The sequence below is a fragment of the Pristiophorus japonicus genome, chromosome 15 (assembly GCF_044704955.1).
Source record: "Pristiophorus japonicus isolate sPriJap1 chromosome 15, sPriJap1.hap1, whole genome shotgun sequence".
In the NCBI taxonomy this organism is placed as follows: domain Eukaryota; kingdom Metazoa; phylum Chordata; class Chondrichthyes; family Pristiophoridae; genus Pristiophorus; species Pristiophorus japonicus.
The window spans coordinates 146106422-146222032 of NC_091991.1; the positions used below are offsets into that span (position 1 = coordinate 146106422).

The following is a 115611-nucleotide window of genomic DNA, read 5'->3' on the forward strand; positions in this document are numbered from 1 at the left end:
ATTCCTGCGACACCCCACTAGTTACTGATTGCCAACCTGAGAATGAACCATTTATCCCGATTCTCTGTTTTTTTTTAGTTAGCCAATCCTCTGTCCATGCTAATATATTACCCCCAACCTCGTGAACTTTTATCTTGTGCAGTAACCTTTTATATGGCACCTTGTCAAATGCCTTCTGGAAGTCCAAATACACCACATCCACTGGTTCTCCTTTATCCACCCTGTTCGTTACATCCTCAAAGAACTCCAGCAAATTTGTCAAACATGACATCTGTTGTATATGGAGAAAGAGTCAGACTGAACACTGTGAGCTCAAAGTAAAGTGTGACCTTAATCTTTTATTGCAGGTCTCCAGAGTGCCTCTCCAACCTGTGATACCTTCTTAAATACCTGTGCTCCCAAGGGATTATGGGATCCCTTGGGACTCCGAGGAATGAGCCCTCTGGTGGCTGTACAGAGTCAATACAAGTCCACATATATAACAACATTCCCCCCCCCCCCAAAGTCAATAGTGTAACTATTTACAATGTGAGTCGATTTGGGGCCCTTCTTGGCCTGGTTGATCGTCTTGGTGTGAAAGCTGGTGTTGTTGAATCATTTGTTGGGCCCTCGCTGGGCTGCTATGCAGCTGGCCTTGCTGGGCTGCCTGGTGTGTTGGGCCCTGCAGGGCTGCTGTGGATGATGGGTTCTGCTTCGTGGTCAACCGTGGTGTCAGTTGCCACTGGTGTGTGAGTGTTGGGGGAATCAAAAAAGGTAGGGTCCAAGGTGGGTTGCTCAGGGTAGTCTGTGAATCTGAGTTTGATTTGGTCCAAGTGTTTCCGGTGAATGAGTCCATTTGAAAGTTTGACCCGAAACACCCTGCTCCCCTCTTTGGCCACGACAGTGCCGGGAAGCCTCTTGCGACCATGTCCATAATTTAATACAAATACAGGATCATTGACTTCAATCTCGTGTGACACATTTGCGTTATCATGGTATGCACTTTTGTTGAAGCCGCCTGCTCTCTACCTGTTCATGTAGATCAGGGTGAACTAACGAGAGCCTTGTCTTAAGTGCTCTTTTCATGAGCAGTTCAACAGGTGGGATCCCAGTGAGTGAGTGTGGTCTTGTGCGGTAGCTAAGCAGGACTCGGGATAGGCGAGTCTGCAGTGAGCCTTCAGTTACCCTCTTCAATCCTTGCTTGATGGTTTGCACTGCTCTCTCTGTCTGACCATTGGATGCTGGTTTAAATGGGGCAGATGTGACAGGTTTGATCCCGTTTCGGGTCATGAATTCTTTGAACTCAGCACTGGTAAAACATGGCCCGTTGTCGCTCACCAGGACATCGGGTAAGCTGTGTGTGGCAAACATGGCCCGCAGGCTTTCAGTGGTGGCAGCGGACGTGCTATCTGACATTATCTCACATTCAATCCACTTGGAGTATGCGTCTACAAGCACAAGGAACATTTTACCCAAGAACGGGCCTGCATAGTCAACGTGTACCCTAGACCACGGTTTGGAGGGCTAAGACCACAAACTTAGCGGCGCCTCCCTGGGTATATTGCTTAACTGCGAGCATGTATTACATCTATGAACGCAGGACTCTAAGTCCGCATCGATACCGGGCCACCACACATAGGATCTGGCTATCGCTTTCATCGTTATGATGCCTGGGTGGGTACGGTGGAGGTCATTTATGAAGGTGTCTCTGCCCTTCTTGGGGACCAGTACTCGATTGCCCCACAGAAGGCAGTCTGCCTGTATAGACATTTCTCCTTTGCGCCGCTGGAACGGCTTTATCTCTTCCTGCATTTCCACTGGGACATTGGACCAGCTCCCGTGAAGCACACAGCTTTTGACTTGTCCAGGTTTTGAGCTGCCGGGCAGTGACGGGTGATTGCTCACTCTCAAATGCGTCAATAACCATGGCTAGATCTGCGGGCTGTGGCATTTCCACCCCCGTGGTGGGCAATGGCAGCCTACTGAGAGTATCGGCACAGTTTTCTGTGCCTGGCCTGTGGCGGATGGCGTAGTTGTATGCGGACAACGCGAGTGCCCAACTCTGGATGCGTTGGTATTTATCCCCTTACTCTCGGAAAACAGGGATATAAGTGGCTTATGGTCAGTTTTCAATTCGAATTTTAGCCCAAACAGGTATTAATGCATTTTCTTTACCCCATAGAAACACGTTAACGCTTCTTTTCCTGAAATCATTAGCTTGTTGCAATACACACCCGACGCCATATGATGACGCATCACATGCTAGTACCAAACGCTTACATGGATCATACAACACAAGCAATTTGTTTGAGCTTAACAATTTTCTCGCTTTTACAAAGACATTTTCTTGGCTTTTGTCCCAAACTCATTCGCCCCCTTTTCGTAGTGAGACATGTCGTGATTCTAGCAGGGTGCTGAGACCCGGGAAGAAGTTACCAAAGTAGTTCAAGAGTCCCAGAAATGACCGCAGCTCCGTCACGTTCTGTGGTGCGTTCTCGATTGCCTCCGTCTTCGCGTTGGTGGGCCTGATGCCGTCCGCCGCAATCCTCCTTCCCAGGAACTTCACTTCAGGCGCCATGAAAACGTACATCGAGCGTTTTAACCTGAGCCCCACGCGGTTGTGTCGACTAAGAACCTCCTCCAGGTTCTGAAGGTGCTCGACTGTGTTCCGACCTGTGACCAAGATGTCATCCTGGAAGACCACGGGTGTGCGGGATCGACTTCAGTAAACTTTCCATGTTTCTCTGGAATATCACCGTCGCTGATCGGATTCCAGACGGGCATCTGCTATAAACAAAAAGACTTTTGTGCGTGTTGATGCAGGTGAAGGCCTTCGATGATTCCTCCAGTTCCTGTGTCATGTAGGCTGAAGTCAGATCCAGCTTCATGAACGTCTTTCCTCCCGCCAGCGTTGCAAACAGGTCATCGGCTTTTGGTAGTGGGTATTGGTCCTGCAGGGAGAAACGATTGATAGTTACTTTGTAATCGCCACAGATTCTGACGGTGCTGTTTCCCTTGAGGACTGGGACAATAGGACTGGCCCACTCACTGAACTCGATCGGTGAAATGATGCCCTCTCGTTGCAGACGGTCGAGCTTGATCTCTACCCTTTCTCTCATCATGTACGGTACTGTTCTCGCCTTGTGATGGATGGGTTACACCCCTGGAATTAGGTGGATCTGCACTTTTGCTCCTTGGAATTTCCCGATGCCTGGTTCGAACAGCGAAGGAAATTTGTTTATGACCTGGGCACACGAAGTGTCGTCAGTGGGCGATAGCGCTCGGACATCGTCCCAGTTCCAGCTTATCTTTGCCAGCCAGCTCCTGCCGAGCAGCATGGGACCATCGCCCGGTACCACCCAAAGTGGTAGCTTGTGCACCGCTCCATCGTAGGAGACCTTTACGTTAGCACTGCTGATTACAGGAATCAGTTCTTTAGTGTAAGTTCTTAGTCTCGTGCGAACTGGAGTTAAGACTGGCCTTGAGGCTTTGTTGCACCACAACCTTTCGAAAGTCTTTTTGCCCATGATGGACTGGCTCGCTCCAGCTGTGTCCAGCTCCATTGACACTGGGAGTCCATTTAGTTCAACATTCAGCATTATCGGGGGACAATTCGTGGTGAATGTGTGCACCCCATGTACCTCTGCCTCCTCTATCTGAGGCTCTGGTTCGTAGTGATTCTCTGTGGATCTGTCCTCCTCTGCAACGTGGTGGTTTGCAGGTTTAACAGGCTTAGCAGCTCACCTGCACACTCGTTGGAGGTGACCTATTGTTCCACAGCCCTTGCAAATGTATCCCTTGAATCGGCATGAATGGAAACGATGATCACTCCCGCAGCGCCAACAAGATCATCCTTGCATTCATCACCTTTGATGGTCGACTCTGAGACATCTGCGCACGTGTAGCTGCAGGTATGCGTGACCTGCCCTGTACGTTACGATTCGCAAATAACATCACTTTGTTCACAGTACTTGTAGCAGCACTTGTGTGCTGAGAGATTTGCTTAGTATTGTCACTGGTGGCAATGAATGCCTGGGATATCGTGATGGCCTTACTCAAGGTTGGGGTCTCTACAGTCAAAAGCTTGCGAAGTATGGTTTCATGGCCAATGCCAAATACGAAAAAGTCTCTGAGCATGTGCTCCAAATGTCCTTCAAATTCGCAATGTCCTGCAAGGGGTCTCAGCTCAGCAACATAACTCGCCACTTCCTGGCCTTCAGACCTTTTGTAGGCGTAGAACCGGTACCTCGCCATCAGATCGCTTTCCTTCAGGTTCAAATGCTCTCGGACCAGTGTGCACAAATCGTCATACGATTTCTCCGTGTGTTCTGCTGGAGTGAGCAGATTCTTCATGAGGCCATACGTTGGTGCCCTACAGACGGTGAGGAAGATCGCTCTACGTTTGGCAGCGTTCTCTTCCCCATCTATCTCGTTGGCCACGAAGTATTGGTCGAGTCACTCCACAAAAGTTTCCCAATCATCTCCCTCCGAAAATTTCTCCAGGATGCCCACTGTTCTCTGCATCTTTGGGTTCGCTATCTGTATCTCATCATCAGTTGTTGTGTATGGAGAAAGAGTCAGACTAAACGCTGTGAGCTCAAAGTAAAGTGTGACCTGAGTCTTTTATTGCAGATCTCCAGAGTGCCTCTCCAACCTGTGAAGCCTTCTTAAATACCTGTGCTCCCAAGGGATTATGGGATCCCTTGGGACTTCGGGGAATGAGCCCTCTGGTGGCTGTACAGAGTAATTACAAGTTCACAAATATAACAACATCCCCTTCATAAATCCATGCTGATTCTGCCTGACCGAATTTTGCTTTTCCAAATGTCCTGCTACTGCTTCTTTAATAACGGACTCCAACATTTTCTCAACCACAGATGTTAGGCTAACCGGTCTATAATTTCCTGCTTTTTGTCTGCCTCCTTTTTTAAATAGGGACTTTACATTTGCAGTTTTCCAATCTGCAATCCAGGGAATTTTGGTAAATTACAACCAAAGCATCCACTATCCCTTCCGCTATTTCTCTTAAGACCCTAGGATGCAAGCCATCAGGTCCAGGGGATTTATCTGCCTTTAGTCCCATTATCTTACTGAGTACCGCTCCTTCGTGATTGTGATTGTGATTGTGTTAAGTTCCTCCCCCCTATAGCCCCTTAACTATCCACTGTTGGGATATTTTTAGTGTCCTCTACCGTAAGGACTGATACAAAATATTTGTTCAGAGTTTCTGCCATCTCCATGTTCCCTATCACTAATTCCCCAGTCTCGACCTCTAAGAGACCAACATTTACTTTAGCCACTCTTTTCCTTTTTATATACCTGTAAAAACTCTTGTTATCTGTTTTTATATTTCGTCCTAGTTTACTTTCATAGTCTATCTTCCCTTTCTTAATCATTTTTTTAGTCATTCTTTGCTGGCTTTTAAAAGCTTCCCAATCTTCTGTCCTCCCATTAGTAAATATGGACATTTGGCCACTTTGGATGCTCTTGTTTTTAATTGAATACCATCCTTCATTTATTCAGTTAGCCACAGATGGCTATCTTTTCTTTTACACCCTTTCCTCCTCACTGGAATATATTTTTCTTGAGAGTTATGAAATATCTCCTTAAATGTACGCCACTGTTCATCAACCATCCTACACTTTTATCTATTTTCCCAGTCCACTTTAGCCAACTCTGCTCTCATACCTTTGTAGTCTCCTTTATTTAAGCTTGGTACACTGACTATTTTAGATCTAGTCATTATTTCATTGATAGAGTATTTTGTTGAAAGAGCTTTCTGAAAACTCCACTACCATTTCTGACCTAAATATTGTACAGACAAAAAGAAATGCTTCATAAAGATAGATTTATAAACTGTCCTACTTGTTTTCATCTTTGCAACAGCTGCCGATTGTCCCACTGAAATATATGAAAACATGAAATTGGCAGCAAAAAATGACAAATTTTCTAACACAGCACCAAATTTTTTATTATATTTGAATTGATTATCTGAAGGAAAGATCAATGATTATTCATTCCAAAATATTGTTAGAGCAGAATGATGCCAATATTTTAACTTGAATTGTAATGCTTCCATCAGATTGATTGAACTTGCTGACATCATTTCATGTCGCTTTTTGCATTATTCTATTAAGTCCTACATATCATATGCAACATTATTGATCTATAAAAGAACATGCCAAGCCCATTTTATTTACCAGATGGTGAAAGTAGATAACTTTGCTTGTCACATGTAAAATATATTATACTGAATAGACTGATGTATATATTTCTAAATCTCTTGTAAGTGAAGTTTTGAAAGATAAATATTTTCAAGTTGACGCAAATTATTTGAATGTCACATGATGTTATCACTTTAAAATCATGTGTTCAGTTCCAGATGCCACATCTAAACATATGTAATCTTGCAACAAAATGGTTTTGACATCTGCCTTTCTACAACCCTTGCTCCTCAGAATCGAATGCCCAAACCACAGAGTAACAATTGTTCTGAATTAACATATCCTCATCACTTTTGTCTACTTCTTAAATTGTTTACTGTTAGTAAACATGCAACAATTGCTATTGGGTATTAGATATATTTTATAAATGAAGATGCAGATTCCTCAGCTCCCATTGTGAGCTGTGCAGAAGCGTGGTAAGGATTTTGGGCTCAATTTTCCGCAGTGATTTGCGCGTTTTTTTGGCACACGCCGCTTTTTTTGGTGTAAGTTTAAAAAATGTAAGTTTCTCCAAGGAATGTGCGCCAGCGTAACTCAGTTAGTTACGATTTTTTTAGCTTAGTGTTTTTTTTGCATCATAACTTTCTGATGTCTGCGCCAGTTTTTCTCAATTATGGAAGTTTGCCCCAAAACAATTTCTCCTTGGTCAGCATGCGTGACCACTCCCGAAAAACCTTCCGGTGAGATAAGAAAAACCAGCGCGCATTGAAAAATCGGCGCAGAAAGACGCCATTGTTTATCAGCGAAGTTTTGGAGGGAGTTAAGAAGACTTAAATATGCATAATAAAGGTTAAATTATTTTACCTTATAATGTAGTAAATGGAAGTTTGATGGAATTCTGTAAGTTTTCATTTTTTTTCAACTGACACACCACCATCGAATGTCTGCAAACAGGGCTGGAGGGTCGGAGCATCGGCTGGCAGAGTCGATCCCACGCCCGGATACTGGTGCTCGGGGCTCGGCTGCAAAAGAAGCCCGAGGGGTGGTGGGGGGCTGTGGAAGGCGATTGGAAGGCATCAGAAGCTTGCTCTACCCATCAAATGTAGCCTGGGTGGGTGGGGGGCTGTGGAAGACATCAGAAGAATGCACTACCCATCAAATGTAGCACGGGTGGGTGAGGGGCTGTAGAAGGCGAAAGGAAGGCATCACAAGACTGCACTATGCATCAAATATAGCTTGTGGGGTGGGGGGAGGGGGGTGGTGGTTGGGGGGGTTTCCAATCATTGCGCCTGCTCAGACCTAGGTGTGGTCCATACAAACCTAGGGAGAGAGAACAAAGAACCTTGTCCTGCCTGCCTGCCATTTTGAGCTTCTTGTAAAGGTAACATTTAAGCGTAGGGGCAATACTGACAATGCCATACCTTGTGCAAGCCTTTTGCATGCTGCTGTTGCGGTTGAGACAATTGATTCGACGTCATCGCATGATGGACCTCAGAGCCCATAGGGTGATGGGCAGGAGGCCTTACCCACGTCTGGTATATCGAGACAGGTGTTCGTACCTGCACCTGAGTGATGCAGACTGTTTTGTCTCAAATAAAGCAATGTGACTGAGTACTGTAGACTTGAGTAAGTGTGACCTTAGTCTCTTTATTCTGACTCCAGAGTGCTGGCACAGCTGGGATCCCTTGGGACTCCAACAGATGCACCCTCTTGTGGAGGTAGAATGCTGGTTACAAGGTGTTGCATACATAACATCACTCACCTCCCCCTCCCCCCGCTCCCCAAAGTCAACAATACACTTATTTACAGGGTGAGATCTGGCACTTTCCGCTCCCTAGTCGATCGTCTTGGTACAAACACCAGTGCAGGTGAGTTGATTGGGCCTTCGCTGGGCTGCTGCACAGCTGGCCTTGCTGGGCTGCTGGGGATGATGAGTTCAGCTTCGTGGTCAACCGTGATGTCGGTTGCCAGTTGTATGTGTATCGGAAGGTTGAAGTTGGTGGTGTCCTCTTCAGGTTGCTTGTGAATCGCAGTTTGGTTTGGTCCAAATGCTTTCTGCAAGTTAGTCCATTTGCAAGTTTGACCTCAAACACCCTACTTTGGCTACGACAGTGTCAGCAAACTATTTGTGACCATATCCATAGTTGAGTAAAATACAGGGTCATTGACTTCAATATCGTGTGACAAATTTGTGTGATCATGGTACATGCTTTGTTGATGCCGCCTGCCCTCGACATGATCATGAAGATCAAGGTGGACTAGAGAGAGCCTTGCTTTGAGTGCCCTTTTCATGAGCAGTTCGGTAGGGGGAACCCCGGTGAGCGAGTGGGGTCTTGTGTAGTAGCTGAGCAGGACTCGGGACAGACGTGTCTGCATGGAGCCTTCCGACATGCATTTCAAGCTTTGCTTGATGGTTTGGACTGCCCGTTCTGCCTGGTCGTTAGATGCGGGCTTGAACGGGGCAGATGTGACATGCTTGATCCCATTACGGGTCATGAATTTCTTGAATTCAGTGCTGGTGAAGCACTGCCCATTGTCGCTGACAAGGACATCAGGCAGGCCGTGCATGGCAAACATGGCTCGTAGGCTTTTGGTGGTGGCAGTGGATGTGCTTACAGACATTATTACACACTCAATCCACTTTGAATAAGCAGCCACAACTACCAAAAAAATTTTGCCTAGAAACGGACCAGCGAAGTCAACGTGGATCCTAGGCCAAGGTTTGGAGGGCCATGACCACAAACTTGGAGGTGCCTCCCTGGGTGCATTGCTCAGTTGAGAGCAAGTGTTGCATTGGCGCACGCAAGACTCCAAATCTGAGTCGATGCCAGGCCACCATACATGGGATCTGGCTTGAGCTTTCATCATTACTATGCCTGGGTGAGTACTGTGTAGGTCGCTTATGAACGTTTCCCTGCCTTTCTTAGGCAAAACCATGCGATTACCCCACAAAAGACAATCCGCCTGTATGGACATTTCATCTTTGCGCCGCTGGAACGGCTTGATCGCTTCATGCATCTCCGCTGGGATGCTGGATCAGCTCCCATGGAGGACATAGTTTTTTACAAGAGACAGTAAAGGATCCTGGCTGGTCCAGGTCCTGATCTGGTGGTCCGTAACGGGTGACATTTCATTTTCAAATGCATCCATCATCAAGAGCAAGTCTGCAGGCTGTGCCATTTCCACCCCGATGACGGGCAATGGTAGCCGACTGAGAGCATCTGTGCAGTTCTCTGTGCCTGGCTTGTGGCGAATTACATAGTTATATGCAGACAGCGTGAGCACCCATCTTTGGATGCGAGCAGAGGCATTGGTATTAATACCTTTGCTCTCTGAGAACAACTCAGAGTCAGTTTCTAACTCGAACTTAAGCCCAAACAGATACTGGTGCATTTTTATCACCCCGTAAATGCATGCCAGAGCTTCATTTTCAATCATGCTGTAGGCCCTTTCGGCCTTGGACAAACTCCTGGACACATAAGCGACCAGTTGCAATGTTCCCGATTCATTTGCTTGTTGTAACACACACCCGACCCCATACGAAGACGCATCACAAGCTAGCACTAAACATTTACATGGGTCAAAAGAACAAGCAGTTTGTTGGAACATAACAGATTTCTGGCTTTCTCAAAAGCAGTCTCTGGTGATTACCCCATACTCAGTCATCTCCCTTGCGTAGCAACACATGTAGAGTTTCTAGCAAGGTGCTTAACCTGGGTAGGAAATTACCAAAATAATTGAGGAGTCCCAGGAATGACCGCAACTCCATCACGTTCTGTGGTCTCGGCGCGTTCTTGATGACCTCCGTCTTGGCGTCGGTGGGTGTAATGCCGTCTGCCGCGATTCTTCTCCCCAAGAACACGACCTCTGGCGTCAGGAAAACACACTTCGAGCATTTCAACCTGAGTCCCACACAATCTAGCCGACTTAGAACCTCTTCCAGGTTCTGCAGCTGTTCGATGGTGACCGACCCGTGATCAATATGACGTCCTGGAAAACCATGGTGCGTGGAACCGATTTTAGCAGACTCTCCATGTTACTTTGAAAAATAGCCACGGCCGTGGGCATCTATTACAGACCTTTGTGCGTGTTGATGCAGGTGAGGCCTTTTGAAGATTCCGTGCTCCTGCGTCATGTAGGCTGAGGTCAGGTCCAACTTGGTGAACATCTTCCCTCCTGGCAGCGTCGCAAATAGGTTGTCTGTCTTGGGTAGCGGGTACTGGTCCTGCAGCAAAAAACAGTTAATCGTTACTTTATAGTCCTTACAAATTCTGACCATGCCATCGCCCTTGAGAACCGGAACAATTGGACTGGCCCACTCGTTGAACTCAACCGGCACGATGATGCCCTCTCGTTGCAGCTCGATCTCCACTTTTTCTCACACCATGTATGGCATTGCATATGCCTTGTGGTGAATGGGTCGTGTACTGGGAGCCAAGTGGATCTGCATCTTCGCCCCAGAGAAATTTCCGATGCCTGGCTCAAACAACGATGGGAACTTGCTCAAAACCTGGGCGCATGAGGCGTCGTCACGGACGAAAGCACTTGGATGTCGTCCCAGTTCCAGCGGATTTTTCCCAGCCAGCTTCTGCCAAACAGTGTGGGGCCATCTCCTGGTACAATCCATAGTGGTAGTTCATGCACCGCTCCATCATAGGAGACTTTTACTGCTGCACTGCCAATTACAGGGATCAGCTCTTTAGTGTAAGTTCTCAGCTTGGGCGTTTGTGCCTTGTTGCACCACAGCCTCTCGAAGGCCTTTTTGCTCACGATAGACTGACTCACACCCGTGTCCAATTCCATGGATACTGGAATTCCGTTCTGTTCAACTTTTAACATGATCGGTGGACATTTCGTGGTGAAGGTGTATACCCCGTACACTTCTGCCTCCTCGAGTCTTTAGTTCAGTTTGATCCGCCATGGATCGGTCTTCCTCTGCAACGTGGTGGTTTGCAGGGTTTGCAGCTCGTCTGCACATTCGCTGGAGGTGTCCCATTTTTCCACAGCCTTTGCATGCATAGTTTTTGAAGCGGCATTGATGGGCTCGATGATCACCTCCGCAGCGCCAACAAGGTGTTAACATAGAAAATAGGTGCAGGAGTAGGCCATTCGGCCCGTCGAGCCTGCACCATTCACTGCCTCGCATTCACACGATGGTGGACTCTGAGTCATCTGAGGTCTTGCAGCTGCAGGCGTGTACACTCTGCCATGTACATTCCTGCCTGAAAATGATATTACTTTGTGTACAGTACTTGCCGATGCATCTTTATGCTGCAAAATTTGTTTGGTGTTGTCGCTGGTGGACATAAATGCCTGGGTTATCGTTATGGCTTTGCTAAGGTTCGGTGTTTCAACAGTCAATAGTTTGCGAAGGATAACCTCATTGGCAATGCCAAGCACAAAAAGTCTCTTAGCATTTACTCCAGGAATCCACCGAATTCGCAATGTCCTGCAAGGCGCCTTAGTTCAGCGACGTAGCTCGCCACTTCCTGGCTTTGACATGTATAAAATCGATACCTTGCCATCAGAATGCTCTCCTTCGGATTTAGGTGCTCCCGGACCAGCGTACACAGTTCTTCATATGATTTGGTTGTTGGTTTCACCGGAGCAAGAAGATTCTTCATGAGGCCATAAGTTGTTGCCCCGCAGACGGTGAGGAGGATCGCCCTTCGTTTGGCAACGTTCTCATTCCTTTCCAGCTCATTGGCCACGAAGTATTGGTCGAGTCCACGAAGGCTTCCCAATCATCACCTTTTGAGAATTTCTTCAGGATACCAACAGTTCTCTGCATTTTCGCATGATGGTTCGTTATCTATTTCTCGTCGCCAGTTGTTATGTCTCAAATCGTTGGAGTTCAGAAAGATGAGGGGTGATCTTATAGAAACATTTAAAATAATGAAAGGGATAGACAAGATAGAGGCAGAGAGGGTGTTTCCACTGGTCGGAGAGACTAGAACTAGGGGGCACAGCCTCAAAATACAGGGGAGCCAATTTAAAACCGAGTTGAGAAGGAATTTCTTCTCCCAGAGGGTTGTAAATCTGTGGAATTTTCTGCCCAGGGAAGCAGTTGAGGCTAGCTCATTGAATGTATTCAAGTCACAGATAGATAGATTTTTAACCAATAAGGGAATTAAGGGTTATGGGGAGCGGGCGGGTAAGTGGAGCCGAGTCCACGACCAGATCAGCCATGATCTTGTTGAATGGCGGAGCAGGCTCGAGGGGCTAGATGGCCTACTCCTGTTCCTAATTCTTACGTTCTTATGTTCTTAAATAAAGCAATGTGACAATATAACTTTAGTCTCTTTATTCTGACTCCAGAGTGCTGGCACAGCATGGGAGACCTGCTTATATGCAGTGCTCCCAAGAGATGCTGGGATCCCTTGGGACTCCAACAGATGCACCCTCTGGTGGTAGAATGCTGGTTACAAGGTGTTGCATACATAACACAGACTGTGTCAGTAGGCTGCGTTTCTACAAAGAAGTTGTAACTGAGATCTGTGAGTTGGTAAAAGCAGACCTGCAACCTTGTAGCATTAGGAGGACTGCTTTGTCAGTTGAAGTGAAGGTTACAGCTGCACTTTCATTCTATGCATCTGGATCGTTCCTAGCTACAACTGGAGATGTGTGCGCCATTTCTCAACATGCAACACGTGTCTGCATTTGGCAGGTGACTGCTGCACTATATGCCTAGAGGAATGACTACATAAAGTTCCCCATGACTGCCCAGGCAATGCGTGACAGGGCTGTGGGCTTCTCCAGGATTGCTGGCTTCCCAAAAGTACAGGGCTGCATTGATTGTACCCACATCACCTTGCGAGCATCTTTGGAGGATTCCGAGATGTACAGGAACAGAAAAGGTTTCCACTCCATTACTGTGCAGCTCATGTGTAATGTTCCTTTTTTTTCCCTTGCATGCGCAGAAGGGGCGGTATTGTTTTTTCAGCGCAGACAGTAGGCTCTACCCCTCGAGGTTACATGACAGAGTGCGCGGCGCCAATTTTGAAAAATAGAGTGGGGAAACTTGCCGCATTTATTTTTGGAGTAGTTCTGGCCTAGAAAAACAGGCGTAGTTCTGACAATATGCCAAAAAATGGCTTTGGGCAAAATTGAGCCCATAGTGTTGATACCATGTCAGAGCAGTCATGACAAGTTATTGTGATGTACCTGGATTTTTTTTATTGTGGATGATACATTTTGTATCAAATTGTGAATCCTTTAACAAATTGAAATGGTGTTTAACAATACTACAGAGTTCAAGATGTGATGGCAGGTCAGCAATCTAAAACAATGAGCAGTGCATGCTCCCTATATTGGAACACTAAGATACTTCACTCCAGTGGAAGGTGTGATGTATGAAGACTATTTTCACTAGTAGACTTAACTGGGCTGGTAACAAATGAACTTTACAGTCATTTAGAAACATAGAAACATAGAAAATAGGTGCAGGAGCAGGCCATTCAGCCCTTCTAGCCTGCACCGCCATTCAATGAGTTCATGGCTGAACATGAAACTTCAGTACCCCCTTCCTGCTTTCTCGCCATAACCCTTGATCCCCCGAGTAGTAAGGACTTCATCTAACTCCCTTTTGAATATATTTAGTGAATTGGCCTCAACTACTTTCTGTGGTAGAGAATTCCACAGGTTCACCACTCTCTGGGTGAAGAAGTTTCTCCTCATCTCGGTCCTAAATGGCTTACCCCTTATCCTCAGACTGTGACCCCTGGTTCTGGACTTCCCCAACATTGGGAACATTCTTTCTGCATCTAACCTGTCTAAACCCGTCAGAATTTTAAACGTTTCTATGAGGTCCCCTCTCATTCTTCTGAACTCCAGTGAATACAAGCCCAATTGATCCAATCTTTCTTGATAGGTCAGTCCCGCCATCCCGGGAATCAGTCTGGTGAACCTTCGCTGCACTCCCTCAACAGCAAGAATGTCCTTCCTCAAGTTAGGAGACCAAAACTGTACACAATACTCCAGGTGTGGCCTCACCAAGGCCCTGTACAACTGTAGCAACACCTCCCTGCCCCTGTATTCAAATCCCCTCGCTATGAAGGCCAACATGCCATTTGCTTTCTTAACCGCCTGCTGTACCTGCATGCCAACCTTCAATGACTGATGTACCATGACACCCAGGTCTCGTTGCACCTTCCCTTTTCCTAATCTGTCACCATTCAGATAATAGTCTGTCTCTCTGTTTTTACCACCAAAGTGGATAACCTCACATTTATCCACATTATACTTCATCTGCCATGCATTTGCCCACTCACCTAACCTATCCAAGTCACTCTGCAGCCTAATAGCATCCTCCTCGCAGCTCACACTGCCACCCAACTTAGTATCATCCGCAAATTTGGAGATACTGCATTTAATCCCCTCGTCTAAATCATTAATGTACAATGTAAACAGCTGGGGCCCCAGCACAGAACCTTGCGGCACTCCACTAGTCACTGCCTGCCATTCTGAAAAGTACCCGTTTACTCCTACTCTTTGCTTCCTGTCTGACAACCAGTTCTCAATCCACGTCAGCACACTACCCCCAATCCCATGTGCTTTAACTTTGCACATTAATCTCTTGTGTGGGACCTTGTCGAAAGCCTTCTGAAAGTCCAAATATACCACATCAACTGGTTCTCCTTTGTCCACTTTACTGGAAACATCCTCAAAAAATTCCAGAAGATTTGTCAAGCATGATTTCCCTTTCACAAATCCATGCTGACTTGGACCTATCATGTCACCATTTTCCAGATGCACTGCTATGACATCCTTAATAATTGATTCCATCATTTTACCCACTTCTGAGGTCAGGCTGACCGGTCTATAATTCCCTGTTTTCTCTCTCCCTCCTTTTTTAAAAAGTGGGGTTACATTGGCTACCCTCCACTCCATAGGAACTGATCCAGAGTCAATGGAATGTTGGAAAATGACTGTCAATGCATCCGCTATTTCCAAGGCCACCTCCTTAAGTACTCTAGGATGCAGGCCATCAGGCCCTGGGGATTTATCTGCCTTCAATCCCATCAATTTCCCCAACACAATTTCCCGACTAATAAAGATTTCCCTCAGTTCCTCTTCCTTACTAGACCCTCTGACCCCTTTTATATCCGGAAGGTTGTTTGTATCCTCCTTAGTGAATACCGAACCAAAGTACTTGTTCAATTGATCCGCCATTTCTTTGTTCCCCGTTATGACTTCCCCTGATTCTGACTGCAGGGGACCTACGTTTGTCTTCACCAACCTTTTTCTCTTTACATACCTATAGAAACTTTTGCAATCCGCCTTAATGTTCCCTGCAAGCTTCTTCTCGTACTCCATTTTCCCTGTCCTAATCAAACCCTTTGTCCTCCTCTGCTGAGTTCTAAATTTCTCCCAGTCCCCAGGTTCGCTGCTATTTCTGGCCAATTTGTATGCCACTTCCTTGGCTTTAATACTATCCCTGATTTCCCTAGATAGCCACGGTTGAGCCACCTTCCCCTTTTTATTTTTACGCCAGACAGGAATGTACAATTGTTGTACTTCATCCATGCGGTCTCTAAATGTCTGCCATTGCCCATCCACAGTCAACCCCCTAAGGATCATTCGCCAATCTATCCTAGCCAATTCTCGCCTCATACCTTCAAAGTTACCCTTCTTTAAGTTCTGGACCATGGTCTCTGAATTTACTGTTTCATTCTCCATCCTAATGCAGAATTCCACCATATTATGGTCACTCTTCCCCAAGGGGCCTCGCACAATGAGATTGCTAATTAATCCTCTCTCATTACACAACACCCAGTCTAAGATGGCCTCCCCCCTAGTTGGTTCCTCAACATATTGGTCTAGAAAACCATCCCTTATGCACTCCAGGAAATCCTCCTCCACCGTATTGCTTCCAGTTTGGCTAGATTTATTTCACTGGTTGAAATATTTTTCACGTTCTATACCCTCCTGTATACAATATTCTGTGTACCACAATATAATAAGCTTTCTGTTTCAAAATGATCTGAGTCAATTCCCCCCCAACTCCACCCACTCACTCCCTCCTCAAGCCTCTGTTCTATTGCAGTGATATTATACCTGTTTGATTATTACATTACAAACTTGCTAATTAACTCATTTTCTCCTTTACTCTTTGCAAGCGTGGTGATGTCCTGCATGATGTCCATACACTTTGATTTTTCAATTTAAAAAAAACATGAAAATATGGAAAGTATTTTTAGTGATCCCATGAATCATAGTCTAAATTATCCTCTATATGTATATATTCAAGAATTGATAAATAATATTAAACAATTGAATCTTGATAATAATGCAGTGGAAAGATGATGCACTATAATCTGTATTTTTTCTGTTTTATGAAACTAAAGAATTATCTTGCAATGTATTGTAACCTTACCTGTAATATTTGTCTTAATTATTGATTTACAGAATTATTCCATCCTTTCAATAAAATGTTTATGTATATGGTCATTTGATTCTATCTTAATCCACTGCTAAATGTATAACCACTGAAACAATGTCAGTGCTGTTACTATCACAACACTGCAACATTTCTAATATACTCACTCATTATTCCTGTGCCTCCTACTTTCACGAACAATTTACATTTTTAGCTTTAAAACTTTTTTTTCCAAAATGTTTTCCCCCTCCTCCTCCTGACTTTTGCTGGGAAACAAGTTCCACTGATGTCAGCAGCTGTCACAATACCTTGCCAGGAGTGGATGGAATCCCTGCTGAGGCACTGAAGTATGGCAGAGAGGCACTGTTGGCGCGAATACATGACCTCATCTCTCTCATCTGGAGGGAAGAGAGAATGCCAGGAGATCGCAGAGATACAGTGATCGTGACCATTTTTTAAAAAGGGGACAAGTCCGACTGCAGCAACTACAGAGGAATATCCCTCTTATCGGCCACTGGGGAAGTCGTCGCTAGAGTCCTGCTCAACCATCTTCTCCCCATAGCCGAGGAGCTCCTCCCAGAGTCACAGTGGGGATTTCGCCCCCACGGGGCACAACATGATTTTTGCAGCACGACGGCTGCAGGAAAAATGCAGGGAACAGCACCAGCCCTTATACATGGCTTTCTTCGACCTTTGATACTGTCAACCACGAGTGTCTATGGAGCATCGTCCTCCATTTCGGATGCCCTCAAAAGTTCGTCACCATCCTCTGCCTGCTCCACGACGAAATGCAGGCCGTGATCTTTGCCAACGGATCCACTACAGACCCAATCCATGTCCGGACCGGGGTCAAACAGGGCTGCGTCATTGCCCCAACCCTCTTCTCAATCTTCCTCACTGCCATGCTCCACCTCGCAGTCAACAAACTCTCCACTGGAGTGGAACTAAACTACAGAACAAGTGGGAACCTGTTCAATCTTCGCCGTCTCCAGGCCAGGTCCCAACCTCTGTCATCGAGCTACAGTACGCGGATGACGCCTGCTTCTGTGCACATACAGAGGCTGAACTTCAGGACATAGTCGACGAATTTACTGAGGCGTACAAAAGCATGGGCCTTATGTTAAACATCTGTAAGACAAAGGTCCTCCACCAGCCTGTCCTCGCTGCACAGCACTGCCCCCCCCATCATCAAGATCCACGGTGCGGCCCTGGACAACGTGGACAATTTCCCATACCTCGGGAGCCTCTTATCAACAAGAGAAGACATTGACGACGAGATTCAACACCACCGCCTCCAGTGCGCCAGTGCAGCCTTCGGCCGCCTGAGGAAAAGAGTGTTTGAAGATCAGGCCCTCAAAACTGCCACCAAGCTCATGGTCTACAGGGCCGTAGTAATACCCGCCCTCCTGTATGGCTCAGAGACATGGACCACGTAGACACCTCAAGTTGCTGGAGAAATACCACCAATGATGCCTCCGCAAGATCCTACAAATCCCCTGGGAGGACAGACGCACCAACATTAGTGTCCTCGACCAGGCCAACATCCGCAGCATTGAAGCACTGACCACACTTGATCAGCTCCGCTGGGCAGGCCACATCATTCGCATGCCAGACACAGGACTCCCAAAGCAAGCGCTCTACTCGGAACTCCTTCATTGCAAATGAGCCAAAGGTGGGCAGAGGAAACTTTGCAGGGACACCCTCAAAGCTTCCTTGAAAAAATGCAACATCCCCATTGACATCTGGGAGTCCCTGGCCAAAGATCGCCCTAAGTGGAGGAAGTGCATCCGGGAGGGCGCTGAGCACTTCGAGTCTCATCGCCAAGAGCATGCAGAAATCAAGCGCAGGCAGCGGAGAGTGCGGCAAACCTGTCCCACCCATCCTTTCCCTCAATGACTATCTGTCCCACCTGTGACAGGGACTGTGGCTCTCGTTTTGGACTGTTCAGCCACCTAAGGACTCATTGGAAGCAAGTCTTTCTCGATTCCGAGGGACTGCCTATGATGATGATGATGATGATGACCTTGCCTGACATCATTTGTCATGTGTGAGTCTAGACAGTGCTGGCAGACTATTTGGATCATTAAGGGGATCACCATTTGGTTCAATCTTCTCACCTGACATTGACATACATGCATTTTCCAACAGGGATCACTAGGTAGTGATTAGAGAGGGAACTTTGGTTGTTTATTTATTTTCCCACTTACTTGCCCAGGGTCAATTGTAGTTGCCATCCTGGCCAAGTTCAACTAATTAAGCAGAAACCAAAATCTGAACATTGAATATTCTGGCTTAGTACCCCACTGAGGATGGCGTTATTTACTGGGCCATCAGCGTGAAAACTGGTATTTTTAATGTTATTTTCTTCTTATTTTGAATCAACTAACATAAGGAGAATCATGACTCTAGGGTTTTCCTACACTTAGTCTCTGTCGTGGTAAAATAAAGCTAGCAGTTGTAAAGTATTTGCAGCACAGAAACGGGCCATTCAGCCCAACAAGTGCATTTATGTTCCACATGAGCATCTTCCCACTCCTCTTAATCTAACCCCATCAACATAACCTTCTATTCCTTTCTCCCTCATGTACCTATCTAGCTTTCCTTGAAATGCATCTATGCTATTAGCCTCAATTACTCCATGTGGCAGCAAGTTCCACATACTAACCATTCTCGGGTAAAGAAGTACCCAAAATGTTCACGTCTGAATGGGTGTGACCATTTTTGACGGGAAATATCATAGTTATTGAGCTATCATTCGTAGTAGTACGGTTATGTGGGTAATGGACATACTTTACCAGACAATTCATGTTACATTCTTAATACTCAATTTAAATAATATCTGCACAAGGTAATAGAATTAAACACACACTGAAATTCTTTAAGTGAGAAGATACCTTTATCGTATTATATATAATTGAAATCGGCATAAAACTTTCGTTTCCATGCATTGAGCGTCATTTTATGACCGTGTTTACTTGGTACAATTTAACACAGATTCTGGGGGGAATTACAATGTGAGACAGTCGCACCCTATTTTTCCCAGTGAAGGGGGATTGTTCGGCGTGAGCTCGGTTACCTGGTCGGATTGCAGACGGCGCGGGACCCTTTTGTGGGTTCAGGGCATTTTGGAAATGTCTTGAATTTTTATTGTTTTGTGTGTGTCTGTCTTGGTTGAGTTCACACCACCCCAAAAAACTCGACGATAAAACGGAACGCGCCATGAAAAGCAATGGGGCAGGTTGCGAGCGAAGCTGTTATGTTTGAAGAGCTTTGGCGTTTTGACAATGAGAGGTTTGCTTTGCTATCACAGGATGTTTATTGGTCTGAAACACTGGGCTCCGCATCTTGAAGCGTTTTGTTCCCGTCGCTGCTAAATTGCGGTGGGATTGAGGTGCGGGGTTGAATTCTCCGCTAAACGGACCCAGAGTTGTGGATCGCTGGCTAAAAATGTATCCGGCGGTCGGATCTTTTTACTGGGGGCCTATTGCTGTGAAGAGGCCCCTGACAGAGTGGGAGCTTTACTACTCCGAGGCCGGCATAAGGCCAATTCCAACCCTGCAGCCGCTAGTGCCCAGCAGTCAGGAGGGGTGCGCAGGGGAGGGGACATCAGCTGTTGGAAGCTGCTTTGGCAGCGGAGCCCTGCAGCGGGCATATTCAGCAGTCCCCAGCCCCAGGAGGAGGAAAGGCTGCAGCCCGGAGGAGATCCAAGCGGCCAAATGGGGATCAGAGATACTCCAGCGGGAAAGAAAGGCAGCGAAAGAGAGTGAGATGTTGGAGAGAGATGATCGGAAAGCAGTCGCTGTTGCCCTAAAATATATTCGTCCGGATCAGTGCTTGAAGTACATGAGGGTGTGTGTGGATCCAGGTGAGGGAGGCGCAGCAACCTTTAAATCCTGTGCGTTGCATTGGTATTAACCTTTATAGACCCATCACTATCTTTGCATTAGATTACAGCTTTGTAACTCGCCCCGACGGATTTGTATTTTGTATAAGGCGTGTGAAATTGTACAGTATCCCTCACTCTCAGGCTCAGTAAGCGCTCTGATAAGGCTCAGGGGATATTATCGCTGGTAATCGTTTACATTTGAAAGAAATCAATTAAAATAGAAAGCAAAATAAGTTGCAGTTCATTCTTATAACTGATTGTAATAGGGGAAACTCCTTTGATAAAGTACAAGTAGTATACCTCAAATCTGAACTGGTGAATTCTGTTCGCATCTAAATGTTAGCTGTTCTTGTATTGCTCTCTACCCAGCTATTCTGGAAGATACAGGTGGATACGTGCTACTTGATGTTTTGAACTCGCTAGAATCAGAATATAGTATTGAATCTCAGTCAGTCCCTTCCACTATTACATGGAGAAGAGAATTCCCCCAAGTCATTTTGGGTGATCTGTCTGAGGAGGTGAGTTGATAATGTGCATGACAGGACACCTATCTTTCAAACAGTGCCTTAGCTTTCAAATGCCCAAAGCTGTATTTTTGCCACATTGCACGTTGGTGACAGTATAACTCTGGTCAGGTCCAGATCTGACGTAACATTGCAGGACCCCTTGGGGAGGTTATCTCACACTGCTTGTGCTGAACTCTGTATAAAGAAAGAAAGATTTGCATTTATATAGCGCCTTTCATGACCTTGGGACGTCCCAAAACGATTTACAGTCAATGAAGTAGTTTTTGAAGTGTAGTCACTGTTGTAAAAAAAAGACTTACATTTATATAGCACCTTTCACAACCACCAGACGTCTCAAAGCACTTTACAGCCAATGAAGTACTTTTGGAATGTAGTCACTGTTGTAATGTGGGAATCGCAGCAACCAATTTGCGCACAGCAACTCCCCCGCAAACAGCAATGTGATAATGGCCGATAAACTGTTTTTGTTATGTTGATTGAGGGATAAATATTGGCCAGGACACCGGGGATAACTCCCTTGCTCTTCTTCAAAATAGTGCAATGGGATCTTTAACATCCACCTAAGAGCAGACGGGTCCTCAGTTTAACGTCTCATCCAAAAGACGGCACCTCCGACAGTGCAGCACTCCCTCAGCATTGCACAAGAGTAGCAGCCTAGATTTATGTGCTCAAGGCCCTGGAATGGGATTATGAACCCACAACCTTCTGACTCAGAGGAGAGTGTGCTACCCACTGAACCACAGCTGATACACAGCAACCAATTTGTGCACAGCAAGTTCCCACAAACAGCAATGTGAGAATGACCATACCATTTTTTTTTTTTTAAAGTGATGTTGGTTGAGGAGTATGTGGTGTCAACTAATTTTTTTTAAATGCCCTGGGAGTTGTTGTCCTGGACACTTTCTAAATTGAAGCAGAGTTAAAAAAAATTTTTTGAGAAAGTGAATTACTCCCACCTGTGCGCTCAAAATATTTAATGTTTACCAGCCAATAGCAGAGCTCTGTGTAAGTGTGCAGGCAGGTATCTGCAGAGTGCACTCATAACAGTGGCAGTCTGGATTCGCATTCCATAGTATAAATGGGTGCTGTCACGCACTGCAGCTGTTGGTCATAGATCGGTAGTGCAGTATAACCACAGCCTCAAATAATGCTGTCGTTATGAAGAGTATTCAGTAAATAATTTTCTGTGTTTGCAAAACATGTGCGGAACTCCTGCGTTGCAAAATAAAAATCATGTTGAAAATGACTTGAATGTCTTGGCTACTACGCCTCCCCAGTCTCATCTTCTGGAACTGATTTACACATCTTACATCATTAAATGGAGCATTCTGTATGCAAAGTATACAGGAAATAATGGAATATATTAAAATAGGAGACACCATTGCTACAAAAAAGTAACATTTTTTAAAGTTGTAACTAAAGTATATTTAGACATCAGGATAACAAAGGCACTTGTAGTGTTTATATGCAATATACATTGGGAGTAGCTAGTTCACTATTACATGCAATATACAGTGCTCTGCAGTAGAGACAAAAACATTCCTAAAATTGCACTAATTTAGAAAGAATCACTTGGATTTATAGTGCCTTTCACAACCATCGAGCGTCTCAAAGTGCTTTACAGCCAATGAAGTACTTTTGGAGTGTAGTCACTGTCGTAATGCAGCCAATTTGCACACAAGCCTGGCCAAAATTTAACCCTCAATCAACATAACAAAACAGTTTATCGGCCATTATCACATTGCTGTTTGCGGGAGTTGGTGTGTGCAAATTGGTTGCTGCGATTCCCACATTACAAGAGCAATGTGATAATGACCAGATGAGCTGTTTTTGTTATGTTGATTGAGGGATAAATATTGGCCAGGACACCAGGGAGAACTCCCCTTCTCTTCTTCAAAATAGTGCTATGGGATTTTTTACATCCACCTGAGAGCAGATGAGGGTTTTGGTTTAACATCTCATCCGAAAGATGCCACTTCTGACAGTGCAGCACTTCCTCAGGAGTGTCAGCCTAGATTTGAAAAAAATAATAATTTAAAAGAAAAATAGTTTCTGATAAATTGGCAGTACATGCAAAGACTATTGGATAACATATCTAACTAAATAATCTGCCTTTACTAAATAAAAACATCAGGAGATTTAGTTCCTTTTTTTAGAATCTCTATTCTGATGTCCAATATGTCTGAATGTGTCATTCTTTAAATTGAATCCCCATAATAACAGCATAAGTTTTTTGTTTGGTTTAAAAAAGTAAGTGAAGTTATTCCTTCCATTTGCATTTTTTTACTTTTTTAATTTTACTGTCATTAGGCTGCCTTGACTCAGTAGTAACACTCTCCCCTCTGAATTAGATGGTTATGGGTTCAAGTCCCATTCCAGAGACTTCAGCACATAATCTAGACTGACACTTCATTGCAATACTAAGGGACTGCTTTTGGATAAGATGTTAAACTAAGGTGCTGTTTGGCCTCTTAGGTGGACGTAAAAGATCCCATATGGCATTATTCAAAGACGAGCTACGGAGCTGCCCTGGCCAACATTTATCCCTCAACCAACACCACTAATATAGAGTGGGGCAACAATTGCTGTCTGTACGGGTGCATACGATGTAAGCACGCACCTGTAGAGGCCCCGCAAGTTCCGGTTCTTGCCGTGCGATGTGCATGCGCCGAAATCCGGCACTTGTGAACAGTCTAGATTTCCTTTGACAGTTCCAATGCATCCCCAGGAGAAGGGCCTGCGCGGGCGGAGATTTTGGCTATTTTCTCGACTCCTGCCCAGTGAATGTCCTTCAAACTCTTACGGCTGGTAAAAGCAGCCTAAGATTTTAAAAGATACAAAAATAAAATTTTACCAATAATTTTTATATTAAAAACCCTGTCCATTAAGGCAAGTTTATTTTTTACCCCTATTAAAACATATTTAAAAAATCTCAAAAAAATAAAATTTTTGTCTTAAACATTTCACTAAATTCAATTTCAATTCATTTTAAATATGTGTAGTGTTTTTCTTATTTACTTAAAATGTGTGTGTTTTTGGGTGTTTCCCCATTCACAGAAATGGTGATCTCCGTACAAGTGGAACTCACCATGACTGTGAATGGGGATACACCATTTTCCTTGATTGGTCCGGCCCATGTGATCCCAGGATGTACCTGGAATACCGTGGGCATCTGCGCTGGGCTGCGCATAGAGGCTTCGTAGCGCAAGTGTTCGTTCCCCCCGGACCACCAGGTACATTCGTAAATATTTTTGTGGTCGGATGCACTGCTGTGTGAAAATTGGCTTCCACATTTGGTTACCTTACAATAGTAACTGCACTTCAAAAAATACCGACTTGAATTATTCACTCTTGTAAAAGCAGTTTCATAATTGTTTCCAGTACTTTTCTGTTGGTGCTCATCTTCTCTTGTACCTGGAATTGGATTTAAAGGCATTTGTGCTGTAATAGTCAGAGTCTCTTTTGGCCTTCAAAGATGCGCTTTGGTAAGAAAGGCACAATATAAATTTCTTCCTTTCTTATTGTTTATCATGCTCCTTCAGATAAGACATTCTTCTACTCACCTGTATGAGTGATTTGGGGTGATCATTAGGCTAAGGATGATGGGAACACCCACCATTTTATTGATAAGTCACATTCTTTTTCTCCCTAACATGCAACAGTTTCATTTCACTCTAAAATGCGAACTTCACTGCAAGGCTCCACAGGAGCTGCTGATCTGGACTAAACAAAAGGTTAATTTACAATCTCTGTTTCTTGCTTACACAGCAAAGGGAATATTTACTGCACTGGTGCTATTCCAGTTTTATTTTCTAGTTTTTTTGAGGAAATCTATCACAGCCCCCTGGTAAAAAGAGCTTCAAAAATTATTTTGAAAGCCAAATTATTACAACAGCCATTGTTTTTCCATAACATGAGATAAAGTTATTTTTTCCCCCCATCAAGTGCTCCCACCTCCCTCCTAGCTCTTGCTAGTGTTCTGTTCCATGGGCTCTGCCAGCTCTCTGGGCTATTTAACCAACCATAGAGGCTATCATGGCCAAATGTAAGGCTACCATGGCCAAACGCAAGGCTACCATGGCCAAACGCATCTTCACTACCATCCACACTGAAGCACTCTTCAGCAGCAGTCATTGGACAGCTACACGTTTCTGAAGCAGTTAGCAGATAGCTCCTAAATATACAACGCAATTTGGAATATTCCTCGATTTAATTATTGAGCGATCTTGGAAGATTTCCCTGCATACTATGTTTAAATAATAATGGATGTCTGGCTGTACTGTACCAGGAGCATGACAATAGGCAGGTTGATTGAAGAATGGATGCCTTTTGAAGTCCTTCATTTGGGCTGTCGTCAGTTCACTAAGTGCAGTTCCAGTACATTATTACTATTTAACCACAGATTGAACTTTCAGAAGTTGCTGCCCTGGTTTGTGCAGTTCGGAGTTTGAAGAATACTCCACTGCAGCTGATGATACACTGAGGAAGGAAGGCTTTAGGATATTTCATGAGGGTCTGAAGTAATCAGCCAATCATCAAGGCATATTTTCAAACACTGATTGAATTTGAATTGCTGCTTATTTGGTAACAGTGATTTGTGCTTTCAGACTAAAAATATGTTCAAATCTAAGGAAGAAAATCAAGTTTTGGTGCTGCTTTCACCAGATTACTTTCTTAACATGGTGTGGTCACATAAACAGGTAATGAGCAAAGTTCAATTATTTAAGCTAATGTAGTTAACTGCATGGAGTTTTGCTTTGTGTATAAAACATACGTTGTAACATGAAAATACAGTTTGCTTTATACTGTGATTGTTGACTACAACATTTTCAACTTTTTCAAAGTGCAAAAACAACCTCTACTAATGTGTGCAAGCTAAGTACTAAAATCTATATAAAAATCTTTATATGAAGCAATCAGCTTTAGTGTGCTATTGTTCAGATAGAAAAATGGCTACTGGAAAAAATCAGGAACTGCAGATATAAGATTTTTAATAAATTACTAGTTGATCTCCTGTGGCATGCACTCAATGTCAGAATATGATCTCTGTTTCTGCTGCCGTTTCTGTCTCTTGTCTTACCCTTTTCTACTCAACTCTTCTTTCTGCTTTTCACTCTCCTTTTCTGTTTCCCTCTGTATTTTCTCAGGTGGGAAGTGGTGCGTGATATGGCAAGATGTGCTGGTGAAAGGAGCCACTAATGGCTGTGGGGCAGGGGTGGATTCCTTCCTATCCCCTCCCCAATCACATGCTTCCTCCTGCTCCCCTCATGTCCCCTACTCCTTCACCTTCCCATTAGCCATTCCCTTTCCTACCACCTCCTTTCTATCTCCTCTCCTTTGAACTACTTGCTCAACCGATTTATTCCCTCTTGCTCTGATATCATTCACCTCATCGTTAAATCTCCATCCGCTCCCCCTTTACCACTTGTTCCCACTGAGGACAGGTGATAAAAGACTTGAAGCCCTTTTGTCCTCAACCAGTTTCTCTCCTACCACTTTACCATTCTATCAAATTGCCTCAAAAAAGGCTTCAAAATTCAACATGTTTTTATTTGAAAATCGAATTAGAAGGGGGAAAAGGAATCGGCTGTCTGTTTTCCTCTCTATTTGTGTATTTTTCGCTATAACTTTCTCTCCCTCTGCCTCATGGATGCTAGAAATTAGAATCTCTGTTGCAAGCCATTAGCATTGGCCTTTTCTAACTGTCAGCAAAACACAGTAAAGGTAACTAGCTGGCTTCAAACTTCAGCAATTCTTCTAAAACCTCATATTGGACATTATAAATTTCACTCGCTGAGGAAAAAAGTTGTATGAAAGAAATTTTCAGAAATCATTGAGAGAATTATAGGAACCCAGTGGCCAGATTGCACAGAGTGACAAGTTGAGAGAGCTGTTTTCCATTATCAATGTGATAAAGGAATTTATCATGGTAAAAGTAGACCCAAAAATCTGACAACAAAATCTGCGCTATGTATTGTGGAGGGACTTAAAGATTCAAAAATGACAGTAAAAAAAAAAAAATCACTTGCAAAAATTTAAACACTACTTTCTAGTATTCTATTCATTTGGTAACGTAAGGGTTAAAATAAAATACTTATCATGGCACTAATATTTTGAGATATTACTATTTTACAGCATCAGTTTAAAACAATTTATTTTTCCTTTGGCAGAAAATGAAAGGCATTTTCACAGAAAACATTTGTGAAACATTTGATAGCTTTATAATGAGAGTTCTCGATAAGCGGCTTCATAGAGCAGCCACATTAGCTGTCATTGGACTGGATACTTACACAAGGTAAACATAAACTAAACTGGTGGCTTTATTAGTGGATTGTTACCCAATTATAGCCCACTTACAACTGCAACAGTATAAACATGTATTTCACAAATTTTGGTAACTGCTTTGATGTAACTGGTACGTCTTCCATTTTTATAATTTTTGAGCTGAAATTTGACGTACTCCATTTTACCCTCACAAGTGGCTGAGGGCATTTTCCGTAACCTTTGCATGTACCTGTGTTGGGCTCTATGTACACTCCAGTTTCCATTATATAATGACAGGATAAGGAATTATATCCTTTTTAATCCCCCGTTTTCTCCCTACGTTTTGTTGATCCACAGCTACTGGCAGCCCTTGGTTACCTTACCCAAATGGCTATTCTTCATATGAAAGATTAATGGGGATTAGCAGACTATTCAGTCGTGGAACAAGATACTGTTCTTGCCAAATATTCATGCACATAATACTTTCCAACAGTTTACTCAATGTTGATGAGGTATCGTGGCTGATAGGCTTGAACGAGAAACAAAGGACACTAAGGCTCAGTATACTCCCGCCATCCCATCAGAAATGTGGTATTCACCACATCCCTGGGATTAACTAATTTTTAAATTGAGAAAATAGCGTGAAGGAAAAAAGCCCAAAATGCAGGACATCATCAAGAGTGTAAAATGTAAAAGAGAAAATAAGGCAAATCAGAATACAGCAAATAGTTGACATCAGTCTTGGATTTTAAAAGCCTGAAAATTGTAGCAGGAAAGAAAGACTGGGGGAGTTAAGGATTTCCACAATGTTTGAGATCTTAGGAATGTTAAACTAAAAGACTGTGGGATGAGTCTTGTTTTCAAGATTGGGGATGTAGGGAGGCAGGACATATAGGGAAGTGTATTTAGAGCTTAGAAGGAACAGACAAAAGTCCAGAGGGACATTAACTAGTATTGATAAAGTAAAGACAAGAAAGGTAGTTCTAGTGGTTTGGAGAAGGGAGAAGAAGGAAAAGGGAAAGAGACAGACAGTTTAAAGGTTAGGAATGAGCGAGGCATCACCTCCCAGCCAAGTAGCTTTTACCTGTACCCTGCCCAGGAGTGCAAAAGTAGTAGAAGAGCTGTGGGACCAATATTCAAGTCTTGGATAGATTGGAGGTTTTAACCGAATTAGGAATTGCTGTGAAAGATGAAACCAAGCTTCTTGGAGGCAGATTTGGCAATAGAAGAGAAATTGGATTCCAGTTGAGGTCAGAGGATTTAAGAGTGCTGATTGAAGGACAATGGGGAGAACTATCAGACAAGAGACGACAGCTGCTGCTTAGACTTGCTAAAAACAAAAAGAAAGTTGGAATAATTGAAATAAATAAGATTTTGCTGTAGTATTGAAGCTTTTGGAAGACATCAAGATGTAGTAATTGTGATTAGTCGAGGGACTGCCTATGATGATGACGACGGCACATGGTGCAGTTACCCTCTGAACTATAAGGGAGGGAAGTGCCTGCTGTCCCTTATTTTTGTTGAATTAGGTAGCTTCTTCTGTAAAAGTTGATGTAGAGACAAAATATAAAGAACTAAAATAAAAAGGTATAAAAATGACCAAATAAATATACACCACAACAAATTCATTAATAACAGCTCCGACAAGCTTTTTGATGGAGGTTAGGAGCTAGCATATCTAAAGCAGCTGCCCGGAGAAGCATGGTGATTTCTCTCTCAACTAGAACTAAACAATAAAACTGATGATCAGGAACACAGCATCAGAAAGATACAGACGATGAAAGAAAACAAAGAAAAAATAGTAACAGAGTTCCTAATAATGTCAGTGTTAGCTGTGGCTCAATGGATAGCACACTCACCTCTAGAGTCAGAAGATTGTGTGTTCAAGTCCCATTCCAGGAACTTGAGCACATAAATCTCCTGTACAGTGGAGGGAGTGCTGCACTGTCGGAGGTGCCGTCTTTCAAATGAGATGTTAAACCGAGGCCCCATCTGCTCTCTCATGTGGACGTAAAAGATCCCATGGCACTATTTCAAAGAAGAGCAGGGGAGTTATCCCTGGTGTCCTGGTCAATATTTATCCCTTAATCAACATAATAAAAACAGATTATCTGGTCATTATCACATTGCTGTTTGTGGGAGTTTGCTGTGTACAAGTTAGCTGTCGCATTTCCCACATTACAACAGAGACTGCACGCTAAAAGTACTTCATTGGTCGTAAAGTGTTTTGAGTTGTCGGGTGGCCGTGAAAGGCACTATATAAATGCAAGCCTTTCTATCGGTAAGCTGACAAACATAACATGTTCTACAGTTTTTAAACACTGAACATGCCACTGTTATTAAATAACTTCAGTGGTTCCAACATGTCTCCCCCCACCCCACAGAATGATAAATTCAATAGAATCAAATCAGTGTAGGGATCAGAGCTCCATTAGCTTAATGTTAGCTTTCTTCATATATTAGAGTTGTCCTGGTTACGAGAATGGCCTGTCGCGCTTCCAACATTTTGTACACGTAACAAGCAAATTTTAAGTAGATATTATGTAATGATGTGTGCAAATTTTACATTCCATTGATAAATAGGCACCTTATAATTATAAAAGGTGCTGGGTGACGAAGACCATTTTTAAACCTGCACAACACTTGCATGAAACTGCTATGAAAATGTACCTAGACCACAGAAAGGTGAAAAGATGAGTTTTGTATATTTTAGTGATCATGCAGTAGAGCCCCACTTCTCTCCCCCACCCACAAATATCTTGTGGGGGCGGGGGGTAAATGCACAGTAAACAAGCGATACAGACCAGGAAGATTCAAGATTTGTTTCATATTTTGTGCTGAGGGCAACATATTTGGGGTCAATATCTTCAGAGTGTGGAAGGAGGGGGGGGGGGGGGGGGGTCAATTAGGATTCCAGCCCTTGATTGCTATTCAGTAATCTAGGTTGAAAATGTGAAGATAGGCTCAGGCGCAGCTGTGACACCCTCCATGATTAAAAATAGTCAATGAAGAATAGTCATTTTGATGAAAAAATTGGTGAAATAGGGCGAGTTGATTTTTAGCACAAGTACAAGTTTGAAAGTGTAAGTTTGTACAGATAACATCAACAACTTTTATTTATATAGCACCTATAATGTAATAAAACATCTCAAGGCACTTCACCAGGAGTGTTATCAAAAAAAAATTGACACCTAGCCATACAAGGACAGATGACTAAAAGCTTGGTCGAAGAGGTAGGTTTTAAGGAACATCTTAAGAGGAAAAGAGAAGTGGGGAGATTTAGGGAGGGAATTCAAGCACTTAAAATCTAGGTAGCTGAAGGCACTGTCAATGGTGGAACATTTACTATCCCTGCTGGAGCGACAGGGATAGTGGATGCATTGGTTGTAAATTAACCAAAATTCCCTGGATTCTGGGGAGCTCCCAGCAGATTGGAAAACTGCAAATGTAACACCCCTATTTAAAAAAAGGAGGCAGACAAAAAGCAGGAAACTATAGACCAGTTAGCCTAACATCTGTGGTTGGGAAAATATTAGAGTCCATTATTAAAGAAGCAGTCGCAGGACATTTGAAAAAGCATAATTCGGTCAGGCAGAGTCAGCATGGATTTATGAAGGGGAAGTCATGTTTGCTGGAATTTGCTGGAATTCTTCGAGGATGTAACGAACAGGGTGGATAAAGGGGAACCAGTGGATGTGGTGTATTTGGACTTCCAGAAGGCATTTGACAAGGTGCCACATAAAAGGTTATTGCACAAGATAAAAGTTCACGGGGTTGGGGGTAATATATCAGCATGGATAGAGGACTGGCTAACTAAACGGTTCATTCTCTGGTTGGCAATCAATAACGAGTGGGGTGCTGCAGGGATCAGTGCTGGGACACCAACTATTTACAATCTATATTAACGATTTGGAAGAAAGGACCGAGTGTAACGTAGACAAGTTTGCTGACGATACAAAGATGGGAGGAAAAACAGTGTATGAGGAGAAAACAAAAAATCTGCAAAAGGACATAGACAGGCTAAGTGAGTGGGCAAAAATTTGGCAGATGGAGTAAAATGTTGGAAAGTGTGAGGTCATGCACTTTGGCAGAAAAAAAAATCAAAGAGCAAGTTATTATTTAAATGGAGAAAAATTGCAAAGTTCTGCAGTACAGCGGGATCTGGGGGTACTTGTGCATGAAACACAAAAGGTTATTATGCAGATACAGCAAGTGATCAGGAAGGCCTTTATTGCAAAGGGGATGGAATATAAAAATCAGGGAAGTCTTGCTATAATAAGGGTATTAGTGAGGCCACACCTGGAATACTGCATACAGTTTTGGTTTCCATATTTACGAAAGGATATACTTGCTTTGGAGGCAGTTCAGAAAAGGTTCACTAGGTTGATTCCAGAGATGAGGGGATTAACTTATGAGGAAAGGTTGAGGAGGTTGGGCCTCTACTCATTGGAATTCAGAAGAATGAGAGGTGATCTTATCGAAACGTATAAGATTATGAGGGGGCTTGACAAGGTGGATGCAGAGAGGATGTTTCCACATAGGGAAGACTAGAACTAGGGGGCATAATCTTAGAATAAGGGGCCGCCCATTTAAAACTGAGATGAGGAGGAATTTCTTCTCTGAGGGTTGTAAATCTGTGCAATTCGCTGCTTCAGAGAGCTGTGGAAGCTGGGACATTGAATAAATTTAACAGAGATCGACAGTTTCTTAACCGATAAAGAATTAAGGGGTTATGGGGAGCGGGCAGGGAAGTGGAACTGAGTCCATGATTGGATCAGCCATGATCGTATTAAATGGCGGAGCAGGCTCAAGGAGCCATATGGCCTACTCCTGCTCCTATTTCTTATGTTATGTTCTAAACATTTAAAATTGGGGACTTTCCAAAGGCCAGAATAGACGGATCGCAGAGGTCTAGGGTGATTATAGTGCTGGAGGAGATTACAGAGGTGAGGCCTAGAAGGATTTGAAAACAAGAATGAGAATTTTTAAATTGAGGCGTTGCTTAACTGGGAGCCAATGTAGGTCAGCAAGCACAGGGGTGATGGGCAAGCGAGACTTGCTACGAGTTAGCACACGGGTGGCAGAGATTTGGATCACCTCAAGTTTATGGAGGGTTAGAACTAGGGAGGCCAGCTGGAATGCATTGGAATAGTCAAGTCTAGAGGTGATAAAGGCATGGATGAGGGTTTCAGCAGCTGCTAAGTTGAGGTAAGTGCAGAGACACGAGATAATACGAAGGTGGACTGGGCAGTCTTAGTGGTAGAACGGATATGAGTTAGGAAGCTCAATTTGTGAGCAAATATTATACCAAGGTTGCGAACAGACTTGGTCAAGAAGAGATTGAATCAGTGGAAAAGGAATGGAGTTTGTGGCATGAACTGAAAACAGTGGCATTGGTCTTTGATATTTAATTGTAGGAAATTTCTACTCATCCAGTGCTGGATGTCAGACAAGCAGTCTTGACAGTATAGAGACGGTGGCGGATTAGAGATGGAGGAGAGATAGAGCAGTATATCAACAGCATACATGTGAAAACTCATGTTGTGTTGTCGGATGAAGTCACAGAGGGCAGCATGTAGTTGAGAAATAGGAGGGACCAAAGATAGTTCCTTGGGGAACACCAGAAGTGTCAGTGCGCGATCGGGAAGAACTTCTATGATTCTATGGTTAAGGGTGGAAAGATAGGAATGAAACCAGGCGAATGCAGTCCCATTCAGCCAGACGACGTGTCAAAAGCTGCAGACAAGTCCAGAAGGATGAGAAGGGATAGATTACCTTTAGTAACTACCCATTGCTTACTCAGAACCAAGGCAGTCACCTCTGAGGAAATCCCTTTTTGTGCAGAATCCCCTTTCTGCCATATTTTAAAGATTGATTTTATTTTGAAAACGTTTAGACACTTTGAAGTGATGTATTGCTGGAACTACAATTGGTGCCTATTCATTTAGGTTTATATATAAGCACCATTTTGGAATCTTCCATAGAACAGTAACTGTTTTCTTAAATTATTTAGGGAAAAAGGGCTTTACAGTCCCGTGAAACGACAGCAGAATTCAGAAAGCAACAGGGATGAAGACTCAGAGTCTTGGGTCAGCAGGGAGCTCGGGTTGACCTGTGCAGATTTGGATGAGGTCTGTATTTGCATTTCTACATGAGATGGCTTCTCAGAGTTGTGATTTTAATCCATGTTGTTGGTGTGATGAGGTGTGTACACAAAATGTTCAAGAAGACAATCATATTTGAGGAAGTGTCACCAAGTCTTTACTTGACTAAAACCAGATTCCATCATTTCTCATTCTTTTAAACAAAAGGTGATAACTTGCACAATGGATCTTAGTCTTTTGTACATATTTCTCAATTTAGGAACAAAGTTCCATTGCAACTCAATATACTTCCTGTCTGTGCATATTATAATCTGCTGACCTGTAATGATCACAATAGATTGAAGATGGTAAATGTAAATCACTGATTTTAACAAATAAAAGATTGTAATTAGGCATTACAAAATGTGCAAGTGAAAGAAGATAAAAAGTATCTCCTGTGTAGGTTAAAATTATAATGTAAATTTACAAGCCCAGCAACCATTTTACAACCCCAAAAAAGCAATGTGGTTGACTTTTAACAGCCCTCTCAAAGGACCTAGCAAGCCACTCAGTTTGTATCAAACTGCTCCCAGCAATTCAAGAACATCTATCACTTTCTCAGGGCAACTAGAGATGGCCAATAATTGCTGGTGACGCTCACATCCAGATAATGAAAAAAAAATCCCCATTCCCAGCAGAGCCCATGGTTGAAGGGGACTTGGGCTGGAGAATTGTTGCTACAGTGTTATAGTCCATCTCTGACCCACACTCCCTTTAACCATGGCTCCTCACTTGGAGCATGGAATCGGTGGCTTTACCCAATGTTCTTTCGACTACCATATTTTGTTGTACAGATAGTGTTCATCTATTATTTTTGAAGCTGGTAATCACTATCTAATCTAACAAAAAGTTCTACTGATGATGCACGAGTTAAATGAGAATTCACTACAACTAATTGCCTTACTTTTGTATAACCATTGTCCAGTTTAGAATCAGCTCAGATTACTGACTGCTTGTTGTGCTCATCTCTGGCTGCCAATAAATCATAAGTATTCATGGTGATGACAACTGTCTTCAATCAGTCCATTTGTAATAAATAAAACTAAATTGCAAATCAGATGTAATTTTCATATGTAGATTGTTCCGGTAGATGGAAATGAAAAAGGGCAGCAGCCTCCCACCTATCTTACTTTGGTCTGGCCCTTGTCCAGCTTGTCTTTTTCTGCTTTGTGTTCAGGTGCAGGTGGCCCTACAGCTACAAACGCACACAACAGTTTGGTTCTTAGAGAACTGGCAACAGTTTGCTGATCATGTCGCAACACTTACAAAGGCAATAGCTCGATCCCCTTTCAAGTAAGTTAAATTTCACTTTAAATAAAGCTATCAGTGAATATCCATGCATCAGAGAAACCAAGGTGCTATCTTCCTTAAAACATCAATTTGGAAAAGTGTATTTCTTTCTGTTGGGTACAAATTAAAGCCTAATTTTTTCATTTTTCAGACAATGACTGGTACTGCTCATTTTGGGCCATGAGGTCCACTGTGTTGATACTGCTGCAGAATTTTGGTCCAATGCCATAAGTATGCAGGAGAGATGTCAATATAGTAAGATCAAATCACTGCTCAAGGGTTGACGCCAATGTTTTTTCTGCTGTGTTTATACTACATCAACACCACTGGTGTTCTAACAGGAAACCCTTATCGATAGCATTACTTTGAGGCAGGAAAGGTACACATTATTCTCACAGACAACCCAAAACCCTGGCTTTGTTAATTTCGATAAATAAACCCTAGCTTATTTCCATAAGTCTTCAGTTGATTGGCTAAATATTCCTCTCTAAAGAGTTGATCAAGCAACACAACCAATTCAATGTTTCCACTCGACACGACATCACATCTAGTCAGAATCACTGGCCTTTTATGTTGTATGTGGTCAGTAGGTTGGAGTGTTATCTTCACCAGTGATCACAATACTATGTTTATTTACAGTCCTATTAATCCTACGGCTCTGAGCTAGTTTATAGAATTATGGTTTTTCAGATTCATTCCATTTGGAATTGAGCTTTTAATTTTGAAGACAGTAATTAAAGGAATGTGTTTTCAAAAAAAAAAACAACTTTTGAAAAAACAAAAACTTTTTTTGACAAGACACTGTTGTGACAATAATTTTGTTTAGAAAGCAGACAGAGAAAATGACCTTCTCCTTCTGCCCTGATGGGACGTGGTCCACTGGTGTGAAAGTGGATAAGGATGGAAAGGGCCTCCTGAAATTGTGGAAAAAACAGCTTCAGCAGCTCAACAGGATCACCCAACCAGTGGCAATGGCTATAGCACAAGCCTATCCTACACCACAGCTGCTCTTGCGGGTAATGGCAGCTATATAGAATATCTGCCATTTCTTCTCATATCTACGCTAATATTTTCCACTCTCTTCCCATCTGTGTTAATATTTTGCATTCTTCATCCTGCCGGTTTATTAATTTACAGTGAAACCTTGATTATCCATAGTCTTTATTATCTGCAACAGTTTCCATGAAATTGGGTTACCACCAGGATTTGAAGCTAAAATTAAGTTATTTTTTTTTTTTATTGATTTCTCAGGATCTAGGTCCTTGATTCAGCCAGGTAAGTAGCTGTTATTATGGATATCCAACATACGATAACTATCCATGCTGCTCTGATATATAGCTTTAGGCCAGGGAACCATCAGGAGATCGGCTGCAAGCAATTTCCCCCAAGAATATATCATTAAAAAAAATATGGGAAAATGTTGGTCTTATCTGCACATGCTAGAAACTGGATTAGATAAATAAATAGTCCAGTCAGAAACTAGAAACTAAGTATAGGGGTTGAAGGGACTCAATTATCTTCAATTTTAATTATTCATCAATTATTCTAATTGATAGCAATTGACTGCTATGATTAGCTAACAACTCTATTATTGTTCTAACATGTGATGACCAGAACGTTAGAAGGCGAACGAGATAGACCCCTGTCTTTTTCCAGCTGGAAATTCCCATGTTTCTATGACCTTTTCCATTTTGAGGGATAATTGAGGTTCTACTGTATTTTCATTGCAAACAACTATATACTAATAAAAATGCTTCTAAAAATGTAGTTTAATTTTAAAAATAGCAAATTAATACATCTCCACTTTGTCAAGCTATCAGATGTAATTACAGGAACTGAGTCATTAGCAAAAGAGCGTCATTTTACTGAAAGGCCATCTGGGAAGGAGGGAACAGAAAATTCTTACAGCACAGGGGGTAGCCATTCGACCCACTAAGCCTGTGTGAGCTCTCTGAAAAAGATGCTTACTTAGTCCCATTCCCCACATCCTTTAAAATTTTATCTATTTCAAATATTTATCTATTTCTCTTTTAAAATGCTATTATTGGATTTCGCTTCCCTAACCATTTCTGATAGGGTATGTGGCGTCTCAACAACTTACTGTGTTAAAAACAAAATCTCCTAATCTCGTCCTTTGTTCTTCTAGTGATCGTAAATTTTTGCTCTGCAGAAATAGTTTCTCCCTCTTTACATGATCGAAACTCTCCATAACTTCAACAACTTTATCAGTTCTCTTAACCTTTGTTCCAAAAAAAATACCTAGGTACTGTAGTCTCTCCTCAAACTAAAGCCACTCATTCCTGGTTTTGTCTTAAGTAAATGTCATCTGCATTCTCTCTATGGCAGTGGAATCCTTCCTAAAGTATGACACCTAAAACTGACAATATTCTAACTGCAGGCTAATCAATGATTTGCATAGGTTTAGCATTGCCTCTGCTTTTCTGCTTCCATTTATAAAACATGGGATCAGATATTTTTATTTTCCCAGCTTTCCCACCTATCCACCCACACTAAATGTCTTATGTATCCAAACCCCTAAATCTCTCTGCTCCTGGACTCTGTTCTACCATTTGACATATATTTCATTTCTTTATTCTTTCTCTCACAATGTATCATTAATTTTTCGACATTAAAATTCATCTGACATACGTCAGTCTAATTTGCACTCTTGAAATTATTTACAGTTCTATATAACAGAATTTTACAAAAAAGACCATTAAGCTCATAGTCTGTGCCAGCTCTTTGCTAGAGCAATCAGAAACTAATCCCACTGCCCACTCTCACTCAATAGGCCTGTATCCTCTGCTTACTGTCCTATAGAATAGAAGTTTACAGAAAAGGAGACCATTAAGCTCATAGTCTGTGCCAGTTCTTTGCTAAAGCAATTAAAAATGAATCTCACTGCCCGGTTCTCCCTCAATAGTCCTGTATCCTCTGCTCCAAAATATTCAGTTTTCTCTTAAAAGATACAATGGATTCTGCCTCAACCATCCCATGTGACAAAAGCATTCGATGCAACAATTCTGCATAAAATACATTTCTTCCAGAGTTTCATCTTGATTTTTAGTGCGTATTTTAAATTGATGAACCCTTATCACTGACTGCAACTAGAGGAAATAGTATCCTCCTATTCATACAAGCATACAAAAAGACAAGATAGGAAAGGACCAGTTTAACCATCGAGCCTGTCCCATATATTTATGGTGCCACTGATCATCATGCTCCACACCCACCAACATAAGAACATAACATAAAAATAGGAGCAGGAATAGGAGCCTGCTTCGCCATTCTACATCAACTCCACTTTCCCACCCTAGCCCTATATCCCTCGATTCCCTTAGTGTCCAAAAATATATCGATCTCAGTCTTGAATGACTGAGCATCCACAGTCTCTGGGGTGGAGATTCCAGAAACCACCCAAGGCCAATTCAGGGAAAATAAATCTGGGAAATTCTTCTCCGATCTCTGAAGACAATCAAATGAGTTCCGGATCATCACATGATCATGAGACACATTACCCAATACTCCACCTACTTCATTGTGATAGCAGCCACATCTAGGAACTCCTCCAGCTCCATTTTGAATGCTTGCAAATCTGCACTCATTGCACAAACGGTCAACTTGTTCCAAAAGATCAGTGACTCTCTGCGAAGAGAGAAACCTCCTGACATCCAACCTAGTTCTATACACATGTAACTTTTATGCATCTCGTCAGGAAAATGCTAGAATCCATTATTAAGGAAATGGTAGCAGGGCACTTAGAAAATCATAATATGATTAGGCATAGTCAATTTGGTTTTAGGGAAATCATGTTTAACAAATTTATTAGAGTTTTTTTTGAGGATGTAACTAGCAAGGTAGATAAATAGGAATCAGTGGATGTAGTATATTTGGATTTCCAAAAGGCATTCGATATGGTGCCACATAAAAGGTTGCTACACAAAATAAGGGGTCATAGGGTTAGGGGTAATATATTAGCTTGGATAGAGGATTGGTTAACAGACAAAAAACAGAGAGTAGGGATAAACGGGTAATTTTTCGGTTGACAGGCTGTACCTAATGGGGTGCCGCAAGGATAAGTACTGGGGCCTCAGCTATTTACAATCTACATTAATGACTTAGTTGAAGGGACCGAGTGCAATGATACAAGTTTGCTGATGATACAAAGCTAGGTGGGAAAGTAAGCTGTGAGCAGGACACAAAGAACCTGCAAAGGGATATAGACAGGTTAGGTGAGTGGGCAGTAAGGTGGCAGATGGAGTATAATGTGAGGTTATTCTCTTTGGTAGGAAGAATACAAAAACAATATTCTTTAAATGATGAGAAATTATTAAATGTTGATGTTCAGAGAGATTCAGATGATTTTTTTATATTTGTTCCATGCTGCGAGTGTCGCTGGCAAGGCCAGCATTTATTGCCCATCCCTAATTGCCCCTGAGAAGGTGATAGTGAGCCACCTTTTTGAATCGCAGCAGTCCTTGTGGTGAAGGTTCTCCCACGGTGCTGTTAGGGAGGGAGTTCCAAGACTGTGACCCAGTGACAATGAAGGAACAGGGATATATTTCCAAGTCAGGATGGTGTGCAACTTGGAGAGGAACTTGCAGGTGACAGTGTTCCCATGCACCTGCTGCCCTTGTTCTTCTAGGTGGTAGAGGTCGCGGGTTTGGGAGGTGCTGACGAAGAAACCTTGGTGAGTTGCTGCAGTGCATCTTGTAGATGGTACACATTGCAGCCATAGTGCGCCGGTGGTGGAGGGAGTGAATGTTGAAGGTGGTGAATGGGGTGCCAGTCAAGCGGGCTGCTTTGACCTGGGTGGTGTCGTGCTTCTTGAGTGTTGTTGGAGCTGCACACATCCAGGAGAATATTCCATCACACTTCTGACTTATGCCTTGTAGATAGTGGAAAGACTTTGGGAAGTCAAGAAGTGAGACACTTGTCCCAGAATATCCAGCTTCTGACCTGCTCTTGTTGCCATGGTATTTATGTGGTTGGTTCAGTTAAGTTTCTGATCAAAGTTGACCACCAGGATATTGATGGTGGGGATTCAGCGATGGTAATGCGTTTGAACATCAAGATGAGATGGTTAAACTCTCGCTTGTTGGAGGTGGTCATTGCCTGGCACTTGTGTGGCGTGAATGTTACTTGCCACTTATCAATCCAAGCCTGACCAGGTCTTGCTGCATGCTGACATGAACTGCTTCATTTTCTGAGGAGTTGGGAATGGAACTGAACACTGTGCAATCATCAGCAAACATCCCCACTTCTGACCTTATGATAGAGGGCAGGTCATTGATGAAGCTGCTGAAGATGGTTGGGCCTAAGACACTGCCCTGAGAAACTCCTGCAGCGATGTTCTGGGGCTGGGATGATTGACATCCAACAACCACAACCATCTTCCTTTGTGCTAAGTATGACTCCAGTCAGTGGAGAGTTTTCCCCCTGATTACCATTGACTTCAATTTTATTAGGGCACCTTGGTGCCATACTCAGTCAAATGCTGCCCTGATGTCAAGGGCAGTCACTCTCACCTCACCACTGGAATTCAGCTCTTTTGTCCATGTTTGGACCAAGGCTGTAATGAGGTCTGCAGCTGAGTGGTTCTGGTGAAACCCAAACTGAGCATTGGTAAGTAGGTTATTGATGAGTATGTACTGCTTGATAGCACTGTCGATGACTCCTTCCATCACTTTGCTGATGATTGAGAGTAGACGGATGGGGCGGTAATTGGCCGGATTGGACTTGTCCTGCTTTTCCATTACAGGACATAGATGAGCAGTTTTCCACATTGTTGGGTGGATGCCAGTGTTGTTGTACCTGTACTGGAACAGCTTGGCTAGAGGCATGGCTAATTCTGGAGCGCAAGTCTTCAGCACGACAGCCGGAATGCTGTCAGGGCCCATGGCCTTTGCAGTATCCAGTGTACTCAGCAGTTTCTTGATATCATGTGGAGTGAATCGAATTGCTGAAGACTGGCTTCTGTGATGGTGGGGATCTCAGAAGGAGGCTGATATGGATGATCCACTCGGCTCTTCTGGCTGAAGATGGTTGCAAACGCTTCAGCCTTGTCTTTTGCACTTGTGTACTGGGCTTCGCCATTATTGAGGATGGGGATATTCATGAAGTTTCCTCCTCCCGTTGTTTAATTGTCTACCACCATTCATGACTGGATATGGCAGGACTGCTTTGATGTGATCTGTTGATTGTGGAATCGCTTATCTTGGTTTATAGCATGCTGATTCCGCTGCTTAGCATGCATGTAGTGCTGTGTTGCAAAAGGCACCAGGCCCCAAGATCAAGAAATTTTTGGACTCTAGGGGAATCAGGGGATATGGGGATCGGGCGGGAAAGTGGAGTTGAGGTCGAAGATCAGCAATAATCTTATTGAATGGTGGAGCAAGCGCGAAGGGCCGTATGGCCTACTCCTGCTCCTCATTCTGATGTCCTTGTACAGGAAACACAAAGTTAGCATGCAGGTACAGCAAGCAATTAGGAAGACAAATGGCATGTTGGCCTTTATTGCAAAGGGGTTGGAGTACAAGAGTAAGAAAGTCTTACAACAATTGTACTGGGCTTTGGCGAGACTACACCTGGAGTACTATGCAGTTTTGGTATCCTTATCGGAGAAAGGACATACATGCCTCAGTGGTGGTGCAACAAAGGTTCACTAGATTGATCTCTGGGATGAGAGGGTTGTCCTATGAGGAGAGATAAGAGTAGATTGGGCCTATACTGTCTGGAGTTTAGATGAATGAGAGGTGACCTCATTGAAACTGATGGGGATTGACAGGGTAGATGCGGAGAGGTTGTTTCCCCTGGCTGGAGAGTCTAGAACTAGGGTTCATAGGCTCAGGATAAGGGGTTGGCCATTTAAGACTGAGATGAGGAGGAATTTCTTCACTCAGAGGGTTGTGAATCTTTGGAATTCTCTATTCTAAAAGGGCTGTGGATGCTGAGTCATTGAGTATATTCAAGGTTGAGATAGAGATATAGAGATAGAGAGAAATAGATTTAGATAGATAAGACTTTTGGACTCTAGGGTAATCAAGGGATATGGGGATAGTGCGGAAAAGGAGTTGAGGTTGAAGATCAGTTTATGATAGTGATTGGCGGAGCATGCTCGAAGGGCCATATAGCCTACTCCTGCTCCCAATTCTTATGTAAAAACTAGTTATTTACTCTTGCCCTTGTAACAGTTAGCCACACTCCCTATTTTGACACTGTACCCTCTACAGCAGAGTCCAGATCTTTAACATATCTAAATAGAGAAAAAAGAAAAAAAGTGAACAGCCCCTCCTCCCCCCAGGGACATGTGTTTACAGTGTTGCAATCTGGGAAACATCGGTTAATCACTGCTCTTTTTTTCTGTCCGTTAACCAACTTCCTATCCATTTTGCCACATTCCCTTTAACATCCTGTGCATTGATTTAAAAAAAGATATAGGTCAAGTAGTTTCCTCTGCAGCATCTTAAACACAGTTTGAAAACACACAAATGTCCACCGCATCTCCTCTATCAAAACACTTATTTCTTCCAAGAGCCATTAAATGTCTCACCCATGGATGGATTATCTTTACAAATCTGTGCTGGCTGACTTTAATTAGCCCATATCTTTCTGTGTTAGCTACTAATTGTATCCCATATTTATGGCCTCAAGAAGGTTACCATTACCTATGCTAAGCTGACCCTAGTCAAGTTACTGGATGTATCCTTTTATTACTTTCTGAACTGATGTTACACTGGCATCCCTCCAATTTTCCAGCACTACAGGTTTGAAAGATTGATGTCATACAGCTTCCCTCAGCATTCGAGAATGTATGCAATCAGGGCCACTTTTGAGTTCCACAATTTTTCAGTGCTTATCTCGAGTTATCCTGTACAATTGCTTCATCATATCCTCTTGCACCCTTTTATTCACATTGCCACACTTTTCTGTGAAGATTGGAGGCGAGTACTCATTCAATATCTTTGCTTTTATTTCATCTTCCGTAAGGTTCCAAATCATTTGCTATTATTTCATCTTCCATAAGGATCCAAATCAGCTCTACCTTTCCTTTAACTGTTTTTACTTTGTGTTTATAGAATCCTTTTACCCTTTTGTTATTGCCAGTTTTTATTCATGCTTTCTTAGAAAATATAGAGCAGAAGCAAAAAAAAAGCCGATCATTTTTTGTTATTGGTCCTAAATTTGTCATTTGTCTCTTTTTAATCCTTATTCTCAAACTGAAGAGTGCCAAAAAGCTGGAGTTATTTGATGACTAGAGAATGTTTAGTTTGTACCCGGAACAAGAAGGGAGGGAGAACAGCCAGTTGTCGTGGTGCACATTGGTACCAACGACATAGGTAAAAAAAGGGATGAGGTCCTACGAGACGAATTTAAGGAGCTAGGAGCTAAATTTAAAAAGTAGGACCTCAAAAGTAGTAATCTCGGGATTGCTACCAGTGCCACGTGCTAGTCAGAGTAGAAATCGCAGGATAGCACAGATGAATACGTGGCTTGAGCAGTGGTGCAGCAGGGAGGGATTCAAATTCCTGGGGCATTGGAACAGGTTCTGGGGGAGGTGGGACCAGTACAAACTGGACGGTCTGCACTTGGGCAGGACCGGAACCAATGTCCTAGGGGGAGTGTTTGCTAGTGCTCTTGGTGAGGAGTTAAACTAATATGGCAGGGGGATGGGAACCAATACAGGGAGACAGAGGGAAACAAAAAGGAGACAAAAACAAAAGACAGAAAAGAGATGAGTAAAAGTGGAGGGCAGAGAAACCAAAGGCAAGAAACAAAAAGGGCCACTGAATATAAAAGGGCTGGGCTGCAGGAGGGGTCAAAACTAAAAATCATGGTTTAAAAACTATGATGAAAACACTCTACCTAAATGCACGCAGCATTCGAAATAAAGTAAATGAGTTGACGGCACAAATCATTACAAATGGGTATGATTTGGTGGCCATTACAGAAACATGGTTGCAAGGTGGCCAAGACTGGGAATTAAACATACAGGGGTATCTGACGATTCAGAAAGATAGGCAAGAAGGGAAAGGAGGTGGGGTAGCTCTGTTAATAAAATATGATATCAGGGCAGTTGTGAGGGATGATATTGGCTCCAATGAACAAAATGTTGAATCATTGTGGGTGGAGATTAGAGATAGTAAAGGGAAAAAGTCACTGGTCGGCGTAGTTTATAGGCCCCCAAATAATAACTTCACGGTGGGGCGGTCAATAATCAAGGGAATAATGGAGGCATGTGAAAAAGGAACGGCAGTAGTCATGGGGGATTTTAACCTACATATCGCTTCGTCAAATCAAATCGCACGGGGTAGCCTGGAGGAGGAATTCATAGAATGCATACGGGATTGTTTCTTAGAACAGTATGTAACAGAATCTACAAGGGAGCAAGCCATCTTAGATCTGGTCTTGTGTAATGAGACAGGAAAAATAAACGATCTCCTCGTAAAAGATCCTCTCGGAATGAGTGATCACAATATGGTTGAATTTGTAATACAGATTGAGGATGAGGAAGTTGTGTCAGAAACGAGCGTACTATGCTTAAACAAAGGGGACTACAGTGGGATGAGGGCAGAGTTGGTTAAAGTAGACTGGAAACAAGGACTAAACGGTGGCACAATTGAGGAACAGTGGAGGACTTTTAAGGAGCTCTTTCATAGTGTGCAACAAAAATATATTCCAGTGAAAAAGAAGGGCGGCAAGAGAAGGGATAACCAGCCGTGGATAACCAAGGAAATAAAGGAAAGTATCAAATCAAAGACCAATGGTGGCCAAGGTTAGTGGGAAACTCGAGGATTGGGAAAATTTTAAGCAACAGCAAAGAATGACTAAAAAAGCAATAAAAGAAAGGGAAGATAGATTACGAAGGTAAACTTGCGCAAATCATAAAAACAGATAGTAAAAGCTTTTACAGATATATAAAACGGAAAAGAGTGACTAAAGTAAATGTTGGTCCCTTAAAAGATGAAAAGGGGATTTAATAATGGGAAATGTGGAAATGGCTGAGACCTTAAACAATTATTTTGCTTCCGTATTCACAGTGGAAGACACAAAAAACCATGCCAAAATTTGCAGGCCACAGGAATGTGGGAAGGGAGGACCTGGAGACAATCACTATCACTAGGGGGGGTAGTGCTGGACAGGCTAATGGGACTCAAGGTAGACAAGTCCCCTGGTCCTGATGAAATGCATCCCAGGGTATTAAAAGAGATGGCGGAAGTTATAGCAGATGCATTCGTTATAATCTACCAAAATTCTCTGGACTCTGGGGAGGTACCAGCGGATTGGAAAGCAGCTAATGTAACACCTCTGTTTAAAAAAGGGGGCAGACAAAAGGCAGGTAACTATAGGCCGGTTAGTTTAACATCTGTAGTGGGGAAAATGCTTGAAACTATTAAGGAAGAAATAGCGGGACATCTAGATAGGAATAGTGCAATCAAGCAGACGCAGCATGGATTCATGTAAGGGAAATCATGTTTAACTAACTTACTGGAATTCTTTGAGGATATAACGAGCATGGTGGATAGAGGTGGACCGATGGATGTAGTGTATTTAGATTTCCAAAAGGCATTCGATAAGGTGCCACACAAAAGGTTACTGCAGAAGATAAAGGTACATGGAGTCAGAGGAAATATATTAGCATGGATAGAGAATTGGCTGGCGAACAGAAAGCAGAGAGTCGGGATAAATGGGTCCTTTTCCGGTTGGAAATCAGTGGTTAGTGGTGTGCCACAGGGATCAGTGCTGGGACCACAACTGTTTACAATATACATAGATGACCTAGAAGAGGGGACAGAGTGTAGTGCAACAAAATTTGCAGATGACACTAAAATTAGTGGGAAAGCAGGTTGTGTAGAGGACTCAGAGGCTGCAAGGAGATTTGGATAGGTTAAGCGAATGGGCTAAGGTTTGGCAGATGGAATACAATATCGGAAAGTGTGAGGTCATCCACCTTGGGGAAAAAAAAACAGTAAAAGGGAATATTATTTGAATGGGGAGAAATTACAACATGCTGTGGTGCAGAGGGACCTGGGGGTCCTTGTGCATGAATCCCAAAAAGGTTAGTTTGCAGGTGCAGCAGGTAATCAGGAAGGCAAATGGAATGTTGGCCTTCATTGCGAGAGGGATGGAGTACAAAAGCAGGGAGGTCTTGCTGCAACTGTATAAGGTATTGGTAAGGCCGCACCTGGAGTACTGCGTGCAGTTTTGGTCACCTTACTTAAGGAAGGATATACTAAGCTTTGGAAGGGGTACAGAGACAATTCACTAGGCTGATTCCAGAAATGAGGGGGTTACCTTATGATAGATTGAGTAGACTGGGTCTTTACTCCTTGGAGTTCAGAAGGATGAGAGGTGATCTTATAGAAACATTTAAAATCATGAAAGGGATAGACAAGATAGAGGCAGAGACGTTGTTTCCATTGGTAGGGGAGACTAGAACTAGGGGGCACAGCCTCAAAATACGGAGGAACCAATTTAAAACCAAGTTGAGAAAGAATTTCTTCTCCCAGAGGGTTGTGAATCTGTGGAATTCTCTGCCCAAGGAAGCAGTTGAGGCTAGCTCATTGAATGTTTTCAAGTCAAAGATAGATAGATTTTTAACCAATAAGGGAATTAAGGGTTACGGGGAGAGGGCGGGTAAGTGGAGCTGAGTCCACGACCAGATCAGCCATGATCTTGTTGAATGGCGGAGCAGGCTCGAGGGGCTAGATGGCCTACTCCTGTTCCTAATTCTTATGTTCTTATATCATTGAAGATTTCCCTTTATTTTATCTGCCAACTGATTCTATTTTCTGCAGTCATGTACTCTTACTTTTGACTGTTCCTGCTCCTTTCCAATTTTATCAAACCCAATTATCGATGGTCACTGTTTTAGATGATTCCGTACATACATGCCTCATTTCAATTCCTAGAACTGCCTTGTTAGACTAATAGCATACTGGTACAGAAAGCAGTCCTGGACACATTGTAGAAACCTAATCACTTCTTAGCCATTTAATTAATCTTACCCCAGTTTATCTTTAGATAGTTAGTCATCCATTATTTTAGTCCTGTTCCTGCATTTTTCTAAATTCACCTACATTAACTCTTGTATCCTTTTTCCACTGGTCCCAAAAGATTAACCATTCCCTTATTCCTTAACTCAAATCAAATAGATTCAGTTTTTGTACCATGCCTTTTTCATTTCTATGGTCCATCAACTCTGATCTGTAACTGTTAATAAAGATGTGGAGAATGTTTACAATCTGATATAGGCAAAATTATGCTTTGAAAAAAAAAGATTCATTCACAGTTGTGCCTTAACATTATGCATTTAAAGGCTTATAGACAGTGTACCACAGAGTGGGAGAAGCAGAATCTTCTATCAGAGGTTAAAGTGTATGCTGGAGGAAAACGCGTGGATCGACGGATTGGACCAGACATATCACGCAGGTTGTATATTTTCATGACGTCAGAAAATCCTGACATAGTTTTGGACAAAAGTGGCTAAATACATTAGATGAAAGAACTCGTTTCATTTTACCATCTGCCTTTATGAACAGCACACTTCTTTTTAAATAGAAACAGAAGAGTTTGCCATGTTGGAATATAAAATTTGTACGAGTTATGTGATACAGCTAACTATGCTACTCAGTTTAGAGTTAGAAATACTGTTAGTGGCACTTGAAATCTTTTATACGATATGTGTGAACTCTAAACTGGTTTATTTTATTAAATCAGTACTATTTTTTAACTACCATTTCTTGTAATGGATTAACAAATACTTTCACATGAGCAGGATGTCAACACAAGCAAGTTTTTAAAATCGCCTTTCTACACATTATATACAAAACACAGCATGACTGCACTAATCTGCTCATCACCATGGCTACACACAAATAATAGCATCACAACACTGAAACAGCAAACGTAGAATTTTCCAAGTAGATTTTGCTCAAAGCACAATATTTTTCTAAAATTATACTAAGACTCAGCATGAACAAGACATGGAAAAGAACAAACGTGCATTTATATTCGGATTGTCAATTAATTAGTTAACCTCTGTCCTAAAATATTAATTGCCAAAACAATTAACACAATAATTGCGCAAGTTTGATTTGTCTCCGGCAATATTCCAAGCAGAGAAGGGAAACAGTGGGGGTAATTTTAACCTAACTCTCTGGATTGGTAAGGTTAAAATTACCCCCGCCCCCCTTATGCATTGAGCACCTTCCTCACTGTTGGCTCAGAGTCCGCACCACAGGAGCCATCAGCTACAAAGTAGCCACCAGGTAACAAAAGCCTTGTTCTCGGATGCACCCGAGTTACGGTAAGGGGTCACTAGAATAGGACTGGGAACCGGGCCGAATACGAGGTAGCTGTGGGCAGCCTCATTCCCTTCCAGTTGCTCCTTCTTCCTTCTCCCTCCTCCCTCCCACCACCCCCCCCCCCCCCCCACTTTAATTAACCTGCTCTGTTAAAAGCCTTTTCTTTTTAAAATTCCTTGCAACAATATATACTGATAATTATCCCAACACAGTCTGAGGGGGAAAAAGTGTGAAGGGCAAGGATGGGGAGGAATTCTTGAAATGTGTACAGGTGACCTTTCTTGATCAGTGTGTTTCTAGCCCAACAAGGAAGGAAGCAGAACTGGATCTAGTTCTGGGGATTGAAGTGGGAGAGTATTTTGGAAAAAGTGATTACTATTAGGCTTAGAGTAGAGTAGTTATGGAAAAAGGACAAGGAACAATCAAAAGGTGAAGGTTCTCAACTGGAAGAGGACTAATTTTAGCGAGTTAGGGATGTGGCCCAGGTATGACTTTGATAAGGGCCATTTCAGCCCTGCGACAGGAACGGAAACCTGACTGGAGATGTTTAAACACGAGTTGCGGGAAAGATGGGCATGGATTTGGGAAGTTACAACATGTTCAAGGACTTGAGGAAAAGGAGATTGGCGATGGGGGTAGTACTTTCCTAGGACAGAGGGCTCAAACATGGATTTTATTTGATGGGGTGGGGGGGGGGGGGGGGCGTGATAACAGCAGATTCAAAAAGGAAAGTGACAGTACCGGACATCAGCATCAGCTAGCATGGGGGCCAGGAAGGGAAGTTGGGTGGTCAGAGGTTTAGCGGAAATAGGGTCGAGAGAGCAGGAGATGGGTCTTGTGGACAAAAATGACCTTGGAGAGGGCTGGAGGGGAGATAGGAGAGAAATTAGTGATGCAAGTCCAGGGTTAGGTGGGCTCGGCAAAGGAAGGGCTGTGGCAGAGGATGGTTTCAATCTTAATCTTGTCTGCCTTCTCAGGTAAGGATGGCTCGGGGAGAGGAAATTATATCGATAATATTGAACAAGTAAATATTGATATGGACAGTTAAAATTACTTTTGTTCATTTCAAAAAATATATTCCTCCTCACCCCAACAGATCAATAGTAGCTACATACAGCATACAACAACAAAGATATTTTGGCATTTCATTTTAGTTACTCTGCTGCTTGATTTGTGCTCCCTTTATTTTTATATTCACCTAGGCAATATCATAACCAGCACTGATTGAACACTATACCCCCTCTTGCTAGAAACCTATCCAAAGTTTGTTGATTTAACAGTTTCTTTTTTATATTAGTCTGGTACCGTCTCAGATTTGGGAGTAATTTTATTCAGAAATCTCCAGCCATTCCATACATCTGTTTAATCACTTCCATCTCTCCCAGTAGCTGGAAGTATTTCGGTGCTCATTAAAGGCAAGCCAAATATAACCAAATTCTCCACTGCTACATAAGCAGGTCTAAATCTTCACCAAAACTTGAGTTTACACATGTTATCAGGATTCAATACAAATCTTCTATATTTCCCTCGACTGTTGTTTGGGCAAAACGCTCCCAATCTTTTGCCACTGGGGGTATAGATTAGTTAATCCTATCATTTGGAGCCTCTCCTGACCTGGTCAAGATTCTGTTCTGATGCAGGAAACTACAAGTATAAACCCACATCTTGCTATTCCATAATGGGTCAAAGCACTCTTCTATTAGTTTACTGTTACCAACAGATAAAAGCCCAAAGAATCATTTATAGCAAAATATGACATCTCAGCTTTACAAATAAGTGCTAAATGTGAAGGAAACTATTGGATGGCACTTTCTTCATTGAGTTTGTTACAATTCATAAAATACAATATGAATTTGCTATGTTGCTATCCTGCACATTGCCATAAGGGGGAGGGGAAAACTAAAACTTCTACGAATTTCATTCGGCACAGTGATATCCCTGCCAGGCTGCCAAAGATTTACTATGATGTAACGTCTTTATGCATTAGCACTGCAAAGCAAATTGGCACTGGAACTCTTGAGACAGTAGGCTGTGATGCAAATAGGAGTTCTCTTCTCACCCTCCATCAAAACAACTGAGCACTTAAATCCTTCATGCAAATTGTATGAAAACATGAAAATCGTTTTTAAATCAGCATATCTGTGGGAAATCTTGGAAGGTAACAAATTGGACAAACCCAATTTAAGAACACATTTGTGCAGTTTTAATTAGAATTCTAATCTTGAAGAAAGCCTATTTGGTCAGTGGTGAATGAAGAAGTACTTCAGTTGATGTGTGAAACATTTAAGTTTGCACATTAAGTTTTCAGAGTTAAGAGTATGAAAAGTAAGCAAGAGGCAAGTACAAGAGAGATATGGAAAGAGTTGGGAGTGGCTGGCCAATCACAATAAGTTACATCAAATTAACCCCAGTTTAAACATTAGTTGGGAACGATATTGAGGTTTTCACTCAAAATAATTTGGTCAAATGCTGGGCTTTGCCTTCAGTTCCCAACAAAATGTTTCCATGGCTTTTTTAAAAAACTGGTAAAATTATTAAAAGCAGATTACATGCATGAATACAAATATCATAACCCTATAATCCCTTTTGGTCTTTAATGACTCTAAACATGCAGCACTAACAGAAAAATAACTTGGAGAAATATAAACACTTTGATAAGGCCACGACCCAGCAATAAAATCACAATTAAACTGGTAAATGTAAGCTTGCCACAAAGACATCACTGCTCCAACTGGCGATTGATTTTCTCAAAGTTTTAAGCTAATGTGTGCCACTACAGGATTAGATACATCTGAAGGTAGGAGAGAAATAAGTTAAATACCAAATGGCAAAAATGACAAATATAACCTGTCAGGCTAAGAGTAAAGAGGAGGAGGGAAAAGTCTGAAAAGTAAATAAAAGGAGCTGTAAGCAATTATGTCAGTCAAGAAGAAACATTGGAGAAAACATTGCGATTAAGATAAATTTCAAAAATAGTGTACAAAAGAAACAGTGTAAAGCAATCCACAAATATAAGTGAAGGACAAAATATTTCAGTCAGACCTGTGAGAGAGAAAATTTGAAGCCAAATTGCCCAGTAACTGAAAAAGGAGTATAAATCGTATTGAGTGTCTAGCAGAGGAGAGTGGAACATGGAAGTGTCAAATTACTACCATAAACAGAGCTAGCGATGTTAAACCCCTTTCATTCCAAGCAGCTAGACTATCATTGCACCTTATCAAGAGTAGTTTAAACCAATAGGATTGTCCCAATTGAATGGGAGCTGTCTAGGGCTTGCCCAGAACACAGGTGAAGATGAACTAACAGTTGGTATAGACCCAATTACTCTGGAATACCAAAGGCTACAACTTTACCAAGATAAAGATTTCCACACAGAAGGATACAAATAAATGGTCACCAAGAAAAACAAATCATATGAAGATGCTAAACTAAAAATTGTGAATAATTATCTTAAGTTTTATTCGGGAAACTTATGATGAAATCAACCAGAAGAACTGCATTTGTTCCAGTTATAATTTACAAAACTTGGACTCCAAGGCAGGCATTATTAATGACAATAACTCAGTGAGAAAGCCTTTAATAAAATTCAAGTGAAGAGCCCAGTTCCATGTGACTTCATTTAAAACATGGAACGAGAAAAAAAAATGAGCCTGCAAAGGACGCAATCAGCAATTCAATGAAACACAGCAAATGCCTGGGACAGGAAAGCTGTTATAGTAGGTTGCTGTGTACACAACAGATTAGTGCTAGTGAAAAGCAAGTCAAAACACAGACTTGCTCCCTACATAAAGATACATTAATAGTAGAGATTCCACCTTTAAAAGGTTACTCCAAGAAAGCAGATAGAAGAGTCAACCATTTAATTCAGAGATCAGTAGCCATCTATTTATTAGGTTCTATAGAACACAGTGAAAGATTAAAAGAAAATTTGGTGTGAACAGCTGATTTTTTTTAAAAAAAAGGTCAATTTAACAGAGGGGATAGTGTTCATCTACAGATTTCCTGGCTTTCTCCAGCCTGACAGAAGTCCTTTGTAATTATTTTTTGTCTCTGATACAACAATTAACTCTGACCTAAACTGGAAATTAAAAACGTACGGAAATTATCTAAAGATAAAATCATAATTGTTTACCTTACCAATAGAGGAAATGGTACTTATAAAACACATACATAAAATTTGCTAAAATCATTGTTGTACGTCATATGACTAGTGTTATGAATACATCAATTCATTGACATACTGTGTTTGCAATGTTGTATGATTTACAAATTAATAGCCTTTAGCACTGTATTTGTATGTATAACAATTATGTAAATGTGTTATGACTAAATGCAATCTAATTTAGAATAGTTATGCTGTAATGTACCCTGCCTATGGCTGATTATTTTGCAACACAGAAACAATAGGTATCTGCTCACCGAAAAAGGGGATTTGTAGGAAAGTTATAGCAAATCTTATACTCAAAGTATTTTATGATACTGTATTAGTACCAGGAGAGGTTGGTAGTTGAAGTTTGAGATAGTGATAATGAAGTACATAATACAAATCAAAGGGGAAAATAATTTTCCTTCCAGTCTCATGGTCAAACTATTACAGCACTTAAATTGAGACAACAAACAATAACTTGCACTTTCTACCTTTCAGTTGAAGTTGGGAGAATGTTGTGGCAATAAGCTTGAATCAGACAGTTATAACTGAAGGACATGCTGTGCATTTTAATTGGTATTTTTTGATGAAGAAAGACTTCATATTGAGTGGAGATTCAGTTGTGATAAAGTATTTAAAGTTACATATTAGGCTGCAAGTTAGAGAGTGTAAGGGACTTACTGAACGGGGACAGGCAGAGAATGCGACTCATCTGCAATTGCTCCCGAGCTGGGAGCAGCAGAAATAGGTTTCCGCCACGCCCGGCGCTCCGACCACTTGTCAGCCACACGCCGATCCCTTACTGCCCAACGTCCACCCCTTTATTGCTCCGTGGGGGAAATTGCCCTGCGCGAATTCAGCCGATCTGTACCACTGGCAGCTTCGCGAGGTGGGAAGATATCAGTGGATGGGTGGTGCTGTCGCCATTAAAGGGGAGGATGCACTGCTGTGGCCGCCAACAGGCAGCCTGGCATCCCATCGGGCCGTTGGCCCGACCGAACACTTCCCGGGAGGCCCAGAGCATACTTCCCTTTTAACTGAAGGGGAGAGATGTTGCTACAAGTCAGCGCGGCGGTGATGGACACCGTTCCTCTCCCGACCCTGCCTCAAACTGCTGGGAGGCGGTGTCAGAGTTAAAGAACCAAATTTTCCGACTCTTCCCTCAGACTCCCGCCGGGCAGTAATAATTTGAATAATCTGCCCGAAACGGGGCGGAGGGCAATTTCCCCCCTCTAAAAGTTTAAGCGAAGCACAAGTAAAAGGAGGAATTGATCACACACACACACACGAGAAGGGATGGAAACTTACTACAAACATGCTTGAGGTGCCTGAATCACAAAATCTGCCAAGGTGTCAATCAAAATGTCTTTATATGGTTATCTACACCAATATAAAATCCTTCTGAAAGCAGATGATGGTTACCTTGCTGTATTGACAACAAAGTTTGTACAGTATCACTGTAATCCTGAAAAGTGAGACGCTGTTTGTGATGAATAAGTTGACAATTGTATTATCTTTGTATTAATGGATGTGGTCAAATAAAATAATCAGTAGTATGTAAAGTGTTGCATCAATTCTTCGGGCTGAATTTGCGCAGACTTTGCAACCGGGTTTTTGCTGCGATTTGACCCTCCGCGATGAAAAGCCGGTCGGCGGGATCTTTGGGCACCTTTTTGTGGCGGCGCTTCCACGTACCGCCAGGGAGAGGAGCACTGACGTGAAACGACATGCAATGCCGTGGATTGCGTTAGCGTTGTACTTTTGGCTCTCTCAGGACCCATACTCTGCGCCTAGAATACCGACAAGGTAAAATCTGTTGGTGCAGCCCTGCCAGCAGTGGCAAGTATGGAGACCTGGAAAAAAAGGTAAGTTAAAGTTCTTAAGTTTTAATTATTTTTCAGCGATTTAGTACGCAAGGGCTTTGTGAATGTTTTGTACAATTTTTTTTTTGTCCCCTCCCAAGACATCTCTCGCAGTGCTACTGGTCCCGGACTAAAGTTGCCGAAACTTGCAGTTTGTGCCGCGAATCCTCGTGCAACACCGACTTTACCGTGCAGACGTAAAGGCCGAAAGTTCAGCCGAAAAACGTTAGCGCAGCGAATACTACCGTTTTCACCGAAATCTGAAAATCTAGCGCAAAAAGGTCTTGCAAAGGAAGAAGGTCAAGTATTATAAGAACATTAGCAGCAGGAGCAGGCCACTTGGCCCCTCGCGCCTGCTCCGCCATTTAATATCATGGCTGATCTGATCATGGACGCAGCTCCACTTCCCTGCCTGTTCCCCATAACCCATTATTCCCTCATCGCTCAAAAATTTGTCTATCTATTTATCTATCATTGAAATATATTTATGACCCAGCCTCCACAGCTCTCTGAGGCAGAGAATTCCATAGATTTACAACCCTCAGAGAAGAAATTCCTCCTTTTTAAACTTCATCTCAGTTTTAAATGGGTGGCCCCTTATTCTAAGACTATGTCCCCTAGGAGTGGAGATATCCTCTCTGCATCCACCTTGTCTAGCCCCCTCATTATCTTATATGTTTCGATAAGATCACCTCTCATTCTTCTGAACTCCAATGAGTATAGGCCCAACCTATCTTCATAAGTCAACCCCCTCATCTCCAGAATCAACCTAGTGAACCTTCTCTGAACAGCCTCCAATGCAAGTATATCCTTCCTTAAATACGGAGACCAAAACTGTCTGCAGTTGTAGCAGGACTTCTCTGCTTTTATACTCTATCCCCCTTGCAATAAAGACCAACATTTAATTTGCCTTCCTGATTACTTGCTGTACCTGCATACTAACTTTGTGTGTTTCATGCACAAGGACCCCCCAGGTCCGTTTGTACTGCAGCACTTTGCAATTTTTCTCCATTTAAATTATAATTTGCTTTTCTATTTTTTCTGCCAAAGTGGATAACCTCACATTTTCCCACATTATACTCCATCTGCCAAATTTTTGCCCACTCACTTAGCCTGTCTATATCCCTTTGCAGATTGTTTGTGTCCTTTTCACAATTTGCTTTCCCACCCATCTTTGTATCATCAGCAAACTTGGCTACATTACACAGTCCCTTCATCCAAGTCATTAATATAGATTGTATATAGTTGAGGCCCCAGCACCGATCCCTGCGGCACCCCATTCGTTACTGTTTGCCAACTTGAAAATGACGCATTTATCCCAACTCTCTGTTTTCTGTTAGCCAATCCTCTATCCATGCTAATATATTACCCCCAATCCTGTGAACTTTTATCTTGTGCAGTAACCTTTTATGTGGCACCTTATCGAATGCCTTCTGGAAATCCAAATACACATCGACTGGTTTCCCCCTTAACCACCCGGCTCCTTACATCCTCAAAAAATTCCAGCAAATTTGTCAAACATGATTTCCCTTTCATAAAACCATGCTGACTCTGCTTGATTGAATCATGCTTTTCCAAATGTCCCGCTACTGTTTCCTTAATAATGGACTCCAGCATTTTCCCAACAACAGATGTTAGACTAACTGGTCTATAGTTTCCTGCTTTTTGTCTGCCTCCTTGTTTTTTTTTTTATAAATAGGGGCATTACATATGCGGTTTTCCAATCCACTGGGACAGACCCAGGATCCAGGGAATTTTGGTAGATCACAACCAATGCATCCACTATCTTCGCAGCCACTTCTTTTAAAGATCCTAGGATGTAAGCCATCAGGTCCAGGGGACTTGTCCACCTTTAGTCCCATTATTTTACCAAGTATTACTTCTTTAGTTATAGTGGTTTTATTAAGTTCCTCCCTCCCTATAGCCCCTTGATTATCCACTATTGGAATGTTTTCAGTGTCTTCTACCGTGAAGACCGATACAAAATATTTGTTCAACATCTCTGCATTTCCCTGTTCTCCATTATTAATTCCACAGTCTCATCCTCCTCTAGGGGACCAACATTTACTTTAGCCACTCTTTTCCTTTTTATGTACCTGTAGAAACTCTTACTATCTGGTTTTATATTTTGTGCTAGTTTACTTTCATAATCTATCTTCCCTCATCATTTTTTTAAAAAATCATTCTTTGCTGGTTTTTAAAAGTTTCCCAATAGTCTTGGCCACATTGTATGCCCTTGTTTTCAATTAGATATCATCCCTTATTTCCTTAAGTTAGCTACGGATGGTTATCCCTTCTCTTACAGTTTTTCTTTCTCATTGGGATACATTTTTGTTGCAAGTTATGAAAAATCTCCTTAAATGTCTGCTAGTGCACATCAACCGTCCCATATTTTAATCTATTTTCCGAGTCTACTTTAGCCAACTTTGCCTTCTTACCTTTGTAGTCTCCTTTATTTAAGCTTAGGACACTGGTTTGAGATCCAACTAAATTTGAAATTCAACCATGTTATGGTCACTCATTCCGAGAGGATCCTTTACTAGGAGATTTATTAATACTGTCTCATTACACAGTACTAGATCTAAGATAGCCTGCTCCCTGGTTGGTTCCGCAACGTACTGTTCAAGGAAACTATCCCAGATACACTATGAACTCTTCCTCAAGGCTACCCTAGCCAATTTGCTTTGTCTAATCAATATGAAGGTTACAATTGCCCATGATTATTGCCGTTTCTTTTTTACAAGCCTCCATTATTTCTTGATTTATACTCCATACAACAGTGTAGCTACTATTTCGGGGCCTATAGACTACACCCACCAGGGACTTTTCCCCCCATATTATTCCCGATCTCCACCCAAGCTGATTCAACGCCTGGATCTTCTGAGCCAATATTGTTTCTCACTAACGCACTGATCTCATCCTTTATAACAGTGCTACCCCACCTCCTTTTCCTTTCTGTCTGTCCTTCTGAATTGTCAAATACCCCAGAATATTTAGTTCCCAGTCCAAGTCACCTTGCAACCAGATCATACCCATTTGTATCTATTGATGCCGTCAACTCATCTGTTTTGTTACGAATGCTATGTGCATTCAGATAAAGCTTTTAAATTTGATTTTGTCACCATTTTTCCCTGCTTTGACCCCAATTTCTGATTCACCGTTATGTTTATACATTCTGTCCCTTCATGGCACGCTCTGGTTTTCATTTCCGAATCCATCCCATTTAGCACAGTGGTAGTGCCACACGACACAATGGAGGATGCCCTCAGTGTGAGTTGGTCTAACCTTTTAAATAGGGTTTTTAAACAGAGACATATGTTCAGAAAAAGAGGACGTTTTTATCAGATCAGTGATTTCACCGATTGTGGTGGTGGTGGGGCGAGGGGTCCATAGCACAGCCTGTGGAGGAGTATTGAATGACACACCGCAACTTCAGGATTTCCTGCCTCAGAAAGAAACCCTGATTACACTTATAAACAACAACAGGGAAGTGGAACACTTAAAAATTAGATACGTATAAATCGGATTGATTGATGTAGTCTATTGATTGATATCGGCAAGAAGGATTATATTGGTACTTTTTATTCGTTAAGGCTGAATTCATGGTCCCTACGAATCCTCTTGACAGATCGTACGTAACAGAAATGGACATTTGCAAGGAGAGAGTTGAGTTATTTGCCCAATTTCTGCCCAGCGAATGCCCATGAAATTCTTATGCCTGATAAAAGCAGGCGTACAGCTTTTTTTCAGGTCAGAGGCCTCCGCCCGAGGGAAGCTTCCGACCGCAATTTCTGCACCATTATATGGATGATTCAATTTCAATCTGTAAAATTCCCAAATTAAAAAAAGTGTAGAGTGTTGCTTAGCTGAAATTATAATGAAAATACATACAAGTGTAACAAAGTTTTCATTGTACACATTGCTTTACAGCTGTCTTCTGCCTCCAATTAAACTTCCGTTGGTATAAGTGACAACTCCCATATCTACAACGCAATACTTGTGGTTATTTTGGCATTTCACTGGATACAACCACTCTTGCTTAATTTCTTCCAGTAAACTTTTTTTCTTGGTTCTGACTATACTGAGTTAATTTGTTTCAAGATTAGCCAACTTCATTTTGGTTATCTTTCTCCTCCCTATAACATTGTACTGAACACATCTCTCTAAAGGAGCATTCAGTTGAGTACTTACCAGCTGTTTTGGGATTTTTTTTCCCTCCTGTATCTACTATCCTTGCAGTGTGCAACATTTACCAAAGATCGAATACCACATTTGTTACAGTATCTTGCTGTCCATTTTGAAAACCTTTAAATAAGAGTTGAAAAAATATGATTCCAAGGAACATAAGGTACAGCACCGGCTACATTACAACAGCATTCAAAAATTGGACCAAGTGACAAAGAAAATCCAAGATTCAGTTTAAATTTTACACCATAGAGTTGGAACCAGAATGGAAATAACCAGAATTCCACGGTTTAAAGTGTTGACGAATGTTGCACATCAATTATGGAAGTATACACATACATGCAAGAGCAACTGAAAGCTTTCAAAAATTATTAGCACGCTTACAGCTGCCATTCCATCTCCACACAACCCATCATCTGCCAGGAAGGCAGAATGGGCTGCCACCAATAGGAGGCAATTTTACTAGTTTGCACTCCTGGCATAGAACATTACACACCGGGAGTGCATACTGGAATATCAGGTAGGTATCCATTCTGCCCTATTTTTAAATTCTAATGGGTCGAAAATGAGGCAGTCAGCAAAACAGGTGTGCTAACTTCATGCTAGACAAAAAGGCAAAATTACCCCTATAGCAAACCATATTGACAAATATGTGCTGAAGCTTATACAATATTGCCTAATGTAAATTGTAGTTTGCCAAATATTTGCTGTGCAACTTACAACATACACAAAAGGAGTTATAAAACTAGTTTTGTTTTGGGGGAGGGGACGCAGAGAAGTTAGGGAAATATTAACCCAAAGATTTTGAATTATTCAATCTTAACAGAATGGTATACATATTGACTCAATATGCTAATAACTACATAAAATGGTCAAGCCTCACTATGGCAGTTATAACACTATTCCCAAATTGCTGACTCTGGTACCATAAATCTGTGAAATTGGGGAAATCCAAGGCTAGACTTTTATTGTTACTTCAGCTGGACAATCCAGAATCTCCCTGGTGTTTTCTAATGTAGGCTCAAGTTCTACTTAGTTGCAATTATTTGCAGTGTAATGGACAATGATTTAGTGGCCTGAGCAAAGACAAATACTGTACTCCAAACTGCCCAAGAGTAATAGATGACCATTTCAAAAATTTCACAAACAGCTGATGGACATGCCAGACATAAATAAAATACCTAGAACCACTGCAACTCTGTCCCATTTCCTATAATTGGAAAAGGTCTGAGTACTGTAAACATTAAACCTCAAATGAAACCCATCAATATATTTGTTCATTCAGAACTTGTTATTGACTACAGCTTAGACAGGAATATAGTTTTCCATTATAGCCATTAGCAGCCAGCTCTGGCTCACATCCTTAAGTACATCTGTACACCACATAACAATTAGGGTTAAATCCCAATTAGAGCTTTTTTAAAAATCATACAACATTGAAGTTGACATTGGTACTGATTAACTATTAATTGCACCTTTACCAAACAAAACATTTACCAAAGCTTCCCATCCCCCGAAGGAAATTACCTTCTTACTGGGATATTGATCCAGAGAGTATGTGCCTTCCTGTAGTTCATCCAAATTACCATGAGTGTAAGTGTAAGCCTTGACTGCCATTGCCAGCAAGCTATTTGACTCACCAGGCAGTCACATATACACTTCAATTAGTAATCACTAGATAGTTATTAGGAAGGGAATTCTTGGTTGATTTTTCCCAACTTTACCCCAGGGCAGAGTAGCCAACTCTAGCACCTTATTTTTGCCCCAGGTGAGAACTACCGTATATACTCGCGTATCCTACGATCTCACGTATCATGCGACCCCTAAATTTTCGTCCCCAAAACATGAATTTATCATATATCTTATGTATCATGCGAGTCACTTTTTTGAGACACTAGGCTAGGCTTTCAAACAAGTTTAACAAGTACCCAACACGTAACAAGTACCCTAACACATAACAACGATCGAATACAGACCTTAACAACCGAATCATGAAACGACTCTTCCGCCGTAAACAACTGAATGAGAAACAGCTGTTTTGCCGTTTCTCATTACGATAATAAACAGTTACCGTATTTCGTTCCAAATCTCATCTAAGGTAGTAAACTATGACAAATATATTTTTACATTCTATCCTTAGCCACTATGGAGAAAAGATCTGCGAAGAAATATACTGCCAAATTTAAGCTGCAAGTTGTTGCCGAAGCGGAACAAAGCAACAACGTTAAAGCTGCAAAGCTGTTTGGTGTCGGAGAAAGCTGTGTCCGAAACTGGAGAAAACAAAAAGAAAAATTGAAGGAAACTCCTTCCTATAAATGCGCAAATCACGGGTCGAAATGTCATTGGCCGTATTTAGAAGATAAAGTATCAAAGCGGGTGTCCGAAAATCGAGAAAATAGTTATATTATAACACGATCTAAAATAAGACTTTATGCTTTACGAGAAGCAAGAAAAATGGGCATTCGTGTGTTTACTGCCTAACAGCCTAATCTTGGCCAGCACTTCACACCCGCAAATTTTGTATCTCGCGTATCATGCGACCCCCCAAATTTAGGTTACAATTTAGGTCTTCAAAAGTCGCATGATACGCGAGTATATACGGTAATTCAGTGTAGACAAGGAATCAAACAAGGAACCTTTTTGTTCTACATGGCTCAGAGACTCAACCAGAGGAAGTAGAGTTTGCTGATGTTCTCTCGAAAAAAAGATAAACATGCTGTAAATATTTTAGACAAGCTGAATATTTAATATTTTTAGGCGAAAGCACTAAATGACCTACAAAAAGCCAAAATGTAGACTGAAAAAGAATTCTTGTAGTACACAGGTACTTTATTCAGAAGAGTGTCTTCGGCCGTCATCTAGCGCTTCTACCAATCGCAGTTCACAGGTAATACAATCCCCAATGGTTTGGTGCGAGGAGCTAGAAGCATTAAAAATGAAGTTGGGAGCTTTGATCATCTTGCATTTGGCTCATCATGTAGCAGCACTGGTCCGCGTCCATACCAAGTAGAATTTTAACTGCCGCAGTTGCAATAGTCATGATTTTAAAAAAAGAAATCAAACCAATATCAATGTTAAGTCCGCCGACATCTTTTCCGTTGGCAAGCTTCAACTGAGGAGGAACTATCAGAATCGCTGCCGGATGAGCTGCAGGCAGCCTCTTTGCCACTGCCTTCATGATTCATAGAGAGGACCCAACCCAACCGATTGCGTAGCATGCATTTCAGACCCGGGGGTAGGGGAAGAACCTCCAATTTGTCATTGTGATCAGGCAATAGTTGTCGGAGCCGTAGGCAGCAGAGATACTGGAGAGAGGTCGGGGAGAAACAAGATCGAATCACTTTCATACTGCTCCTCGCTGCAGTTGAACAAACCATTGGGAAGAACTTCTTGTTTTGCAGTTTAGTAGCTGCAACTCCTTTATAAGGAAAAACACTTGTTAATGCCAGCTGGGCACACATCATTACCACCATTCATCATTTCACAATACAGCAAATACTTTGGACTATTGAAAACCCTTGTCATTTTCAAACTGCCGCTCAGATATCATCTCAATATAACTTGGCTTTGCCAGATCAGCTAGTTGCCAGAAAAAATATCAAACCCATTGAAAAAAAAAATTCAGAGCAAATATGGCTGATGTTAGAATTTTCTCTTCAAGCATTAAATTATTGGCCACTAACCCATAATGTGGTGCTTTGAAAATATACAAAATGTCTTGTCCCATGATTTTCAATAAAATACCAAAAAATATAAAGCTAATGTTGGAAAGTTATTTTTCACTTTGTCAAACCTTTTAAATTATACAAGATAGCAGCAAGTAAGGTTAAACATTTACTGCTGAGACCTTAAAATTGTTATTGTTATTTGCATAATACATATCTGGAGAAAACAGAATTTTATGGAGAATAACTAATCAGCACCCCGTATACAAGTGGCTTATATTGGCAGTGACGTAGGCAATTTATTTTCTGTAAAGTACCAGTTTTCAACATGTATTGTATTTATGTAACATTTTAAAATGTATTTTAAAGCTGTCCTGTTGGTTGTTTTCAGGTCTGTGATGAGATAGCAGGATTATAGCTCCAAGAGCGTGTGTTTTTTTTTAAGTTTTTGCTGCTGGATGCCAATTCATCAGAAAAGTCCTGGTGATCATGTGGAATACACACAACCATTTAGACTTCCGACCAATTATTTAAAACCCAAGGGTACCGCAATACAAATTTAACGTTTGCGGAACCCTAACCCTTTAAATTCACAGAATACAATTGGAGTGAGCTTGCAGCTTTGAGCGTAATGTAAACCCCTCAAACATCTTAATGTCTTGTAACATAATCCAGATTGTTACACACTACATTTTAAATACATTACCTATTTTTAAAAAGATGTTCTTGTATAGGTCACAGTTTGCAATAACAGTAGGTCAGCATCCCACTGGAGCTCAACAGGCAATGGTGAAAATTAACTTCAACTGTATTAAACATTTACATTCAGGAATAGGCAATATAAAATTCCCAATACATAAAACTAGATCATACCTATGCATTTCCTATTTTTGAAGAATGTCAGGGTACCATTCCAGGTATCCAAATGAATACCCATGATGGATCCCTGTCCAAATCTTGTTGAGAAGTGAATCTTGGCACCTTTGTGATGTAGTACACCTACAACAAACAAATTGAAGATTACAAAAAAATCTCAGCTATAAACACAAGACTGCAACACTGTTCAAAATGATATTGCACATGTATAAAGATATTCAAATAAAATATATTTTTGAAAACATTTAAATGCAACAAACTCTGATGGAAATGAGAGAGGTTTAAAAACTTAGAATAGTCTCAAAATTCTTGGCCGAGTCCAAAGTGTATTGAGTTTCAAGATCTCCTTTAGTCAGAGGTTTGCATGTGAAAAATGAGGTTCCTTTCCTCAAAGCTACTGCAAAAATTGCACCAATTGCAGAAAGCAGGGTACATACAAAACATTTTGCACTGACAGTCAATTCCAACTTGTTCACAGAAATCTTATATATATATATATATATATATATATATACACTGTACAAAAACAATGTCACTTTTCTTCTACTCCCAATTTGTCCCTAGCTTTGTGGCCACATGTATTTCTCCATTCCCAGTCATTTTTAGCATTTTTAATGGTAACATCCAAGTCTTAAGGCTTATACATATTATCCAAAGCATTGGTGAAACAGTTCTTCAATCTTATTGAGCAGTTTCATCAGTGCTAAGCAGCAGGGAAAAGCAGTCCCCTTCCACAGCTGAACTCTTACCTTGGCTGCAAGTGGAATGAAAAAGACAGGCACAGGTTCAAGAGAATGTGCAATTGCACCCACAAGCACAGTTTATTCTCTGATACTCTAAACCAGCATACAAAATCAATTTAGATCGAGGGCTGATATTCTCCAAAATGACTAAAAACAAGGAAAAGTACCCTAAAAATTTCACAAGATTAGTACCTGTGTAGGAGAGACCCCAACTATTTTCATCCTTTCCCAGTAAGCTGCAAAAGGTATGACGAAATTTGTCCAGTTTAACATCAGTTGTTCCTATTCCTACCATCTAAAGTGTACAAAAATAAAATACAGGACAAGTCAAATACATCAAGTTAACAAAGGTAGATAAATACTCTAGTTGCTATGGTTAGAGATGCCATGAATATTTTCAAAAAGAATGTGCTTGTAAATATTACTGCTCAGAATGACCACAGCAATTCTTTCTCCTGCTCGGTTCCTTAAATGGAAATCATGAAGTAAGTACATTATAATTTGTCTTGTTTAGTGCAACAATGGATAGATTTAATACACTGTCCAGGGAGCTACTTGATCAAGAAAATGTCACATTATCAATCAATACAAGGTTAGATCATCGTTAATAGTCATGACCATTTTATTTAAACTCAAAGATCCAAGTCCAGCCGTTCAGTATCAAAAATAATTGAACCCAATGGGCACTTTTCTGCAATATTTCAATTCATAACTTGACTGACAGTCACTACTTAATTATTTTAAATATTAATTTAGATGGATCTTAATTAATGGTTAGATTGTTTTATGTGACTAAACCTGCATGGCCGGGTATCCAAAGACCTTTGAACTCAGTTCAAAGAATTCAGTCTTCACTTCATCTTTTCAGATGCTGTGCAATACAGTCCCCGTCACTTTTATTAAAAAAAAAAGGCCAAGTTTAAATCAGGTAATCTCAATCAGCCAAAAAGCACGAACCCATTTCCATTATATCAGTTACAAAGTTACCGCTTAGAATATTATGCGTTCTATGCATTTCGGGCAGAAACAGTTGTTCAGTGAATAGTTTGAACCTTGTTAAGATACAAGAGAAATTGGCTAACAAGGGAAATTAAGGATAGTGTTAAATCCAAGGAAGAGGCATATAAATTGGCCAGAAAAAGCAGCAAACCTGAGGAATTCTATAATTCAGCAGAGGAGGACAAAGGGTTTAATTAGGAGGGGGGAAATAGAGTATGAGAGGAAGCTTGCTGGGAACATAAAAACTGACTGCAAAAGCTTCTAGATATGTGAAGAGAAAAAGGTTAGTGAAAACAAACATAGGTCCCTTGCAGTCAGATTCAGGTGAATTTATAATGGGGAACAAAGAAATGGCGGACCAGTTAAACAAATACTTTGGTTCTGTCTTCACGAAGGAAGACACAAATAACCTTCCGGAAATACTAGGAGACTGAGGGTCTAGTGAGAAGGAGAAACTGAAGGAAATCCTTATTAGGCGGGAAATTATGTTAGGGAAATTGATGGGATTGAAGGCCGATAAATCCCCGGGGCATGATAGTCTGCATCTCAGAGTACTTAAGGAAGTGGCCCTAGAAATAGTGGATGCATTGGTGATAATTTTCCAACAGTCTATCGACTCTGGATCGGTTCCTACGGACTGGAGGGTAGCTAATGTAACACCACTTTTTAAGAAAGGAGGGAGAGAGAAAACAATAGTGGGGAAAATGTTGGAATCAATTATTAAAGATGAAATAGCAGCACATTTGGAAAGCAGTGACGGGATCGGTCCAAGTCAGCATGGATTTATGAAAGGGAAATCCTGCTTGACAAATCTTCTACAATTTTTTGAGGATGTAACTGGTAGAGTGGACAAGGGAGAACCAGTGGATGTGGTGTGTATGTGGACTTTCAAAAGGCTTTTGACAAGGTCCCACACAAGAGATTGGTGTGCAAAATTAAAGCACATGGGATTGGGGGTAATGTACGGATGTGGATAGAGAACTGGTTGGCAGACAGGAAGCAGAGAGTCGGGATAAACAAGTCCTTTTCAGAATGGCAGGCAGTGACTAGTGGGGTGCCGCAGGGCTCAGTGCTGGGACCCCAGCTATTTACAATATACATCAATGATTTGGATGAGGGAATTGAGTGTAATATCTCCAAGTTTGCAGATGACACTAAGCAGGGTGGCGGTGTGAGCTGTGAGGAGGACGCTAAAAAGTTGCATGGTGACTTGGACAGGTTAGGTGAGTTGGCAAACGAGTGGCAGATGCATATGTTGTGGATAAATGTGAGGTTATCCACTTTGGGGGCAAAAACACGAAGGCAGAATATTATCTGAATGGTGGCAGATTAGGAAAAGGGGAGGTGCAACGAAACCTGGGTGTCATGTACATCAGTCATTGAAAGTTGGCATGCAGGTACAGCAGGCGGTGAAGAAGGCAAATGGTATGTTGGCCTTCATAGCTAGGGGATTTGAGTATAGGAGCAGGGAGGTCTTACTGCAGTTGTACAGGGCCTTAGTGAGGCCTCACCTGGAATATTGTGTTCAGTTTTGGTCTCCTAATCTGAGGAAGGATGTTTTTGCTATTGAGCGAGTGCAGCGAAGGTTCACCAGACTGATTCCCGGGATGGCAGGACTGATATATGAGGAGAGACTGGATTGACTGGGCCTGTATTCACTGGAGTTTAGAAGGATGAGAGGGGATCTCATAGAAACATATAAAATTCTGACGGGACTGGACAGGTTAGATGCAGGAAGAATGTTCTCGATCTTGGGGAAGTCCAGAACCAGGGGTCACAGTCTAAGGATAAGGGGTAAGCCATTTAGGACTAAGATGAGGAGAAACTTCTTCACTCAGAGTTGTTAAGCTGTGGAATTCCCTATTGCAGAGAGTTGTTGATGCCAGTTCATTGGATATATTCAACAGGGAGTTAGATATGGCCCTTACGGATAAAGGGATCAAGGGGTATGGAGAGAAAGCAGGAAAGGGGTAGAGGTGGATGATCAGCCATGATCTTATTGAATGGTGGTGCAGGCTCGAAGGGCCGAATGGCCTACTGCTGCACCTATTTTCTATGTTTCTATGTTTCCCTTGCATACTTATCACCTCTAACTGGTGGTGGGTTACAGCTTGCACTACTCAGCAAGAAGTAAACGACATCTTATTCTGGTCTAATTACCCTTGTGTACTTAATCTCCTCCAAGTGGTGTGGGGTCACAGCTTCAATAGTGATTTGCAAGTTTTGTTCAATAGAAATAACACTACTTTAAACCATCTAATGCACCCGCTGCAAGTGATGGGGACTGTATACAGTATATGGGGAGTTGGAGCTCCCTTATCCGGCACCACCCCTCATCTGGCATGATTCTGGTGGCCGGGGGTGCATGCGCAGAACATGGCCGACCTCCATCCCGACTTTGCCGATGCTGGGGCCACAGTGACACACAGCCGGCTGGGGCCGCGCCGGCACCCAGCCCGCCGACACCTCCTTCATGGCCCACAGAGGGCCTTGTTGACACTTCAGGTCTGCAACCTCCTCTCCTTCCACACCTCACACCCCCCCCCCACCGACCTCGGGCTACTGACCTCCGCTCATCCGGCAAAATCCCTTATTCTGCAAATGCCAGGTCCAGAGGGTGCCGGATAACGGAGGTTCAACCTTCCATTTGTTTTTATTTCACTATTCATTCGATGCCTTTTTCATAAAAACAGAAAAAAACAGGCACATTCCCAAGGAAACAAGACATTTATAAAACCAACTAGTGAGTAAACCCAGATTATTTTTAAAAATCATCCCATTCTAGCCATTTACAGAAGAACATAAGAATTAGGAACAGGAGTAGGCCATACGGCCCCTCAAGCCTGCTCCGTCATTCAATAAGATCATGGCTGATCTGATCATGGACTCAGCTCCACTTCTCCACCCGCTCCCCATAACCCCTTATCGTTTAAGAAACTGTCTATTTCTGTCTTAAATTTATTCAATGTCCCAGCTTCCACAGCTCTCTGAAGCAGCGAATTCCACAGATTTACAACCCTCAGAGAAGAAATTTCTCCTCATCTCTGTTTTAAATGGGCGGCCTCTTATTGTAAGATCATGCCCTCTAGTTCTAGTCTCCCCCATCAGTGGAAACATCCTCTCTGCATCCACCTCGTCACCCCCCTCATAATCTTACACATTTCGATAAGATCACCTCTCATTCTTCTGAATTCCAGTGAGTAGAGGCCCAACCTACTCAACCTTTCCTCATAAGTCAACCCCCTCATCCCCGGAATCAACCTAGTGAACCTTCTCTGAACTACCTCCAAAGCACATATATCCTTTCGTAAATATGGAAAACAAAACTGCACGCTGTATTCCAGGTGTGGCCTCACCAAAACCTTATATAGCTGTAGTAAGACTTCTCTGCTTTTATACTCCATCCCCATTGCAATAAAGGCCAAGATACTATTGGCCTTCCTAATCACTTGCTGTACCTGTATACTATCCTTTTGTGTTTCATGCACAAGTACCCCCAGGTCCCATTGTACTGCGGCACTTTGCAATCTTTCTCCATTTAAATAATAACTTGCTGTTTGATTTTTTGTGCCAAAGTACATGACCTTACATTTTCCAACATTAAACTCCATCTGCCAAATTTTTGCCCACTCACTTAGCTTGTCTATGTCCTTTTGCAGATTTTTTGTGTCCTCCTCACACATTGCTTTTCCTCCCATCTTTGTATCGTCAGCAAACTTGGCTATGTTACACTCAGTCCCTTCTTCCAAGTTGTTAATATAAGATTGTTACGCAGGACATACACGACAAGGAAGACAGTAATCAATAACTTAACATGGGAAATAGCGTTCCAGTAGGAACTATGAGAATAAAGAATTGATAAACAGCAACAAGCAATGCTTTCGGTACTTATCATCATCATCATAGGCATTCCCTCGGAATCGAGGAAGACTTGCTTCCACTCCTGAAGTGAGTTCTTTGGTGGCTGAACAGTCCAATACGAGAGCCACAGACCCGGTCACAGGTGGGACAGACATGAGTCGAGGGAAGGGGTGGGCGGGACTGGTTTGCCACACGCTCCTTCCGCTGCCTGCGCTTGGCCTCTTCACGTTCTCGGCATTGAGATTCGAAGAGCTCAATGCCCTCCCAGATGCAATTTCTCCATCTAGGGCGGTCTTCGACCAGGGACTCCCAGGTGTCAGTGGTGATGTCGTACTTTATCAGGGAGGCTTTGAGGGTGTCCTTGTAACGTTTCCGCTGCCCGCCTTTGGTTCGTTTGCCGTGAAGGAGCTCCACATAGAGCAGTTGCTTAGGGAATCTCGTGTCTGGCATACGGCCTATGTGGCCTGCCCAGCGAAGCTATTCGAGTATGGTCAATGTTTCAATGATGGGGATGTTAGCCTGGACAAGGACACGTATGTTGGTGTGCCTGTCCTCCCAGGGGATTTGCAGGATCTTGCGGAGACATCGTTGGTGATATATCTCCAGTGACTTGAGGAGTCTTCTGTACATCGTCCATGCCCCTGATCCATAAAAGAGGGCGGGTATTACTACAGCCCTGTGGACCATGAGCTTGTGGTAGATTTGAGGGCCTGGTCTTCAAACATTCTTTTCCTCAGGTGGCTGAAGGCTGCACTGGCGCATTGGAGGCGATGTTGAATCTCTGAATCAATGTTGCTTTTGCTGATAAGAGGCTCCCGAGGTATGGGAAATGGTCCACATTGTCGAGGGCCGAGCCGTGAATCTTGATGACTGGGGCGGTAGTGCTGTGCGGCAAGGACAGGCTGATGGACGACCTTTGTCTTACGGATGTTAAGCCTAAGTCCCATGCTTTCATATGCCTCAGTGAATACATCGACTATATCCTGGAGTTCAGCCTCAGAACGTGCACAGATGCGGGCGTTGTCCACGTACTGTAGCTGAACAACAGAGGTTGGGGTGATCTTTGACCTGGCCTGGAGGCGGCGTAGGTTAAACAGCGTCCCACTCGTTCTGTAGTTTATTTAGTTCCACTCCAGCGGGGAGCGTGTTGACTGTGAAGTGGAGCATGGCAACGAGGAAGATTGAGAAGAGGGTTGGAGCGATGACGCAGCCTTGTTTGACCCCGGTCCGGACATGGATTGGGTCTGTAATGGATCCGTTGGTAAGGATCACGGCCTGCATGCCGTCGTGGAGCAGGCGAATGATGGTGACAAACTTTTGGGGACATCCGAAACGGAGGAGGATGCTCCAAAGACCCTCACTGTTAGCAGTGTCAAAGGCCTTTGTAAGATCGAAATAGACCATGTAGAAGGGCTGGCGCTGCTCCCTGCATTTTTCCTGCAGCTGTCGCGCTGTAAAGATCATGTCCATTGTGCCCCGTAGGGGACAAAATCCACACTGTGATTCCGGGAGGAGCTCCTCGGCCACAGGAAGAAGACAGTTGAGAAAAACTGTAGCGACAACTTTCCCAGTGGCTGATAGCAGTGAGATTCTCCTGTAACTGCCGCAGTCAGACTTCTCCCCTTTTTTAAAAAAGGTGGTCACGATCACTGCATCTCTGAGATCTCCCGGCATGCTCTCCTCCCTCCAGATGAGAGTGATGAGGTCATGTATCCGCGCCAACAGCGCCATACTTTAGCGCCTCAGCAGGGATTCCATCCGACCCATAGCCTTGTTATTCTGGAGCCGTTTTATGGCTTTGCCTGCCTCATGCAACGTTGGGGTTTCAGTGAGGTGGTGGCGGGTCGCATGCTGCGGGATGGACTCGAGTCAAAGGCAGAGTCTCGATTGAGGAGATCTTCAAAGTGCTCCTTCCAGCGGGCCCAGACAGCCTCAGTGTCCTTGATGAGTGTTTCCTCGTTCTTGGCTAGGAGTGGGGTGGGGCCTTGGGAGTTTGGACCGTAGGTGGCCTTGACTGCAATGAAGAATCCTCGCATATTGTGGTTGTTGGCCAGTTGTTGTATCTCCTGTGCTTTCTCCGTCCACCACCTGTTCTTGAGGTCCCGGGTTTTTTGTTGCACCTCAGCCTTGAGCCGTCTGTACGTTGCTTTGCAGCTCCTGAGTTGGGTTGTTGCTTGAGGCTCAGAAATGCTCTGCGCTTGCGATCTATTAATTCTTGGATCTCCTGATCATTTTCATGAAACCAGTCCTGGTGTTTTCTGGTTGAGTGACCAAGTGTCTCTTCACAGGCACTGGTTATAGAGGCCTGGAGGGCAGACCAAGTGCTATGGGCATTCAGCATCTTAGGGTCATCAAGGCACGCCAAATTAGCTGTGAGGCGCTGACTAAATAGGGCTCTCTTAGCTGGGTCTTTAAGTGTCCCGGCATTAACTTTTTTGCGGCACTGCTTCAGCTGTGGGGCTATGTTAATGTCGATGATGGATCGGATTAGGCGGTGGTCCGTCGAGCAGTCGTCAGCGGGGGTGATGCGCACATCCTTGCGATCCCTGGCTTGGACGATGACATAGTTGAGCAGGTGCCAGCGTTTGGAGCGAGGGTGTTGCCACAATGCCTTGTATTCGTCCCCCTGGCGAAACAGCGTGTTGGTGATGAGTTCATGTTCTATGCATTTTTTGTCAGGAGTAGGGTACCGCTGGAGTTGGCTTTCCCTACCCCCTCTCTGCCGATCACGCTTCCCCAGAAGGCTGTGTCTTTGCCGACCCTGGCATTAAAAAGTCACCTATGAGGATCAATTTGTTGATCGTGAGGGCGCAGGACAGGGATGTCTCGAGGTTGGAATAAAAACCCTCTTTAGCCTCATCCGTTGCATCGAGTGTTGGGGCGAACGCACGGATGACTGTGGCGCATTGGTTCCGGGATATGCTAAGTCGAAGAGTCATGAGGCGTTCGTTAACCTCACACGGGGAGTCTTTGAGGCAGTCGACCAGCTCATTTTTGACGGAGAAGCCGACTCCATGAAGGCGACGTTCTTCCTCTGATTTTCCTTTCCAGAAAAAGATGTAACCTCCACCATGTTCCTTGAGCTGATCTTCCCCTGCCCGCCAGGTCTCGCTTAGGGCAGTGAAGTCGATGTCAAAATGTCCAAGTTCCTGGGCAACTATGGCGGTGCGGCGTTCCGGCCTGGTGCTGTTGGAATTGTCCATGAGGGTCCTGACGTTCCAGGTCCCGAAATTCATATCAACGAAGTAGAAGATGCGTGAGTTCTTTTAATATTGGGTGGCCGCTGCACACCGGCAACCACACGGGCTTAGCTGAGCAAGGTCTTGGTCCAGTGGCAAGGGGGTCCAAGACGACTGGAGACCAGGCACTGCTGTATAAGCCTAATTGCCTACGGCGAGGTGTTGGCCACAAGCTCGGCGCCGAGTAGCACCCTTGATGGTAGGTGGCCCGAGGCTTAGTTGGGAGGCAGGCATTAGGAAGGTCAGCTGTCTGCTAGGGTTCCGAGGGATATTTTTAAAAGTTTTTTCCAAGATTTCCAAAGTTATTTAAAAGTTTCTCCAAAGGTTTCCAAGTTGTTTAAAAGTATTTCCAAATGTTTAAAAAGTTATTCAGGTTGATTAAAAGTTTAAAAGTTGATTAAGTCAAAAATGTAAATCAGTAGTAGATTATAAAAGTTTTCCCAAATTGTTTAAAAGTTTAAAAATTGATTAAAAGTTTAAGATGTAAATCAGTAGTAGGAATTCCGGTCCCTTGAAGAAATTACAGCAGCTTGGTCCTTTCGGCCGGTTCAACGCCGGTCCCGGAGTTCCTTCGGCAGGTTCAACGCCGGTCCCGGAGTCCCTTCGGCTGGTTCAACGCCGGCTCCGGAGTCCCTTCGGACCGGTTTTTAAAAGTCTTGGATGATGTCCCGGAGTAGGCTGCAAGCCCCGAACAGGAGTCGCAGGCTGGTGCAGCCAGATGTACTTAAAAGGGATGCCGATTCGTTTTTTTTAAATCTCAAGATATGGCACGACAGAAATGTCAACTTAGCATTAGTGAACAAAGTGAAGATAAGCACACACAGACATAAGCATAAACAGACTGTGTGAAAATTAATATGGATGTAAACTCGTTATCAAGTCCCAGATCCCAGCTTTCATCAAATCCCAAAAAATGGCTTTTAGTGCTGCGATTGTGGTATTTCTTTCATTCCTGTGCACAATTCCCTTCAGTAAAAGATCACTTTTCCTGAAATGACCCACGTGTAAATATGATAATGTAATACCTTGCCCATATTTTTCTACCAAGTTTTACTGTACTTACCATGTCTGTACCATACACAGGGGAGGTCATTTTTATTTCCCAGAAGTGTTGACCTTCACTCATTTCCTTGTCCCCACGAACAGCTGCCGTTCCACAACTGTAATCCATGTGGAAATTCACTTCTCTATTCTCACAGCTCAGCAGTGTAGCAGAGGACTTGGTCGAATCATCCCACATCCATTCAAAATCTGCAGGGAGGAATTTTTTTTTTTTTTTAAACTTAAATTTGCTACTAATAGTCATGTTTTACTCATTTTAACATTTCATGATTACAGGAACAAAGAAGTTGACATTATTTGTGATGAAAGTTCTTCCCATGCAAATCTAAAAGCACACAAACATTTATTGTACGAAGTTTAGGGAGGGGGGGAAGGAAAGAGTACATTTAATTCCTCTTAAATTACAACCCTATCAGAATATTTCCAGTAATTAACTATTGATCATAAATTTGGAAAAACTGCAATGGGTACAACACAACTATTAGTCCTTCAGCAAGTGAAAGTTCTTCAGTGTGAATGCCATCAAGCTAAATACAGAGAGCACACTGACCGTACCTGTACATTCCACGGCAACTGAAGTCAACAAAGCAAAAAAGGCAATACACCTAGCCTCACCTACTCTATAATATTGATCAAACAAATACATGTTTGTGATTTGATGGCTATAGATTTGTATGTTCAGATTTCTGCCATAATGGTCACGAGAGCTCTGGAATGAAATTCTACCTTGAAATCACTCGAATATCCATTATTCTCCATTTAGTCCACTTAAGGACAAATCCAGCAGGTATAGTTTAAACTGAAGTACTGGCAGCAATGACACCAGAGATTCCTTAAATGGAAATAATGTAAACCATACTGAAAAGCAGCTACATTACAAAGTACCACAACCTCATTTTAACTAAGTTGACTGATGCAGCTCAATTTCTGCCATTGGGGACCCCACCTTAATAAAATTAATATAACCTCCTCTTATCCTCTTATGTCAGAAATAGGTACAGGTACAACCTCCGAAATCTGGACACCAGTATTCTGATCAGTATTCTGTAAATAATTCCCGTCACACACACACACACACATACACACCAAAAAAAAATAAGGGCTGCAATGTAGGTTTTTCCCAGGAGTTTTTCTTCTTCCTAACTACGGGTGCGCTACGAGCTAAAGTATGGGACGTGGGATTTTGTCTCCGAAATCCAGAAAAACCCAAAACTCAGCCCAGGGATTTCCGGATTCGGGACATCGGATTTCCATTCCGAAATCCAGAAACTGGAATGGCCTCGGTCTCGAACTTTCCGGATTTCAGAGGTTGTACCTGTATTGCAAATTTACTAGTTTCCCACAGATCTGTTGTTAGATTTCTTAAAAGTCCTGATCTATAGAATGATGAATTCAGATGCTGGAACTCTGGAAGAACTCCAGTAATAAAGCACGAGAATTAAACATTCCACATGATCAGTTTATGTTCCCTACATACTTATCAACTGTTTTAACCTTACAGTGCTACCAAATCTCTCAAAAAAAAATGAAGACAATTTTTACTCATTCTTACATTCATCTTCCTCTCCACAGTGACAGTCCTTCATGCGATGGAAACTGCGCATACTACCGCAGTATCGGGTGTCACTTTGGCTGACACAGTCACAGTATGACTCTCCTGTGACAGGTAATGCTGTTGGGATTGATGGTGGCAAATGGAATTCTGGCTCAGAATCGGAGTCGCTGTGCTTTAAGAGATGAAATAAAATCCACATGAATAAACTTATATGTTATAGTATGGTTTCATCAACACTAATTCTTGCACAAATTAATTAGTACAGTACCATGAGCAGCTTTTCCAATAAGAAGAATTGCTTACTTTGCAACAGCAATCTTTAAACCAAAGAGAGCAGTAAAGGTTTTAAGATTTTCAAATCTCTAACAATTAGATACAAATTGAAAACGGATTTGATTGGGAGAAAAAAGTTCACTCATGAAAACAATGAATGCTGAGGTTTCCAAATAAAAAGCAGAACGGAGATCAGTGAAAATGAATTTTTGCCCAGGAATATACTTTTTGAAACCTGCCGGACAAGGCTTCTCAGCTTTGCTCTTCAATAATAAAACGAATTACATAATTGCAAGTACTACGTATTACAAAAGGAGCAACCATTGTCACCTTGTTGTAGGAATGTTTAGTCTGCTCTCATGCATCAGATGCAAATAAATCTATAGTCTAGACTTGCCCAATCTACAGACTAACAGATGGCTATATAGAAGAAAAAAGCAGCATGGATTGAATGAAACTATTATGCTAGCTTCATTGGTTATCATTGTCACAGTGCTAGTTACTGCATCTCTGAATTATGCCCAATATATTACAGAAAACCAGGAGAGACAATTTCTGAGACTCAAAAGGACAAAGAAATTACATTCTGCAAATTATTTAGCAATAAGTTGTTTTAGTGGTGGGTTTAGAGCACTTTAATTTAATTAAATATTCATATTATACGTAGTGCTGCAGAAAAAAAAAAACTAGAATCATCCAAAGATCAAAATGATAATATAAAACATTGTTTAATATCATTCCATTTCTGGCCGAAACAGAAAATTCACATATTTGCCATACTAGTTTTGACTGAATTATTCAAGAAACTAAAGCTACAGTTTACAGTACAAGTTCAAGCTATATAATTAGACAAATGTGCTTGAAATGATAATCATTTTATAATTTTAAATCAAATTTACATCTATAGGAAGCTTGTCACAGAAATTGTTTTCTAGATTTATCGGGAAAGAGTTAAAAAAAAAATCACAGAACAATTTCAAACTCTAATAAAGTTACTCAACAGTTGAAAGCAGCAATTTTTTTTCTACAAATGCAATGCTACCTTAAAACCCCCAACAATTTTGAATCTACAATTAAGCAGTCTAAATCCTAGCACCATGTTGCCCATTGGTGATTCTAATATGTCCTTCTATGTAATCAATGGCCCAGAATTTGTGGTAGATAATAACAGCGAACGACAAATGAACAGCATTCGCTCTTATTATCCCTTTGAAACTGAACGCAACGTCAGGATGTGGCGCATGCGTATCTAAACGCAGAAATCCTGAAATTGCGATCATTCATTCACTGCACCGACACTGGCTGTGCTGTGGTCCCCCCGCCCCTCATAGCTGGCAATCACTGAAACTGACAAAAACATGGACTTTTCCGCAATAATATCACTGTTATTTATTTATTTTTTTTTGAAATTCGTAGCCAATCGTTCCAATTCTTTGTCAAATCACAAACGCCAGAGGTCACCTTGGGCCCATTCAAGGATCACTCTGCGCCAATGCTCTTAGCCAAAAGGCCTAGAGCCACTGCACCGTTCCTGGAAGTACTGCAATACCAGGTTCGTGCCATGGAGGTGGATGGATCAGGTCCCCCACACACCTCCGTGGAGGTGGATGGGTCAAGCCACCCCACCCACCTCCTATTTCCAAAAAAGCAAGCATATACCTTCCTGATCCAGGGAGAACCACCTTGGGGTTATGGTGGTTACTCCCCTGTCAGGTCAGTTACGCATGATCTTAGCCAAAAGGCCGAGAAGCGATATCACTGTTAAATACCCCATTAAAAGTTAAGCCTTGTTAGATTAGGTGCAAATGGGGATTTAACAGTGTACTGACTGCTAAACAAACGTTATGGACCTGAAAAGCTCATTTTAATTTTGGACATGTCAAATGTCTCCATTAGGTTGAAAATTACAATTTAATAAACTTTAAAAAAAATTAAAAATTTTGTTCATATTTGTTTCAGGTTTACCTTGTTCCTATCGAAGTCCCCAATCTTTGTTTTGCTCGCTAACATTTTTTAGAAGTCTGAACAAAAGCAATTTCTGCATTTAATGGCTCTGTCTGTGAGAATCCTACATTGTGATTGGTTGCTTAGACAGAGTGTTGATGTCACAGCAACTCACGCCAGGAATTCTCCACTAATCTGACTTGCGCGTCGAGAAAGACAAATTTCGCCAGAGCCAGCTTTCTTCGGGGCCAGCAGCAAATGCCTTTGCTGCATCGCAAATTCCGGGCCTAAGTCTATATCTAAAAGAAGATTGTATAGGAGGCAACTCCACTGATCACTGACCAGTAGATCCAAGTTTGATTTCTGTCTGCACTGGGTTAGCATTACAAATGGCATCAGCTAAAAGATATCATAACCTCACGAAGGGGATTAGAATAGAAGATCTTATTCACTCATGGACAATTCAGTCTGTAAATAGGTTGGCTATAAAATATTCTCCTACCTGGCCATCCGAGTCATAACCAGGGCCAGGACCTACTGACCCATCAGGCAATACTACAGCCACAGTATCAGCATCTCGAATACCACTGTACACATACCGCCAGGCACGATTATTTCTGGTACGACGAGACATGGTGCTCCTAAAATCTGCAATGTAGTAACATTTGTACAATAAATTAAACAAAGTATTGGACAGCTCTTTATTTTTTAAGCATTACTTTAAAAAAAAGAATTACTGTTAAATAGGCCTCATTAAAAGCCGAAGTAAACAAACTCCCAAATAAGCCAGTGTGATGGGATGCGCTCAGCGGCTGCTGCTTGTACAGCAGGCAGTTTAAAAAAAAATTATAATTCAAGATACGCAGAAGAGATATTATTCAAATTAAGTATTTGCTTACATCGGATGCTACAAAATTAGTTGTCGTAAAAATAGCAACAGACAAGTCGGGATCACATTCAGTTTCCCCTCCCCCACCCCCCCGCCATTTTTAATACCGATCCTCTCCTGCCCATCATTTGGGGCCGGGGGGGGGGGGAGGGGGGGGCGGCAAATGGAGAAACACTGCAACACTGTATTCTCGTTTTGATATTGAAACTTAGTTTTCTGAAGAGCTTTTCCTATTGCCAAAAAACAAATAGCCATAAACAGTTGTGGTTATTGATATGACGATTGGATCTTTTTATAGCTGGTTTATATTTGAGAAGGGAGGACTGTTTTGTTTGCTGGTGATAATACTGAATATATTACTGACTATGTTTTTCATAGACTTAAAATGTTGATACACTGGTGATGATTTGTTTACTGTGTGCAATGACATTGGCCCGGATTTTGCGGTGGTCTGACTACTACTCTCAAAAGTATGGAAATTTTACGGCTGGTGGAAAAAGGACAGCGCAAGGGGATACCCGAGATGGCGAAAATGATTTAAAAAAAATGTAAATGACTTAGAAGCTTTAATGACAATCAATCCTAGTGTATGTTAAAGCTGCAGGTTTTAAAAATATTTTACATAACTTTCTGCACAGTATTTGCTTAGAAGTGGGAATTATGTAATAAATTGGATTCCCATGATAAAAACTAAATCTGTAATGTATTTTAAAGGCTGTATTAAGGAAGTATTGTAATAATTTAAATGAATGAAAGACATCTGTTTTCTGATTGGATGACCAGGCCCATATGATCCCAGGTACGCTTCCACACAAGCTGCGTTCCTGGGATCGGTGGGCCATTTCACTGCCCTCCATTACACAGCGTTGAACCGCAGGCTTTAACAGGAGGGCTGCCATCAGGTATGTGCGTGTTGTTTTCGCAGGTCGCCGGCGTACTCCAGAGGTACGCCGCCGACCGCAATTTTTGGCCCATTATGTATTGTGGAAGTGGAATGAAAGGATGAATGAATGACTGTTGTCACTCAAGAGTCACTAATCAGATGGGCAATGCACGTGAAGGCAAGCTACTGCACAGCTGACCTAAAGTGATGCTAATATCACTAGTGTTTTGTTCAAAAAAAAAATACCATGCATTTGGATCCATCTTAAAAGATGATTATTTAGTCTATAAGTTTCCTTCCTTAAAATTTTAGTGGGTCCCAGGTATAGTTCCACCAAATTATACCATCAGAAACAGCAATTCTACTGGTACAGCATGCAAGACTAAATGCCAAGGTCACATAAGAACATAAGAATTAGGAACAGGAGTAGGCCATCTAGCCCCTCGAGCCTGCTCCGCCATTCAACAAGATCATGGCTGATCTGGCTGTGGACTCAGCTCCACTTACACGCCCGCACCCCATAACCCTTAATTCCCTTACTGGTTACAAATCTATCTATGACTTGAATACATTCAATGAGCTAGCTTCAACTGCTTCCTTGGGCAGAGAATTCCACAGATTCACAACCCTCTGGGAGAAGAAATTCCTTCTCAACTCGGTTTTAAATTGGCTCCCCCGCATTTTGAGGCTGTGCCCCCTAGTTCTAGTCTCCCCGACCAGTGGAAACAACCTCTCTACCTCTATCTTGTCTATCCCTTTCATTATTTTAAATGTTTCTATAAGATCACCCCTCATCCTTCTGAACTCCAACGAGTAAAGACCCAGTCTACTCAATCTATCATCATAAGGTAACCCCCTCATCTCCGGAATCAGCCTAGTGAATCATCTCCATACCCCCTCCAAAGCTAGTATATCCTTCCTTAAGTAAGGTGACCAAAGCTGCATGCAGTACTCCAGGTGCGGCCTCACCAATACCCTATACAGTTGCAGAAGGACCTCCCTGCTTTTGTACTCCATCCCTCTTGCAATGAAGGCCAACATTCCATTCGCCTTCCTGATTACCTGTTGCACCTGCAAACTAACTTTTTGGGATTCATGCACAAGGACCCCCAGGTCCCTCTGCACCGCAGCATGTTGTAATTTCTCCCCATTCAAATAATATTCTATTTACAGTTTCCCCCCCCCCCCCCCCCCCCCCAAGGTGGATGACCTCACACTTTCCGACATTGTATTCCATCTGCCAAACTTTAGCCCATTCGCTTAACCTATCCAAATCTCTTTGCAGCCTCTGTGTGTCCTCTACACAACCCGCTTTCCCACTATTCTTTGTGTCATTTGCAAATTTTGTTCCACTACACTCTGTCCCCTCTACCAGGTCATCTATGTATATTGTAAACAGTTGTGGTCCCAGCACCGATCCCTGTGGCACACCACTAGCCACCGATTTCCAACCCGAAAAGGACCCATTTATCCCGACTCTCTGCTTTCTGTTAGCCAGCCAATTCTCTATTAATGCTAATACATTTCCACTGACTCCGCATATCTTTATCTTCTGCAGTAACCTTTTGTGTGGCACCTTATCGAATGCCTTTTGAAAATCTAAATACACCACATCCATCGGTACATCTCTATCTACCATGCTCGTATATCCTCAAAGAATTCCAGTAAATTAGTTAAACATGATTTCCCCTTCATGAATCCATGCTGCGTCTGCTTGATTGCACTATTCCTATCTAGATGTCCCGCTATTTCTTCCTTAATGATAGCTTCAAGCATTTTCCCCACTACAGATGTTAAACTAACCGGCCAATAGTTACCTGCCTTTTGTCTGCCCCCTTTTTTTTAAAAAAAAACAAACAGAGGCATTACATTAGCTGCTTTCCAATACGCTGGTACCTCCAGAGTCCAGAGAATTTTGGTAGATTATAACAAATGCACTGCTATAACTTCCGCCATCTCTTTTAATAGCCTGGGATGCATTTCATCAGGACCAGGGGACTTGTCTACCTTGAGTCCCATTAGCCTGTCCAGCACTACCCCCTAGTGATAGTGATTGTCTAAAGGTCCTCCCTTCCCACATTCCTGTGACCAGCAATTTCTGGCATGGTTTCTGTGTCTTCCACTGTGAAGACCGAAGCAAAATAATTGTTTAAGGTCTCAGCCATTTCCACATTTCCCATTATTAAATCCCCCTTCTCATCTTCTAAGGGACCAACATTTACTTTAGTCACTCTTTTCCATTTTATATATCTGTAAAAGCTTTTACTATCTGTTTTTATGTTTTGCGCAAGTTTACCTTCATAATCTATCTTTCCTTTCTATATTGCTTTCTTAGTCATTCTTTGCTGTCGTTTAAAATTTTCCCAATCTTCTATTTTCCCACTAACCTTGGCCACCTCATACGCATTGGTTTTTAATTTGATACTCTCCTTTATTTCCTTGGTTATCCACGGCTGGTTATCCCTTCTCTTACCGCCCTTTTTTTTCACTGGAATATATTTTTGTTGAGCACTATGAAAGAGCTCCTTAAAAGTCCTCCACTGTTCCTCAATTGTGCCATCATTTAGTCTGTGTTCGCAGTCTACTTTAGCTAACTCTGCCCTCATCATACTGTAGTCCCCTCTGTGATTGTAAACCCTATGTTTAATGTGCAAACCCAAAAGTTACAGGCTACAATAACACACACTCCCTTATCAAATAATGCATTAAGATCAGCAAACATAAACCAATACAGGGTACTTCGATGACCAAAGAAAATCCAATATACTGAAATGTTGTATGGACTATTCTGCACATCCCAAAGAAAGCCAAAAGCACATCACCATTCTACAAACACAAAAGTTTAAATGCTTAGATACCCAATAGAAGCCAACTCCAGAAGAGCCAGATCACAGAAAGTTGTACCATACAGCACCAAAAATTTATAATCGATCCTAAAAAAAATAAGTCCATATTACCAGTAACTAAACAACCACCTATCAAACATCCTGGTATTAAAGTTGACAGTTGCATCAGGGACCTCGATAGTTAAACTCAAGAAAGTCTAGACTGCATAAATCCTGCTAAGGACTGAAAGGTGGCTGGCTACTCTGCCGTCACTTGAAAAAAAATGAGACAGGGATAAATCAGGAAATTATAGGCCAGCTAGTCTTACTTTAGTTGCTGGCAAACTATAAATGTCTATAACATGGGATGAAAATACTTGTACTTCGAGTGCCAGGGCTAGTCAGTACAAATCGCTATAAAAAGAGGTGGTGCTTAACCAATCATACTTATTTGAACAAGAAAAAAAAAAATCAGGATAAAAGAAATTTAGTGGATATGGCTTTTCAAAAGACATTTGACATTGTACTACAAGAGACTTATGGCAAAGAGAATGACACATAGAATTAAGGGGGAGGGTCTTGCAACATCGACAGAGATAGTTGGAGGGCAGAAAACATAATGTAAGGGGTAAAGGGAAGTTTCTTGGACTGGTAGTGATGTTTTGGCCATGTAATTGCTATATACACAAGTGAACTTGCCTTAATAAGAGAACAATTATTGAAAGTTGCTGCGGTCACAAAATTTGGGGATTTTGGTGGGAATGGAGTGGGGGGGGGGAGCATGGCAAATTATGATCAGAACTGTGAAATACTGCAGGATGATATAGATAAGCTAGCAAGATGAGTAAAGATGATCAATGTAGAGAAGTGTCCAAGAATCTAGAATACAAAAGCAGGGAGACAATGTTAAACACAAAACCTCAGTAAAACTGCAATTGTAGGATTGTGCAAAGCTTTGGGCACTCTATTGTACAAAGGATATAAAAGCAATGGGAAAGGTACAGCATAGATTCACTAACATATTATCAAGCACGATATGTTAGTTATGGAGCAACACTTGAAATGTTGTGGATTTTTTCCACTTAGAAGGTTGAGGGGGTGTCTTGAAGATCTTCATGAACATATTAGGGTAAATCGCAATTGGTTGATATTGCTTCCATCAGTTAGATAGTAACAAGACCACAAAAAGCAAGGTTAGAATACTTATTTGGACAGTTGTTAGATGTGAAATTCTCCAGTACAATTATTGCAGTCAAATCCTAAAAGTACTTTTAAAGGGAATTAGATGGTTGCTTGATAAAGAGCAAGCAGCACAATGAGATTAAGTTAGATAGCTTGTAAGGGAAAGTACCATAGCAGATTTGATGGACCTGCTACATTTCTTCAAACCAATTATGACTGGAATGAAGTTATAATTGACATGCTAGGTGAACTTTAGAAGGTTGGGAAAAATGTGGCGAACATAAAATAATTTAAGCTCAGGAAAGAAAAAAATTCAAAAGTATAAAGACTGAAATAAGACGCAAGAATAAGCAGACCAGCTAGAAATGTTAATTGAATGCAACAATTTCCAAATAAGCTAAAAGGTAGGGAAAAAGGCTAATTTGTGAGAGACTAAAGGAAATGCCAGTCAGCAGTCATGTTGTACAATCTACCGAAATGTACTATTTAAATAGGTTTTAATGAGGGGGGCGTTTTAACATAAAAATCTGCAAATCACATTTTGTTCCCTACATTACCATGTTTCTATATTAACAGTAGTCATGCTACTTAGGCAGTCATCAAATCATAATGCCTCAAGGCCTCATCTGTTCTACTGGGCTGCTTTTTCCAGTCTGCTGAACTTCAAACCACAGCAAAATTAACAAAACCTCCAAGCTTTATTCAAATTTTTGTCATACCAAAATCAAGTAGCTATTTGTTTGCATTCATTAATTTTTTGTGGATTCTCTGGAGCTCAACCAGTAAATCTGCAGTGTGCAAAATATATAAAATACTGTAGCCCTAGGCCAGAGAGAGATCTTGATGGCTTGTTGTGGCACACCTGTGCTATTAGCCAACAGTCCGTGGGGTCAGGTTCTCCAAATGGAAACGTAGTCATTTGGAGAATTTAAACCCTTAATTTTAAATGCTTACCATCTATTAAACTCTACAGCAAGCTCCTAACCCTGGAGTAACCCCTCGTTTCACTAGGAATTTTATTTTACCAGTCTGGACGGAGCTTGGATCCAGCTTTACAAGTTTGGATATGGTCTTACTCAGTCCCTGTTATACAAATATAGTCCTGGATAATTTTCCAAAAGAATAGGATACGTTATCTAAAGAATCCTAGGTAACAGATTAAACTTGAAAACAGACGACCATAAAGACTGAGAGGGCAACAGAGAGTGGAACTGGCATTCCAGCAACTTAGCGACTTGTACCCCATCCAATTTCAAAGCTGGCCCAATGGAAAGAAGGTGTAACCTGTGAAAGACACAGGGAACCATCAACATCATGGCACACTTGATTTTAAACTTTGATAGGAGAAAAAACAAAAGAGACAAAAAGGAGGGTCATTGCATAATGATATTTTGTATTCATGGCCCATCAGACTGGTTCCCAGTATGGTGGCAAAGAGCTGACTGTCGCAATTCAACAATCAGTCTGTAAGGAGGTACAGTTCAGATGATTCTTACTCTTTTTCAGAGAGACAGATCACCTCTCAAGCAAGGCCTGAATTATTGTGTTCCTAACACAGATGAGGCTGCACACAGGGAGGTTAAAGTAACAGTGGCCTCAGTCTTTAATAAGACACTCCAGAGTGAGGAACAGGACTATATACAGTGCTCCCAAGGGATGCTGGGATCCCTTGGGATTTCAGGGGATGAGCTCCCTGGTGGCAAAACATGGGAGTGCATGCTTTACAGATACACAACATGAATAATACTAAGCATAAAGAAAAGAACTAATTCAGGAAAAAACATTTTCTAAAAAAGTCAGCTAGGAAGCTATTTGGGTTTGGCATTTACTAAACTGCAAGAGCTCAACGGCTCAAAAAAAAACTTAGCCAAGGTGATGGAAGAGTTCAGACAGGAGCGGGAAAGGCCTGCTAGACAGGTATTCTGGTAACACAGCCGAAATAGCATCATTTGACTTGCAAAGTGCAAGATAAAAATGGCAACACACAGATCTTCCATGTTCTCTCAGGCTATGTTTGATACAGACTATGATGTTTGCAGGTGCACACTGAAGCTATGTATATAAAAGTTCGACTTCAGTGACAGGGCTAGGTAGTTCCTAGTCAGGGAGCTGGGTTGTGATGGAAGTTTTGTTAAGACATTGAGTTGAGGCAACAGCTGGTACCAGCAAAAATGATGCAGTTTAATAGCAAGCAAACAGCATAGATTCACCAGGATCATTTCAGAGATGGGAAAATATAGTTATGAAGAGAGATTTGAGATACTGGGGTTATTTCCATTGGAGCGGAGGATGCCAAGAGGAGATTTAATATTTAAAACGGGGCTGGGTGGGCGGGGGGTGAGAATTGAAAAAGATAATTTCTTCTTGTGAGGTAGTACCTGGGGCAATCAATTCAAAATTGCCACGTTTGAAGAAATGTTACAAGAAAATTAGCTGAAGCATGGAATGCTTTGCCACAGGAAGTAGTTGAGGCAGAAACCACTGTAGCTTAACAGGAAATGTGGATAAATATTTAAAACAAAGGAAGTTAAAGGCTATGGGGAGAGAATTCATTCTGGACTGCTCTGGTAAAGAGCTGACTGAGACACAAAGGTCTCCTTTTCAGCTGTAAACATCTATTACTTGATCATTGGCAACCTTGCATGTGCCTTTTAATGTGATTCTGTGCCAAAATAAGTTTTACCTATTTATTACAATGTCAGAGCTTGCACAATGGAAGTTCTCACCATGAGAAAGGTTGCACTATTCACTATTTGTAAAAAAAAAACATTTATATGATTTCACTACAGTGAAGAGCAAAAATCTTCCCTTTTCCCATCTTTGAATAAATGGTCAGGGTCTGGTGAAACAAACTGAATTAGTGTGACAAAGTCATTGTAGTCATATCTACAGACTGGTTCCATTAAAGCAAATTATTTTGGTGTACACAGCAGGGAGATGGATGGAAGGGTTAACACCAGCATTCCATTGTGATTTTCATACAGAAATTTCACTCCACTAGATCAGAAATATTTCCAAATAAATGGACAGTTCATACCTGAACAGTTTTACACATCCATTATTGTGTTGAGTGTGCAACCAAATATTCCCAAATATCAAGAAATGTATCGATATTTAACTAGTAGGCATTTATTAAATGAAAACTTCCACTTTTTGATTCCCAAGATCAGCTTATACAAGCCCCAAAAATGAAGAAAAATGACATATTGCCTCTGTAAAGTATATACTGATTGATTCGCATTTTCATTAGTTCAAATTGTGTTTGGTTCCACACCAAGTAAATAATGATACACCACAGAAAAAAAAATCTATCATAAGTCTCTGCGACATTATTGGTCAGGAAGAAAGTTAAAAATATAAAAAGCACCTGTGACTTTACTATTGTACAACTCAGAAATGTAAGTAAGTAAGTGACATAAGTTAAGCCTCTGATGTCATGGACACTTTATATGGACACCTATCAATTTGTTTTATTCAACTGTGCCACAATTTCTTGTTCAAGTGGGCAACAGATAAGTTTGATGCGTGATCTGAAACAACCAAGATAGCTGAATTTAAAAAATGATTATATTATGGTAGTTACTGGAGCAAAATCTAAAGAAATCACACTCTCATTCTGGTAAGAAACAGACCTGTGTTTTATTGGAAGAATTATCTGAACTACTCATAACTTCACAGACTAGTTACCAGAGTAAAGGTGAAGATGGCACAGCTGCTCATCCGACCAAAAAAAACTTGACCGCTCATCTTCATGGGGCAGCAACATGACCTCGTCACCTGGAAATAGTGGGGTCACACACTCAACGCAATAACGGACGTGTAAAGCTGTTCAGGTATGAACTGGCCATTTATTTTAATATACAGGAACTAAGCTGCAGAGGGGAGAAAACGGAAAAAACACACAGCGGCAAACTAGGAGTTCAGGCGTTTGCTGCGGCGCCACTTAAAAACATTGATTTGAAAAAGATGTCGCACATTGCCAGTCCCAATAAAAAGGATTCGCCTTTGTGCTTTGCATTGTATGGATGTACATCAGCCGTTTCCCTCCTCCTCCAAATTATGTGGGGAAGGGGGGTGATATTTTAAGTTTACAGTGGAAAATAAACCCCAATTACAACGAATTATACCCGCTGCCTGAGGATTTTCAGTACAGGAATGTTCTGGAAAACGTTTAGGGTTTCATAAGGAGGGGGGAAAATACAAGGCTTCCCAGAGAGCGCTGTACAAACCAGGGGAGGCGAGCTCGTGAAGCCAGCCCCCGGATCCGCAGGCCTCAGGCGCACACACACAAAAACACCACGGAAAGCGCCTCCGTCCGCACTAACTCCTCGGCAGCGCCTTTTAAAACGCGATTTGTGTCCAATAGTCACCCACCTTGGTTAAAACACTCCGTCTCCCCTCTCGCGCCTTCGTTTTCTGCCGTTAAAGTTGCGCAGCTCCCACCCTAATCACTGCCGGACCAACCTAGACAAAATGTTTTATTTATTTATATATATATAGATCTGATTCTTCTCAACCGAACTTGAATCCCCGCCCTCCTGTCACTCTAGCCCGTCTCCAATACGTCTATAAGACGAAACGTCATCACGAGCTATTCGATGAGTGGACAATGCGCACGTCATACATATCGCGTTTGCCCGCTTCAAGTTGAGGCGATCTACGCGAGCGCGCTTTCAGCCGGTTAGTCGTTTGTAAAGTGTTCGTGCTGCCACGTGACGGGGCATGTCTGCACGCGCACGCACGCACGCACGCGCTGGGTGGCCGTTGCACGGAAATGAACAACATGGAGGCCGTCGAAGGTATTAAAGCTTTTTGAGTCTGGTTTATAAGCGCCGTTTTGGAAAGTGAGATGTGTCTTGGGGGGAGGAGAAGTGACTGCCAGACACTGGAAATTATTGCCGTTAAAAAAAGGGAGATAGATCTGATTGAATACGGCCCCTTTCTTCCGCCTGCCGATCTCTATATAATCTGGGATTTAAGGGCTGGTGTTCGACATGTCCCAGTACCCTGGCTAGCGAGCTGGTCTCAGTTGACCCAAGTGGTTTTAATATGTCATTGTAATTATTATCTACGGGCGGCGATCTTATCAAAACGTATAAGATTATAAGGGGGTTTGACAAGGTGAAAGCAGAGAGGATGTTTCCGCTGATAGGGGAGATTAGAACGAGAGGGCATAATCTTAGAATAAGGGGTCGCCCATTTAAAACCGGAAAGCTTTCTTCTCGTAGATAATAATTGTAAATCTGTGGAATTTGCTGCCTCAGAGAGCTGTGGCGGCTGGGTCGTTGAATACATTTATTACAGAAATGGACAGTTTCTTAAACGAAAAGGGATTAAAGGGTTATGAGGAGCGGGCAGGGACCTGAGTCCATGATCGGATCAGCCATGATTGTATTAAATGGCGGAGTAGGCTCGAGGGGCTGTATGGCCTACTCCTGCTCCTATTTCTTATGTTCATGTGTTATCCCATTCCAACTCTGATCCCTCTTGCATTAATCGAATTCAGTGCAACCTTCAGGAACAGTATCTTATCTCTTCTCTGGGTATTCTGAAGCCTTCTGATATGAACATTAACTTTAATAACTTCAGACTTTACCTAATTCTCTTTTTAGCAAGAGGTGTTTAATAGGTCTGTCAGTATCTGGAGGAGGTGCCTTGACATTTGGTTGTAAAGCCTTGGCTGTGGTGGGGATTCTGCACTCGGGTTTTGTTTTTTTCTCTGTTTGTGGTTGGCAGCTTTATTGTGTAGGGCCAACACTTCCTGGTTTGGTTTCAGACTTCCGGCTCCCCCTTTTAATGTTTTTCTTTGCAGCTTTCCCCATGCTTTTCACTATTCCTGCCATTTGTAGACTATTTTGTTCTAATGCCTCTTCATTGCCTCAGTGAGATCTTTTATATCAACTAATGTGTTCCTGTTTTTTTTATTAAGTTTTGCAGGTCATTCAACATATTAATTTCCTCTTGGGGATTGAAGCATTTATTGTCTTGTTTCCTTTCCCACCCTTGTTTTTTTTGCCCCTGATAAGGAGCTTGCTTATCTTTTTAGTTTTAAGTTCTGAGGAAGGGTATACACCTGAATGGTAGTTTGTCTTTTCTCTTCACAGATACTGACAGAGCTGATGTATATTCCCAGCACTTTCTATTTCTGTTTCAGACCAGGGAAGTCCTTGATTCTGCCACTGAATCATGCTGATCCTTGCTGGGGCCAAATAGTTGTGACATTTCAGTTATCCTCAGTGCTCTTGAGTTAGGAAAGGATAAATTGGCTAGCTTTCCTGCTTCCGGGGAAGGGATAGATTTGCTGTTATTCCTGCTTCTGATTGCTATCTAGTCACTCTTGTTGAAGATCTGTGACACTTATGTGAATATTGGATGAGGACAGGAGAGAGTTGAAAAGCCTGTCGATGCTGACTGGACTCACTGGTGAAAAATGTTTCATTAAGCTGCGGCACCAAGGGGAGTACAGCAGCAGCACCTGAGTAGTGTACCCAGTCAAGAATCGGCTCCTTCAGGAGAGGCGTTGATTTTTTAAAAAGTGGGTGAAAAGTGATCATTTAAATGGAAATGAACATTTTTTTTTACAATTTATAGGAGCACTGTCTTTATTAAAAAAGAACAAGTGGCAGATCTTTTATTCCTATTTTGGAAGGGAGAAAACCAAAAAGCATTTTGGTTTTGCTATTTGCTTGGATGAGTGCAGCTCAAACAAAACTCAAGAAGCCGGACACCATCAGGACAAAGTAGCCCACTTGATTGGCACCCCATCCATCACCTTACACTTTCACTCCCCCCAACACCAGCGCACCATGGCTGCAGTGTGTACCATCTACAAGATGCACTGCAGCAACTCACCAAGGCTTCTTTGACAGCACCTCTCAAACCCATGACCTCTACCACCTACAAGGACAAGGGCAGAAGACGTAAGGGAATACCATCACCTCCAAGTTCCCTTCCCAGTCACACATTATTCTGACTTGGAAATATATCGCCATTCCTTCATAGTTGCTGGGTCAAAATCCTGAACCTCCCTCCCTAACAGCAGTATGCGAGTACCTTCACCACACAGACTGCAGCGGTTCCAGAGGGCAGCTCACCACCACCTTCGCAAAGACAATTGGGGATGGGCAATAAATCCTGGACATGCCAGTGACTCCAACATCCCAGGAACTAATTTTTAAAAAACTATGTAGAAGCAATGCATTGGAAGTAATCATTTTCGTTTTAACTAATTACATAGGATTACATGGGATATACAGCACAAAAACAGGCCATTTGGCCCAACCAGTCCATGCTGGTGTTTATGCTCCACTCGAGGCTCCTCCCATCTTTCCTCATCTAACTCTGTCAGCATAACCCTCTATTCCCTTCTCCCTCATATGCTTGTCTAGCCTCCCCTTAAATGCATCACTGTTTACTTCAACCACTCCCTGTGGTAGCGAGTCCCACATGCTCACCACTCTGCGTAAAGAAGTTTCTTCTGAATTCCCTATTGGATTTCTTGGTAACTATCTTGTATTGATTGCCTCTAGTTATGCTAATTGTATTGTTTGTAAACAAATGAGGTTTGTCAGACACCTGAAGATAATGTGAAGCACTTTACTACATCTTGCTATTCAGAGGTGCTGATTATAAATCCTATTCCATATTTCTTCGTAGTATCCTTTGTATCATTAAAGTTAGTGATCATGTTCTGATGAGAGGTAGGATGCTGTGAATGTTCTGCATCTGAAAATTCTCAGCTGAACACCAATCCAGCCACTGTTTAAATATATGCAATTTATTTTAGTAGTTTACTGTGCCAAAAATTTAAGATCAAGCAAGCTGGCAGTCCTGAATATTTAGTGTGCAAGTGTATTACATGGTACTGAACTGTGTAGTCCATGAAGGTTCCAGGTTCACTCACTGATCTATACGGGGCGCAGAGTGAAGTCTGCCATGATACCAGCTTCTAATTGCTATCCAAGAACACGGAGTGAAAATACTGGAACATGGCTATCAAGTCTGGCTGTCATACTCCCCAAAGTGAAATAGCACTGTGTCCTGTGACTTATGAGAATTCTCACTTGAACGAGGTACCACAAGTTTGCCAATACCCCACTGAGCTACCATCTTGAGGAGAAAAAAAGATAAGATTGAGGTGGAAAAATAAAGATCTGAACAAAATGTAAAGGATACTGTACATGAACTTGTTGAGTAATGTTACTTCCATACCTACAGTATCCTCTCTAGTTTTTTTCAATATCATGTAAGGCTATTTAAAAACAAATTTTGTGTGAAGAAAGATACTAGGTTCTACACACAATATTTGTAGGTAATGCTTCGGACATATGGAGTAAGGTGACTTAATCAGTGCAAGTTCTCTGCCGGGGGAGGGAAATATCTTGGTTGAACGTGGAACTCTGAGCAGCTCCAGCAACAGAAACCCAGCAGTTGTGAAATACCCAAGGAACTGAATGTTTTTAAACCATTGGAATTAGCCTGCACATAATCGTCTGCTAGGTTAGCCTGTGTCTTGATCTTTTTAAATTACTGAAATGTACTTGATTTTAATGATGTACTCTTATCTTTTTAATTTACAAAGATAACCTAGCTTCTGTTGACCATATCCTGCTGGTTCTTTCTGGCAAAGGAGGAGTTGGGAAAAGCACCATAACAACAGAGTTAGCACTTGCACTGAGGAATGCGGGGAAAAGGGTAAGATAAAATAAATTTAGACAAGGTGGTGAATATTTGATGAATGCTGAACAGAAATTATCATGCCTTTTTGTGTGAAGGGTATTGGCTTCAAAAAAAGTTCATTTTCTGTCACATGATGTTATCTCAGTGATGAGTCCATTAAGGGCAAAACATAATGACAGAAAACAAAAACAAAACAAACTAACTCAAATCCTAGAAGTATTAAGTACAGAAGGAAGCCATTTCTGTTCATTGTGCCTGTGCAACTGCCAGCTCTGCACCAGAGTTATCAACCTCTAGTCTAATTTTCCTGCTCTTTCTAAAATATAATTGGGTAGAGTTTCCATTTTAGGTGCAATCGGCATCCTGGCCGCAAATTGCACTCAAAATCGCTCAGGTTTTCTGAATTGAATTTTTTTGCTAACCTTTCCACTCAAATTCATTAGCATATTGCCAAACATAAAATCTTCCATGAACTAGTGCAATTGGGCAATGTTTTAATTTTTGTTTTCTTTTAAATATATCAAGGAATATATTTTGGAGTGGTAACCTGGAGCAATTTTATTAATATAACTGAAAATGGGTTTCATCACAAAAAATAAAAATTTTTAATGGTTCTATCTAGTCCACCACCTGATTTTAAATAACTGAAAATTACTTTTTTTAAAAAACTATACAGAACCATTTACTAGTTTCATTGGTGTACAGTAGTCCATTTCTAAGAACATAAGAACATAAGAAATAGGAGCAGGAGTAGGACATTTGGCCCTTCGCACCTGCTCTGCCATTCACGAAGATGGTTGATCTTCTACCTCAACTCCACATTTCCACACTATCCCCATATCCCTTAGCATCCAAAAATCTATTGATCTCTGTCTTGAATAGACTCCACAACTGAGCATCCACAGCCCTCTGGTGTAGAGAACTCTAAAGATTCACAACTGTTTGAGTGAAGAAATTTCTCCTCATCTCGGTTCTAAATGACAGATTTCTTAATCTGGAACTGTGACCCCTAGTTCTAATCTCCCCAACCTGGGGAAACATCCTCCCAGCATCTACCCTGTTAAGCCCCTTAAGAATTTTATACATTTCAATGAATCATCCCCCATTCTTCTAAACACTAGGGATTATGGGCCCAAATTTGGCCCTCCGGTTTTGTCAGCACACTTACGTGAGGTGCGGCAACTTTCCACACTCAAAACGGCGCCACAAAGACATCTCCGCATTCTCCCCGCTCTGTCGACTGTCCTTGTGCTTGGCGCAGCGTGGCAATTACAGTAGGGGGGCGGAGCTAGGGCCCTGCGCTCAAGAGTGATGGCAGCTCAACGCATGCGCACTGGAGGTTTCGTGCATGCGCAGTAGCTCCTCTGCAGCGTGGGACCTGATGTCTCGCCCCTATCCCAGGCCGAGTGGTGTCATAACGTGCGCCTAGCTGCTGCACGTCAAGGAGAGAGTCCCGCACTTATCCTCGGCTGAGTGGCCTCCCGCACCGAGGGAGGAGGGGCGGGGAGGAGAGAGAGAGAGAGAGAGAGAGAGGAGTGGGAGTGAGGGGGGGGGGGGGCGGTGGTGGGGGGAGAGAGAGAGAGGTCTACCAGTCCCTCAGAGTTGACCCCTGCAGCCTCCGTGTTCTGCGAGCCCAGTGCGTTGTGTGTGGCCAGCTCCCTGCGCTCGCTCTCCCGCCTGGGCATCCCACCCACACACACCTATCCCCAATGGAGTGGCCTCTCTCACCGGCAGGCCTGCTGACTTCCCGGGCTGAGTTATGAAGCATAGAAAATAGGTGCAGGAGTAGGCCATTTGGCCCTTCGAGCCTGCACCACCATTCAATAAGATCATGGCAGATCATTCCCTCAGTACCCCTTTCCTGCTTTCTCTCCATACCCCTTGATCCCTTTAGCCGTAAGGGCCATATCTAACTCCCTCTTGAATATATCCAATGAACGGGCATCAACAACTCTCTGCGGCAGGGAATTCCACAGACTTAACAACTCTTGAGTGAAGAAGTTTCTTCTCATCTCAGTCCCAAATGTCTTGCCCCTTATCCTAAGACTGTGTCCCCTGGTTCTGGACTTCCCCAACATCGGGAACATTCTTCCCGCATCTAACCTGTCCCGTCCCGTCAGTATCTTATACGTTTCCATGAAATCTCCTCTCATCCTTCTAAACTCGTGTATAAAGGCCCAGTTGATCCAGTCTCTCCTCATATGTCAGTCCAGCCATCCCTGGAAACAGTTTGGTGAACCTTCACTGCACTCCCTCAATAGCAAGAACGTCCTTCCTCAGATTAGGAGACCAAAACTGAACACAATATCCAGATGAGGCCTCACCAAGGCCCCGTACAATTGCAGTAAGACCTCCCTGATCCTATACTCAAATCCCTTAGCTATGAAGGCCAACATGCCATTTGCCGCCATTACCATCTGCTGTATCTGCATGCCAACTTTCAATGACTGATGAACCATGACATCCAGGTCTCGTTGCACCTCCCCTTTTCCTAATCTGCCATTCAGATAATATTCTGCCTTCGTGTTTTTGCCACCAAAGTGGATAACCTCACATTTATCCACATTATACTGCATCTGCCATGCATTTGCCCACTCACCTAACCTGTCCAAATCACCCTGCACCTCTTAGCATCCTCCTCACAGCTCACACCACCACTCAGTTTAGTGTCATCTGCAAACTTGGAGATATTACACTCAATTCCTTCATCCAAATCATTAATGTATATTGTAAAAAGCTTGGGTCCCAGCACTGAGTCTTGCAGCACTCCACTAGTCACTGCCTCCCATTCCGAAAAGGACCCGTTTATTCCGATTCTCTGCTTCCTGTCTGCCAACCAATTCTCTATCCACGCCAGTACATTACCCCCAATACCATGTGCTTTGATTTTGCACACCAATCTCTTATGTGGGACCTTGTCAAAGGCCTTTTGAAAGTCCAAATACACCACATCCACTGGTTCTCCCTTGTCCACTCTATTAGTTACATAGGATTTAAGTTTTATTTTTATTATTTATTTTTATTTTTTTAATTTATTATTGATGGTTTTTATGCTTCTTGAATGTTGTTGTGAAGGTGTTTAGTGCTTTGCAAGGTCCTCTCCGTTTCCCTTCTCGTCCTCGCACCCCCCCGCCCCCCCCCCCACCAATCTCTGGCTACCTGCGCTGATTTCTTAACTCTCCGCAAGGGTTTTCTGTGCGGTCACAAGTGGTCACATAAGCTGGCCAAAGTTAGTTTTGAGCAACTATTAGCTGGCCAAAACAGGCATAGGTGGCTGGTAACGTCCCTTTTTTTTTTCGAAGAAAAAACTAAACTAAAAACAATCCTAACTAACTCACTTACACTGCCGCAAATTAAATGTGCAACATGGGGATTTTTAAGATACTCCAGAAAAATCAAGTTGCTCCAAAAAAAACGGAGCAACTCCTGGGCAAATTTGGGCCTATAGGCCTACACTCCAAGCTTGCTTCATCGGACAATCCCCCAACCCAGGAATTAGTATGGTGAACCTTTGTTGCACTCCCTTGAAGGCAAGTAAGTTAAATATTTTTTAATATTTTAAAACTTTCAAAAGGTGTCCTTGCACCTAAACAAAAAAAAAGTTTAATTTTAAGCACCTCCTTGACCACACACGGGTGCAGTTAGTAGAAACTCACCATGGTGATTAATTTGATCTGGGGGTGTGGCCAGTTTTGTGAGTGGACCCGGAATCCAGTGCATTGTTTTAACAACCAGTGTAAAAGATCGTGGAAATTCAGTCTGGGCAGGACGTGATTTGTGCTTGAAATTCCTCGATCTTTTGTGCTAACCAAGCAACCTAGCAGAAACTCTACCCCAACTTATAAAGTCACTGGTACTACAAACAATTCATTTAAAAGTTCTGCATAAATGTTCCCCCTTGACTCAATTTTTGAAGAAGTTTTCTCCTGAACTTTATTCTACATATCGTCCATACAGTATTCAACGACCAATAGGGCAAGCAATTGGTTCCCAAATTGGACTTTGTACCACTCCTGAACAATCAACTATGGCATATGCAAGACTGCTCAACATCTCGTGCGAAGTCTAATTGAAACAAGGAACTCACTGTAGAGAATTACAGCATTTAAGGCAACCCTTTATTCCAGCACTCCACAGTGCAACTGGATAGTTTGCCAACATGAAATATTTCCCAATTACTGTCGCCAGATCATTTCTAACTTGCTGGCAGAAGCTGTCCTTTGTTTAATTTACTTTAAATCTCATCAGAGGGAAAATAAAGTGGGACATAATTAAGAAAAACATTGAATGGTTTAAAAACATTTATTTAAAGAAAATGTAAATTCAAAAAGAAAAGATTGCAAATGTTCGAATCTTTTTGTGTTCTTTCCAAATGCTTATCCAATTCCTTTTTAAAATTTAGGTTCTGTCTCAATAGCCACTTGTGGTAAAACATTCAATGATCCAATAATGCTCTGAAAAAAATTCTATCTTCCCTCTTTTTTTCTGGTGATAATTTTGAGTCTGATTTGAACAGTAACAATATTTCACTATGTACTCTCTGAAATTGTTGCTTAAATTTTAAACCCTTTATTTGATCTTTTCTCCATTTGACCTCTATTCCAGTGATAAAAGCCTTAACTATAACCTCTAGTCTTTGTATCATTCTAGTCAATCTCTGCTGTCAAACCAGTTCAGTTGCTCATTTAATTTATTGCTGAATTGTTTTATTCTAGGTTGGAATTCTGGACATTGATCTGTGTGGTCCCAGCATCCCTCGGATGCTGAATGTTCTGAATAGTGCTGTACACCAATGCGATGCTGGTTGGGTACCAGTTTATGTAGACAAAGATAAAACTATGTGCTTGATGTCAATAGGCTTTCTCTTGGAGACTCCAGATGAAGCTGTGATATGGAGAGGCCCCAAAAAAACAGGTGAGGTCATATTACTTTAACACACAAAATAATCTTGAGTTGTGCTTCATCAGTAATAAATTAAAAGTAATTTGTTATTGTCTGGAGCATTTCTTCAGCATGTTGTTGACTTTTTCATATAAATGCATAGGTTGCCTTGGATAATTAATTTTGATGGGAATTACATTTTTGGTCTTGCTGTGTAGAGATAATTAGGAAATGTTTGTAATAAAATTCAAGCAAGGGATCTGAATTCTTGGTACAGGTGCTTCCCTGAAGCTCAAAGCTTTACTTGAGACTGATAATTCTATACCAGCATAGTTGGTCATAAAAAAATATGTCTGGTCTATTGGACTTAAGAGTATCCAGTCTTTTATAAAATTAAAGAGAAAGGCAGTCACTTCATAATGTTTTATTTTTCTGATCCGAAGCCATAAGTTTACAAATTCCTGCCAATCTGCAAACTTTGTTGAACAGCAATTAACCCCTAATTGATCTTGTGTCCTGTGCTGACAGAAATTAGACTTAAACTTGCTTTATACCTTTAAAGATAAACAAAACTGCAGCTCAGCAGTAGAATAATACAATCTTCTTACATGGTATAATACCATATTCTCTAACATCTTATGAGCAATGCCGGAGAAGATTTGATCCAGCCCATGAAATTCCACAGCCGTTCTATCCATCTCCCTGGTGCAACTCAAGTGGGAGATTGGTGCAGCACCCAGAGAAATAGTGAAATGGCTGAAAACATTTTCAGTCACTTACATTGTCTTTGAACCTCCATGAAATTTCAGGGCCCTTATGTCTGTGTGCACTTCCTGTTGACTTCTTCCACTGGCAGGAAGGTGTAATTTCAGTTTGACACAAGTTTATGTTGACAGTTTCCATTATAAATGTGGACATGGAAATATAAAGATTATAGCATGGAAATGTAAAAAGTAGAATTATGTCTATAAAATGGGGACTGAATTATATGTGCACCTTCATCAATTGCATACAAAAGTGACTGGCACAAAAGGACCAACTGGTCCATCAAGCCTGCCCCCACACTCATGATGCCTGGAGCACCATGACTAGACACTCTTTCCCCCCTCCCCAAAGCCACTGACCATGCAGTATTCTGGGAGAGGCAAAAAAAATCACCCCGCCCTCTAACCCCATTTCGCTTGGAGGCTACACTTGGTCTTGAATCGCTGCATGTAGTGCCGTGGGAGATTGACTAGTATATGTGAAAAATACATTTGTGACTTGATAGCTTAGGTTATTTTTTTTAATGAGCCTTTTATTGTTCAGATTTTTGGTTCAGTCCTATAAAAAAGCCCAGAAAATGAGGGAATATTGTCATAGAGTTGTATAAAGTAGACCTTGACTAACTGAGAGGTGCAGTTGAATGACCTGTAACCCTGGGACTTAACTTGCAATCTGATGGTGGAAGCGATAAAGTACTAAAGCGATCTTTTTGAACTTAGAACTCAAGTTGAACTGTGACACGTTATGTGCCTCTGAATTTATAGAATAATTACATTTTCTTGTGTTTGCTTTAGACTTTAAAAAAAAAAAATTTCTCCTCCACTTAGCTCTTATCAAGCAGTTTATTTCCGATGTGGCCTGGGGAGAACTCGACTATCTCATTGTAGACACTCCGCCTGGGACCTCTGATGAACACATCTCGGTGGTGGAGTGCCTTCGCCAGCATAAACCTGACGGAGCTCTGTTGGTTACAACACCTCAGGTGCATTTAATGAGGAATTTAGCTGCTCAGTTTTTTAATTTTCTTTTTGATGTACCAGGCCAATAAATGTTGGTAGTTGAATATTGTGTAGATTTTTTTTTAGTAATTTAGGTATGTGGATGATTTAAATCATGACACACATTCTGTCCTGGCTAAATGTGCACTTTATGTCCCAAGCAGACACGTTCAAATTGTGGAAAATTTATAAAGCATGTTTGAACTAGGATCCCTGAGGACAGACTTTAATATTTGTCATGGAGCTAAGGCATGTGGGTCCTGTTTTTTCAGTTATGGACACGGTTCTGGTTTCAGCTGGACAGACTGAACAGAGCCAAATTTCTATTCATAAGGCTGGCGGGGAAATTCTGATTAAGTTATGAAGCTATGGTGTGGTCACATCTCCCATTGACCAGTTCAATAACAAAGTGGAGCAATAGAAAAATTAATACTTTTTTTTCACTCAACGTATGTTTGTTCTCGAAGACTAAAATTATTTTTCAGGGTTTGGTTAAGACGCTTATGTTAACTGTCTTCTAATTTGGCCATGAGGCAGGGCAGAAACCATAGCAAGGCTCAGCCAGCAGCACAGTGGTGCTTGGCCAAAAATATTTAAAGAAAATGATTGTCCTTTTTGTTTCCTGAGAGGTCGTTTTCTCTATTGCAATCAATCGTGGAAAGGAAATTGGCCTTTTAAAACTTAAATGCCTTTGCTGTCCTTGGCAAGGCTGCATTTCGGGACCATGTCAGACTTCATTTGCAGCCAATGTTGCTGAGGACACATTTGGATATCCCTTCAAATTATATCATTCCTGCATTTGCCCATCCATTTCTGGATAGATGTATATACAGCTGGCCCCATATGGGCTTGAATTTCTGACTGGAAAGGGACAGGAAACCAACATATTTGTGTCCTGCCCCAAAATCTGCTCCGCCTGTCCTGATACGACCTCGGACGCACCAAAAACTTTGTGGGTCTTTGAGCCCAGTTTCTTGTTGACAAAAGAAAGAAAGACTTGGATTTATATAGCACCTTTCACGACCACCAGATGTCTCAAAGCGCTTTACCGCCAATAAAGTACTTTTGGAGTGTAGTCACTGTTGTAATGTAGGAACAAAATAAGGTAACTTTTATAGATAGTAATATATTATACTATGCCTGAGGCTGATTGAAGGTGAGAAATACTTGCTATTGAAGTAGTTATCTAGTTTAAATGTAATGTTTTTTGGTTCAGAAATATCCCCATTCCTGGGGTTTTTCATATAATCTTGCTTTGCTCCATTTCATTTAATGCAGTCTGAAATGCATTCACTGAAATGCATAAAGCAAGAGGAGTTTCCCATCTTTTTGAGTGATTATAAGAAAAAAATTGGATTTACTTTCGATACTTCTGTAAGCAGGTATTTTGTTTAACATGCTACAGGGGTCCCCATGGGTGGATGGCAAATAGTCTCTTCTACTTTTGTTGGGATTGCCCTCTAGTGTCAGCGATGGATATTACAAAGATTCTACAGAGCTGATTTTATTGGTCCTGTTTAAATTTAAAGTGGTAGCATTGACATTAAGTTTTATTTTGTAAGGCAGTTCCATTCTTGTTTGGCATCATACTTCATAGGATTACATATACGGCACAGAAACAGGCCATTCGGCCCAAACAGCCCATGCCAGTGTTTATGCTCCACTCGGCCTCCTCCCGTCTTTCCTCATCTAAACATATCAGCATAACCCTCTATTCCCTTTCCTTCATATGCCTAGACTCCCCTTAAATGCATTTATACTGTTAGCTTCAACCACTCCCTGTGATAACGCGTTCACATTCTCACCACTCTTTGGGTAAAGAAGTTTCTTCTGAATTCTTTATTGGATTTCTTGGTGACTATCTTGTATTGATGGCCTTTAGTTATGCTCTTTCACACAAGTGGAAACATTCTCTCTCTATCCACTCTATCAAATTCAGTCAATTGAGATAGTATTTAAGAATTTTTTTGTTGCTTTTCCTCACTCTAACTGCTGTTTTTACTTTTCTGTAGAAAGTGATATTATTCTACCTGGCGTTGAAAGTTTCACACTGCACCTTCACACTGTAATTCCCTGTTCCCCTTCTGTCAGCACTGCAGCATCATTCAATCATGACTGTTGTTCTGTGTCTCATAAAAATTCTGTACTTGGCATTGAGATCAGGTTCAGACATCCCAAGTCTACTTTATTGCCTCCCTGGTGCAAGGGTCAAGGATGTCTCGGAACAGGTGCAGGGCATTCTGAAAAGGGAGGGTGAACAGCCAGTTGTCGTGGTGCATATAGGTACCAACGATATAGGTTTAAAAAAAGGGATGAGGTCCTATAAGACGAATTTAGGGAGCTAGGAGCTAAATTTAAAAAGTAGGACCTCAAAAGTAGTAATCTCAGGATTGCTACCAGTGCCACGTGCTAGTCAGAGTAGGAATCGCAGGATAGCTCAGATGAATACGTGGCTTGAGGAGTGGTGCAGCAGAGAGGGATTCAAATTCCTGGGACATTGGAACCGGTTTTGGGGGAGGTGGGACCAGTACAAACCGGACGGTCTGCACCTGGGCAGGACCGGAACCAATGTCCGAGGCGGAGTGTTTGCTAGTGCTGTTCGGGAGGAGTTACACTAATATGGCAGGGGGATGGGAACCTATGCAGGGAGACAGAGGGAAGTAGAATGGGGGCAGAAGCAAAAGATAGAAAGAAGAAAAGTAAAAGTGGAGGGCAGAGAAACCTAAGGCAAAAAGGGCCACATTACAGCAAAATTCTAAAGGAGCAAAGTGTGTTAGAAAGAGAAGCCTGAAGGCTCTGTGTCTCAGTGCGAGGAGTATTTGGAATAAGGTGGACGAATTAACTGCGCAGATAACAGTTAACAGGTATGATGTTATTGGCATCACGGAGACATGGCTCCAGGGTGACCAAGGCTGGGAACTCAAAATCCAGGGGTATTCAACATTTAGGAAGGCTAGACAAAAAGGAAAAGGAGGCGGAGTGGCATTGCTGTCTAAAGAGGAAATTAATGCAATAATAAGAAAGGACATTAGCTTGGATGATGTGGAATCGGTATGGGTGGAGCTGCAGAATACCAAGGAGCAAAAAACCAAGGGGCTAGTGGGAGTGGTGTACAGACCACCAAACAGTAGTAGTAAGGTTGGGGACCGCATCAAACAAGAAATTAGGGATGCATGCAATAAAGGTACAGAAGTTATCATGGGTGACTTTAATCTACATATTAATTGGGCTAACCAAACTGTTAGCAATGTGGTGGAGGAGGATTTCCTGGAGTGCATTAGGGATGGTTTTCTAGACCAATATGTCGAGGAACCAACCAGGGAGCTGGCCATCCCAGACTGGGTGATGTGTAATGAGAAAGGACTAATTAGCAATCTTGTTGTGCGAAACCCCTTGGGGAAGAGTGACCATAACATGGTAGAATTCTTTATTAGGATGGAGAGTGACACAGTTAATTCAGAAACTAGGGTCCTGAACTTAAGGAAAGGTAACTTTGATGGTTTGAGGTGTGAATTGGCTAGAATAGACTGGCAAATGATACTTAAAGGATTGACGGTGGATAGACAATGGCAAACATTTAAAGATCACATGGATGAACTTCAGCAATTGTACATCCCTGCTGGAATAAAAATAAAACGGGGAAAGTGGCTCAATCGTGGCTAACAAGGGAAATTAAGGATAGTGTTAAATCCAAGGAAGAGGCATATAAATTGGGCAGAAAAAGCAGCAAACCTGAGGACTGGGAGAAATTTAGAATTCGCAGAGGAGGACAAAGAGTTTAATTAGGAGGGGGAAAATAGAGTACGAGAAGAAGCTTGCCGGGAACTAAAAACTGACTAAAAGCTTCTACAGATATGTGAAGAGAAAAAGATTAGTGAAGACAAATGTAGGTCCCTTGCAGTCGGATTCAGGTGAATTTATAATGGGGAACAAAGAAATGGCAGACCAATTGAACAAATACTTTGGTTCTGTCTTCACGAAGGAAGACACAAATAACCTTCTGGAAGTACTAGGGGACCGAGGGTCTAGTGAGAAGGAGGAACTGAAGGCTATCCTTATTAAGCGGGAAATTGTGTTACGGAAATTGATAGGGTTGAAGGCCGATAAATCCCCGGGGCCTGATAGTCTGCATCCCAGAGTACTTAAGGAAATGGCTCTAGAAATAGTGAATGCATTGGTGATCATTTTCCAACAGTCTATCGACTCGGGATCAGTTCCTATGGACTAGAGGGTAGCTAATGTAACACCACTTTGTAAAAAGGGAGGGAGAGAGAAAGTGGGTAATTATAGACCAGTTAGCCTGACATCAGAAGTGGGGAAAATGTTGGAATCAATTATTAAAGATGAAATAGCAGCGCATTTGGAAAGCAGTGACAGGATTGGTCCAAGTCAGCATGGATTTATGAAGGGGAAATCCTGCTTAACAAATCTTCTGGAATTTTTTGAGGATGTAACTAGTAGAATGGACAAGGGAGAACCAGTGGATGTGGTGTATTTGGACTTTCAAAAGGCTTTTGACAAGGTCCCACACAAGAGATTGGTGTGCAAAATTAAAGCACATGGTATTGGGGGTAATATACTGACATGGATCGAGAACTGGTTGGCAGACAGGAAGCAGAGAGTCGGGATAAACGGGTCCTTTTCAGAATGGCAGTCAGTGACTAGTGGAGTGCCGCAGGGCTCAGTGCTGGGACCCCAGCTCTTTACAATATACATCAATGATTTAGATGAAGGAATTGAGTGTAATATCTCCATGTTTGCAGATGACTAAACTGGATGGCAGTGTGAGCTGTGAGGGGGACGCTAAAAGGCTGCAGGGTGATTTGGACAGGTTGGTGAGTGGGCAAATGCATGACAGATGCAGTATAATGTGGATAAATGTGAGGTTATCCAGTTTGGGGGCAAAAACGCGAAAACAATATTATCTGAATGGTGGCAGATTAGGAAAAGGGAAGGTGCAACGAGACCTGGGCGTCATGGTTCATCAGTCATTGAAAGTTGGCATACAGGTACAGCAGGTGGTGAAGAAGGCAAATGGTATGTTGGCCTTCATTGCTAGGGGATTTAAGTATAGGAGCAGGGAGGTCTTACTGCAGTGGCACAGGGCCTTGGTGAGGCCTCACCTGGAATATTGTGTTGAGTTTTGGTCTCCTAATCTGAGGAAGGACGTTCTTGCTATTGAAGGAGTGCAGCGAAGGTTCACCAGACTGATTCCTGGAATGGCCGGACTGACATAGGAGAGACTGGATCAACTGGGCCTTTATACATTGGAGTTTAGAAGGATGAGAGGGGATCTCATAGAAACATACAAGATTCTGACGGGACGGGACAGGTTAGATGCGGGTGGATTGCTCCCGATGTTGGGGAAGTCCAGAACCAGGGGACACAATCTTAGGATAAGGGGTAGGCCATTTAGGACTGAGATGAGGAGAAACTTCTTGAGAGAGTTGTTAACCTGTGGAATTCCCTGCCGCAGAGAGTTGTTGATGCCAGTTCATTGGATATATTCAAGAGGGAGTTAGATATGGCCCTTTATGGCTAAAGGGATCAAGGGGTATGGAGAGAAAGCAGGAAAGGGGTACTGAGGGAATGATCAGCCATGATCTTATTGAATGGTGGTGCAGGCTCGAAGGGCCAAATGACCTATTCCTGCACCTATTTTCTATGTTTCTATTTCTACTCGTAACTTTTATAAATCCAGTATTGGAGCTGCTAAATATACCTTAATAGAAATAAATATATTTCCTTACCCTCTCGTATCAGTTCTTCAACATCTGATGGACAGTTCCTCATTTCTCGCCTCTCAATGTCTCTTGCTTAATTGCAAACATTTTTGTTTCTACCTATTTCACCAATACTGGTCTAGTCAGTGCTCCTCTACAATTTCCCCTCTCTCAGCTATAAATGTGCCATCTTACAGTCTCTTCTTCCCACATCATCAATCTGTAGAAATCACGCTACAATTTCATACTGTAATTCATTCCTTCACTGAACCTCAACTCTCCAAACTCCTGACCTCCCTTAGTCTTTCTGTCCCTACAATCTGGAGACTATTTAAAAACTCAAGCTTAGCATCGCCTAATCACTATTTACTTTTTTTTTTATCTCTGCTCTTCTGCTTGACAAAAATATTCTCCCCATCTCTCCTAAAAGCTCCTGGATTATGATTCTATGAACAGTGATCAATCTACGCTATCTTGCCCAAGTGGTCATTATTCATATGTGACTCTTGACCATGAATGTTGACCAATAAGGATGGTACTTTTTTCATTTTAAGGCCACTGAGTATTACCATTCTAAGTGCTTTGGATGAATACAGTTTCTAAACTTTTTGCTTTATTAACAGGCAGTGTCTATAGGAGATGTAAGAAGAGAATTGACATTCTGCAAGAAAACTGGGTTACCAGTGGTGGGAATAATTGAAAACATGAGTGGCTTTGTTTGCCCTAACTGTTCAGTGAGTATGATACAGAACTTTTTGAACTATGCTCACTGTGGGGTTTATTGGACCACTGATCAAGTGAATAAACTTTGCAGGCTTAAAAACCTGGGCTCATTGCTGATACTGTCAATATTAATATTAATAATACTTCTTACAAGTGTCTGTTAAACATTTGAAAGTCTTTGATGGGTTTTTACTGCTGTAGAATTTAAAATGAGTGAGGTTTGTCTTCCTGTTAATCTTGGCTGGAGATGAAAATATGCTTCCACCTTCACAACTTCTTTAACTCTTAAATGTTAATGAAGAATCTCTGATCTTTTCATCAATTGAAATGTTAGACTGCAGTTTGTGTTTTCTTTTTAAACCATGATATCACTAGTGATCTAAAAAATGTTAAAGTGCATCTGTGGTGCATTTCCACTTGAAGCATGGTAGGTTAAAATGATAATTGATGTGATGTTACAAGGAGCATATCTCTGTTTGAATAATGGTAATATCTGTTGTGATTAAACATAATTTGATACAAGTCTCAAGACTGTAATGACTGAAAGGAATATAATGATGCTGTTTCGGATTCTTGACTTCAATAAATGATTGCTTTTCAGGAATGCACTAATGTATTTTCCAGCGGAGGGGGAGAATCACTTGCTGAGCAATCTGGGGTTCCATTTTTAGGTGAGGATCCTAAACTGAACTTTAGATTTGTAAATCACTCGTAAGTGTTTGAGTTTGATTAATCTCAGCCAACCATCTTGACAACATTTATGTAATAATAGGATTTCTTTTCAAAATATAACCACTTTTTGTGATCATTGCATGGCATGATTTGTGTTCATTTCAAGGAACAGCATTGAGAAAAATAAATTTATAATTTGAGGCAATATTTCAGTTTTTGTGTGTGTAGAGTCATACCTGTTCTAAGAGTCCTAACTCTTCAAAAAATGAATACACAGTACAGGTGTGTCTGTAGCATGTACAGATTGCTGCTTTTTAGTGAATGTGCACATGAAATTTGAGTCATTCAAAATGAGGCCACAGATAAGGAAGCCCATTTGAACCATCTAAACAAAAACCTACAACTTCCCTGCCCCCTTATAATTACAGCATTCAGTTAAATCTTGAATGACTCCCAAGATTTTCCAACTCCATTACTATACTACTGGAAGTCCATTCTGAGTGTTAATCACTTTTTCTGATGTGCAGAACATTTTGATAATGGTCCTAAATATACTAACTTTGCCCAATTTTTCTACTTTGAGGGAATGCCTTTAGTTATGCTCCAGATTTGTTTTTTCAATGCCATTTAATACCATGTACACATCTATCAAGTCCCTTCTCGATGTCCTCCTTTCAAAGCTGTCAAGCCTGGGTTTCCCGGTGTTTCCTTGTAATTTAGTCCTCTGAAATTGGGGTTCAGCTTCATGGCTTTCTGTATACCACCCTGAATCTTACTATTGAGTCTGTGTCCCAAAACTGGGCACAGCACTCTGAGTCTGATTAGATTATTGTACAGTTTCAGCATGATGTCCTCCAACCTACTCCAATGATATAGCAGCATAATGCAATGTTTTACAATTGGGTCAGATGTGGAGAGCGTGGAAGAACTCTAGGACAAACACAAGAAAAAGCTCTCCAGCCTTTTACTTTGTTGCTCCATGCTGACTGAACATGTTGAGTGCTATTAACATTCCTTGATCTCTTTCAACATCATTGATATGTTGGCTATTTTTTCTATGAATGTGCACTCCCTTTCACTTAGGATTTAATATTGAACCCCTGTGCAGACTTTATCTAGTTCCTTCTGTAGATCTGTCTCATTGGAGTGAGCCCTCCCATGTAACGTCTGCAAATCAGACATTTCTGGATCCAATTTGAAGACCTTCTCTCCAGGTCCTTGGGCTCATATTGTGCTTCATTCCCATAAATGGGGCTATGGACTGCAATATTTGCCATACTTCCACACAAGCACGATTGAGAGCTCAGTGCAAGCACTGTGTTTTCCCCCATTTTCTTTGTTGGACCTCCCCGTTCAGTGCCCCTCAGTGCTGCTTTTTCTGCCTTGACTATGGCAGGTATACAGCAGATAGATGGGTCAGACCTGGAGAGAGTGAGAAAGATGTTGAGGCAGACAGACAGTTACAGAAAAGAGAGAAAATTCATCAGCCATGCAGGCAGAGAGAGGCAAAACATCTAACAGAGAAAGACACGTAAACAAAATGGTAATGTGGGAAATGAGCACATTGTTGCATGAAGAGAAAGAGATGACTTTTATTCTGAGCAACTCCATGGAAGATCATTGATTTTCCACGGCCTTTATTAAATAACATTCCTCCTTGGCAATATCAATGAAGGGCTCTTTTGTGTGCCTCTTTAAATGTTTTTCATTTTGAGGTTTCTGCTTTAGGGTGGTGATATTCAGATGAAGTGAAAAGAAAAGCTAGGGTCTGTAGGGCTGTTTAATTGCATAATGTTCATGCTTAATATTTATATGAATTTGTTTTTTTTAGAAACAATTCAAATTGTTGTGATTCTTTTTTACTGTAATGGCTGTAGCTTTACTTTGAACTTGAAACTATGATGAGTATGAGTTGCTAACATGTTTGCCTGAATTTTTTCTCTGCTACTTTAGGAGAGAAGGGACTTTCAGACAAACACAAGTTCAAACCCATTATTTCACATTGCAGTTTCAAGTCTCTAGGATTTTTTTCTTTACATTTGCAGCGGCAATAGTGCATATCACTATTAGTAGTGGCTTGCTTTGGTTAAGGCTTTATTGAGCCATAGAATGAATTGACTTGTAGGTGGTAGTTTTCCTTTTTTGCTCTTGACGCATAATTGTTTATATTTTCTCCTATCCAGGGCGTGTTCCTCTAGATCCTCAGCTGGCACGTAGTCTGGAAGAAGGTACAGATTTCATCCAAGCCTTTCCAAAGAGTGCAACCTTTGATGCCATTAATAACATAGTTGAGAAGATTTTGAGCAATGAATTTTCTGAACTTCGCACATGAGATCATTCCTTGCGTATTTGTATTGGACTGCTGGGGTGGAGGATTGGAGAGTAGAAACACAAAGGATTTCCACTCCCGGAATGTAGGAATGCGACGATCGCTGTTTCTTCCACAAATGGAAGCACTTGTTATAAATACTGGACCAATAATGCCTTTTGTTGTACCTACTGAAATGTGCAATTAAAAATAAAAGTTTGTACCCAGTTATTTTTGTGAAATATGCTTGAAGACCCACAACTTGCTGAGCTTTATTGTGAAGAATATTTGTAGTGCCAGAAATTCTGTTCTAGGTGTTAATTCAGGCGAACCAGTCACAGCAGTATTGCTCCAAGAGTGGCTGATTTAGGAGATCACCGATATGAGCAAAACTGGTCTTGCTAGTTTTCACTCCTTGAGGTGGAACACCCTGCAGAACAGTCCTCCATCTAGCAGCCTAACTGAGCTGATTCAATATGGTGATATTAAATGACTGTAAACTTTGGGAATTGACATCATAGCTTGTTGGTTAGGAATCAGCGAGAGATAAGAAATTATACTTAATATTGCAAAAATTATTTTCATAAACTGAAACCTTTCTCTTACTAGAGCTTATGTAGAAATAGTACATTGTCTGGTTGACTGCCTTGTACATATCTGCTTGTTAAGAATGCCACCTGCATTTGGGATATTCACTTTTGGTGAAGATTGTCATGATACATAAACTTTAATATCTATCGCTATAATTAAACAAAATCCAAAGTGATTGCTTCTGAAATGAGGTTTCTTAAAAGTATTCTTTTATTCACAAGAAACAACATCGTGGGCTGAAGTGATTAAAGTGTGTAGTATCATCAATGCTGTACTGCAGATAGTTATGACGTTAATGTGACTATATCTCTGGTAAGATTTGCTGATTAAGGTTGCTCAATTACAAGTTCGCAGTCAACCTTATGATGGGATGATAGGAAAGTGGCCTCATAGGTTAGCCCAATAACATAAATATTAGTGTTGAACAACTGATTGGGAGTCTGAAGTTTGAGTTCCAGTTATGACTCATTTGCATTTGGGGTTTCATCTGGAGGCAAGTTTTGCTTTACTTGCTGTGTCATCTGCAAGTGAGGCAAAGCAGACAGTTACAGACCTCTGGCAGGGGGTGAGGAGGGGCTTAACCAAGGATTAGGATTCATACACCGAAGAATAGGGTTTGCTCCACCCTCATCTGAGTGGATGAAGGTGCAAAAGGAAATGATGAAAATAAAGGAATAAATATCAGCCTAGAGATTCTAGGATAACTGGAATTATAACTATAGCATGAATACAAATCCCCTGGGAGGACAGGCATACCAACATCAACATCCCCATTCAGGCTAACATCCTCAGCATTGAAGCACTGACCACACTCGATCAGCTCCGCTGGGCAGGCCACATAGTCCGCATGCCAGACACGAGACTTCAAAAGCAAGTGCTCTACTCTGAGCTCCTGCATGGCAATCGAGCTCCTTCATGGACAGTGGAAACGCTAGCAAGGACACCCTCAAAGCCTCCCTGATAAAGTGCAACATCCCCACTGACACCTGGGAGTCCCTGGCCCAAGACCGCCCTAAGTGGAGGAAGTGCATCTGAGATGGTGCTGAGCACCTTGAGTCTCAATGCCGAGAGCATGCAGAAATCAAGTGGAAAGAGCATGCGGCAAACCAGTCCCACCCACCCTTCCCTCAACGACTATTTGTCCCACCTGTGACAGTCTGTGGCTCTCATATCGGACTGTTCAGCCACCAAAGAACTCACTTCAGGAGTGGAAGCAAGTCTTCCTCGATTCCGAGGGACTGCCTATAATGATGTCAAAATGTTTTAACTACTGCCTGATGTTGTAAATTTCCATCCTTGATTTCTATTGTACAGGATGTAAATTTCCATTGAAACTGGACTATGCAGCTAAATGCCTGACTGATCTGTGTTACCAATGTTCTGAAGGGTATTGGTTTTGGATGGGCTATACTTCCCCCATGACTTTAAAAAAAGTATAGCGTAGTCATTTTGGGAACGATACGAATCGGTGATTCTCTTCCCCCGAGTTGCATTAAATGTTACATTATGAGGGAAGGTTTTTTTCTCATCATTAAAGTAAGTAATGCAAGTCCTGGATAAGAATTCCCAGATTAAGTACAGCAGAGCCTGGTGAAACATAACGTATCCCCCTATTTTGCCACACAATGTGCTTTTACCCTAACATCACTATACTACTCCCAAGTAAATTTTCATTTTTTGCATTAGTCTGGGCTAGATTCAAATAACTGAAAAGGACAGTGTGTTAATAAATAGCTATCTAGTTCCTATGCTCCTACTTTGGTTTTCAGCTGACATTTTGGGGAATCATATGGAGGGAAAATCAAGCGAGTCATTGCTACTGTAAGAATATTGGCCATATTAAACCTAAAAACTGCTGATGCAAGTCAATTAGTCATATCGCACAGTCATTGTCTGACAAGGATATGCTAATATTGGAAATTGGTCAGGACAATGGAAAAGCAAGAACCAACAGACATGTCGGTGCCATTCCACATTGTGTATGGAAGGCATCCCATGCTTTTCTGTGAGGTGTTAATATCAGAGATTGGCCGTAACAATGGAAGGGCAGAAACTGGTTGGTAGACTAGCAGCAAGAGCACATTAACCATCTGGGATGGGTTTAAGATAACGCCTGCTCCTTTGAAATATCAGGCAAGAAATAAGTTAAATTAATTAGTTAGACAAACATGGATGACCATTATCTGTTAAACAGAGATGAAATTGGGACGGTACAAAACACAGTTTTGATCAGGGAGTTGGGGCAGACATGTCGTTGGTGATTGACTCTAGGAGAGAAAACAACCGTAGAGAAACCTGATTAGTGCAGTAGTTTGTTCTTGGTTTAAAAGCAAAGCCAGGTTTGCAGGAAAAATTGTAGAGTCAAAATGACGAGCCATGTCCAAGGCAAGGAAGGAAGGCACAACTTCACGGGATGAAAGTATTGGCGAACGGGACACGACTCAACCCAGAGTGGAGTGGGTAATCAATTCTTGCTCTGTTCTACATAAGTAAACAAGAAACACGAGCAAGTGTAGGCAATTTGGCCCTTCAAGCCTGCTCTGCCATTTAATAAGATCATGGCTGATATATCTCAACTTCACCTTCCTGCACTATCCCTACATCCCTTGATTCCCTTCATATTTAAAAGTCTATCGATTTTTGTTTTGAATATATGCAACAACTGAGCAGCTACAGCTCTCTGGGGTAGAGAATTCCAAAGATTTGCAACCCTTTGAAGAAATTTCTTCTCATCTCAGTCCTAAATGGCTGACCTGTTATTCTGAGACTGTGACATTCTAATTTAGAGTCCTCAGTCGGGAAACATTCTCCCAGCATCTACAATGTCACGCCTCTTAAGTATCACTTAAATACTTGCACATATTATTCTTTTACTTGTTTATAGTGATTCTTTGTCAACGTATTGGTGTCCGGCTCAACGCATTCAACCCTTCCTCTGCAAATTTCACTGCGCTACTCTCCCACACGTCCTTTTTCAGAATGGGATTTTGAGAGGCCTGGAAGTAGGGCTCTCAGGAGAAAAACAGGGAAAAAAATAAGTGGAAGATGGATTCAGACTTTCACAAAATATTATATAAGTAATTATAGAGCTTGCATTTCTTTCCAAACAAACCTTATATGTTCTGAACTAAAAGGCAAACAGCAAAGCATTTGGACCATAAACCCCTCTTGTCAGAAAAGTGAGTATCTAGTATCTTTACAATAGTTACTTGTAATACGATACATAAATCATATTTAACAATTCTATTTAAAATTTGAACACAATCATTTTATATACATTGGGTAATAGACTACACTCTGTTTCCTTAGGATATGAAATAAGTAAGAGATAATGTAATTATATAAATTAGTAATGGAGGCCAAAATTCCTGTTTTTGTTAATTTTAGTGATCGTGTAGACTTGAATAAAAGTAATTTATGAGTCAATTTTAAGAACATAAGAAATAGGAGCAGGAGTCGGCCATTCGACACTTCGAGCCTGCTCTGCCATTCAGTAAGATCATGACTGATCTATCTCAATTCCACCTTCCCGCACTATCCCAATATCCTTTTTCCTTAGTAGCCAAAAATCTATCCGTCTCTTTCTTGAATATACTAAATGTCTGAGCATCCACACCCCTCTTGGGTGGAGAATGCCAAAGATTCACACTGCTTTGAGTGAAGAAATTTCTCCATCTCAGTCCTAAATGGCTGACCCCTTATTTTAAGGCCGTGACCCCTAGTTCTAGACTCCCAGTCAGGGGAATCATCCTCCCAGCATCTACCCTATCAAGCCCCTTAAGAATTTTATACGTTTCAATGACATCACCTCTCATTTTACTAAAAACTAGAGATTATAGGGCTAGTCTACTCAGTCTCTCTTCATAGGACAATTACCCCATACCAGGAATCAGTCAATTTTCTGAAATAAATTAATCCATAATTGCTTCTAGTTATTACTGGGAAGTGTCTATTTTGAGGTAACAGTCTAATCGAAGCCAAATACCACATTTTACTCATACTTATTTGGTATAATTAGCAAAGGCAGGAATTTTGTTCCTCATATTCCTACTAAAGTTGCCCTCTCCACCACCTCCACCAGTTCCCACTGTGTTTCTGCTTTACCTAACAAAGTAAAATAATAAGGATTTTGCACTGATTTTGGCAGTAACAATTTTTGATTTCTGTGAAAATTTTGAAACAAAGTAGAAAGCTTTTACTTAAGTTTGCGCAGCCTAATGCTCAGGTCAGTGCAGTTACTGCTATTTTAACACTTATCAGCCAAGTTTTGCTTGCAGAATCAATTATGATAAGCTTATTTGTATATGTTTACTAAGCAAGAAAGAAACATCTTACCATTAGCAAATTACACTGGGAACATTGGGTTCCAAGCCAAATAGGCATATCTAGTCTTGATTCCATAACCAATATTTCATTTGGTATAGTCATAATTGCATATGCAAATTATATCTGCTTGTCAAAGGTAAACTACTATAGCATTGTTGGTTGAACAATATGTATGTGATGATTGCAGGAACCCATGTTGTAATTGATGTTAGCAATTACCAAAATAGACATCACTGATGTCTCTCAGATCTGTACCAGCAATGGTTTGTGGGCTTGCACACGTGATGTTGTTATATGTGTACATTATTGTATGAATTTCATCTCCTTCTACCGCTGATTCGAAATAACGAGGAACAACATGGGGATTCTTCAGACAGTAATCCCTGAGTGTCTTCAATAAGCAGTCACAGTGCCACTTGTTACCCTCCAACAATAGTTGCTCCAATTGTGATGACAGCTCCCAAAATTGATCTGGGATATATCTTAAAGAGTTGCCATTAAGGTTCAGATACTTTAACTTGGTCAATGGTGTAAGGGTAAAATTATAGAAAAACTCAATAAAGTTATCTGATAAATCAAGCCAAGAGAGATGTTGAAGAGGCTGAAAGGTGGTAGCAGAAATGTATGCAAGTTCATTGCACTTTAGCAGAAGATATTCCAGATTTGGTATATTTGTGAATGCCTGAGGTGATAGCTGTATCAGTTTGTTGTACCTGAAATCCAGTTCCAAAAGCTCTTGCAAGTCACTGAGGCTTTGATTGTCAATAACTGAAATTAGATTGTTTTGCATGAAGAGTCTTCGAAGGCTGATCAATCCAGAAAATGTGTTTGGTTGAATTCTAGTCACTGCGTTGTTTTCTAAATGCAGGCTATGAAGATTAGGAAGACCTTTAAACATGCATTCTGGTAAATTCTTTAAAGAGTTACTGGATAGATTCAGTACAGCTACCTCACGAAGGCCAACAAATGCCCCTGGTTTGATCTCCTGAATCTGATTATTGTTTAGGGTCAGGACTTCCAATTGTACTAAGCCATCAAATATGTTTTCAGAAAGGCTTTTGATTTTGTTGTACCCAAATTGGAGTTCCTCCAGAAACTGAAGTTCTCGGAATGTTTTGTGCCTTAACCCTGTGATGGAGTTGTTGAGCAACCGAAGTACATGGAGATTTAGGAGTCCAGAGAATGTTTCTTCATGTAATACAGTAATGCGATTGTGGGACAAGTCTAACCATCTGAGAGATTTCATTCCCATAAAAGCTCTAGGTACGATGGTGCTGATCTGGTTGTAACTCATATAAAGCTTCTGCAGCTTTTGCAGCTTCACAAAGATGTTCCCCTTTATAACTTTCAACAGGTTTCCTGACAAATCAAGTTCCTTCAGCTCTGTCAAACTGATAAACAGTTGGGATTGAAGATAAATTAACCTATTTCCTGCCAAAATAAGCTCCTTTAAATTTGGTAAATCGTGAAAGCCCGCAGCAGGCAAAACCGCCAGATTATTCCAACCCAGATTCAGGTACCAGAGGTGGGAGAGGCCAGAAAACAACCCATCTTCAATTTTACCAAAGTTATTATTATTTAGGCTAAGTGAGCCAAGAGACGGAGTGTGGAGGAATGCATTTGGTACCAAGTATTTCAATTTGTTCCTTTCCAAATGCAGGTGGACCAGTAGTTTCAAACCGTAGAAGGCATGTTGCTCAACACTTACAATGTTGCTATTTTCCAGGTTCAAGAAGTCCAGATTGGACATGTTCCTGAAAGCATGGGATGGAAGAACTGTAAAATTGTTACAATCAAACCAAACTGCTTTAGCGGTAACTGGTACATCTTTAGGAATGCTGGTGAGATTATGAGAGCTGCAGTAGGCATTCAGTTCTTCACTGTAATCATCAAAAATACAGGTGCACACTTGTGGGCATTTGAAATTCTCATCATCTGACTGTTCCTCTGGTGGCAACTGTGATTCTGTTCCCAACAGTGGGATGAACCTCAGGCAAACAATAACCGATAAAAGGTAAAATTCTAAAAAGAAACAGAACATGCAATCAAAGAATATAAAGCATTCAGGATTTGGATAATGTTTATATTATAATCATATCACTTTGACAGAAATGAGAAAAAGATCATTAAAATAAGTAATCGATCTCCATGGCATTGTTCCCATTAAGTCAGAGGCTGTTTATTAGAGACAGGAGCATTATTAGAGGGCAATTAAAGTCTAATTGCTCTCAGGTGCATACTGAGATAGGGAAGAGGTGATTGTTTCACTGGAGATTTTTTAAAATACTTTTATAGATTGCTTTGCATGAAATGTGAAGTATATTGAATATAATTGAGGAATGTCAACATGTAGTTGTAATATCAAATTGTTTGTATTGTTTTTTTCTATAGCAAAGGAAAATTATTTTAATTTGTAAAGATAACAGGATGAATTTTATTCCTATAATACCACTGTTTAAAAAGGACACACAGGGCATTGTTGAATTGAGGATTTTTCAATTACCATCAACAGCTGCTCAGAAGTTATGTGTTATCTGAAAATAAGTGTTCCCAGATTTTCTCATTACATGTAATCTAAGATTACCAATAACTGTCCTCCTATTTTGTACCACATGGAGCCATAGGGACCAATTTTATCAGCTTGGGTCATCCTTCAAATTAATAAAAGATAACAAGATTATATAGAGAGACGTAATCTCTGAGGTCCTGCTGAGACAGTTTGGGTGGATGTTAAAGATTCCATGACACTATTCAATGAGTCTTGGGTAACAGTCTCAACCAACACCACTAGACGAAAACCAGATTAGCAATTCATCTCATTGCTGTTTGTGAGACAGTGACGGTGTAGAATGGCTGCTGTGTTTACGTATACACGGAACAGCATTAGGGCCATGCGATCATGTAATTGCACGCATCCTAAGCCAGTCAGTGGCCTCGAGCGGATCCAGTTTTATGTTTAATGTTCCCGATTTATCGATGTAGGGGCCCGAAATTGAACCTTTTCATGTGAAATGTGCGTGAAACACTTTGAAACATTTCAAACCATTAGACGGTAGCGTATAAATGCAAGCTTTTAAATTTGTTCTCTTTTTATCTGTAGCAGATATTACAAAATAGTGCTTGTTTTGACATTTGTCTGAAAAGAATTCTTCCACCATAGAAAGGAATGCATGGAACTGCTCTAAAATTATTCATTTAACTTGGTTTTCAGTTTTCAATAAAAATAATGTTCCATATCTTTGAAGAGATTCTTAACCACTATTAGTACAATGTTGTTTGTCTGGCAGTTTCTTTCTCATTTCAAATATATGACATTTTCATGAGCCAGCGTTACTGTGGGATCTTTATCTTAGGCAAATACTACAAAATTGTAGGTAAAGAGAAAAAAAATCACGCACAACAAATCATGCACAATGTAGAAATCCGTCATATGCTCTGGTGTTAAAAACAAGTATTAGCTATTAATAAACCCCCCCCACCTGAAGCAAAACATCTTACCCACAAATTTGCTCATTTTGTTACGAAGCTTTTTCTACAAAAAAGAATTTCCCAGTTGTCTTGCGTCCAGCTCAGCTGATGCAGTTAACAAACTGTGTACAGAATTATGGCTTTATTTTACAAAACTTCAGTGTCATGGGGTAGCTTCTTTCCACCGATTAACCAGCACAACTTTCCAAATGTCTCATTCTTTCTTTTCTTATTACGGAAATCTTTTTGACTCCCACAGATGATCAGTGGACTGTGATGATGACCAAATGGCAATAAGCCAAAATGGGGTCATCAGAAAAATAAACATCTGGCACACGGTAAGGGAAGA

At 41.7% G+C, this 115611-nt stretch overlaps 4 protein-coding genes and 1 pseudogene across 4 annotated transcripts; 2 read left to right on the top strand and 3 right to left on the bottom strand.

The window, feature by feature from the left end:
- The first annotated feature begins 19968 nt into the window (after window positions 1–19968).
- LOC139281614 (probable crossover junction endonuclease EME2) lies at window positions 19969–47121 on the top strand. The gene is made up of 8 exons (XM_070901762.1): window positions 19969–20386; window positions 20777–20925; window positions 25542–25634; window positions 27105–27229; window positions 33212–33329; window positions 34519–34634; window positions 35458–35647; window positions 46951–47121. The coding sequence occupies exons 1-8, from the start codon at window positions 19969–19971 to the stop codon at window positions 47119–47121; spliced, it is 1380 nt and encodes a 459-aa protein (XP_070757863.1).
- A 13734-nt stretch (window positions 47122–60855) lies between these two features.
- On the bottom strand, window positions 60856–86648 carry LOC139225899 (SPRY domain-containing SOCS box protein 3-like). The gene is made up of 7 exons (XM_070856762.1): window positions 86503–86648; window positions 76852–76997; window positions 74130–74304; window positions 72579–72766; window positions 63609–63711; window positions 62671–62796; window positions 60856–61550 (listed from the first exon to the last, which is right to left on the bottom strand). The coding sequence occupies exons 2-7, from the start codon at window positions 76981–76983 to the stop codon at window positions 61207–61209; spliced, it is 1068 nt and encodes a 355-aa protein (XP_070712863.1). The 5' UTR covers window positions 76984–76997; window positions 86503–86648; the 3' UTR covers window positions 60856–61206.
- On the bottom strand, window positions 75921–76159 carry LOC139226016 (U2 spliceosomal RNA; annotated as a pseudogene).
- A 183-nt stretch (window positions 86649–86831) lies between the features above and the next one.
- nubp2 (nucleotide binding protein 2 (MinD homolog, E. coli)) lies at window positions 86832–107105 on the top strand. Its single transcript, XM_070856763.1, has 7 exons — window positions 86832–86927; window positions 90710–90822; window positions 95523–95721; window positions 97281–97435; window positions 103798–103908; window positions 104499–104568; window positions 106753–107105. Exons 1-7 carry the CDS (start codon window positions 86903–86905, stop codon window positions 106899–106901), a joined length of 822 nt encoding a protein of 273 aa, XP_070712864.1. The 5' UTR covers window positions 86832–86902; the 3' UTR covers window positions 106902–107105.
- A 4897-nt stretch (window positions 107106–112002) lies between these two features.
- Window positions 112003–115308, bottom strand: igfals (insulin-like growth factor binding protein, acid labile subunit). The gene is made up of 2 exons (XM_070901763.1): window positions 115293–115308; window positions 112003–113816 (listed from the first exon to the last, which is right to left on the bottom strand). The coding sequence occupies exons 1-2, from the start codon at window positions 115306–115308 to the stop codon at window positions 112003–112005; spliced, it is 1830 nt and encodes a 609-aa protein (XP_070757864.1).
- Window positions 115309–115611: the final 303 nt, after the last annotated feature.

Excerpts from the sequence above, each read along its gene's own strand:
- LOC139225899 (XM_070856762.1), bottom strand. The coding sequence starts at position 76,983 with ATGTCTCGTCGTACCAGAAATAATCGTGCCTGGCGGTATGTGTACAGT. Across the intron at positions 63,712-72,578 it reads CTGTGTATGGTACAGACATG|ATGGTAGGAATAGGAACAAC; the intron begins GTAAGTACAGTA and ends TGTACACTTTAG. Across the intron at positions 61,551-62,670 it reads CAAAAATAGGAAATGCATAG|GAGTTGCAGCTACTAAACTG; the intron begins GTATGATCTAGT and ends TTCCTTATAAAG.
- nubp2 (XM_070856763.1), top strand. The coding sequence starts at position 86,903 with ATGAACAACATGGAGGCCGTCGAAG. Across the intron at positions 86,928-90,709 it reads CAACATGGAGGCCGTCGAAG|ATAACCTAGCTTCTGTTGAC; the intron begins GTATTAAAGCTT and ends TAATTTACAAAG. Across the intron at positions 90,823-95,522 it reads TGAGGAATGCGGGGAAAAGG|GTTGGAATTCTGGACATTGA; the intron begins GTAAGATAAAAT and ends GTTTTATTCTAG.
- LOC139281614 (XM_070901762.1), top strand. The coding sequence starts at position 19,969 with ATGTATCCGGCGGTCGGATCTTTTTACTGGGGGCCTATTGCTGTGAAG. Across the intron at positions 25,635-27,104 it reads TGGTGTGGTCACATAAACAG|AAAATGAAAGGCATTTTCAC; the intron begins GTAATGAGCAAA and ends TTCCTTTGGCAG. Across the intron at positions 35,648-46,950 it reads CACCACAGCTGCTCTTGCGG|GCTTATAGACAGTGTACCAC; the intron begins GTAATGGCAGCT and ends ATGCATTTAAAG.